The sequence below is a fragment of the Pteronotus mesoamericanus genome, unplaced genomic scaffold, assembly GCF_021234165.1.
Source record: "Pteronotus mesoamericanus isolate MK-2021 breed Mesoamerican mustached bat unplaced genomic scaffold, CSHL_Meso_final contig_2, whole genome shotgun sequence".
NCBI lineage: Eukaryota > Metazoa > Chordata > Mammalia > Chiroptera > Mormoopidae > Pteronotus > Pteronotus mesoamericanus.
This window is the reverse complement of record NW_026555084.1, coordinates 31,247,201-31,370,331: the sequence shown is the minus strand read 5'-3', so window position 1 is coordinate 31,370,331 and position 123,131 is coordinate 31,247,201. Positions and strand designations below refer to the sequence as shown.

The 123,131-nt window shown below is 44.8% G+C and overlaps 1 protein-coding gene and 1 pseudogene across 1 annotated transcript; one reads left to right on the top strand and one right to left on the bottom strand.

Annotated features, from left to right (window-relative positions):
- Positions 1–3,496: 3,496 nt before the first annotated feature.
- KPNA7 (karyopherin subunit alpha 7) lies at positions 3,497–26,917 on the bottom strand. The gene is made up of 10 exons (XM_054568002.1): positions 26,852–26,917; positions 24,878–25,006; positions 17,053–17,135; positions 16,357–16,625; positions 14,902–14,984; positions 12,390–12,653; positions 10,733–10,966; positions 9,108–9,290; positions 5,971–6,117; positions 3,497–3,565 (listed from the first exon to the last, which is right to left on the bottom strand). Exons 1-10 carry the CDS (start codon positions 26,915–26,917, stop codon positions 3,497–3,499), a joined length of 1,527 nt encoding a protein of 508 aa, XP_054423977.1.
- A 17,648-nt stretch (positions 26,918–44,565) lies between these two features.
- LOC129066334 (isochorismatase domain-containing protein 1-like) lies at positions 44,566–71,026 on the top strand (annotated as a pseudogene).
- Positions 71,027–123,131: the final 52,105 nt, after the last annotated feature.

The following is a 123,131-nucleotide window of genomic DNA, read 5'->3' as shown; positions in this document are numbered from 1 at the left end:
GGCGGTCTTCAGAGGTGTCCATGTGGCGGGAAACTGGTCTGCAGCCACCAGCCATGGAGGAACTTGCTACCTGGGACATGTACCAGGGAACTGCTACCTTGCTACCTGGGACATGAGCGTATTTAGAAGCCTAACCTCCCCCAGCTGAGTCTTCCGATGAGTCTGAAATTCTGGCAACGCTTGGATGCAGCCTCATGAGAGACTCGGAACCAGACCCATGAGCTTGGCTGGCTCCAGATTCTGACTCACAGAAACTAGAAATTTTCTTTTTAATCATCACCTGAGGAAATGTTTATTGATTTTAGAGAGACAGGAAGGAGGAGGGAGGGAGGGAAAAAGAGAAAGAGAGAGATTGATTGGTAGCTTCTCATATTCCCCCTGACCAGGGATCAAACCTGCAACCTTTTGTGTGCGGGGCAGTGCTCCAACCCGCTGAGCCACCCAGCCGGGCCAGCACAGTAATTTTTTTTTTTAAAGCTGTTTGGTTTTACAAAATTTGTTATGTAGCAGATCACTAATACATCGGGGTTTGCACCTGGGTCCCCGCTCAACCACTTTCTAAAAGATTCAGGACAAGGCGAACGAGTCCGTCAGCACCAGTTTCTTTGCTTGGACGCTGATGATCATTTTTGCCTTTCCTACCTTTCAGGGTTGTTGTGAGTCCCACCAAAGATAAAACATTATACAACCATTAATTTTTCAAGCCTAACCCCCCTATTTTACAGATGAACACGGGAAGCCAAAAGGAGTAAATAGAGTGACTGATGAGACATTCAGGTGCAGAGGAATCACACTTTTCCAGGCTTCGGCTGCTTAGGAAAGGAGCAAAGACTGAAGTGCCGGGTGCTATTTTCATTAGGTAGGCACTCCACGCTTCAGGAAAACAGGCAGCAGGTAAACTATGGGTTGGATGTGGTTAACTAAGAGAACTGCATTTCCTCTATGGCACATGACAAATGTGGAATAAATGCACGGGCGTCAGAGGTGTTCCAGTTCAGTTCTCTCTCATGGAGCCGGCGCAGTCACTCCTTCCTTCACTCTTTGTCGCTCCGCCAGCCGTGCCCACACGCTGAGCCTACACACGGGCACCCAGCCAGATGACTAATACCACCTCTTTGCACCCAAACCCAGTGTATTAGGCAAAGAGCTCCTTTCTTTAAAAGCCTGCTAGGTAAGTTGGTGTCAGTATCTTTAAACTACAAATACTCCTTTGTTATGCAATTTCAGTAAAAAAAAAAAAAAAGTTGACTGAGAGAAAAGAGACTAACAGTATTTTGAACCAACAAGGGCAGATCATTTGGGTAAGTGATTCATCTCAATAGGGTTCAAACTTTTTTAATTAAAATTTTTTTTTTTTTTTTGTCAAAGAAGAATTTTTGTAAACCACCTCACCTTCTGCAAACCACCTCACCTTCTGCAAACCACCTCACCTTCTGCTTTCCCCTCAACTTCAGTCTCCTCATAGGGGAGAAAGTGAAGTTTTAAAATGTTGAAAAGAATCAGATAAATAAAAACGGGTATGTTCACTCTAACTGGAAGGAAAACTGCAAACATAAAATAGTTGTGTTGGAGTAGCAGGATCAACTTTTTTATGCATTCCTACTTTTAATTTTTAAAAATGTTTAAAAATAATATATATTTTATATATACTATGTAGTAACATATTTTATATATAATTGATATTACACATTTACATTATATTTTTAATTTAAAGATGCAAATTTTATACAACGTCTGTCTTGCTAGAGTGGGATTCAATAGATTTTTCTGGATTTAAAAAATAACTAGTTATGGTTTAGTTTTTCACCCTTCATGTGTATCAGTTACATTCTTTAGTCGCAAGCAGCAGAAGCTTTCTCTGACTTGGACAAGAGGAGAATGTATTGGGAGAGTGAGGGAGAGAGGCTGCGACCCGCAGGCGGCCCCTGTGAGCGTCTACCCCACGGAGCCCAGGGCCCTGCGCTGGGGTACGTGAACACTCGCCGGCTGTTTCTGCTTCCTCTGTGTTTGGTCCCTGGGTGTAAGGAGCAAAGTCCTTGCAGACTGAGGTTTTGCTTGGCCAAAGACGTGCCAAGCTAGAATGTCCTGAGCTGATGAACTAAAGAGGAAGCCAAAAGGAATCTGCCTGGTCCCCTTCCATTTCCCCATGGAAGAGCAGAACACTTTGAGGATCCCACCTCAGCCCTCAGCAGCGGGCAGGGAGGGAGTCATCCGAAAGGACACAAGAGTACTGATTGGGAGGCCCAATGTCCACTAAATTGCAGGTTTGTTCTCACCACTGAATGAGAAGTTTGTAAGAGCATGGACTGTCTGCCACATGTGTTTTAGATGGACTCACTTACCAGCACTAGCTTTGGGCATGACATTTTGCTGTGATATTTTATAAAACTAGATCTAATATCTACACTTACATGAATCAAGTCCAATCCTCCTTTAATCATCCATTACCAATGCCTAGAACTGTGTTTCTAGGCCCTCCTCCCAGCCATTCTCTCTTGTTTTTGCCTCCTTTTGATGGCCAACCCCCCACAGCTTTCCCTGAAGCACGTTGTGTATTATTCAGTGTAACCTAAGTGGTTTTACACACACACACACACACACACACACACACACAGAGTCTTCCATACCTTTGCTACCCTAGACTTTGACAATTGCCATACCTGTCTTTTCAGACAGATGCCTGAGATGATCTGCAGAGCCAGGGGGCTAATCCAGCTCAGGCTGCCTGGGACGGGCTGAAGGGGATTGAAGGACCCTCTGTTGACCCTTCTCATGAACTTTTCTCGTTATACCTCCATTATAATACTAAAATCTCCTCCTGGAGCGGGGGCGGGGGGGCGGGGTGGAGATTTTCTGCCATTTTTGCACATGTGATGTATGTAGAGGCACGTTTGCTAACTGCGCAGGCACGGGAATGTCCCCACTCACACATGTGATGACGAAGCAAACCTTGATGTTCGTGCACGGTTTCCTTGAATAAAGGCAAACCCAGCGCTTGGTCTGGGGGCGCGCGGCCCTGGGAGTGTCCCCAGCGTGCCCTGTGCGGCTGCCTTGTAATCGAGTTCCTTCTCATAAAGCTTGGGGTTGTCTTTGGCTGGTAACTACGGACTAACTAGACCCTGCTTGGGTCCGGTAACAATAGCTGTTACATAAATACAAAAAGGGAAGGGAACCTACATGTTTAAGAACTCCTGGTTAAACCCAAACTACAAGTCGAAGTTTGTCTAGATAGCTAACAGGTTATTCTGCTCTGTGTTGAGGATCTTACTTGAAGATCCTTAGAGATAACCATTAAACCGCATATCCTTCGGAGATGAATTCCACACGGCTTTCAGACACAAGTGGTTTAAATGCATTTTTGATAGAGGTGAAAGTGTCAAAAATTTTATTAATGATCCGTTTTAAAAGCTTTATACCCGGGGTACACCAATACGTAGGAGTGCTGCTTCTTAAAGAATTTGCCCTTTGGGGTTTGGTCCTTGGAGCTTTGGTATTTTTATGTTAAGAGCTTTAAGAATTCAGGATCTTGGTCCAGGGATGGCGATATTATGCCATTTTCTTCTTCCTTTAGGGGAGAACAGACGAGCTCTCAACACATTATTCCCACACAATTGACTCCCTAACATGTTCTGTGGATTAGAATTTGCTCTAAATTAGCCTCGAGGTTCCCTCAGAGGAGAATTTGAAGGAGGAAAGCATGGAAATACTTCTTGAGATGGATCTTAAATGCAGGTGTTCTATGTGTATATGATAAAACATACACATCCTAAAATTTAACATCCCGGGTCATCTTTAAGTGGACAGTTCGGTGCCATTGAGCACATTCACCTCGCTGTGCAGCCCCCACCGCCATCTTTCAAGACGCAAATCTCTGCTCATTATGTGACCCCCGCCCTCCCGGCCCTTGCAGCCCCGGAAACCAGCACCATCTGTCTGTCTGTCTGTCTGTCTGTCTGTCTCTAGGAGCTGGACCCCTCTAGGTCTCTCATACAAGTGGAATCTCACAGTAGTTGTCCTTTTGTGTCCAGCTTATTTTAAGTGCAGTTTGATTCACGGAATACTAGCTTTTCTGTGAGTGAGGAGACCATGCGTGCAGCTGGTCCTTCTGGGTCAGAGGCCTTCAACCAGGAGCTCTTAGCTGAGTCCTATGGCTCCAAACCCTCTGTAGGGGACAAGTCTCCTAACTACAAGGTTTTCCTAGAAACTTTAAATTCAAAAGACGCTAATCACTGTTCTGGGTCTTCTCGGCTTTGAGAGCATCCGCTTGGTCGCACACCAAGATTAGCTGCCTCTGGCCAGTAACATCCACTGCCCTACTTACTGCATGGCTCTGGATTTTGCTGACAAATCAATTTTGACACCTAACAGAGTATCACTTACTCTGTGAGCCCCTAGCCCTGTGCTTACCTGGCCACTTAAGAACTTTGAGCTGACCTTCCTCATTTGAAAAATATCTAACAAAAATGCAAATCAAGACCACAATTAGATACCACTTCACACACACGAGGGCGGCTATGATAAAAATAAAAAGAAAGTAAGTATTGGTGAAGATGTTGAGAAATGGGAATCCTAGTGCACTGCTAGTGGGAATGTAAAATGGTATATCTACTGTGGAAAACAGTAGGTGGTTCCTCAAAAATTAAAAATAGAATTACTGCCCTGACCAGTGTGGCTCAGTTATTTGGAGCATTGTCCCATTGACCATAACATCGTGGATTCTGTCCCCCGTTGGGCTTTTACAAGAAGGCGATCAATCGATGTTTCTTACATCAATGTCCCTCTGACTCTCTCTTTCTACCCCTCCTTCCCTCTCCAAAAAAAAAAAAAAAAAAAAGCAGCAATGAAAAAATGTCCTCAGGTGAGCATTTAAAAAAAATAAAAATAAAAATAAAGAATTACCAAATTATCCAGCAATTCCACTTCTGGGTTTATACCCAAAGGAATTGAAAGCAGGAACTTGAACAGGTATTTTCACTCCCATGGCATAGCAACAGTACGCACAATAGCAAAAAGGAAAACAACCCCAGTGTCCAATGATGCCTTAATGGATAAACGAGATGCGGTATATCTATACCCTAGAATATTCTTTAGCCTTAAGAAGGGAAGACATTCTGACTTACATAACATGGTTGAACCTTGAAGACATAATGCTAAGTGAAATAAGCCAGTCACAAAGGGACAAATACTGTTTGATTCCACTTAAATGAAGTGCTTAGAGTAGTCAAATTTATAGGGACAGAGAAGAAAATGGTGGTGACCAGGGCTTGGGGGAGGGGCAGTAGGGACTTAATGTTTAATGGGTTTGGAGTTGTGGTTTGGGAAGATCAAAAAAGTTCTCATAGGGGCAGCAGGGATAGTTGCACAGCAATGTAAGAGTGCTTAACGCTCCCACGCTGCTTGCTTAAACAGTGGTTACAATGCTGAATTGTATGTTATGCATGTTTTATCACAATAAAAAAGTTTTACAAAACATCTAATGTTATCTGATTATTATTTCTGGCTCCTGCAGAAAACTTAGAAGCCTTTTGCAGAATTCTTCCCCAAATACCATAGTCTAGACACAGGCAAAACCCAGGAAGCAGCAAAAGCGGTTTTTCAAAAGCCAGGCTTGCCTTAATAGCCAGGCATTTTTCAATAAAAAGCCACTTGAGCATCTTATCTCCTCCAGTACTACTGCCCTGCCCCCCCAAAAGTCAAGTAGGGAAAAAAGTAAAATTTGAAACCAGAGGCACCAGGACAAGCTTCTGTGGGATTCGAGCAGTTTCCAGGATCCGGGAGCTGCTACTCAAAGGCGGTGCACGCGCCACGGTGGGGGAGGAGCTCAGAGCTAAATCCCAAGAGCAGTGCCTCCCCAGCTCCCAACTTCTGGTCCCCGGCCTCACCGCGGCAGCAAAGTCACCTGCCAGGTGACTGCTTGCTGAGGTGGCCCGCTAGGTGTCTGGACACTCCTTTATATTTGAAGTCACCTACCTCAGAGAAGTGGTTCTCGATGATGCTCTGAGCGGCCAGGGCCACCTGATGGTTGTCGTGAAATTGCAAAGCCTTGATTCTATCAAGCCCACCAAGTTCCTCGATCAGAAGACACAGGGATTCCTTCTCGGAGAGCTTCTCTGTCGCCTGGGGGCGGGAGGAGAGAGCGAGGCCCGGGCCAAAGCCCGAAGGGGGCTTCCCCAGCGGAAGCCCAGGGAGGCTCCGGGCCGGAATGTGCAGTCGCAGCTTCACGTCCCCCTCATGGATCGAGACCTGCCCGGTCTTCCTCCCACCTTGAATATTTATGTTATATATACTTAAGTTTCTCTTCATTGCAAAAATACAGTATTTCTTTTGCTGAATATTCTACCATCCGTAAACACATCACCGCCACTATTGAGTAGCTATCTCTCCTCTAATGAATGGAAGTTGTTGTCAGTAACAGTTCATAGAATGTTCAAGCAATGCTATGTCGGTGCAGCTCTTCTGGCCCTGCACTCTGAGGCCTGGGAAGGTGAGACCGGAGACCCTCAGTAACAAAAGCTACACCGTGGCCAATGATACAGGCGCCGGAAACAAATGACGTGAGAACATTTAATCCAAAGCTGGTCACCGATTTATCATCGGGGCTATTCATTCACTCACACGGGTAACACATACGATGGGCGCGGCACGCATAAGAGATGTGATTTACAGATTTGTGTTTTGTAACTCCTACCCTCGGGGAAGACAAGTAAATAATTGTTACGGTGCAGAAGGTAAAGTACCCTGTATGACCAGAGTTTGGAATTACAGAAGATGTGCACGGAAGGCTTGGAAGGGGACACAAGCGCTTAATGAACAATACGGGGCCCAGTCAATCAGTAGTGACAGTCCCAAAACAAGGAACGGCCAGGACCAAGTGTGGCAGGAATAAGGGCTGCGTGCTATGAGAAGAGGAAATAGTTCCTAAATGGCACGATTTGCCTGATGACAGTTTGCACCGTATGTCTAAGCCTTGACCACCTCCGGTCCTACGAGTTACTGGATTTGAGGGAGGAAAGCAGAACCCAACACGCTAGAGCAGCCTCCGGAAGGAAACCAGGCCGCGGCAGCAGGAGCCCTGGCCAAGGATTTTGGACGCAAACAGTCAATGGCCCCAAAGTCACTTCAAAGAGCCTCAGCTATGCTCTGCTGCCCATCTGCAGTTTTTCCTGTCTTGTGTTGATCTCTCTAACCTTCTGTTCCAAGCACCTCTATCTGCCACGGGGGCTTCACTGGCACATCAGATATGATTTGCCCAGACTCTCCAAGAAAGCATCCCAAGTGCGTAATCTAAGCGAAGCAGGTAAAATTACATTTCCATAGCCCAAATTTGCCTTTACAGATTTGTCATGTCCAACTCAGTCTATCAGCTGCTGAGTCTCTACTTTCTGTCTGTGTGATTCACTTAAAGTCATGCGTCTGGCTGGGCTGTGTGTCAAATCTGTCCTTGACTCAGGTGGGTTCTTCCCAAGACAGTTACACAAAGAGGGTGCTTAAAGTGAGTTTTCAAAAGGAACTCCCTGGTGCTACTTTGAAACTTTTCAAATGGCTTAGTTATATACACAAGGGGTATATAACCAAAATGGCCCCTGGTGATCCCTGCCCCCAGTATTCAAGCTCTTGGGTTGGTGTGAATGTTACCCAGGGCTGATCTGTGTAACCAATAGGATGCTGTTGAAATTACCTCCTTCATAGGTCATGGGGGCTTCCACCTTGCTTTCTTAGATTGATTGCTCCAGAGGAAGCCAGCTGCTATGATGTGAGCACACTCACGCTGTCCTCTGGAGAGGTGCAGGCGGTGAACGAGCTCGGCAGGCCCACGAGGGGGCTGTTCTGGAAGCTGATCCTCCAGCCTCCATCAAATGTTCAGATGAGACTGAAACCCCCAATTGACATCTTTAACCTCATGAGACCCTGAGCCTAACCAGCCCGCTCAGCTGTTCCCAGATTCCTAACCCTGTAAATTATGTGAGACGATAAATGTTTGTTTTAAGTCCCTAAGGGGCAATTTGTTATGTAGCAATATAGAACTGAGACAAATAGTAGTACAAAAATATTGCCTTAACTTACCTTTCTTTTGGAAATAAGATTTCTCTAGAATTCTAATTCAAGACTTTGTAATCTATTTTCCCATCCATATAGTTCTATGGAAAAGAAATTCTAGCCCTGGCTGGTGTGGCTCAGTGGATTGACTGTCAGCCTGAGAACCAAAAGGGTCAATTCCCACTCAGGGCACATGCCTGGGTTGTGGGCTATAGGCAACTTATTGATGTTGCTCACACATTGAGGTTTTTATCCCATCTTTCTCTCCTCCTTCCCCTCTCTCTAAAGACATATACACAATATCTTCCCCACCCCCCCCAAAAAAAGAAGGAGCTCTAGTCTGGCCTCTTAACATATATCCCTGCTAACTCCCCGCTGCTCCTTCCAGCGTACCTGTGTTTTAGCCTTCGAGAAGAGCCAAACGTGTGGCTCCCTGACTGTTCCCCCCGCCCCAAATCTTCAGTTGGTTTCTCCATCTCGCTCAGACAATCCAAGTCCTCCCAGACCTATGCGATCTGCTCCCTGGGGGCCTTGAGGCTGCTCTCCCACCACCTCCCATCCCTTCGCTCTGCTCTGGCCATACTCCCCTGCTTGCTCTTCCCCTAGGATATTCTTCCCGGATACCCGTAAGACCCTCTCCCTTCTCCGAGGTCTTTTCTCACATGTTACTCCTCAGGAAGTCCTGACTACTGCATGAGAGACCACCTTCCCCTCCCCGCTCTGGCCATCAGTGACTGCCTCTTGTCAGATACGTTTACCCACAACCCCCTGGCTGACCCTTCTCTTCCCCTCCTCACTACTACATAAGCTCTGTGAGAACAAGGATTTTGTTCTGCCATGTCCTGAGCATTGAAAACAGTGCTGGGCACAAAGACCCTCCTTTGAGAAAAGGAAGATAACATCCTTCTTTGAAAGGCCTCTCATTATCATTACCCATAGGATGTGTGCACCGAGGGTGGAGATGAGGGAGCTGGGAAGAAAGAGAATCCTAGTTGGGTTTTAAGAGTGAAATTAAATGTCTTGACTTTGGAGACCGCTATATAGAAACCAACCTGTTCAGAACAGCTCACCTGGAGGAGAAAAGAGATGATGTCAAGGATGATGATAACAAACTTGGTGTCCGGGATGGTGAGTAGGTTCACCAGCGGCTCCAAGACTCCCGCATGGATGAGCTGGATCAGCTGGCCCACGGTGCTCCCAGTCGCGAAGTTCGCCACAGTCCAGACAGCCTCTTTCTGGACTTTAAAATCTGCCTGCCAAAAGAGAGCCATTTACGTTCTCTACAGATCCTGAGGAACTTAAATATAGGGATGCTAACTTGGTTCAGTTTCTAGGGTGGCTGGGGACAGCCAGGACTGTATCTGTAATTTACACACAACACCTTGGGGACTTGTCTCTACTTCTTGAGCAGAAGACAGCATCTTTGAGCAGCCAGGAGGAAGGATGGCAGACTTCTCTGGGGTTTTAGAGGGAGGCTCTAGATTCAAATCGACTCATTTCATTAACTCAGGTTACGGAAGAATAGACCCAACCTTAATCAATCCAGGTAATTTATATAGATCGGGAGTTGTGCTTCACATGTTGGATTATAGAGGCCTAAGAGTACATTTCTGGTTTTTCTGCCCTCGTGAAACTTTGCATAAGAAGCTCCACAGCTACAAAGCTGAGCACACAGATGTGACCTTGGGGACTGGGACAGCTCTGTGGTTACAGAGGAAGGCCACTGCCTACCACTCAACGTACCCCTTGCATTTATAGAAAGCACCAGACTCAGAGATACGGGGGTAAAGTACCACGTACCCTTGTACTCCTAGGCAGAAGGAGTCATTCCCATTTTGTGGCTGGGGAAAACTGGACCTCAGTTTAAAACAAAGATCAAAACAACCTATGGTTCCAAGCAAGTTATAGTTCAAAAGGCATGGTTTGCAATAAGATTACTTCTTGATTCACAACTGGATGTTTCTGATTAGAATATGTGCAGACGCACCATGGAACACAGGATAGAAAGTGTCCAGTGGATGGGTGGGTGCTCTGATTGGGCTGCACACCTGGTCTAGTTTCCATTCCTAATGACAGCCTGGGAACCCGCCCTCCAAACTCAGAGCAGAAACACCTAAGCAGAAAACCACAGCTCATCCATTAAAGGTGACAGAAAGAAATGCTGGCGATAGTAGTTGTCCTGAGGATGGGAAGTGGGAATCAGAAGGAAAGAGGAAGCTTTCTTGTGTTTCTACTTTCACATTTGGATTTTCTGTGTATAGTACCACTTTAATCAAGGTGGCTTTTTATGCTGAAGAGGCGACCATTCTTCAGTATATAAGGTCAGCATAACCGGATATGTTTTTCCTCCTAAAACAAAACAAAACCTTCTTCTTCTTTTGGCAAGTAGAGAATAGAAGGCACATGCTTTTAACACTATTTACCAGCTCAAGGGTTTTCTGGATATTAGAGCTATGGGACCGCCTTTTGATTGAACAATGCTTGTTTAGTCTTACATTTTCTATGGATTGTCCAAAGCGGGATCCTACTTCCTCCCGCTTTATTTTTTTTGGGGGGTGGGGACACTAATATTTTATAGTTTTGTTGTGGCCTCAGTTCATGAGCTTCTGAGCCCGCGTCTGCACTCCAGCAGGAGCTCAGCATTAAGCCTGTGGGGAAGCAGCCTACTGTCGTGGAAACGGGTTGTGCCACTCACATTTTTCAGCAGAGCCACCAGGGGAGGCAGGATGTTGCAAGCAATGATCTGCTGGAGGTGCTGGGGGGGCCCTGCGGCCACGTTGCTCAGGGCCCAGGCCGCCTCCTTCTGGACGGAGGGCCTGGGGTGCAGCAGGAGCTGGGGCAGGGCGCGCAGGACGCCCGCGTCCATGGCCGCCTGCGTCTGGCGGTCCGTTCCCGTGACAATGTTCCCCACGGTGCGGAGAGAGGGCGTCTGGAAGAACAAGGCTCGAAGTGAACCAAGTGTTGCAAGTTCGTCACCGTGGAAGGCGACAAGCATGCAGAGATCTGTGCCCTCCCCGACACTGGTCATGCTAGGCGGCTAGCTCTCTAGAAGCCTGTGAACAATGACGACTTCCTTGACCCTCATTGATTCAGCACAGCGATGGCTGTTTATGTAGCTCAGGGTACTTGGCAGCTTCCCAGCAGCAGTGGCTCTAGTGGGATAGAGGTCAAGGGACCCCTTTGTCAGAAAAGACACTCTCCCTTTTCTATCCCTACCTCGGGAAAACGGCCAAATTGACTGTAGTGCTTATAATGTAATCATGTCTATTGAATTCATATTTAGCACCAGAGTCAGGTTTCTGTTGCATATATTATTGGAGCTAATATGCTCCTGATGGCAATTGTTGGTACATTGACAAGCTCTCTCAACGAACTCTGGTGGTTTCCAGGGTGGGTCTACAATAGGGCTCCAGACAGCTGTCCTTGGAGGGCTGATTTTGGATTTATTTTGGTTTCTCTGCACTTCAGTGAGAGAGAACAGTTCTGGAATTTTCCTAGCCTGTTATGCTGGGTATCTGCTACTCAATTAAGAGGTGGAAGTGGTGCTATGGGCCAGTCACAGCCTTGCCCGCCTGGCAGTTTGCCCCCAGTCCTCCAGGGCCAGCGACTTCTCGCAGATGCTCTTCTTCACACCCTCCCTGCTACCAGTACTACCTCCAAACACAACTTGACATCAGAGAAATACCGTGCTAATCTCAGAACAGAGGACCTCCAAGACTGCTTAAAATACAAGGTTAGGCATAGACATCAAAGGGGGCACCCACATTTTAAATGATACTTTCAAAAAACATATTATGTGACATGTTTCATAACATAGCAAAGTATTGGGTTTTGGTTTGACTTACTTTTCATCTATATCTGAGGTAGTCTTAGAGAACAAACTGGGGAGAGGATAAGAGGGAATTTTCTTTTATGTGTGAGTAAGGAACTCAAATGTTACATGAGCTTTACATTAATACACACACTCACACATGCACGCCCCATATCAGCCAACTTGTTAATGTCTATGCCCATAGACCACTAGAAGGTAAGGCCACTAAAGGATAGTTTGCTGGGTGAAGGGATTCTAGGCAATTTTAATTTGGTATTTTCTATAATTTCTAATGATCATATGAAGAGAAAGTGCATTACTTAATACCCACTAGGATCTGGGATCAAAATAAATTCAACTGTTTGGTAGAGAGTAGCAGAGATCAGGGCAATGCAGACGGTAAGCTCTGTTCTAGGTGAAGGATGAGAGCTGAGGGTGGAAACCAGGGGGTGGGGAAAGAACAGAACTTGCTAAAGTCAATATGACTCACAACTCTAATCGGAAGGCCTATGGAGAGGCAGATAAGGCCTGGGACATTTACCAACACGTTCAGTTCTGAGCTGGTCATGAGCTCGACCAGTCTGGGCAGCACGCCCACGTCAACCACTTGGCCAATGCGCTCATTGCAGCCTTCAGTGAGGTAGGACAGGGCCCAGCAGGTGTCAGAGAGCACCTCGCTGTCTTGGTGCTGCAGCAGGTGGAAGAGGATGGGCAACATTTGCTTCACGGCCTTTTTGCAGGGGTACGGGTTCTTGTTTCGGCACAGGTTGGACAGGGTCCACGTGATGTTCCGCAGAAATGTGATCTGTAACGAGAGACTGCTGCTAGCATCAGGTGCAAAGGAGGAAAAATGCAAATGGCAGCGTGTCCTTGCCACCTTTGATCAATATTATTGACCAGCATGAACCAAAGAATTTGAGCTACAAACAGAAATTTATCCTAGGTAGTGATGTATCTATAATAGGGACATGGAGAATGAGCTTTATGTTTCCTATTCAAATACTAGACAAAGGTTTCCTTTCCTTATATTCTTCAAAATGTCCTTCCCCACTCAACTCTGCGGATGACCTAATTTCTTTTTTCATTGGCGAACCACAGATGAAGCAGGAGTTCCTGGTGCTTCCCACCAGTCCATAACCAACATGTCATACCACATTTTTGATCTCGTGTTTGAGGATTAGTCTTCCTACCTTGCCTCTGAATTCCATCACTTTTCATCTTTAAAAATTCTGTCCCCAGGGCCACCTCCCCCTGCCCTCCCCCACCGGATCACTCCTGCCAGTACAGAGACACTCTGCAACCTTCACGCCTTACCCTTCACCTCTGCAGCCATCGCCCCACTTCTGGTTTTCAGACTCCACCCTCGAGGAGGCATCTGTACTCACTCTCTGCCTTGCAGCTTCCTGTCTGTGTTTCTACCCCCTCCTACGCTGCATTCCAACCCTACCTCTGTGTAGTTAGTGATGAAATCGGCTCTTTTCAAGTCACTAAACCCCATCGCTGCCCTCTTTACTGTTTCTGTCAGTTGTATTTAGTCACCAGTCATTCTCTTTTTGGCATTTGTGACGCCGAACCTGGTTTTTTATTGCCAAATGGGCTGTTTCTTCTCAGTCTTCTTGCCAGGTTCTGCCCAACTTCTGAGTGTCAGAGCCCGTAGAACCTGGTCTTGGACTCTCCCCACCCTCTCGGTCAGGGATTGGCCATGTTTTCTGTAAAGGGCTAGAGAGCAAATATTTTCAGCTTTGTGGGCCCGCAGGGTCTCTGTTACACCTGGTCAGCGCTGCCCTTGTAACGCTATAAAAGCGACAGACAATTATGCACGTAAGCGAATGGGCATGGCTGTGTTCCAATAAAATTTTATTAACAAAAGCAAGCCACTGACCTCTGCTCTAGATGATCTTGCCCAGCTGGACGACATACGTGTGTAAAACTATCTAGACCCGCACATCCATCTACCTGAAGCTGCTGCCATGGTTCCTTTCACTCACTTCAAGTTAATAGGTCCAACTAAGGCTCTGATTCTTCCCTCCCGCCCTCTTCCCCATTTCCCCAGGAGGACGGTCATGTAAAGTGACCTGACCCAGCCCCTGGGCATCCCTGCTTCCTTCTGTCTCTTCCATGTTTGCCCAGCAGCCTCTTAGGTCCGTCAGCTTCCCCGTCTCCCTCTGCTACAATCCTCCACCAAGCAGCCGGAAAGGGCTTTCTGAAAGATCAGACCGCTTTACTTCCTGCCTGGAGATCCTCCAAAGGCTTCCCTTTGCCACCAGGATGATGTCCAAGTGCCTTGTCCTACTTGCCATATTATACTGCTTTCTCCTTGAAAACTCTGTTGGTCATGCCAGTCTTTTTGTGGTTCAACCATGTCACCTTTTCTCCCACCTTGAGGGCTGTGTATACATTGCCTTGGCTTTTAGAGGCTGCCTTCTCTTCATTTTTATTTGCGGCAAAGCTAGAATGCAAATTTAATTTCTAATCCGGGGAGCCCTCTATTGTTGCCACATCGATCGACTTTGACTCCAGTCTTCAAACAAAACCTTATTACCAAGACCGGATCGCGTGAGCCACTGCTTCTGTCTGCGCCCCTGAATGGTAGCGCTTCGTCACCTAACGTTGCAGGATTGGAAGCTGGGAAAAACCTTAATGGACCTTTTCGAATGCTCTCGAAAGAAAGATCAGTACCACTGCTGGCTGACAACAAATCTGGATCAATTTCTACCCAAAGTGATATGCGGTCCTAGGCCTTGTTTATAATATCCATCATGAGGGGCGAGGCAGTAACCACGTGACCTAGCATTGATCTGGAAATACTTCCTCAATTTTCCAACTTTGGGAACTTGTTACCAGCTAGGTTTTCTAATTTAAAGACACCCGCTGGTACAGCTATTGGTAGGCGGAGGGCAGAGGGTGGAGGGATCAAGCCAAAAGGAAAAAGGACTCACGGACTCAGGGACATGGACAACAGTATGGGCGGCTGCAGTGGGGAGGGGGGTGTAAGGGGGTTTGATGATAATGAAAAAAATACATTAAAAAGATAAATACAGACAGACACTCACTGGTATGTTTGATGAGATCAGGGCCAGCAGGTGTGGGATGGCATTGCTTGAGATAACAAAGTCTCTAAATTCTGGGCCGTCACCTACAAATAGATAAGAACAAAGCATTGAAAGAGGGGACAAAGAGAATCCTGGGATAGGTGACTAAGTTTTAAAAGCTTGTGCAAAGGGTGGGAGGCCACAACGCACTCCTGGGTTGGGCATGTAGAGGAGAGCGTAGTCGTGAGCTAGATCCCGAGCCTCCAGGGCGGAGGCAGTGGATGGGCCTCGTGTGAACGTTGGCACTATGCCGCGGCAGCCGCCCTCCGCAGAGCCTGTGGGTGCACCCAGGAGCCAGCCTGTGGGGCCCTGGTGGGGCTCTCTCAGAGCTGACAGCATTTACAGCGTGGCTCTCGGAGACAAAGTCCACTGCAGCCCACACTGGCTTCCCAGAAGACTTGGGCACAGGGCAGCGGCTTCCAGATGCCACTCAGCACAGAGTTGGGGAGATGCGCAGGTGTTAGCCATCGGCTCTCTGTGACTGTGGCTAGAATACCACATTTCCAGACCCTGGAAGTCTCACTGTGTGATTCTGCAACCATCAGGCAAGGCACTGAGTTATATCATACCACCCAGTTTTGCCTGTTCCTTACTGAGCCAATCAAAACGAGAGACAAAGTCTCTGCAACAAGGGCTTTATTTCTGTAAGCATTTCAAAAAGCAGACGTACTTTATATTCCGTGTTTGCTTATCCCAACATCTGAAGTCTTTGGAGGTCTAATTGTACTGTTTGTTTCTGCTGACTCAGGGTGGGTTGTTGATTCTCTGACCTTGAAATTGCTACTATTTGGCCGATCTTACTTGGTCACAATCCTGAGAGGCCCCTTGGAGCTCCTTTCCCCCAGAGGGCACTGTATTTATATTCAGCTGGAAGTCGGGGAGTCTCCAGCCTGCAGCATGAAGCCCCCTGTGGCGCTTTCCTGGACCACACTGCACACACAGCAGCAAGTCCCAGACCCAGGGGCCGATCTTAGGATTGCGTTTTTGGGGAAGACTTTTACCCCAGCCTAAGGCAACGTTTTTTTGTATGTTCCCTTGGCAACTTTCTCTGGAGGTAGAACTTTTTTTTTTTTAGGGTCTGGGTTACATAAGCGTCTGTCAGAAGCTCCCACACTGCATGAGCCAAAAGCTTGTCCTTTGTTCCTGAAGCCACTAAGACGGAAGAGTGTAGGACCCGTTATTGGCAGGACGCCAGGTAGCATGTAGCTTCAGGACATACTGTGTTATCTCTGGTTTCAGCTTCCATGGACGGCCTCTGAACTTGACTCTGAATTTCTGAAGAGCCTGTTGTGCTTCCCCCAGCATTTCTAGGCATTTATATTTAAAGCATCGAGTCCACAGCACTACCCCAAGGACTCCCGGAGCACGCCCCATGGCCCGCCACTCTTTTCTTAGCCCCCGAGGGGAGGGCCTCACCTGCTATATTACCAAGGGCCCACACGGCCTGCTCACACACAGTCACGTGGGGGGAAGACAGGAGTTCAACCAAGGGCTGGATGGCGCCCCCTTCCACGACTGCGCGGGTCTGCTCCGAAGTCCCTGAAGCGATGTTGGTCAGAGCCCAGGCTGCCTCAAACTGCAAGCCGGGGTGGCGTGAGGACCTCAGGAACTCCACCAGCCGGGGAATGAGCCCTGCTTCGACAATCAATTTTAGTGGAGGGTTCCTTTCCCGGGACAGTATTTTCCTTTGCAGTGAAAGAGAAGAAACAAAAAACAGGTCACGTGAAGCAGGTATTAAGAACCTCCTCGACCGATGTTCCTGGCATTGCTAACTATCCCAGGAGGCAAACAGCTGGGTCAGAGCTACTTCACATCCTGGAGTTTAGCCTCGAGCGCTTTGCAGTGATGAAGCAACATTTCTCCTTCTGTATTATCTATCATGGAGATTCCTGTAGAGGCCGATTTAAATTAAGCAATTCATCTCTGACAACCTCTGTATATCTTAAGTTGTTCTCAAGGACAGTGGAAAGGAGACATTCAGTCTTACTTTTGGATGGACTACCCTTCTCCTATATTGCATGGGCATTTTGCCAGGGCCAAGAAACCAAATAGACCATCGGAACTCATTTCTAACTATGAACCTGTAAACAGCAGCAGTCTGTTTGGCCGTACCTGGCTGCCTGGGTGGCCTGTAAACATAGGACTGGATCTGAGGCATTCACACCGTTGATTATATCTTGCAGGGGGAGGTTGACCTGCAAGGAGACACATATTCAGGTCAGAGTCTCTGCCAAAAGGAGCCACGAAGGTCATCGAGTCCAGCCATCTGTCTGATTAGAGCAGGCTGGCTTGAGCAGCGCGTCCCAGCCTGCACGCTGGTCCCTCTTAGGGGAGGGAAGAGTATTTGCTGGTCTCAAAGGTCTCAGAGATCCCTGGGATACTCCTCGTGCTCTGGGGGAGAGGTAACACCTATCATCACTTGAACCCCCAGAACCGTTTTACAATGCGCAGTAGGACCATACAAGCAGATGTCGGCAAAAATGACAGTAAGGACCCCCCAAAACTTCTCTCCTCGATCAAAGCAACAAGAAAATGGACAATAGTCAGAATCAACTTTTACAGAGCTCTAGAAACTGACCAAAGGCTTGCAGCAGTTCGTGTTGCTTAAACTTAAAAGAGTTCATTCAAGAAAAACCCCTAGATCTCATAAGAACAGTGAGAATGGTGGCGTATTGCTTTGTCTTATTCCCACCGCACCCCCAGCTCCAGGCTGGCCTTGAAAACCAACCTCTCTGTGGCCACTGGAGTCAGTGCTACTGTAAAGTCTTATTCCCGTACTTATTGGACCTGTCTGGTAGTTTCCTGGGAGATCCCATTTGTAAGGTTTTCTTTATTTTACTTGACTCAGATATCACATAGTGCAAAGGTCTTTTCCCTGGGGGCTTTTGTTTTAAGACAATTAGAGGAATTTGTTCAACTTCACAGCTGCCTTTGGAAAGAGGGGTGCCGAGTAAGAGTTGGGGGCAAACAATTGACTAAGCAAAAAACTTAAAAGGAAAATCTGGGGAATGAGATGTTGTTTGGGGCTTTGAAAGCTCTGACACAGGCCTGAAAACCTGGGAGGCCGTGAGCGCGTACAGGCTGTGCCCGTGCTCACCGAGGACCGAGAGGCCCCCAGCCCGCGCCTCTGGCTGCCTGGGGGCTCTGGGCCGACAGGAAGTGATAGTTTGGGACAGGGCTGTCCGCTGCCTGGACGAGTGTGGAAGGCATGCCCCAGCAAGCACACAGACCCCTGGGCAAAGACTGGGTGAGCTTTCTGTTCCAAGCATTTAAGGAAATCTGTCCAATTATTAGCTGACCATTGAGGTCAGCGAGAACTCAGTGGCCACATGTAACAGAGAATACAGACGCTACAAAATTAGTTTGGAAATCACTGAACAAAGAACAACCTACAACAACAAAAAACTGGGCAAAAGGGCATCTGATATCCAAAGTTGCCACATTTTATTATTGAAAGTGATCAGTTGCCAAAGAAATTGCAAGACATGCAAAATATGGCATGTACATATGAAGAAAAAAAGTCAGTAGAACTTGTCCCTGGGGAGTCCAAACACTGAACTTCCTGGACAAAGACTTTAAGTATGTTCAAAAAAGTAAAGAAAACCATGTCTAAAGAACTAAAGGAAAGTATGACAGAGATATCTCACTAAATAGAGAATATTGATGAAGAGATATAAATTATAAATAGGAACCAGCTAAACATTCTGAAATTGGAAAGTACAATAACTGAAATGAAAAATTCACTGAAGGGGCTCATAGGCAGATTTGAATAAACAATCAGCAAGCTTAAAGGTGAACTGAGATTACCCAGTCCGAGGAAGATAAATAAAAAAGAACGAACATGAAAATTAACAGATCCTTGTAGATCTGTGGGACACTATCAAACATACCATCATATGATGCATAACAGGATGGAGAGGAGAGAAGGAACAGAAAGTATATTTGAAGAAATGATTGTCCAAAACTTCCCAAATTTGACTAAAAAATAATCTACACATTTGAGCAGCTCAATGAACCCCAAATAGAAAAAAACCAAGAGATCCACCCATAAACACATCATAATGAAACTGTTGAAAGCCAGAACCAAAGAGAGAGACTTGAAATCATCAAAAGAGAAGCAACTCACCATGGGCAAGGCCTCAGCCAGACTAAGAGGTGATTTATCTCCAGAAAACACGGAGACCAGAAAACAGCAGGATGACCTATTTTAAATGCTGAAAGAAAGCCTACTAAGTAAGGATGCTATATCCAGCCAAGTATAATAAAGAGGAAATTAAGACATACCCAGGTAACCAAAAATAGAGAGAACCCATTGTTAGCAAATCCGCTGTACAAAAAGAGTTCCTCGGGTACTAAAAAGTAGACAATAATTAAAATCACATTAAGAAATCAAGAACACCAGTAAAGATACATCCTGGTAAATATAAAGGAAATAAAAATATGATGATGTTTTTAATTTTAAATCTTTTTTATATAATTTAAAAGACAACTGCATAAAACAATAATTATAGATCTATATTGATGGGCACATAATGTATAAAAAGGGAACTTGTATGACAATGAGAGCAAAAGGAGGGGGAGAGAGAATAGGGCTTTATAGGAGTAAATTTTGTGTACTATTACAGGTTAAGATGTTAACTATCCCCAGGACAAAAAAAAAATTAAAAATACAGCAAAATAAACAACAGGGAAATTAAAATATTAAACTATTTAGCACAAAGGAAGATAGTAATAAGAAATAGAGGCACCAAAAGGACATAAGACATAGATATTAGCAACATGGCAGACATAAATCTTATTTGTATCAGTAATTACATATGTAAACACAGTAAACATTCTCAATAAAAAGCAAGGATTGCCAGAATGGATTTAATAATCATGATCCAACTATAAGCCTTCTACAAGAGACACTTTAGATTCAAAGGCACAAATGGGTTGACAAAAAAAAAAAAAGGATCGAAAACAGTATGCTATGCAAATAGTATCTAAAGAGAGTTGGGGTGGGTAAACTAATATTAGATAGAACAAACTTTAAGACAAAAGTTGTTACTAAAGACAATGACATTTTATAATATTTTGGCCATCAAAAAATATAAACATATACACACCTATCAACAAACCCTAAGTCACATGCAACAAAAATTAACAGAATTACAGAGAGAAATAGAGAAGCCAACAATAATAGGTGGAAACATCAAACCTCACACTCAGTAATAGGTGGAGCAACCGGATAGAAAATCAACAAGTTAATAGAAGACTTGAACAACACTGCAAATCAGCCAGACCTTACAGATATCTACAATAAGGCACAGCAAAATACATGTTCTTTTCAAAGGCACATGGAATGTTCATCATGATAGATCATGTGACATGGAACATGTCAACAAAGTTATAAGGACTGAAATCATGCAAAGTATGTTCTCCAACCACAATGAGATAAAATTAGAAACCAATAGTAGGGAAAAAAACTGAGGAATTCACAAATTTGTAGAAGTTAAATGACATACTCAAAGAAGTCACAAGGGAATTAGAAAAAACTTTGAGATGAATGAAATAAACACAACATAAAAAACTGATATGATGATGCTAAAGTGGAACTTAGGGGAAATATATAGTTATAAATCCATATATTAGAAAGTAGAAAGCTCTTAAATCCATAATCTAACTTTATACCTTAAAAAACTAGAAAAAATAAGAGCAAACTAAACCCGAAACCAGCAGAAGAAAATATTAAATACTAGAGTGGAAATAAATGAAATAGAAAACAGCAAAATGAGAGAGGAAATCAATGAAACCAAAAGTGGGTTCAAAAGAGCAACAAAAATGACAAATCTTTAGCTAGACTGACCAAGGGAAAAAGAAAAGACTGTAGTTATTAAAACCAGGAATGAAGAGTGGGGACATTACTACTAAACTTATAGAATAAAAAAGATTAGCGATTAGATAAACAAAGTATGCCAAAAAATTAGGTAATCTATTAAGGAACAAATTCCTAGGAATACACAAACTACCGAAAGTAACTCAAGAAGAAATAGAAAATCTTAATAGGCCTATAACAAATTAATTATTAATAAGTAAAAAGAAACTTCCACACACACACTAAAAAGACTAGGGAGGCCCAGATTGTCTTCATGGGTGAATTGTCCCAAGTATTTGAAGGGGAGTTAAAAGCAGTCCTTCATAAACTCTTCCAAAAAAATAAAAGAGGAACTTCCTAGTTCATTCTATGAGTCCAGCTTCACCTTGATGTCAAAACACACAAAGACATTATAAGAAAAAGTACAGACCAATGTCTCCCATGAAAATATATGCAAATATCCTTAACCAATTCTAGGAAACAAAATGTGTCAACATAAGAACAGGATTATACATCATGACCAAATGGGATTTAACTAAGAAATGCAAGGGTTGTTCAACATAGGAAAAATCAATATAATATACCATATTAATAGAATATAGAGAAAATAATCACATTATCATCTCAACAAATGCAAAAAAGAAAAACACAACCATCTGACAAAATCCGGCGCCCTTCTGTAATTAAAAAAAAAAAAAATCAACAAACTAAAAATAAAAGGAAGCTCCTTAAATTGATAAAAGAGCTACAAAAACCCCTCAGCTGGCATCATACCTAATAGTAAAAGACTTAAAGTTTTCTCCCTGAGAATCAGGAACAGGACGAGAATGTCTACATTTATTACTTTTTTTCAGCACAGTATTGGAAGGTCTAGACAGGCTAATTAGGCAGGAAAAAGAAAGAAAAGTCATCTGTATTGGAAATGAAGAAGTAAAACCATCTCTATTTGCAGATGTCATGACCTTGGATGTAGAAAATCACACACACACAAAATTTAGAGCTAATAAACAAGGTTCAGCTAGGTTGCAGGATCAACAAACAAAAATCAATTGTGTTTCTATACATTAGCAATGAACAATCCAAAATTAAAAGAAAACAGTTTTATTTATAGTAGCACCAAAAAATAAAATATTTGGTAAAAACTTTAACCAAAGTATACCACATATGCTGAAAATGGTAAATAAATGTAAAGAAGACCTGAATAAATTAAAAAATATCCCATGTTTGTGAATTGTAAGACTTAACACTGTTAAGATGGCAATACTCCACAAATTGATCTATAGATTCAACACAATCTCCATTGAAAGCTGACTTTATTGAAGAGGTTGACAAGCTGGTTCTAAAATCCATATGGAAATGCAAGGAATCTGGAATAGCCAAAATAATCTTGGAAAAAAAGCAAAGGTGAAAGACTTAAGACTTCCCAGTTTCAAAATCTACTACAAAGCTACAGTAGTCAAATCTGTGTTGTGCTGGCATAAGGAGAGACACGCAAATCAATGGAAGAGAGTTCAGAGCCCACAGATAAACCAACACATTGATGGTCAATTGATGTTTGACAAGGTGTTAAGATGATTCAATGGAGAGAGAATACTCTTTACAAAAAATGGCACAGGGACAACTGGATATCCACATGCAAAACAATTAAATTAGACTCCTACTGACTCCATTTACAAAAATTAATTCAAAATGGGCTAATTATCTAAATAGAAGAGCTAAAACCATAAAACCCTTATAAAAATAACAAAGGCTAAATCTTCATGACCTTGGATTAGACAGTAGATTCTTAGATACAATACCTAGAGGACACGTAACCAAAGAAAAAAGTAGGTAAATTGGAGTTTCAAAATTAAAAACTTTTATGCTTCAAGGATCCTATCAAAAAAAGTGAAAAGATGACCAACAGAATGGGAATACCCATTCTATACCCAAACTGAACTATACCCAAATAGTTCAATTCAAATATTTGCACACCATATACTTAGTAAGGATTTAGTATCCAGAATATATAAAGAACTTTTACAACAAGAGAATAAAAAGTCAAATTACTTGTTTTAAAATATGGGCAAAGGGTTTGAATAAACATTCCTCCAAGGAAAAGAAACAAAAAACCCAGTAAGCACACAAAAAACATGGTTGTTAGTCATGAGGAAAACATATCAAAATCACAAGAAAAGAACCCTTTGGATGCACTAGACAGCTATAATCCAAAAATGGATAATAACAAGTGTTGATAAAAATATGATAATGTACACTGGAGCAGTTACTTGGGAATAACAGTTTTGGCAGCATATTTCCTATTACTACTGTAAAATTGCCACAAATTTAGTGGCTTAAAACAACACAAACCATTCTCTCACAGTTCTGGAGGTCTAGAAATCCATAACCTGATTCACTGGATTAAAGTCAAGGGGTTGGCAGGGCTGTTTCCTCCAGAGGAAGCTTCTAGTAGGGCTGCCTGTGTGCCTTGGCTTGTGGCCCTTTCCTCCATCTTGAAAGCACAGCACACTAATCTCTGCTTTTGCCATCTGTCACCTTCTGCTCTGACTTGTCCTTCATCCTTCTCATTAGAAGGATTGACGTGATTACATTGGGCCCATCAGATAATCCAGGGTTATCTCCACATCTTGAGATCCTTAATTTAACCACATCTACAAAGTCCCTTTCATCATATAAGGTAACATCCATAGGTTCCGGGGATTAGGAGATGGAGACATTTGGCGGGGGGTGGGGAGGGAGGCATTCTTCTGCTTGCCACAGGCAGTTCCTCAAAGAGCTAAACAGAGTTACCCTATGACCCAGCAACTCTACCCCTAGGCATGTACCCAAGAGACTAGAAAACATGGTCAGGTAACAACTTGTATGGGAATGTTTATAGCAGTACTATTCATAATAGCCCAAATCTGGAAACAACCCAAATGTCCACCAACTAATAAATCGATAAACCAAATGTGGTCTATCCGTACAATGAAATATTATTCAGCCATAAAAGGAATGAAGGACTGATACCTGCTACAACATGGCTGATCCTTCAGAACAGTATGCTAAGTGAAAGAAGCCAGACGCTAAAAGTCATGTATTGTATGTTTCCATTTATATGAAATACCCAAATAGTTCAATTCAGAGACAGAAAGTAGATTCACAGTCACCGGAACCTCGGGGGACGAGGACTGAGGAGCAGCTGCCTGCTAGGGATGTGGTTGCTATCTGAGGCGATGCGTATGTCCTGAAATTCGCTAGTGGTGATGACTGTACAACCTTGTGAATATAGCCCCCAAAAGTGATTATATACTTTAAAAAGGTGAATTCCAAAGTACACGAATGATATTTTAGTTTTCTTAAAGTCATGGTGATTTAGGATAAACAGGAAAACAATGCTTTTGTTTCATAGTTTCATCTTTCTTGGATGGGGGGACTGTTAGGGGCTATTCTAGGTAAATGAAGCTAAGTAGGGTCATGGTTCACAGTCCCTAGGCAATTCAGAGAGTGGCCACAGTCACGCTACTAGATGGCCGGTCACCCATCATCAAACCCACTAGCCTGGACTGAAACCATCTCTGCCCTCTAAGATCGCGCAAGACACGTAGACCCAGCAGCTTGTAGACACAATGCCACTGGGGTTCTGTGGAGGGAAACCTCCTGGTCAGGGTATCCTGGAAAGGGTCACAAAAACCAGCATCGGCCTGGAAGTTAACCCAGGGTTTGTACCAAGCGAGGTCAGGGTGGACGGCGAGGGGAAGGCAACAGGCAGCACCCAAGACCTAGGCAAGACTCGCATGGTGAGGAACCAGGGGCCTCTGCTGAGACACACCCTTTGTGACCCTCATGCGCTGCTTCTGGCTGAGGGGTGGCAAGTGAGTCCTTCTCAATCAGAACCCACGTCCCAGACTCACAGTCCCAAGGGAAAAGGCCTTAGCTTTCTGACACCAGTTTAGCTCTAACTATGATCTCTCCACCTCTTTCCTTCAAGACCCCCCGCCATTAGAACTTGTGGTTTCTGAATCAAACATTTCAAGCCAGAGGATTTCCCTAAGGCCATATTTTACACGCAACTGCTGGAGAAGCGCATTCCCAAGGTACCTGGTTGGTCCCTTCTTTAGAAGCTGGGTCAGTGGAGAAACTGGTGATGTTTCTTCTCTTTAAGACCTGCTCATCTTTCTTGGCCTTCCGGAGCTGCAGGCTGACTGCTATCCGCTGCTGCCGCCTCATCTGGTGAGGGAAAGAAAGAACTGGAGTGCTGAGGGCTGGGGAGTCAGGCTGTTGCCAAGTTAGCCTTTCGAGCACGCTTACAGCATCTGCCTTCACTTTCCAGATTCAACAGGCTGGAAGGGTTAAGATCACAGAGCTAGCAAATAGCTCCAGCTTGGTTCCCCCTCCTCTGCTTTCTCCTACTATGCCACATCTACAACAATAGCTCATCTTCCTCCAAAAATAAAGGAAGATCAGGCACCGCCCGCCCCCCGACCCCTCGAAACAGGCCAGGATTCTCAGCTGTAGTATTTCTACCTGAGCCAAGCACATCTTCACTGGTGCCCATGGGTTCCCGAGGAGCACACCTGGGCCTTCCAACTGCAGGGACCCAGGTGCAGCTGTGAACAGGCTGCTAGGGTCCAGATGTCCCCGACCCCGTCCGCTGAGAGGGAATCCCTCCCCGGGTCATTCAAATCTCCATCCAGTCCCAAGGGTTTTATTTGACACCATACTGAGGGAGATTAAAAATTTAAATAAAAACAACTCTTATATCAAGCAACACTCAGGCTCTATAGTACGGAGACTCCCGGAGAAATGATCTAACCTATATGGATAGATGAGTTTTAGGTTGAAGACTTAAGGATTCATTTAAGAAGGTTTCTAAGTATTTGATACTTCTGGTTCCTTCCAACATGCCATGTAATTCTTGTTGGGAAATAGGGTCACTGTGGTGTTTACCCAGCAAGGCAGGAACAGGTTAGGGGTCCACTGAGCCAACCGTACCGTTGCTCCGTCGCTAAGTGGCCCGTCCCTGTACATTCCCGCTGCTCTCCACCTAGAGGGTTCAGTTCCTTTGTTCTAACTGGTTTCCTTTAATCTGCGGTGGTCTTGGAGTCGGACAGCCATGCTTGTTGGAGAGGGGGTGAGAGTGACGTGACTCCGGATGGTGCCCTAACCAGGGGGCTCCTCCCACCCTCAGCTGCCGCTCAGGTTCCCCAGGTGTACGCCATCACAGTCAAAACACACTGATGTAGGATACAGAGCTAGATGCCCAAAACTGAACTCAGGAGAGTAAGGGTTAGAATCCACACATGGCTCAGGCTCCCTGCCCCAGGCTCTTGGGCTCAGCCCAGCAGCCAGAAGAAGAGTCTGAACTTTTCAGTTCCAGGTCCTGTTTCTACCAGATGTGCCTGTTGGCCTTTAGCACCTTGGTAAGGCTCCTTGACATGAGTGGCTGCAGTTAAGCATCTATATGCCATGCACCGAGGCTGCTATCCAGTCTCTAAGAGGGAGGCATCAGCCCTGCTTTATAGATGAAGAAACTGAAGCTCTGAAGTCGACAGTTTCAAGGTCACAGGGGGACCTTGATTTGAGTCTGTAGTTGCCTGACTCCTAAGTCCTTGAGCTTTTGCCCTCCTCGCTCGATGTTTTAGTATGAAAATTTCTAACATGTGGAAAACTTGAAAGAAGTATTTGGTGAACACCCATGCACTTACCACAATGAACATTTTGCTTTATTTGCTTTGTCACTCTTCTCCCCACCCCCACTCTATTTTTTTTAAATCCTCACCCAAGGATATGCTTTTTTTTTTTTTTTCCATTTATTGATTTTGAGAGAGAGAGAAAAGGAAACATCTATGTGCGAGAGAAATGTGAATCGGTTGCCTCCCACACACCCCCAACTGGACCTGCAGCCTGGGTATGTGCCCTGACTGGGTCTCACACCCACGACCCTTTGGTGTGACGGGATGATGCTCCAACCAGGGGAGCCACCCGGCCAGGGCCACTCTTTTGGCTGCACTTCAACCATGTGCTTTTACTGCCCTAGTCTTTGACGGCGTGGGACGGTTGGCTCATACTCACAGATGCATCTTTGCCTCGGTACTTAAATTTTCTCAGCCTCTCTTCTGGAGCTTCTAAAGTCGGCATGTTGACTGGAAAAAGTAAACCACCTGTAGGTAGGACAGTTACAGAGAGACTTTCAGTGCCCAGTGTGTGGGTTACTGTGTTAAAGCCCCCCAGGCTCTCAGCTCTTAAAGGGCTCACAGTGGAATGGACAGCAGACTCAGGAATCTGCTTCCGTGGGCAGCACCACGCACGCCAGCGCCACAGGTGACGAACGCTGTGGGCACTCAGGGGCGACCAGTCTGGGGCTGCAGATGGAAGAGAAAACTTTCAGAGGCAGCTGGGCTTGCACCGGGCCTTGGATTGGCTAGGGTAGCTGGAAACAAAGCCCTGGACCGTTCCACATGGCTGTGTCTAAGGAGCTCCATTCAGAGCGTAGACGCAGGATGGTAAGGAGCCCACCCAGCCTGTGGTGGGAGATGGCCCTCTCTTCCTGCACCCAATCCGCCCGATGCGTTGGGTTGGGACAGCCTCAAGCATGACCACTCCTTTTAATTCCTTAGTAGGCTGCCCTCACCCCTCACCAGCCCCCCGTCATCTTTCAGCCACGCTAGGCAATTGCTCCCCACCTGTCCTCCTTGCTTCTACCATTGCCTTATTCTAATCTGTTCTCTGCACAGAAGCCATGTGATCTGAAGACAAGAATCTGGCCATGTCATGTCTCCCACTTAAAACCCCCCTCCTGGCTACGCATTGATGTTAGGAGAAAACTCGAATTCCTGGTGACGCCCGGCATGAGCTGGCCCCAGCTGCTCCCCGCACCTGCCAACGGCTCTCTCCCACCCAGAGCCTAAGTTCTTCCCACTGAGTTTGTTTCATTTTCTCCACCGCTTTTTACCACCGCCCAATGTTTTCTTGTTTCTTGTGCATCTTCCTTCCCCTGCTCCCAATGACAACGGGACCATGTGTGTCTTTGGCACAATCCCTCAGGCCCATTGCAATGCATGGCACATAGCAAGTAGGTACTCAGATTTGTTGGATGATGGTGGTGGGTGGGTGATAAGGTCACCAAGCGAATTGTCCTTCAATTAGAGGACGTTATTAAAATCAGACTAAGTCTGAACTTTCTACAAGGCCACAGGGAATGACATTTCTTAAAGGTATATAATAAATGTTTCCAAGTATACAGAATAGGCAAGGCTATGCTGTAGAAAAGAGAAAGTTGGATCAAGGAGACCAGAGTCAATTACTCTGGTCTTGAGTATATAACAGCTGAGGATAATTTTGGTGGGCAAGGCTAATTTAGGCATGTCAGTTTGGAAGGCAGCATGTAAACAACTTGGAGAATTCCATAAGTGAATAGAGAGACAAGGCTGATGTCTTAAGAGGAGAGATGAGCTCTATGAGAAAAGACCAAGAACTAAGTCTTGGTGATACTCATATTAGGGCCCAAGAGAATGCTGAGCCAGCAAGAGACCAAGAGGACGAGCAGAACTGGAGACGGAACAACAGGATGTAACCTCAGAGGCGCTACTGGTAACAGCTGGCTGCTAGGCCAGGGACAAGTCCCGAGACTAGAGCACCACCAGCCACAGCATGTCAGCTGTGCTTTGTTGTGGTGACAGTGCCGATTTTAAAGCATGTCTCCTTAGGAGCTTGAGCAAGAATAGCCTACCACTTGTCTGCAAAGCCGCAAATGAAACATGCAAATGCAACATGCAAATGACTTCCTGGAGTTGACCTGTTCCTCCCATCCGCCCCAGCACAGCTGGGTCCAGAGTGGGTGGTGACACATGGTTCAGAGGAACAGTAAGGAAGCTCTTGACCCTTCTGCCTCCTGCCCCCCCCACCCCCCCACGTTGAGTGCAGGGGCCTTCAGTGGCTGTATATTTAACAGAAGCACCTCCCAGAAACTGGCTTAAAACAATCTCAGGCTTTAGATTAGTTCCATTTAGAGTTCAAGCGGGAGGTGGTGGTACTTCCAGCAGCACGTCAGAAGCCAGCAGCAAGCACGTCAGGAAGGGAGGGAGGGGATCTGTGTTGCAGGACAATCTCAGCCCTGGGAGCTCGGGCCGGAGGGTAACCACGTCCTATCCCTCCCCCTACTTTCAGGTTATCGCCAATTCTGCCCCAAAAGGTAGAAAAGTAGTATTTTTTTAATGACTGAAAGGTGAATCATTGCTATGAATTCTGACCCCCTTTAAATCGCCATCCCCAAAGAGTTTTCCAGTTGCTGTAATAACCAGCTTCAAGTGGACGATCAGAGGAAGTCTGAGATTTGGGTTTAATGAGAAGCCCTACCCTCTATCTCCAAGAGAGAAGACAGATGGCTTTTTACAGGCCTGGGGCGGGCTCGCCTTATGGGCCTATTTCAGGGGCAGCGGCCCAAGCACACCGATCACACGTCGGCAGTGCTGCGCACCTCGGAGTCCGTGGAGCAACATTAATAGGGAGGTTGAGTCCCATTTTGCAGGTGGGGAAACCGTCTCAGACATCATTCCCCAGCGAAACCCAGAGTTCCCACAGCTGTTACACATCAGAGCCGGGACTCCAGCCTGGATCCGTCCAATTCCTGCGTGGTGCTTTGGATCACTAAGCTTTGCAGCAAACAATCTGAACACAAGGGTCTGGTTAGGAAAACACCAAGTCACCACCGTGGCGCTTAACATGTGGGGTGAGATGTCGGAAAATAGGAAAGCAGGTGTTTTAGGCAACGGAAGCCGTGGAGGCCACCGCATTGCTGTCTCACCTGCTGTGAGTGACCCGCCAGCTCAGCTCATGAGACGGAATGTGCATCAGAGGGCAGTTTGGTACAAGGAGATAAAATGCCTCGCTCTAGGACCATTGCCATGGGAACCATTCATCCTTCTGCCACATTCCAGAAGGCATGGCCACAAGGAAGCTTGGAGGTGGCGCCAGGGGTTCAGATGGCTGCCACATTCCTTCAAATCAGCTACTGAGGGTGAGGTGGCATAAGCAGAGGGGGGCGCGCCCTCCGATCGGACAGGGTTCTCTCCTCTCCCTGAGGCGTTTTGAGGGAGCAGTTTGAAAGTCATGGATTTGGCCAGACCACTGCATTTGGAGACTTTCTGCAAAGCCAGCTGCAAAACAAACCCTCCTGGCTTTCACAGCCTCTCCAGTCACAGCTCGGGGTGGCTTCCTTCCCTCACACTGCTATTGGCAGCATCCGGGGGAGCTGGCTACCCCGTTCTCCTTTACCGGCAGCTTCTGAATTTGAGCTCCCGAGAAAGCCAGGCTGGTTATGTAGGCAAATGCCGCCAAACTACAGGGCGTTAGCCAACGCCCCCCCCCCCCCCGCAGCCCCCAGCCTCAGGCCAGCTCTGCTGCTCCCCATACAGACCCCTGCCCTGGCTTTTGGGGGCAAAACCAAGCCAAGGGTGGCCAAGTGTCATTAATGGTCCCAAGTCACTTTTTCTGGTCAGGGCATTACAGGACATGTTGGGTTTTTCCTATGCATTTCTCTATGTAGCCAAGCTTTGACTGAGAGCATCTTTCATGAACTGAGAACTGTGTTAAATTAAGATATATTTCAACATCCAAGAGTTGGCTTCCCTAAAGCAGTATTTTTCTATTTTAAATTAACACAGCCTTCAGGAATGTGCTGAGCGTTAACTCCCAGTCACCCCACTTGTCCTCCAAGTTAACCTTTGAATGCTCCACCACCGTCTCCACGCCCCGGCGCTCTGCGTGTGCGCGGAGGGGCCCGGCTAATTACAGACGGGGAACTGGCTGCACGGTTTGGGGCCATGTTTCTCCTCTTCGCCTGTACTGTGGACATCTTTGATGACTGTATGTTGAGATCTATGTCACTAACAGACACTTTTCAAACAAAATAGCATTTGTTTTAAGCTAAAACTACACGAGGGGCTGGACCAAGGCTTACTCTCCAGGAAGGCCTGAGCTGGCCGCGGCTCCCAGGCCTGCAAGCAGACACCGCGGGCCGGGTGGGGGCGCGGGCGGGGGTGGTGGGCCCTTTGGCTCCCCGCAGGGCTTCGCCAACGTGGGTACGACATGTCCAGTCACCCCGTTTGATGCAGCGGGGCCCTCAGCCAGGCCTCCCTCCAGGGCTCGCGCTGGCCTGGAGGGCAGGCACGTGTCACGGCAAGGAAGGAGGAGGAGGCCAGGCCCTCTTCCCAGTGACCGCACCTCCCGGGCTTGGGAAGGCTTTGTGGGAGGGTCAAACTGGGTGCCAACTCCCTCGGGTGAAAAAGTCAGAGGGACAGCCCAGGGAGAGGCAGCATAAGCAAAGGCACGGGCCACCCAGGCCCGCTGGCTGCTGTGCGGTCACAGGGGCTTGGCGCATCCCGAGAGCTCCCACCTGGGCTCTGCAGAGTAGTAAATGGACACCCGCCGTCTGCCACATCCTCCTCACCCACCCTGGAAACAAGCCGGGGCCCCCAGCACAGTTTCCGTAAAACGAGGCTGCATTCAGCGAGGCGTCGCCCAACAGAGGCCGTCGGGGAGCCGCTGGCTTTGGGGAGAGCACGGCCGCAGCACCTGGCCAGGGGCCCCGCAGAGCTCTGCGGCTCATTACCTGAACAAGAGCGAGGCACCGCGTCAAGCCCTAGAAGGAGGGCTCAGGGAGCACACAGCCACCCCAGGCGCCCCGGGCACCCTCACGCACGGGGACGGCCACCACCGCTGGTTACTCACTGGGCAGGGAGCTGCGGCCTCCACCCCCCTGGTCGGCCTTAAGTGCCCTCAGCGGGTGGCAGGTGTTTTGGGGCATCTGGCCTTGCCTTGCTGGGTTGGTTTCTGACTTAAGCCAATGGTTCTCAGCTCTGGGTGCATATTGGAATCACGTGAGTAGCTCTGAATGCGTTGGGCCGGGGCCTTAGCCCAGAGGCCGAGTTGGTCTGGGGGCAGGGGGTGGGGGGCTGCAGGTGACTCCCCTGTGCCGATGAGGCATAGACATGGGCCTTCAGGCTCTGCAGCTGCAGCCTTTTGAGACCCTCAGCTGGACTATTAAAGGTGAGGGGCAGGGGAATCTCCCTCCAGGAAGTGTTGCATTCTGGGTGTTTAGAGTTCTAGGGTGGCTAGATTGAGAGGCCCCTTTGTAAAATCTGAGCAGTAGGCTTAAAGCGGATGTCGAGCAATTAACCAATGTTTGTTCCCATGGCAAGGAGATAGCGTGGTGGGTTTGCTTTGTATTGAAGTGGGAACAGGAACAAAATTTCATGTATTTATTCTACAAATATTTATAGTCTCCACTGTGTGCCAAGCATGCGATAGTGAACAAGGTGACCTGGTCCCTGCCCTTCTATCAGGAGCAGAGATGGGTCCTCCCAGCACAGCAGAAGCAGGGCAGCAACTGAACAACACAGGGCCAGGGAGGTCAAGGAGGGCTTCCTGGAGGAGGCAGTTCTAAAGTCAAGTCCTCAGGAAAAGCAGGAGTTAGCAGGTAAAACACTGTGAGAAAGGTGCTCCAGGCAGAGGGAACAGCCTAGGAAAGGTCACTGAGGCAAGGGAATGGCCAGTTCCACTGGCGACATAGGCCATTCAGGAGGCCAGAGAAGCGACGGGATCAGGGCTGGGGTGGCGGGGTGAGGGGTTGGGAGCTGTCCATCGTGGTCCAGGCAGGAAGAGGTGGCACTGTCTGTAGGGGGTTTTAAGCCAAGGATACACTGACTACAAGTGTGTTTGCCTTTTAGTACCACGAGCCAGGAATTCCGAGCAACGTTGGCAAGCGGCACCCACCCCCTTCCTCACTCTCTGGAAGTGTTCGCACCTTGGCCTGACGCGGCAGGGAGCCCCGGGCCTCCGCAGGGTCGTGCTGCTTTTTGCATCGTTTTTTACTTTCTCATTATGGAAAGATCCAAATCCATAAAAGCAGAGAGAACAGTACAAACGAAGCTTTAAGTACCTGCCACTCGGGTCCACCCATCACCACGTTCTTTCTCCGCCCTCCCCCCCCCCCGCCCCGCCTTCTTCAGTTCGTATTTATTAATTTTTGCTGAGTGTTTAAAGGAAATCTCAGACATCAGATCATCTCACCCATTAATATTCAGAACAAATCTCTAACAGATGAGAGTTTAAAAGCTAAAACCAAGAGACCCTGATCACATCTACCAAAATCAACAGCCATTCTGCGCGCATCATTTTGGAGCGTTTAGGCTACAGCCTGGGGAAGGCGAGGGAAGGAGGAGCAGCCCGAGGGGGTGGCCGGGGGTCCGCGCAGAGAGAGCGGCCAGGCCCGGGGTGCGCTGGGTCTGGGAAGTGAGGGGGGCGGAGAAGCGGGGGCTCTGAGAGGGTGCAGCGTGGAGGTCAGGGGTGGACCCTCACACCCAGGTGCCTGAAGGACCTTGAGGGGGGATGCAGCGAAGGCCAGTCAGTTCAGAGCTGGGCAGGACTCGGTGACCTGTTGGAGGTGGTGGTGGGCGACAATGATACAGCCGCGTAGCTGAGGCCACGGTTTTAAACGGAAGTGCCTGGCGAGTGGGAATGTCAGAAGAGGGGGTTCCGGATGACTTGTGCAGGCCTGGCCCCGCAGGATCCAAGGTGATCGTGAGGAATCGTCCGGCCCTCCATCCCGCACGTGGTGTGGGGGTGGTCCCTGGCCGGGAGGAGCATTTACCATTGACAGCGCTCACACTGGAGAGCGCGGGCTGGGGAAGGGGCGGGGGGCCATGTGTGGACTGAAAGACTGACTTCTGCTCGGTTTTCACTGCTGTTTTCAAGTGCTCCGCAGCAGTGCGCCCCCTGCTGTCCACACCCCTGGCCGACGGCCTTCACCATCCCCCCAACCTGGGACATCACCGGTTACAAATGTATAAGTGCCTGTGCCTTATATTATGAATTGGAAGGGGTTTAAAAAAAAACAAACCCGAAATTGAAGAGTTGCTGGCACAATTCCCCAGGAGATTCAGAGGAGGTTGTGCCCTCAAGGTCGGTCTTCGGGGATCCACTGGCCCCTGAGGAAGGCAGCTGATAAACACCCTTGGCCGCTGTGCCTGCCAGCTTGTGTGTGTCTCTGTGAGGTTGCGTCTGTGTGCATCTGTCCATGTGTGTGTGTGTCTGTGCTCACATGTGTCAGAAAGCCCCCGGGCTCGGGAGAGACCTTGCCTTCCCAGATGCTGACCCTTATAGAGCTAGTTTCAGGCCCAGAACCAGGAGATGCAGAGGGAAGGGGATGTTACAGAAAGAAAAAGGCAGGAGGACAGACAGCAAAGGAAACTGAGGGCTGATTACTTACCAGAGGGCACTCAGGGAAAGTCAGGACCTGAAACCCTCCATGTGGTCATTTTTTCCTACAAGCGTGTTCTGTTTTTCTTCTCTTTGGGGCCTCGGAATAGCAGGAGAAGAAATTTTGCCCAGAGCCCAGAGTCACGTGTGGCCTTTTCCTCACACCATGTACCTCGGGAGCTGGGCCGTGGACAAGGCCCCATCCGGGAGCGGGTGCCGGGCACCCCTCCGCACCGGCCTCCTCAGAGGACAGGAGCGGACCAGGCAGGCTCCCTGCAGCCAAGCAGTTCAGGACTCAGGGGCCGTCGCTCCAGTGTCTAGGTTCCACTAGGCTCACAGGGCCTTTGCGTCCCTATGATCACCTTGCTTGTGTAGCAGCCTGATGAGAGAGATATTATTATCATCCCCGATGAGAGAGTGAGGCAGGCGCTCAAAGGCAGCCGTGCGTGTCCAGCTTGATGCTGCCACTCCCTGCGGTGGCTCTGTGGGGGACACGCTGTCTTCACAGGGGGCAGGAGACTAGGAGGAGAACAAGGCCAAGGTTTGCTGCGGCCCAGTCCCCGGCTCCAGAGGGAGCGTGATAAATATATGCTGGCTGGATGGATGGATGGATGGATGAGAGATTACCCAGATGAGCTGAAGTTTGAATCCCCCCTGAGCTTTTCTCACACTGGGCTTTACTTGACCTTTCAAGAGTCACAGAAAGTAAAGAGACTCCCTCCTTTAGAAAAATAATAAGTCCTGGCTGGTGTGGCTCAGTGGATTGACTGCTGGCCTGTGGACTGATAGGTCACAGGTTCAATTCCCAGTCAGGGCACATGCCGGGGTTGCAGGCCAGGTCCCCAGCAGGGGGTGCACGAAATGCAACCACACATTGGTGTTTCTTTCCTTCCCCCTAAAAATAAATAAAAAAAATATTTTAAAAAATAATAATAACAAATACTTCTTGATGAAGGGAATGATGCTGGGGGAGGGGGTAGAGGGAGAGATGAGAAGTTGAAATTTTTGAAATAACATGAAAGGGGCACTTTCGTGTCAAATAAAATTAGATTGACATATAATTTAAATGCAGTATGAAAAAGAAAGCAATGCAGCTGGAGAAATCTGTCCTCAGCAGCCTTGACCACCATATTCTGGGATTCCATGGAATTCATGATTCATTAGAAAACCTCCAGCTGGCTTGGAATCTGAGACTTTGCAAGCTGGGCTGCGTGTGCAGAACTCCTTGTCAGGCCCCAGCTGCTCTCTGCCACAGTTCCAGAGCCTCCTGCTCAGAGGAGCCTGTCCCAGGCCCCACGTTCCGTTTCAGAGCCTGTGAGAAGCTTCCAGCAGCGGCCGCCCAGGCTGTCCCTGCAGAATTGCAGGGGCTCTGGGACGAGGCGTCAGCTGCCGGCCCAGGCCCCATGGCCGTGTCTGGTCTGCAAGGAGCACACTGGGCACTGTGCTCGGGTTGCCAGGGCTCCGACTCACAGCCATCCCGGGAGGGCACGGACCCCCTTCCTCCGCGGTGCCAAACCACAGCTGGAAATCAATGCGGCTTCTGGAATCTGCTGGGAGGGACCTTCCACTACCACCCTAGGGCGGGCGCAGGGGCGGGGGGAGAGAAAGCAAGCCTCTGACTTATATTTCCTTTTCTTCCCTAAAATGTAAGTTCATATCCTTAGATAGCCCTTCTCATTGAAAAACCTTCAGGCAACACTGATAAATTTAAAGCAAGTTTAACCACAAATCACCTGCAATCCCGCCCCCCAGAACTAACAGGCGTGATCAGCTGGCTGAGCGTCCTTTCTTTTAAGCTGGGGGTGCATCCACTCGTTCACAAAATGGGCTCCAACTGTTCTAGAACTTTTGTTTGTTTGTTTATTGATATTTTACTTTCTTATCCTCACCTGAGGACCTTTTTTTCATTGCATGTAGAGAGAGAGGAAGGGGGAGAAAGAGAGAGCGAGAGAGAGAAACGTCAATGTGAGAGAAACATTGATCATCTGCCTCCCGTACGCACCCTGTTTGGGATTGAACCCATAACATTTTGGTGCACAGGACAATGCTCCAACCAACTGAGCCACGTCGGCCAAGGCTCTATAACCTTAAAAAAAGCCCCAATATGCTATGGTCCTTGCTCTGTGCCAACAATCATGAATTTATTTACATTGTCAGTGAAAAAAATATCCATTGTCGCTTTATTTAACTTTATATTCACTTTATTAACTAATCCTCTGTGGATGGGCATTTAGGCTGTTTCCAACTTTTCATTCTCACAATCTGACCACCTCACTAGTGGTCCCTGCAGGATTTCCCCTCCTGCTCCCTTGTGTGGGAGGCCAGTTCAGAGCGGCCTGAAGGACGGGGCGGGCGGGGGCGGAGAGAGGAGTGGAGAAGGCGGGGAGGAGGGAAGGTCCCCCAAAGAACTGAGGCAGGAGCCTGGCGCGGGCAGTGCCTGGCGAGGGCCAGAAGCCTCGGGCGGCCTGGGCTGCTCTCCTCCAGAGCAGAGGGTCCCAGAGCCGGAATGCCCTGAAGGACTGGGTTCGACCGGTCCCTGTCCCCGCAGCCTAGTAATAACCTACACGTGCAAACCATGTGCAATGCGGAGCTGCGACAGTCAGAGGGTGCAGTGAAATGCTCCCAGGGGACCCAGGGGGCCAGCTGCGGAGGACGCAGCCCAGCAGGCACCCGCAGAGACCGGCCGTGGAACACGGAGGCATGAGGAACGCGTCTGATTCTGTTCTCTCACTCCACCCCCCGCCCCGCGCAGGTCAAGTCATAGGAACTCGAGGCTCCAACCCTCGACCTGGCGGAGAGAAGCCACGTGTTTCCCAGGGAAGTAGCATAGGATCAACACACTGCAGATGGCGGGGGATTTTTTGGGGTCTCCGTCCTGAGTCATTCAGAGAGACCCTTAAGCTGTAGGCAGCATATTATCACTTCAAGGTATTTTCAAGAGAGGCCACAGACCAGGATAAAATATTTACAAAGCACATATCTCACCATGGCCTTGTATCTAGAATATATAAAGAACTCTCAAACTTCAATAGGAAAACAAACTACCTGATGATAATAAATGGGCAAATGATGAACAGACACTTCACTAAAGAGGATATGTGGGTGGCAAATAAACATGTGAAAAGTTACTCACCATCATTATTTGATGATGATTAGTTAAACAATTTAAAAAGCATTTTCAAGTCCTATTCCCACTTGATTGTCCCACCAGTTCTGTGATGTTAGTTGTTGTTATTACTTATTCCCATTTTATAGAGAAGAAATGGAGGTACATGGAGGTTAACTGACTTGCCCAAGGTCAGAACTGAGACTTAAAGCAGGGAATTCTTTCTACGTGGGAGGCTTCCATGTTCTAAGAATGTTCTAGAAGCCAACACTTACTATCCAATTGCATAAGGTCATGCTTCTCATTTTAAACAAGGAGAGAAGACCACATCCCACCCACACACCCCCACCATCCTGACCAGCCTCATAAGCAGTAAGACCCCACACAGGGCCTGTCCCTATGGGTGCCCCGTAAAGGGGAAGCAAGCGACTCTTGAATGGCCAATAGCAGTGTACTTGCAGTCTGGGAAAGCCCTGCCCTGTAGACCAGCCACGGCTGGTGCTTTGCTTCATAGAAAGGGCAACTGGTCCCAGCCCAGGGCCTGGTCACAGCAGGAATCTGTAGCTTCGGCTTCCTGGCCCGGGTCTGGACCTGGGCTTGAGGTGCTGTGATGCACCTTGACTGAGAACTCAGTTCCAGTTGAGGTTCTGGACCTTGGTCCTGGCTCTGGGGCTCTCCAAGGGCACAGGGCGTGGGGGCCTCCAGGCTGGCAGAAGGCGAGAAGGGCACAGGGTTGTGCATGGCACCCCTCCTCCACCTTTATCCCCTGTATCTCCTCTGCCCTCCCCAGCCATCCCACACAGCGCTCAGCACAGTGTTTCCCTACCGGAGGCCAGGGGCGATGCTACAAACTCCTTGAAGGCAGAGGAGAGTGTCTAGTTAACTGCATGTCTTGGTTAGGGTCCAGCAAAGAACTTGGCACAGAGCTCAAGGAAGGGAGAGGGGCCGGGGTGCGGAGAGATTGGTACAGAGGGTTTAGCAGGCCTATTTCCTAAGTTGGTTGTTTGGGGGCAGGGCCCGGCCTCCTGTGAATGCCGCGTTGCAGGGGTTTCTGGACGTGGATGTCAAAAAACATTCCCATCTCAACTACCACCTGAACGGAGCACTGTGCTTGCAGTCACTGTTCCTATCCCATGGATCTGACTTCCATTCATTCAGCAAATACTGATTGATCATCTAATAGATGCCACGCTCTTTACATATATGAACTCATTTAATTCTCATAACAGGCCTATTTGCTAAGTGCCACGGTTATCCCCGTTCTGTAGGCGAGAGCGCTGAAGCATGGTGAGGTCACAGAGCTAGTAAGGTGCAAACCCAGAGAACCTGGATTCACAGTCTAAGTTCTTGGCCGCCACAATCTACTGCCTCTCAGGGAAGCAGGCCAAACTGCTTCCCTCATCCTACTTACATTCTGTGGGGAAAAGGGCCCAGAAATCATCTGATAGATTATTGTTAGACAGTCATAAGTGCTAGAAAGAAAAGCAAAGCCATGTCTCAGACACTGATTTGCTGTGTGTCTTTGGGCAAATTGGTTCACCCCTCAGAACCTCTGTTTTCTGATAAAAGCAGGTCATTTTTTTTTTTTTTGTGCATGTATCTGTCCAATTTCCCCTATACCATTTATTGACTAGACTACCTTTACAGCATTGTTTGTTCTTGCCTCCTTTATTGAATAAAATTGACCAGAAAGGCATGGGTTTATTTCCGGGCTCTTTATTCTCTTCCTTTACTCTGTATGTCTGTTTTTATGCCAGTACCATGCTGTTTTGGTTACTATGGCCTTGTAGTATAGTTAGATATCAGGTGGCATGATTACTTCAACTTTGTTCTTCTTTCTTGAGATTGCTGTGGCTATCGGGGGTCTTTATGAGTGGTCAAAAAAAGCTGTGGTCTATTTACATAGCGGAATACTATTCAGCTATAAACAAGAAGAAAATCTTACCCTTTGCCACAGCATGGATGGATCTGGAGGACATTATGCTAAGTGAAATAAGCCAGTCAGAGAAAGACAAATACCGTATGATTTCATGTATATGTAGATTCTAATGGACAAACTAAACAAAAAGAAATAGACTCATTGATTCAGAGAACAGACTGACAGCTGTTAAAGGGGTGGTCATTCAGGGCTGGGTGAAAAAGGTGAAGGGGTTAAACAAGCAAACAGAAACAACCCCTCGTAGACACAGACAACAATATGGAGATTACCAGAGGGAAAGGGGGTGGCGGGAGGTATACGAGAGTAAAGGGGTGATAAATCGTGACAGAAGGAGTCTTGACTTCGGGTGGTGAGCACATAATACAATCTACAGATGATGTGTTATAGAATTATGCACCTGAAACCTACAATTTTATTAAGCAATGTCACCCTAATAAATTCAATAAAATTAAAAAAATAAAAGCAGGTCATTAGTCATCTGTCACACCCACGTGCCCCAGTTGTTGGAAGGGTCAAAAATAAGCTAATGGACACAGGTCCCCTTCATTTTTATTTTTTTCTACCAATACCAAACCACAGTGAGACACCACTTCATACTCACCAAGATGGCCATAGTAAAAAATAATGAAAATTAAGTGTTGGTGAGGATATGGAGAGATTGGAACCCTTGTGGACTGTTGGTGAGAAGATAAAATGATGGCTGCTGCGGAAAACAGTTTGGTGGTTCCTCAAAAAACTAACCATAGAATTACCAATGATTTAGCAATTCCATTCCCAGGTACATATTCAAAAGAATAGAAAATGGGTGCTCAAACAAATACACGTACACCTATGCTCTTAGAAGCACAATTCACTACAGCTGAAAGGTGGGGCAACTCAAATGCCCACCAATAAAAGAATATATAAAGAAATCGTGCTCTATACACACTGTGGAATGTTATTTAGCCATAGCAAGGAACGAAGGACTATATAGTCTACAACATGATGAACCTTGAAAACATTATGCTAAATGAAAGAAGCCAGTCACAAAAGTCACAAATTGTCCATTCCTATGAAATAACTAGAATAGGTAAAACCATAGAGACAGAAAGCAGATGGGTGGACTTCTGGCCAAGATGGAGTCATAGGCAGATACACTTTGCTTCCTCACACAACAAAAAGAAGGATGGCAACAAATTTAAAAACAAAGAAAACCAGAACTGCCAGAAAATTGAACTGTATGGAAGCCCGACAACCAAGGAGCTAAAGAAGAAACATTCGTCCAGACTGGTAGGAGGGGTGGAGATGGGCAGCTGGGAAGAAAGGGTGGAGACAACGCACCGCGAACTGGGGTGAGTGAGACAGCAGCTGGCAGACTTGGTGGTCCCACATTCATGTGCAGATAAACCAGGAGGAACAACTGGGGAGCAAGACAGACCGCGCAACCCAGAGTTCCAGCAGGGGAAACTAAGCCTCAAAACCTCTGGCTATAAAAACCTTTTGGGGTTGTAGTGGTGGGAAAAACTCCCAGCCTCACAGGAGAGTTCTTTGGAGAGCCCATGGGGTCCTAGAACATACACAAGTCAACTCATCTGGGAATCAGCACCTGAACGGGCACAATTTGTTTGTGGGTAGTAGGGGAAGTGACTGAAAGCAGGGTGAGAGCTGAGCAAGCATTGTTCCCTCTCTGACCCCTCCTCCACATACAGCGTCACAACACAGTGAAGCAGGTTGCCCTGACCTGGCAAATATCTAAGGCTCCGCCTCCTACAAAGTAACAGATATGCCAAGATAGAGATATATGGCCCAAATGAAAGAACAGATCAAAACTCCAAAAATAGAACAAAGTGAAGAACAGATAGCCAACCTATCAGATGCACAGTTTAAAACACTGGTAATCAGGATGCTCACAGAAATGGTTAAATACAGATGCAAAATAGAGGAAAAAGTGAAGGCTATGCAAAGTGAAATAAAGAAAAATATACAGAGAACCAACAGTGAAGGGAAAGAAACTGGGATTCAAATAAACGATTTGGAAGAGAAGGAAGAAATAAACATTCAACTGGAACAGAATGAAGACACAAGAATTTAAAAAAAAAAGAGAGAAGCTGAGGAACCCCTGGGACAACTCTAAACGTTCCAACATCTAAATCCTAGGGGTGCCAGAGGGAGAAGAGGAAGAGCAAGAAGTTGAAAACTTATTTGAACAAATAGTAAAGGAAAACTTCCCCAATCTGGCCAAGGAAATAGACTTCTAGGAAGTCCAGGAAGCTCTGGGAGCCCCAAAGAAATTGGACCCAGGAAGGACACACCAAGGCACATCATTATTACATTTCCCAAGATTAAAGATAAGGAGAGAATCTTAAAAGCAGCAAGAGAAAAGGAGACAGTTACCTACAAAGGAGTGCTCATAGACTGTCAGCTGATTTCTCAAAAGAAATCTTGCAGGCGAGATGGGGCTGGAAAGAAGTATTCAGAATCATGAAAGGCAAAGACCCCTACATCCAAGATTCCTCTATCCAGCAAAGCTATCATTTAAAATGGAAGGGCAGATAAAGTGCTTCCCAGATAAAGTAAAGGAATTCATCATCACCAAGGCCTTATTATATGAAATGTTAAAGGGACTTCTCTAAGAAAAAGAAGATGAAAACTATGAACAGTAAAATGACAACAAACTCACAACTATCAACAACTGAACCTAAAAAACAAAAACAAAAACAAAAACAATAAGCAAACAACTAGAACAGGAACAGAATCACAGAAATGGAGATCGCATGGAGGGTTATCAGCAGGGAGGAGGAATGGGGAGAGTGGGGAAAAAGGTACAGGGAATAAGAAGCACAACCGGAGGTACAAAATAGACGGGGGTGAGGGGGGAGGTTAAGAATAGTATAGGAAGTGGAGAAGCCAAGGAACTTATATGTACGACACATGGACATGAACTTGGGGGTGGGGATGCTGGTGGGAGGGGGTTGTAGGGTGGAGGGGGATAAAGGGGAGAAAAAAATGGTACAACTGTAATAGCATAATCAATAAAATATACTTAAAAAAATAGAAGCAGATGGGTGGTTGCCTGGGGCTAGGGAAGAAACCGTTTAATGGCTTTCCTTTGGGGCTGATGACAGTGTTTTGAAACTAGATAGAGATGGTACTTTCTCAACATTGTGAATGTACTAAATACCCTTCAGTTATTCACTTAAAATGGTTAATTTTATGTTACGTTAATATTTTTCTCAAAAAAGTGAATTAAGGACTTGGCGGGGGCGGTGAGGACGGGGTGATGGTAGATGCCAGGGAGAGAGCTCCCCCGGCGACTGTTCCCTCCTGACCCAGCGGCCACCTCGGAGCTTGAGAAGGGCACACAGGACCGTTAGCGGCTGTCCACCCCATTTTACAGACAGGTGGGGGGCACGTTCAGAGATGGCGGGGACTTGCTCAGCTCCTCAAAATGCGTGGAAGTCATGGAGGACTTAGAGGCAGGATTTACAGCTCACAGCCAGCTCTGCACCACGATGCTGTAGGGCCTCTGCTGGTCATCGAAGCCTGGAAGGGGCCCCTGGCCATGATCACATGGGGGAAAGTCAAGCTCACACTGGCCTTTTGGCCTGAGTGTGTGAAACGGACAAAGTCATCAACCAGAAGGCTATCCGGGCTCACCAAGGCCAAAGGCTACGTGTGAGTCAGCCCGGGGCCTCCTTGACAGGCAGCCTCCTCTGTGAGGGCAGCTACGGCTTTAAGAGGAAAACCCATTAGCCAACTGATCGATTTCTGCATCCCTGTGCTGAGGTCATCAGTTTCGCCACAAGGGCCGCTGAGGAAGGCCAATGTCCTGGAATTAGGCATTTACTGACCCTCGCCCCCATCCCACAGACCAGGGTGTCCAGGCAGGCCAGGGGCTGAGGCCAGCCGAGCCGCTGGAGCCCTGAGGGCTCCTTCCGTTTGCTGGCTCAGACCTGTTGGGCAGGTATGAAAGGGACGGGCCGGCCTCTGCGGGGCACCTAGTCTCTTTCAATATGGTCTCAGGTGGGATGCTGTGGGAGATGGGAAACAGGATGGGGGCTGGGGGGCGTGCCACGGAGGAGCCACCCAAGGGCAGCAGAGATAACGGTGAGAGATGAGCAGGAGGGAGCTCATTTCTGGAGCAGCTGCCTGCCCCGGAGCTGTGGAGTGAGCATCTCATTCACTGTTCCACGGGGCCTGGACCTACTCGCTAGGAGACAGCTGCCAGGACTCGTGCTGCACCCCGCGGGGAGGCAGGAGAAGCTGGGATTTGAACTCGGACCCGCCCACTTCCCTAAACCAGCTGCTTCCATCAGGGGAGGGAGGGGGCGCTGGAGTCACAGCGGGTTCAGTCCCAGCCTGCCCTTCCCGCTCTCCCTAACGCAGCTCTTCCCCGCGACGCCCCATCCCAGAGGACTCTTGTAGCTTTTCCATTCATTGAGCTGAGGGCTTTTTTTTTTTCTGTTTTGTGTGTAATTTTTTTTCATAACTAAAAAACCTAGAAAGAGCTGTTGCTGGTGGGAACAGGGATGGTTTGCATTTTGGGGTCAGGAGTGGGGGTCAAGACTGAGCAGGAGTCTCGTGGCCTCCGAGAGGGGTGAAACCTGGGATCAGAGGCCTGCACAGCCCTCTGGTCAGGGTCTGGGCCCAGGGCTCTGTGCCCCAGGCCACCAGGCCAAGACAACAGCAGTGACATCTTAGCTCGTGGTTCTCAGCAAAACCACTATTGAAAAAAGTACAAGCAGCCATACTGGAGTAAACAGAGGAGAATTTCTTGCCCTTCTCCCCCATTAGAACAATTAAAAGGGAACCCAGCACTCATACATAGCAGTTGTTTGGTTTTAATGACAAGTCTAATGCATTTTCATCTGACTTGGCTGATAGGCGAATTTTCTTTTCATGTGGATTTTGGTTTCATCTCCCTGGTGATTCCACTTATGTTAAACAGAACTAGGAAAATGAGAGAGCAAAAAGGTAATGCAAGTGAGTGTCAGGGATGACAAATGACCAAAAAAAAAAAAGAAGCATTTATGTGGAGCAATTGTACCATTCAGAAAGGGTGGGGGGCGGCGCAAGGAGTCCACTGAGCCGTCCACTGGGACACGTGGCAGAGCCGGGTGCCACCCAAGTCTGCTGGCGGCCAGTGAAGACTGTTGCGAGCAATCAGCAGAAACTGGGGCCTCGGACCCCGTGCTCCTCCTCAGTGCCGGGCTCGGGAGGGATGGGGTGGGGTTGTTACCCAGGGCTGGGAATCTTTAGTGGGAAAAGAGTTCCATCCTGATTTTCACTGCCTTCGGCGGAAACGTACCGTTTCCTCCCCTTTTAACACAGGCAGCAAATCACAGTGCTATTAGCGGCACCTGTGACTTCGGCCCAGGACGTCAGCTAGATTTTTGTATCACGTTACAATTGTTGCAGAGAGTCCAAAGACTGTTAATTCTCATTGTTGCTTCGAATCTGCAGTGGCTATAAGACCTACCGTTAGATCCCGTTATTTGATGTGTTAGTAAAAAAAACACATGTATTACCATATCATGCATGTTTTATCTTTTGTTTATATGTATATTTACATTTTTATTAAATTCATTGGGGTAACATTGATTAATAGCATTGTGAGTTTCAGGTGTACAATTTTATAATGCAACATCTGTACACTCTATTGTGTGCTCACCACCTGAAGTCTAGTGTCCTTCTATCATCTTGTATTTGACCCACTTTACCCTCTTTATTCTCAACCCCATTTCCCTGTGGTATCCACCATTCTGGTGTATCTATGAGTTTGTTTGTTTGTTTGCATGTTTGTCTTATTTATTTGTTGATTTTTGTTTTATATCCCAAATATGAGTAAAATCATATGGTTCTCGTCCTTTTCCATCTGACTTACTTCACTTAGCATAATACTCTCAAGATCCATTCATGTTGTTGTAAATGGCAGCATTTTATTTTTTCATGGCTGAGTAGTATTCCACTGAATGTCCACACCACATCTTCTTTATCCAATCGTCCACTGAAGGACACTTAAGTAGTTTCCATGTCTTAGCAGTTGTGAATAATGCTGCAATGAGCATAAGGGGACATATATCTTTATGAATGAATGTTTTCAAATTTTGGGGGGTAGATACCCAGAAGAGGAATTGCTGGGTCATACAGTAGCTCTGTTCTTAATTTCTGAGGAACCTCTATACTGTTTTCCATAGAAGATGCACAAATTTACACTCTCACCAGCGGTGTGCGAGGATTCCCTTTTCTCCACATCCTCTCCAACATGTTATTTCTTGTCTTGTTGGTGACGGGCATTCTGACAGGTGTGAGGTGGTATCTCACGGAGGTTTTTATTTGCATTTCCCTTATAACTAGTGATATTGAGTATCTTTTCCTGTATCTGTTGTTCGTCTGTATGTCTTCCTTGGAAGAGTATACGGTCAGATCCTCTGTCCTTTTTTTAAAATTGTTTTTGTCATTGTTGAGTGTATGAGTTCTTTATATATTTTGGATATTAGCTCCTTGTCTAAGGGTTTTTTTAAAAAAATACCTTGTTCCATTTGGTTGGCTGCCTTTTTGTTTTATCGATGATTTCTTTTGCTGTGCAGAAGCTTTTTAGTCTGATGTAGTTCCATTCATTTATTCTTTTCATTTACTTCTCTTGCCTTCAGGGTCAACGTCACAAAAACCCTTTTGAGACCAAGGTCCATAAGTTTAGTGTCTATATTTTCTTCTATGTATTTTATTATTTCAGGCCTTATACTCAAGACTTTAATCCAGTTCAAGTTAATTTTTGTGTGTGGTGCTCTCTCTCTTCGAATATTTTGACTATTTCATCCTACTCTACCCCGGTTTGTCAGGTTTCTGATGAAAACTCCGATGATAATCCAGTGGGGTTGGTTTACTTTGTAGGTTACAGTCTTTTCCGCCGGCTTCCTTGAGAGTTCTTTGTCACTAATTTTTGACAATTTTAATATAATGTGTCTTGCAGGTCTTTTTGCCTTGAGGTACCTAGGTGTTCTGTTAGTTCTTGAATCGGAGGGTCCAGTTCTTTCCATAGGTTTGGAAAGTTCTCACTGGCTATTTGTTTGGATAGACCCTCTGTTCCCCTCTCCCTGTCTCCCCCCGCCCCCAAACCCCTATCCTTGGGTGGCTCTTCCTCGCGGACTTGGACTGTTCCCGTGGAGTGCTGGCATTGTCGCCGCTCTCCGCTGCCTCTCTTTCTCCTCCTGGCCATGTGTAAGTCCCTTGCTCAAGCTTGCTCTTCCTCTCTTCCATCGCGACTCTCCATTCCCGCGCTCTCTGCGGAACTCCTCATCTTCACCTGGGCCTTCGGCTCCGGGATTTCTATTTGATTCGTTTTTACAGTTTCAGCCTCTTGAATAAAGTACTCCTTTTGTTCACCGATTTTCTTCCTGAGCTCATTGGCCTGCCTTTCTGAGTTCCCACGTATGTCGCGGAGCTTCTTCATAACTGCAGACTTACATTCGCTGTCGCTTATGCCCGGTCTTCCGTGACTTTGAGATTTGTTTCTGGAGACTTTTCGTTGTCTTTCTGCGCTCCCATGCTACCTGGGTGGCTTGTGGTATTCGAGGGACGGCCAGTCCGCCTGAATAGTTGCAGTAGTGTTCATTTCTTGTTCAGATACTGTTTGCTGTCAACAATTCAGAGATCGATAGGCAGGGCACTGTGTTTTCCAGCAGATGGTGTTACAATGCGAGTGTTCGTTCCCTCTTCTTCGCGCTCACTGCGTCGTGGAGCAGCGGGGCTTTGGCGAGGGGAGGTGCTGTGTCCCCGCGGGGACCGGAGCGTCCTCTCTGAGGCCACTCACCTCGGTTCCCGGGCTCTGCCCTGCGCCAGAGCCGGTCCTTGTCCGGGCTCCCCGCCTGCCCCCTTTTCCCGGAGGGGCGCTGGCCCTGCCGTGGTGTTGGAGGTGTCTCCTGCAGGGCCTCCACCCGGCTCTGCCAGGGTGTGGGGCGGTGGCGGGGGGCGGGGGTGTACAACTTGGCGAGTTCACCGCCCTGCTGTCCCGTGGACCCCGTAAGGCATTTCAGTTTTCTCTGCCTGGCTCTGTCCGGGGTGGGGGTTACGGAAGGCACATCCCCACCTGGGGCTCACCCCACTTCCAGCAACGGCGGCGGCGGCGGAGCTCCGGCCTCGCCTCGAGGGGCTGCCGCGATGCGGAGGGAGCGAGGGAGGTGCCTTCCCCAGGGAACCCCGCTTCAGGCTGCGGGGTGCGCTCCGCAGCGCGGGCCCCCAGCGAGCTGGCTGCAGTCTCGGGCCGAGCGGCCTCCGCCGCAACCGCCCTTGCCCTTCCCTCCTGCCCTGTCCTTCCTCCTTCCCGCTCCCTTGCTCTTCCAATCTGCCCACCTTCAAATACTCCATGGGTGGATCTTCGGGGCGTGTTTGTGTGTTGGGCAGGGGATCCTCTGCTGGGTTGTAGTTGTCTGACTTGTAAATTTAAGGGAAGAAACAAAAGAGACTTCTTGCTCCGTGCCATGAAGTTTACATCACTTCCTTGATTTTTAAGTTATTTGTTAAATAATATATCAGGAGACAAAATAGGCAATGACTTTGGGATGCTTGTATTTTAAAATTAGTTTTGAAAAAATATATAGAGAACACTGCAAATCAATACGTAAAACATGAACTCAAATGGCAAATACTTAAAATTAAGTTATGATAAAAATCTAAATGTCTAATTAAAATATGGAAAGTGTTTAACCTCATATTTAATCAGTGAACGGAAAATTAAAACCACAGAGAAATATCATTAGATGGCATAAGATTGGCAAAGAGAAAGAGAGAGAGAATGTGTCTGCAAAATAATAGGCAAAAAAGTATGGAAAATTGAACCTCATATATTCCTAGTACAGTATAAACTCAGTAAGAGCTGAATTTGGGGGTATTTAATAAACCTTGGTTCAATTTCACTTCTGACAACAGATTCCGAGGGGGCCTGCCAGGAGGGTGACAAGTCTGATGCCACAGGGTGCTCAGTCTTTCCTGGGATTTAGGGGCCACAGAAGAAATTTTAGGCTGGGGTATTGGGGATACAGGAGTCTAGGAAGCTGTTCCAGAAGGCTCTGTCTTAAAAATTTAAGAAGAGCCCTGGCTGCGTGGCTCATTTGCTTGGAGCATTGTCCTATGCACCCGAAGGTTGTGAGTTCAATTCCTGGTCAGCACACGAACCTGCGTTGTGGGTTCGATCCCTGTCTGCTTTAATCACGATGCATACGGGCTGAGAAACATCCCAAGACCGTGAGTAGAGTAATGGAGTGAAAGCTGGGGCAACTGCCATCCGCTGCCCTCACTAAGCAAAGCCCAAGATGGAAGGCCAAACTTCGCTAAGAGAGTAAGGGCTAGCTAGCAGCCCGTCTGTGCACCCAAAGGCACTCCCTCCTTCTTCCTTGGTACCAAAATACCTCCTTTAAGTTGGGGGGGGGGCATGCGGCCCACTTCTGGCCAATGGTGCCAGGAGAAGTTTGCTAGGGGTTTCTAAGAAAGATATTTCTCTCTGCAACCACAGAGAGGGGAGCAGAGAATGCCTCTCCCTGTGCTGCCCTGGTCCCTGGCCCCTGGGGACACCTGCGCGACTCCTGGAACTGCAGCGCCTGTCCCAGCCCCGCGGGAGGGAGGGCAAGAGAATGAGACGCCTACCTTAAACCACAACATGGTGGGGAAGCTGCCCCCCGCAGCCACCGCCCTCCCTGGACTGCTGGTTATGCGCAGGAGTAAACGATTTGTCAGGCACTCTGTTCCTTGCAAGTAAAAGCCTTTGTAGTTCATACAATATGTGCAGGTAAGTTCAGATTGTCGATAGTTTAGGTTCAGGGACCTTGGAGCACACTGAGCTGTCCCAACCGTCAGCCCTCCGTAGCCACAGCTTCCGCGTTCGCCAAGTCAATCAACTGTGGATCAGAAATATTTGGAAAAAAATTACATTGTTGCTAACAGGTACTATGTATGGTTGCACCTGTGCTGAACATGTACAGACTTTTTTCCTTGTCATTATTCCCTAAACAATACAGTACAACAACTATTTACATAACATTTGCATTGTGTTAGGTATTGTATCTAGAGATGATTCAAAACATACAGGAGGACATACATTGGCTATATGCAAACACTATGTCATTTTATAAAAGGGACTTGAATGTCCAAGGATTTTGGTATTCCCTGAGAACTGGGGAAAGGGTGGGAAATGACTTCAAATTACTTAACCAGGGTATGAAAAAAATGTTAAGGAGAAAGATAAACCAAATTTAGTTATTCATTGATTTGTTCGAGTATTTATTGTGCTTGTATTATGTGGCAGGCGCCGCGCTGCTGGGACTACTTTGAGGAAAGAGGCGGACAAAGTCTCTGCCTTCATGTAGCGTGTGTGCTCATAGATGAGTTTATGAACAGGATGAACGCTGCGTGGCAAGGTGCACTTTAAAGACAGCGGGAGTTCCTAGTTTAAGAAAGAGTTGATAATTTTGCTTTTTCCTCACCGCCCCAGGAGTCCCTTTATTAAAAAATGAGCCAGACTCAGCATTGGACAGAAACTTCCTGCTGAGATACACAGAAATTCTGAAATACGAAAATATAATAAATTAGAAACACTTCTATCTTCAAAAGATGGTCATGCAAGGTGAATATATTAAAACAGAAACACAGCTCTGAGAGGATATTCTTTGAAAAGAAAATAAAGAGAGAAATAGGAACACCATACAGGCCAATATTATTTCTGCTTTTAATGCAGTCATGTAAGTCTAAATTATACCAAGAATTAAGGATAATAAACATTTAAGAAGAGTATACAAAATTATATACAATCAAGAAGAAAATGTAACTTGATACCTCTGTCATTTTCTTATTCCAAATTTATTAACCTGCCTGTGCACTTACCCGAATTCTCTGCCTTCCACCCTCAATAGGACGAGTGTCCCTGATCCTACTGGAAGCTCAATACCCCTTCTACGCTCCGGATTCCATCTTTCCGAGGACTGTACTCTTTCCGTTATCCTCTCCCCCTGCACCAGAAGCCTGCCTCTTTCGCCCTGACTGGTGCGGCTCCATTGGCTGGCGTGCCGTCTGTAAATGAAAGGCTGCTGTTTTAACTCCCAGTCAGGGCACGAGTTTGATCCCTGATCTGGGCATGTATGGGAGGCAACTGATCCATGTTTCTCTCTCACATCAATGTTTCTCCCTCTCCCTTCCTCTCTCCCTTCCACTGAAGCTATCTTTATATTTTAAAAATCTTTCTGTTATACCTGCAAAAAATGAAATCAGACCACTTTCTTATACCGTATACAAAAATAAACTCAAAATGTATTAAAGATTTAAATGCAAGACCTAAAGCTATAAAACTCTTGTGAGTAAACACAGGCAATAAACTTTTTGAAATTGGTCTTAGCAATACTTTTTTGGATGTCTCCTTAGGCAAAGACGACATAAGCGAAAAGGAAACAAACGGGACCTCATCAAACTAAAAAGCTTTTTCATCAAGCAGGAAACCATCAACAAAACAAAAAGGCAACCAACTGAATGGGAGAAGATATTTGAAAATGGTGTATCTGATAAAGAGTTAACATCCAAAATATATAAAGAACTCATACATCTCAACTTCAAAAACAAGAACAATCTGATTAAAAAATGGACAGAGCACCCGAATAGATATTTCTCCAAAGACGACCTACAGATAGCCAAGAGACATGAAAAGATTCTCAATATCACTAATCCTCAGAGAAATGCAAATCAAAACCACAATGACATATCATTTCACACCTAGCAGAATGCTTATCATTGGTAAATCAACATACAAATGTTGGAGAAGATATAGAGAAAAGGGAACCCTCATGCACTGTTGGTAAGATTGCAAATTGGTGCAGCCTGTGGAGGACAATACAAAGGTTCCTCAAAAAATTAAAATCAGAACTAGGACCCAGCAATTCCCTTCTAGCTACTAATCCAAAGAAATCCAAAACACTAATTTGAAAAGCTATATGCAGCCATGTGTTCATTGCAGCATTATTTATAATAGCCAGGATATGGAAGTGGCTTAAGTGTTCATCAATAGACAAATGGACAAAGAAGAAGTGGGACATATACACACCGGAATATTGCTCAGCCGTGAAAGGACAAAATCTAACCATTTGTGACAACACAGATGGACCTAGAAGGTGTTATGCTAAGTGAAAAAAGTCAGCAGAGAAAGACAAATACCACAGGATTTCACTTACACGTGGAATCTAAAAAACAAAATGAACAAACAAAACAGAAACACACTCATAGGTACAGAGAACAAACTGACAGCCACCAGATGGGAGGCCATGTGGGATGGGCGCAAACGGTGAAAGGGTTAAGTACACACAGGCCATTACAAAACAGGCACAGGGATGTACAGTGCAGCCTAGGGAACATAGTCAGCAATCTTGTAATAACTATGTTTGGTGTCAGCTGGGTACTAGGTTTATCAGGGTGATCACTTCATAAGTATATAGACGTCTAATCACTTTGTTTCACCCCTGAAACTAGCATAAGTCCACTATAATTGGAATATGAATTTAAAAATAAAATGGAAGTAACATTTCCCCCAAATCTCTTTGTGTTCTTCACATTAGACAATTTCTATTAATCTGCTTACAATTTCACTAATCATTTCTTCTGCAACCTATAATCTGATGTTTAAACTATCCAGTGAATTTTTTGTTCCAGAAATTGTGCTTTTCAATTTTAAAAGTTCTATTTATTTTTTGTCATTTTCATTTCTCTGCTGATGTTCTCCATCTGTTCATTCTTATGACCCTTCTTCACATTCTTAAGTATACTTACAAAAACTGCTATAAAGTTCTTTTCTCTCAATTCTAACATTTGGATTTTCTTGAGGTCTGTTTCTATGCACTGGAGAGTTTTGAACAGAAAGTGATGCATTCTGAAATTATGTTTCTAAAGAAGCACTACTCTATTTTTCAGGGTGTCAATGAACTTTAGGGTACAAAAATAAAACGGGCATGGTTCATGAGGATACTGTTCAGAAGGAATGGTGGTAGTTTGGTCTTGGGTGGCAGCAGTGGTGTGGACGGAAGGTTCTGACCCCCAGGTCTTGTTGACAGACTGGAAGGAACACTTTTATAATTAGCCTGCTCAGAACAGGTACCTTTTGTAATCAGTCGGCCTAGAGGAACCATTTTCTTATTGGTACAGATGGGCGCGTCTGCATCCGGATGATCTCGCAATGGAGTAATAGCTGCAAAAACATAATTTTGGGTCTGATGCATTCAGCCAAGAGTTTTAGATGGAATCTCTCTAAGTTTGATGATAGATTAGAAAACAGACTTTTCCGTAGCTGGGGCACAAATGAGTAATAAAGGCCAAAGGATGCTCTTAGCGTCCCTTGAAAGCGGTGCTTCTCAGCTGGGGGCAAACTTGCCCTGGGGGATGCTTGGCGGTGTCTGGAAACTGCTCGGCGAGCCAGGACGGGGAAGGAGTGGAGCGCTACTGGCCTCTAGTGGCCGGAGGGCGGGGATGCTGCAGAGCGTCCTACGCACACGCAACGGAGCGCCCCCGTGGGAAAGCAGTAGCCGTTATGAATGGCAGCAATACCACTGGGAAACCCCGCCTTAGAAGCTAGCACTTTGTAAGAAGAGAAAACTCCTAAGTTCTAAGGTATATTTTTATGTTTAAACTCATGAGGCTATCCGCCCACGACCGGATGTTAAGGAGACTTTGTTCATAGTGTATGATTCTTTAATCCCAGTTAACTATTGTACCTTACAGTGTCCACAAGGCGAGGATTGTGAAGTTCTGGTTTTTACTCTTAAACCTCTTTTTATATTGCAACTCCCTATCGAAGTTCTCTTGGAAATTGGGTCCAGATAAAGGGAGGTCAAGATCTCACATCCATTACAAGTGATATCGTGTTCCATTGTATTGAAAAACCATGGAATTCCGAGCCTCGGATAAGGAGGCGTTTTTAGCCCCGCTGCTCTTAGGGTATCTATCAGCCTGTCAGACCGGTTTTAACGTTACCGCTGCCCTCTTCGAGGGCTGCGCGCCTCCGCACCAGGCCGCAGGGAACGCGCCTCAGCTGCGCGGCCCCGCGGCTCCCAGCACAGCTCTAACCGCCGCGGCCTCCCCGTTCGTTCGAGGGTGCGGGGAGCTGCGGCGGGTCTGGCGTCTGCGGGGCGACCGGCTTCTCCGAGGGGGCAGTCTCGCGCGCGGGGTCTGCGGCCGCGCGGCCGCGGGCAGGGGGCGGGCCGGGGCCGGGCACGAGCACCCCCTTGCGCGCGCACCCTCCCCGCCGGGACCCGCGGGGACCCAGCGGTACCCGCCCTTTCGCCCTCCGGAGCCGCGGGCTGTGCCGGGAGGCGAGCCAGTGGGGCGGGCCTCTTGGCGGCCTGGGAGACCGCTGACGCTCCTGGGGCAAGGCGATAGTGGCGGCGTCCCAGGTGACGGCCCGGGCGCTTCCCAACCGGGGCTCGGGGCGCCGTCGTCCCGGCCCTCGTGCTCTTCTGCTTCTCGGTATCCGCGCGGCCCTAGGCCGTGCCGCGGGGCGCGAGCTACGAGCTGTTCATTCGCAGCCTCGTTGGCCTGAGCGGCGACCAGCTCGACAGGCACCAGAAGTTGGTGGTGGAGCTCTTGGAGGCGGAGTGGGGCCAACATGCGCACCTGCTCGACGGCTTCACGTAGAGCGAGCGCTGCGGGGTCGCCTCGCGCCGCCGCAGATCCCGGTGGGTCCCGCGGGGGGCCGAGCGCCCGGCAGACCCTCCTGGTCCCCGCCCCCTCCACGCCCTTCAGGTGCCCGGGGCGCCGGGCCCCGCGCGCCTCCCCGGCTTGGAAGGCCCGCGCCGCTATCCACAGCCTCGGAGCGGCCCGGAGAATGTGCTTGTCGAAAGGTGCCGGTACCCGGCTGTCCCCGTCGAGGCGGGGTCGCGGGCCACACAGCAGGTCGCCGCGCGCTCGGTCGCCCCCATATGTGTGGTCCTCGGCCGCCGGCAGCCGCCTGGTTCCCCAAGGACAGGTGCCAGCTTCTTGCGAGACCAAAGGGCCATGCAGACGTGGCTGCGTCTGTATATCGGGCAAAGAGATTGTAGGAGCACTGGCTTTAGGACTGGCTCCCTGGAGCTGTGCTCACCGCGTGGGAACACCGGCTTCGGGAGGCAGATCCCCTCCTCCGCCTCCCCAACCGTCAGCGCCTCGAGCTCGAGCCTCCCCGGGCGCTCAGTGGAATAACCGTTTGCTTAGCCCCTTCCTAGTAACTGTGAACGGAATCTGATTACGCATGTGTCGCTTGCTGAAAAAGGCCTTTGACTCCAGGACCTTCTTAAATAAATAGCACCTTAGCTAGACCGCCGATTGCCTGGACATGCTGGCTGAGAGTTGTGGTGTCTAACGATTCATAGCTTTTTAACGATTGTTAAAAAGCCACGCTCTTATACTGGGGCGGGCCAGTCCCCTGTCCTCTTTTTATGCTCAGAGGATTCAATGGAGGATTTATATTTTTGAAAAGAAAGAACATAAAGGTAGAGTTTAGGGACTACACCATCGGCATTTTTTTTCTCTAGTTGAGAAACTAGACACCATTTCTTTGGAAGACCAAACTGAAATGTGGGACTGGAGTTAGAGAGCAATGCAATATTCAAGTGTCGTTTTCTGGGGATTATTCCTAGTTTTCTTTTTCCTTCCTTCTCTCCTTCTCTCCTTCCACCCCCTTACCCCATCTTCCTCCCCCCACCCCCATCTTCCTCCCTCCCTTGTCAGCTCTACGTGGCCATGGAACTGGTCGTGTTTCCTATCCCCCCAGCACCGGGGTCAGAAGCTTAGTGCTGGGGTGATAGGAAAAAGCAGGTGCTTTAACCTGAGAAAAGGTTCTGCATTCAAAGGACAAAGGCGCGGAGACTCCACCGGCCACCCCTGGAGAGCCAAGAGGAGGCACATGGTCTCGCGTGTCCCAGAATTTGCCCGGCGGTCCCTGGGGAGAATTTGGACAATTGTTCCTAGGTGTTTGCTATCGCCTGTCTTAATGTCTTTAAGAGTCCTCGTGGCCGACCTTCTCTGCGGCCTTCCTTGTCCGTCTATGTGAATTGTCCCTGCCAAAACACCCAAGATGCTGGAGGCACCTTTGATAAATCCACTGATGAAGGCGAGAATCTGAATACTAACTGAGGAGGCCTGGAGCTGCCGTGAGGAGGCTGACTCCTTCGCCATCTCCTCCTGTGGTGGCGGGGGGGCGGGGGGGGTAGGTGGGGGAGAGGGCAGTTTGGGACGCGACAGGATGTGATGCCAAATTAGCGTGGCCCCATCTGAAGGTTCCCCCAAGGTGGGATTTTTTTCCTATTTTGAAAAACTCAAGGCCTGGGTCTGACAACTCTTTTTACTTAAACACTCTGGAAATTAATAATGTATATGTGTATACATTACTTAAAATGTCTTGTACCTTCTCAAAAGGCATTACATAATTCAGGTCACTTGTGGCTTTTGAAATGTTTTGCTTGGTATAGGAAATAACACCTTTAGTTTTTTATGGTTTAAAATAATTATAATAAAAGCACTATTCTTTCCCATCCTTTTAACTGTTATTTTTTCCCCTTTATTAAGTATCTGTTATAGAATACTTTTTATATTTTAAACTATTTTTCTTTCATATTATTTCCTTTTAGTAATCATAATACTTGGACTTCTTCAGCCAGGTACCTTTCTCAGCCTAAAAATAAATGAGATGGCAGGACACCCACACATACATACCTCTCCCCCCACATGTCTAGTGGGGAAAAATAGGTTTACGGTTGAGAGTATGTGAAACTGTTTATTATTGTATTTTTATTTATTGTATTGTATTATTTCCCATACAAACAACTATAAACCTACGTTTTCTCCATCCTGTATGTCCATATACCTATTCCAGTACCTGTTTATACCTGTATGAAAACATATATATATATATGTACATGCATTTACATGTATATATGCGTGATATATTCTCAGAAGAGAAAGGGAAACTATTTCTCTTCATTCTACTATATATTTCTGGATATAACTGAATAATCCTAGAGACAGGGACATTTCATGGCTAGAAGAGACTGTAGGGAGCTATGAGCGCCTGCACCGTGAATGCCAACATGGAAAGACCCGAAGCTTGTTTCTTACCTGGTTATCTAACTCTTTCGAGAGCAGGACATACAGGCAGTCGCCCGAAGTTCCGTGGCAACGGTGGAGATAGCAAAGCGCGTGGAGGTCTTCCCTGGGAGCTGACCACAGCATTCGTGGTCTCTTGTTACACTTATTAAACTATCCAATGGAATGGAAAACAAGCCGCATGCCTGGGCTTGTGATATCTTTTCTGTTGAGGCTGTTTGCTGCTCTTTGGAATGGATACCTGTCACTTAGGAAGACTCGAGGTGGCCCGCTAGTGAGGCCATATTACTGGGATGGCGGGCCCCTTCTCCCAGACGCAGGGAGAAGGAGCCTATGTTTGGCCACCTGTAGTCCACTGCTGAAACAATGTGACTTGTTATTCCTCCAGACGTAGGCCTTAGAGCCTCTGTGGCCCTGGCTCACGCACTGTGTGTTCTAGGATATATTCTGCATTTACGCAGGCGTCTGAGCTGGCTTCCTGCTGCTCTGGCTGCCATTGCTCGTGACCTTGTAAAGCACAGTGGTGGCCTGTGCCACACGATCTGCGCCGTGTTGGCTGCTGGTTCTGTGGGGACTGTCTACAGTATTAGTGTCTTCTCTTCTGAAGTGTTCTGTCCAAGTGCCCAAGTGTCTGCTGACGGCTCAGGTAGCTGAAGCCAGCTCTTGGCTCCAAGCATGGTTTATGGGTGCGTCTTTGCAGCTTTGTCAGATGCCTGAAGTCTGAGGAACTCTGAGATGCGGGAAGAAATGAATATGAGAGGACTGTGCCATGCGAATTAAGGTCCTTTTATGACTTACAAGTTTTGATTTTTCATAAGGTATTTCCTGGGTTTTAACCAACAGAGACAGCTGACTCTGGAGACGCACATGAATGTGCTGTCGAACCACCACCAGCGTATAGTCCAGTTTGTCATTAGGGAGGCAGAATCTAAACAGGAGAGAGGAAGAAGGGGACCTCGCGAGAAGGACGCGGTGAGAGGTTTGCTCTGTCCGCAGGCGGGAGGCCTCTGCCGGGGAGCCGTGGGCAGACGACCGGACTTCTCCGCGAAGGTCGTTCTGGCCTTTTCCTGAGAGGGTGACTTGGGAAGGGATTTGGCTTCAGCTTTCCCTTTTTTGGAATTTTATTACTACCGTGATTATTTTAAACAGGGGAATGGACTGGAAGAGACCGCGGGGTTCATGGTGGGAGGGGTTTCAAAGAAGAGGGGAGGCATCTGCTCCTCCCCCCACCCCACCGCGGGGGGCTCGCTCGTAGCAGGTAGGACTGCGGGTTACCGAGCCTTTACCAGGGCAGCCCGCGGGAGGAGCAGGGAGAGAGAAGTATTCCTTTGCAGCCTAAATTAAAAAGCCTAAATGCTGTTTTGCCAGGGACAGATTATGTAATGGCAAGTCTTTGGTGTCGTTTGGAAATCCTCTTTATGAATCAGTTTCTTCCTTCTGCAGACTATGCTAAGTTAGGCAGCAGTGTTTCTAGATACAGGGTGCAGCAGAGGTAATGCCACTGAGTGTGGTTGGCAGGGTGCGTGGACGTCTCATGAGAAGGACAGCAATTTGAATGTGTCCCCTAAAATGTCATGTGGTGTGCCTGAGTGAGATATTGTTATGTTACAGATTTACATGCTTATGATTTTGTAATAAAAGATTTGGTATAGATTACCAGCTCATAAAAAGGGGGCGTGACTTGTGCCAGACCCTGTATATTTATTTTGAAAGGGCTCATAGTAGTAAATGGTAACTTCATTATAGAAAAATTTTTTAAAACATGGGCTGCAATTCAGAGTGTAGTGTTTGTTTTCTATATGAGGGATATCACAATAGCCTAATGCATTTATTGCTCGGTTACATGAAGCTCATTTAATCGTTGGAAGAGCCCTAAGAGGTAAATGCTATTTTTCTTGCTTTGTAACAGACGAAGAAACTGCTGTTTGGAGATGTGAATGATTTGCCTGATTTCATGGAATCGGAATCAGTGAAATTGGGCTTTGGCCTCAGATTCTCACGCCCACGGGCTGTGCTGTGTAGGGAGCCGCGCAGCCTGGCAACCGTCACAGCACACAGAGCTCTGTGTCAAGTGAGTGGTGAGGGGCGAGAGCGCACTTAGCTGTGGTACTCGTTCCCTTGGAAACACTTCGGAGTGGAATCGTGATGCCCATGGCCCCTTCTGGACTCCCTCCCAAGCAGGCCATGCTGTTTTGTGACTATAGTAGACTATCAAAACTTTAACAACGTCACATTTACAATCCCAAACTTAATCATTCCTAACACACACAGTGGACTGACTGTCGTGGTTCCCTGAGGGGCTGCCGTACGGAACTTCGTGGCTTACACAAGAGAGATGCATCTTCTCACAGTTCTGGAGGCGAGGAATCAGGGTTGTTTCTTTTTGGAGGGCCGTGTGGGAGGCCCGGTCTGTGTCCCTCTTCTGGCTTTTGGGGGTTTGCTGGCTCTCTTTGGCATTTCGTCTTCACTCTGATCTCTGCCTTCCTGTTCGCAGGGTCCTCTCTGTGTCCAAATTTCTGTTTTTTGTACGGACACAAGTCATGGTGGATAAGAGGCACCCACCCTACTCCAGTCTAACTTTACCGTTGCTAATTATATTTTCAATGACTCTATTTCCAAATGAAGTCACTCACTTTTTGAGATACTGGGGGTTAGGGATTCAATATATGAATTTTGGGGGGCACAACTCAACGTATAACACTCCCTATGCATTACTTTTATGGAGAGAATAGAATGGGTGCCCAGCGCAAGGGCAGCCCCCCGGACGTGCCTGTCCTGAGTAGCCAGGGGCGTTGCGGGGGGGAGAGGAGCAAAGTCCCCGCAGCTGTGATGGCCATTGGCGGAAAATGGCCACAGCAAGTGTGGTAGTAAATACTGTTGTGATTATGGTAACCGTGGAACTTGGGGTAAAAAGTCTTCTGAACATGAAATCTAAGGTCAAATCCCAGCTATGGCACTTCTTAAGAAAGTGGACAAAAAATTTATACTTGAAATGGATTTCTTAAACTCTTGCTCGAGGAAGCTACTGGCTGTGATCAATTTTTTGTACTTAAATGTGTATATTGAAATACTTATGTATGTATATATGTAGGGATACATGTAGATAGATAGATATATGAAGGTGTGTAGATGTACACATATTTAAAAAAATATGTGATTTCTTCATGCTTTTTGAGCACACATTGATCTGTAATGGCTGCACTTTCACTGTGATGACATTTGGTCGAGTCCACTTTTAATTTGCTGTCTTGTAGTTGCAACACGTAAAAGTTTGACCGTGAGCAACATTTTTAGTTATCTACAAGGTTTTGGTTTAAGAGAAATTCATGAGTCAAGGTAAGAAGTCCCTGAATTACAAAGACAGTGTGTACTTTAACGACAGCTTGTTTATGTGGATTTGGCGGTGGGGCTGGTTGGACATCGTTAGACTTTTTCAGGTGTTTTGGTTGGTTGTTTGTTTTTTTTTGCAGGCCTATAGTCTCCTTTTTGGCTGATAATGTATGGAGATTATTCATAAAGTAGCATCTTTCCCCCCAACTACCATAGCATAGGGAGACAATTTTTTAAAATAAACATTTAATTTTAGAATAGTGTTAGACTTACAGTTACCAAGAGAGCACAGATTCCTGTATATCTATGCCTGGCCACTTTCTTGTTAACATCTTACATTACTGCGGTGTATCTGTTACGATAAGGTCCAACATTAGGACGTTACATTTTGCTGAGCTCCGTACTTCGTTCAAATCTCACCAGCTTTTCCCTAACGCCCTTTTCTGTCCCAGCATCCAATCCAGGGTACTACTTACACTTAGGTGCCATATCTCCTCGGGCTCCCCTGGGCTGTGACAGATTCTCATTGTTTTTGATGACCTTGGCAGTTTTTGAGGAGCACTGGGGAGGTATTTTGGTGGAATGCACCTCGATTTCACTTGATCTGATGTTTGTCTCATGCGTAGACTAGGGTCGTGGGACTCTGAGAGGGAGGTCACGAAGGTCGTTTTCATCACATTGTGTCACGGCTACATGCTGTCAGTGTGGCATCATCGATGACCTTACTCTAGCCTGGCTGAGGCAGTGTTTGCAGGTGTTTCCTCCATCAAGTTACCCGCCTCCCCTACACTCTACTATGAGGAACCAGATGAGTGAATGTGGCCACATTCAACGGGATGTCAGGAGTTCCCCTCTCACTCCTTGGGAGGAGGCTGCAGGCGTTTGTGATTTGCTAAATTAGAACCAGTAACATCTCTGCATAGAAGAACGTGCCTTGCCCGCTTATCTCTAGTTCCTTTGTTTACTGAACATTTATAGAGGAGGAGTTCCTAGACTAGAAAGGTTTTGCAGGGCGGCGAGGATTTCAGGGCTGCATTTTCTGACCTCCCCAATCTGCGTCTGACATGACGTACGCCTGACGGGGTCCCCTGCCCAGAACGGGATGCCTCACTGCTGAACCACGTACAGGGAAGCAATAGGTAATGGGAACCTCAGGAGACCAGAACTCTGCATATTTATGATTTCTGGGTAGGTAAGGTTTTATTCCTTCAGATATCTAAAGTGTTTTACATATTTTGACCATTTCACATTAATAGCCCTAAAACACATAATTTAACATTTTCTTGAGTGTGCTATACTGGTGTCCCAACTTACAAGTGTAAGACAGCTTGTTACTCATTCACTAGAGGTCTGGATTGTAGAGCTCGTTGAGTTTTGATCTGCTCTCACTGGATTTTGAATCTTTTATCTGTCAGCTCTCATTTCTTGCAGCTATCAGTTCTCCTCTCTCCAGCAGTTTCCTTTCTGATTTGCTGTCATAACCTTCTGTGAACTGGGAACCCAGGCAACCAGACGTGTTAGGAAGGGATACAGCGTTAGTCAGTGCAGCCTGAGGTTAGATCTGAGAGCTGGAGGTCTGAGCAAGCATGAGCTGTGAGTGTGTTGGTGCGTGGTCACCCAGCAGGCACAGCTGCCAGCAGCTTCCCTCTCTGGTTTTCGCCTGCGGTAGAACGGTGAGGTGGCTGAGCCTGCCTCACTGTACATTGTAACGGACTGGTGGCCGGGAAACTATTGGGCTGGCCAAAAAGTTTGTTTAGTTTTTTCCTTAGGGAGGCTCTAGTAGTGCTTAGTTGTCTTTAACTTCATTCAAAACAATTTTGTTAGATTGTATTGTGACAGCTGTCACATTGACGTGCATTAAAAAACAACCTTTCAAAATTGGTGAATCTTTGTGCAGTCATTTTAATATTGAAGATTGAAAGAGATTTGCAATATTTTGCATATGATGCTTTATTATTTCAAGAAAGGTGAAAACGCAACTGAACTGAGAAAAAAAATTTTGTGCAGTGTATGGAGAAGGTGCTGGGACTGACTGAATGTGTCAAAAGTGGTTTGTGAAGTTTCTTGGTACTATTCACATTTTGGTCAAATAATTCTTTGCTGTGGGGCTGTTTTATGCATTGGAAGATGTTTAGCAGCACCCCTGGCCTCTACCCACTAGAAGCCAATAGTGGGAGACAGCTGACATACTCAAAATATCTAAATCAATTAAAGTTACTGGTGAAAATGAAAAAATGTGTCCATTATTTTACAGAAAAAATTAAATGGACTTTTTGGCCAATGTTGTACTTTTCATAGTGTGCCTCAACTATATTGTGAATGACTGGGGACCTACAGTTCAAACTTATAAAAAGAAAATACATACATTTGAGCCTTTGTAACTAACATTTAATATTTACTGAGAATTTAAAATACATAGACATAAATAGTGATTGTTTTTAAAATAGTGCCCTGAGTATTCATATACACATCTTGTTCCCTGCTTTTGGAAGTGACCAAAATAGAGGCATAGTAACTTGCATGAAAAATTTAAGGAAAGAGCCAAAGACAGAATATGTAATTTAAGATGCTTGAGTATTTATTTTAATCATATTTTATTGGCAAAGTAGGGAAACCGTATACATAGTGTTGGAATTACAAGTGGCGCTTGTTCTGACGTGACCTTAGTGTTGGATTGCACATAGCTGATCCGTGCACGTGCATAGAGCTAATTCTAGAGGCAAGTTAACTTGCCAGAGTCCCTCAGACCAGGACGTAGATAAACAAAGTGCAAACAGATTAGAACAGCCACGTGATTAAGGGTAAAATATTCCTCTTAATGATTCACAAAGTCCTATAGTAATTGTTTCTTGGGAGTGTACTGTGTGTAGGGGTGCTAAAGCTGAGTCAAGGGCCGCTGCCATATTCCTCTAGAAAATTATTAGCAATTATCATCCATGGGGGGTTTCAGAGAAGGCCCAATGGGACCACTGGAGGGGAGATTTAAGGGGTGCCTGGTAGGAGCAGTGGTTTGGTTCGTTTGGGACCAGATGGCAGCCTTTACTGAGCGTCTGTAATTGGAGAAGGTGGGCGGAAAGACTCCATGGACTTCTAAGAATCCAGCGAGATTAAATTCTTGTACAACAGTGATTTTCACTTTTTTGGTAGATTCGTATTGGGCCCAAGTTAGCGTAGACCAACTACAGCAATTTCATCTTAATCCCTTGACTTTCCTTTGACTTTGATTGTGATAAATATGTCTAAGAATGCAGATATCAGATTTATTTCAGGCCCATTTAACAGTGGTGATGTGCTTGCCTTCATGTCATTGCATTTTTTGAACTCTATAAGAAATTATTTTTGAGAAGAACATCTTACTATTTTTGTTTGGATAGCAGTAATTCTGGATTTGTTTCTATCGGCTTTTTCAGTTTTAGTTCCATGGTTTCTGCTACAGATCATGTTAAATTTCACTCTGTATTTGTAAGCAATGTCATCATCAAATTTAACTTTTTTAGCATTATAACATTTTTCTGATTATAAAGGTAATGCAGATTTTTAAATAGTACTTGGGAATTGGTTTTTTAAGTAGCATTTGGAAAATATAAGAAACGTATAAAGAAAAAATGTTACCAACACCCCTAACCATTTAACCACTTATTACTTTCATATTCTTATTTCTACTTTTTATTTATATTTTTACATTATTGAAATATTGAACTGTACTTCTTTTAAAATTAACCTTAGAGTATGAGCATTTCTTCTTAGATGGTATAATTTCTTTAAAAACATATATACATTTATTTTAATTGGCTAAAAATAGTCTGTCATGTGAATGTGTTAAAATGTGTAAAATCACTGTTGTATTGTTTGTCCTTGGTTTATTGCTAATTTTCACTATTAAAGGTAATTCAGTGGACATCTTCATTTTGTTTTCTGTAATTCATATCATTTCTTTTGGATAGTAGTTGCAGACATTGACTTACTGAGTCAAGCAGTAAAGACATTTTACTTCCTTTATTGACTTCCACTGAAAATAAATATCATTGTATAATGAATGCTAAATCATTCTTTTTCTCTTTTTGTCCTCAGCTTACTACCTTGGGAAATCTTACACCTTCAAGCACTTGCTTTTCTGCTGTTATATACAGGAGAAGTTCAAACTAGCCACCTAATATTTTGGGGATATTATTAGTATGGGAGAAGGTGGGTATGATTATTTTTTCCAATTTACTGAAGTATGATGTATGCATGTAAATATGTACATAAGTATGCATTCATATACACACACATGTATATTGTTGAATATCTTTGTGTGTGTGTGTGTGTTGTTGTTTTCAGTTAGAAGTGGCCCAGATTTTAGGAATTACAGTTATTGTCACAGAACAGTACCCTAAAGGACTGGGAAGCATGTTAAAAAAATTGATAATAGGCGTTAAACTGGTACTCCCAAAGACCAAGTCTTCAGTGACATCACCAGAAGTAGAAGTGACATTAGCAGAGATTTCTGGAGTCAGGAGTGCTGTGTTATTTAGAGTAGAAGCAAGTACCTGTTGTTTTGGATGGACTATCATTTGTAGAAACCCTGGTATTTCCGGAATGCAATTTTGTATATAGAATCCCACGTAGGTGGTAATCATGATGAAAAATAGCGACTGTTCATTAAGTGCTGACCATTTGCATGGCACTAATCTAAACACTTTACATAGTTAGTCACTCGTTAGACCTTGCAGCTTCCCTCTGAGCCAAGGACTCTTGGCGTTCCCGTTGTACAGATGGGGGCCTGTCCAAGCAGAATGTAAGTATGAGCTCATAGCTTATTTTAAACAGCTGTTGAACTAAAATTTAAACTTTATGAAAAAACTATAAAAGCAATGAAACCCAAATAATATTAATTTAATATACTGATGATGTTTTGATAGTAGGTTTTCCTAGCAGTAGGTTTTAACAGTAGAAAGATGCGGTCTTAGGTTTAGATGTATGTTAAAGATCACTGTATTTTGATGTCAGTAATGACAATATAGAGGAAATCTATTGTATAAATATGTCACGCTAAGTGCTGCTTCTGACTGGTGCACATTTTTTGCTCGTTCATCATTATTATACCTCACGCCTAGTGAAAATCACCGTGAGCAGCCCTCCAGTGCTGATGCTCATGAAGTGCCAGCTGGTACCTCGCCTAAGCCCTCCCGTCATGTGAAGGTGAGTTTGGTGCCATGGCGTTATTGAAATCTGCTTTAATTGGCTGTCTAACCCAGTTGTTGTTGGAATGTGTTTTTACTTTACATTCTCTGCTAGTGAATTTTCACAAGTGCTTGGAAAGATGGAATCTGTGTAATACACTTGCTGGCGATGCATGCTGGTTTTTTGGTTTTTACCTTTGTCACAAGTTATTCCTAACTTGGCCTACCTCTACTCCGGGTCGCCTCGGAATGGCCCAGTTTTCCCGCCGCCTTCTCAGTCTGCAGTGCTGCAGGCTCATGATTTGTGTCAGGCACACGATGGCAAATAAACCCAACGGCGAGTGGCATCAAAGCTGAGTGGTAGTGGTCAGCCGCGTGGAGATCACATAGATGGAAATCTTTAAAAAAAAAATTCTCACAGAGCCCTAAGAATGTGTCCAAGGTCTCTAGCTTAAGGAACATTGCTGTGGTCCGATTCCTGTCTTTACAGACAGGAAACCAAGGCCAGAGGTGCTGTTTGTGCTCAAGATCACCTGGTGTGTGAGAGGCAAAGCTAGGTGTAGGTCAAGGTCATAGAGCTGTAGCGCTGCTTCTGCCTGATCGACGTGTTGCCCATTTGTAAAACACATTTAGCTTGCTGCATTATTTCCCATGATTTCTCACTTTCTGACTAGATTCACATGCGCAGCCGGCAAACAGCTCTGGAGCTGGCTGGCCGAGCTATGAGGTTCATGTTGTTGTGGACGCCACCTCATCGAGAAGCATGATGGGTAGGGTGCTTGCTCTTGAGGTAAGTGTCCTGCTTTTAAAATAAATCATTTAAAGAAATTTAAAGAGTACTGGATATTGAATAGCGATGAAAGATTTACTGCTTAGACTTGAGCTTGGTCAGACAGTGCCAGCTGCATTCCCAGCTGCGTGATCCCCAGACCATGTGCTGACCAACATCTGAGCAAGCCTCACAGCCACACGCTCTTCCATCTTGTGTCTCTTCAGACCGTATTTCTAGTGGCACCTAAAGCTCCTTTACATGTTTTGTTCTAGCTTTGCTATGGTTTTATGCATGAACTAAGATATTCCAGTAAGCTTAATGTGAGCCATTCTGAGATTTGCAAGTTAAGAGCAGCTCACCTGGGTTTACCTCAGCTATGCTCTAGCCAAACCCAGCGCGTCGTGGCCTCTTGTTAGGTTTCCTCAGACTTGAAGTTCTGGGAGCCGGTGTGTCACTGACTGGGGACAGCACTCACCTAGTTTCCTGGCTCTGCACCAAGAGTCAGGGAGTCAGTGTTTTTGTTTTTTTGTCAATGTTGCGCAACATGGGTCTGATTTAAGCACTTCCTATTCCAAGACCACCGAAAAGCAAACTACCACATAATCCTTTGAAACATTCACTCCATGTTTCCATGTTGTGGATCTCTTTCCCTCTCATGTTTCACTCAAAGTCTGTAATAATTTTTGAGTAATGTGCACATGGATGGAGTTGCCAAGTTCTTGAACCGATTATTTTTACCGAGAAGGGGAAATACAGGCTGTTTTTGAGGCCCTCCAGCGTTCCATGACAAGCGGGCCTAGGGAGCGCTTTCCCGATGGGCTTGCTGCATGATCTTTTTAGTCGGGAGTGTTTCCTAGGGTGGTGAGGGGGGCTAAAGAGAAAGAGTCGGAGGAAGGAAAGGAGGGAGCGAGGCAGTAGGGAAGGCTGACCACGCAGAGCAGCGGGAGGGGACCCGCAGCGGCGTGGGTGGGAAGGCTCTGACTGGCCATACTTTCTCCATCCTTCCAGAAGCAGTGAGGCCTGGCCTGGGTTCACAGGTGCAAATAGCTTTATTGATTTTGCTGCACTGTTTTTAAGTCCATTTGGACTACCCGGGTTCTCTGGTAGTTAGGTACTAAGTATTGTACTAAGTGTTGCTTTTTCCCATCTCGGCAAGGATCTTTAAGCTATTCTGATAGTCATGGGTTAATCAACTTTTCTGCTTGTACAATTTTTTCAGCAGTTTGAGCGTTAACACTTCCACTGTCGGAGCCCCGCTGCCTCGCAAACAGCTTTCTTCCTCGGCGGATAGTGTACGGTCACGCCGACGCCCCAAACCTGAAGTGTTTCCAAGGAAGTGAACACTAAAAAAGGCACAAAACTGCCCAATTTGTCTTGCTTACAAAGACATTTCAGGGACTTTTGTCCTACACTCATATTATTTTTAGACATGCCTTTCTTACGGTATTTATTTCAGAAGGTTTTGATTGTCAGCAGTTCCGTCTTCTCACAAGATTCAGAATAAAAACATTCTTTGAGAGGCGGTCTGCAGTCTCAGGGATCCGGGCACCGAACAGGGCAGGGATAGTGTGGGAGTGTATGTGGGTTCTGGCTTTTTGTAAATTTGTGTTCCTGGATGAGTTATTTAATATCTGGGCCTCAGATTTCTCATTGGTGAAATGGAAGTAATACTAGGCATCACATGGGAGGATTTTGATGAGAAAATGTATTGAGGGCACTTAGTACAGTGCCTGACTCAGTAAACACTCGGATGTTAGCAGCTGCTTTTATTTTTGTTATTACTTTTTTGTTGTCTTCATGAGGTTAGTTTTATCAGAAACATACGAGCATGTGTAAGCTCCCGAGACCCAGACAGGACTGGTCCTGAGAAGTTTTGAGGGAAGAAGGGAGGAAGAATATGGCCACGGCTGGATTGGGAAGGGCCGGGAGCAAACCACACTGCTTTGGGTTCAAATGCGGGGGTTGGAACAGAAAGGAGATTGGGTTGGGCGGCGATGGGGCAGATGTGCCACCTTTCAGAGTTTTCATCTTAGTCTGAGCTCGGTATGGAGGTGTTTTAGTTTGTCCCAAAGCGGCGGGGAGAAATGTTAAGCTTTTTCTTTTGTTCTATGGCTCTGAATGTTCAGTAGCTATCTGGTCAGCTCCTTTTCTTTCTTCCTTTGGAACACAGCTACCAACGGTAGTTCCTGAGCCTGCCATACTGCCTGTTACGACTATGATGCTAATAAGATTCACAGTTGCTGCTCCTGAAGCTCTTGGGCCAGGGTCTGAGCTGTGTGCTTGGGTAACAGAATTTCTCGAGCACCTGCCATCTGTCAGGCATTGCTTCTTTCAACCAATAATTGTACAGTGAGTGAGGAATAAAATGGAATGCACCCTGTCTTGCACCTGATGTCCTTGTCCTTCTGGGCATAGTGTTGCTTGGAAGTTTAATGGGTGTGTCTTTTCCCCGTGCGCTCTCGGGGGCCGGTCTGGCTTTGCGCCCCTGCGTTTTTCAGCTTGGGCTCAGAGTGACCTTTCCTTTCCTTTGGGCCAGCTGGCCTGACTCTGCAAGTGTAAGGGAAGAACCTCAGAAACCTGTTAGCTGTGTATCCGTGTGCGAGAAACAGCTGGAGTTGTAATTGTCCCCTTTTAAGCCAGGAGAGCAAGTGAGTTAGGGAGCGGTGCCCCTCGCTCAGGGTGGTGGGCCTCACCTGCTGGAGCCTGGAGAAGCTGCTGTTCTCTCTGCTCAGGCACCTTTCTGGTTGGTGCTGGGCAGGCGCTGGGGGGAGGTCCGCAAGCCAGATCTAAAAACTGCATTTTGCTGGGCAATGCCTTCCCCTAGCACAGGAGCTCCGCTTGAGTATTTTTGAATCTAATCAGCGTTGGCCATGTCTCAGTCCTGAAGCCAAGTAATATAGTGTAGGTTTCAGTTTCTGTGCCTGGCGCCCACTATCCCATGCCTGCCACAGCGACCCGACCCGACTCAGCATCGCCGCGGGTGCCTGGCCCGGCGGGGACCAGGCTGTGGCCAGCAGAGCCCTGGGGAAAACTGGCTTCTTCCCGGGTCCGTCAGATTTCTTCCTCAGACCTGGGACGGCTTTCTGTCCTTCCTGCCTCCCTAAAGAACTGGAAAGTTAGTGACAACTGACCTTTGTTGGCAATTTGCAGTATGTAAAGCGCTTTCACAGACATTGAGAGTGTGTGATTCAGAATCAGTCTGAATCCCCGAAAGTCCAGCGATTCAACCCTGAGCAGGAAGGCAGGCAGGGCAGGGCAGACAGGGCAGTGGCAGGGCAGGCAGGACAGGGACGGGGCAGACAGGGCAGGGCAGACAGGGCAGGGGCAGGGCAGGTAGGGCAGGGGCAGGGCAGGCAGGGCAGGGGCAGGGCAGGCAGGGCAGAGGCGGGGCAGACAGGGCAAGGACAGGGGTAGGGATAGGACAGGGCAGGACAGACAGGGCAGGGGCAGGGCAGGCAGGGCAGGACAGGGGTAGGGATAGGACAGGGCAGGGCAGGCAGGGCAGGGCAGGCAGGGCAGGCAGGGCAGGGCAGCCGGCCGTCAGGGCAAGGCTGCGTCTGATGACTGAGCTAAAACAGTCTTACATTCCCTGCGCTTCGGTCTGCAGCAAGCACACAGTCCTTTGGGATTTTAAGGGCTTGGATTTGATAGTCAGGAGTTGACTGAAAAGCACATAGGAGGTAGTTAGTGTCTAGAAGTTTAAAAAAATCTCCGAGCTGGCTCCCCTGTGGTCCTTGTCCCAACAGGGAGGGAACTGCCAGCCTTGCTTTTTCCTGCTCTCTCCTGCCGAGCGTGCTACGGGCTTTCACGTCTGGAGGGTTCGCTCTTCTGCGCTCGTCGCTGAGGGCCAAGCTCGATTTCTGACCCGTGGGCTCCCTTCTCCATCCCTGGGGATCAAAAGGAAGAGTGTGCTGGGGAGAGGATGGGCCCGCGGATCTACAGCTGCCCGAAGGAGGACTTGCTTTGGCTGCACAGAGAAGTCCTGGCTGCTCCTTGTCTAGGAGAGGCTGATCCGGGTCTTTTCTTTGGGCCACCTAGGAATTTTTCTAACCACCTCCTCTTCCGTGGGCCTTACAGTGGGTGTTTCTTGGCACAGTGCCTGGCCTGCCTTTTGCCTAGAGTTTCTGATAACAAATATTGTATATCCACAGAATGGATCTCTCCTCTAGAATTCTCTTCTTAGCCCCTTCTCCCCCACCCCCCACCCCTGCTTTCTCCTCTTTGCCCTCCTCCCTCCCTCTCACCTCTTCTTCCCTCCTCTGCTCTCCTTGAGATTCCTGTCCTTGGTTCTTTATACGATTCCACTGGAACAAAGACATTCTTTGACCTGTCACTGAAACTTGTTATAACCCTAACTTTTATTTATTTTTTTATAATTTTATTATCTGTTTAGCGATTCTAAAAAGTTAACGATGGCGGCGGCAGTGGCTGTGTTATCATCCATGTTCAGAATCCTCACATGAGGCTCTCCTACCAGCAGTCATTTCTTACTTAGGGCAGTGGTCCCCGACCTTTTTGGCACCAGGGACTGGTTTCATGAAAGACAACAGTTCCACATACTGGATTTGGGGGAGGGTTTTGGGATGATTGAAGCACATTACATTCAAACTCACCTCCTGCTGTGCAGCCTGGTTCCTAACAGGCCTGGACCGGTACTGGCCTGTGGTCGGGAGGTTGGGGAGGAAGGACACACAGGTATATGTCAGATGCTTGGAGACAGAAAAGAGAAATGACAAATCATTGCTTTCATCAGTAGCCTTCATTTCCCTTCTGTCCCTGGCACATGTAAGTCATAATATTGGCTACCTGTTTTCCCTTACCTGTTGCTATCCCATATTGCTAATATTGAGAATAATCATGATGGGTTTGGTGTGGCTCCTTTGGAATCTGTCCCCGTCCCTGAACATGATGCTATGGCTCGGGACCCAGGTTTTAAAGGAGGACACTAGTTACTGTGTCCCGGCGTGCTGTTGGCTGTTTTAATATAGTGTCCCTTCACATGCTTCTTGATTTGTCTTTGTTATTTTTTAAAAAGTGTCCTGCTCGAACCGGGATCATAGTGACTACGAGGGAGGCTGTTCTGCTGCAGCTGGTGGCTGATGAAGACCATCCAAAATTCAGGCACATTCAGAACCCGAGGAAGGCGAGCGCTCCCGAGTCAGGTCTGCCTTCCAGAGCGCAGGACGCCGGCAGGGCTGGTGGGCTGGCACGCTGCTCACCGTCAGGGGGCAGGCCTGCACCCAGCCAAGCGCGTGTCTTGACTAGGATCAAAGTGGCAAGTCAAACCTGTTTCTTTGTTCTTCTTACAACTTAAGCAGTTAGAAGTTTTGGGTTACAATGTCAAAGGCTTCAGGTGCTTTTTTTTGTTTGTTTGTTAACGTGCTTTTATTTATTAAAAAAGATTACATGGAGGTGCCTGTTTTGTCTACAGTGTGCACATTAACCTGCCAAATATGCACTCTTTTGACGTTTTCTTAAATTGTGCACTGTAAGGAAAACAGTATATCGAAAATGGTTTGACTTTTGTAGTATTATAAGATGTATGCTACGGTGTTAATGTGGGCTCAGTGCTTTTTACTCTACAGGTTTACTGAAATAGGGTTATTGCCTGGGATTTAAAAACAGGACTCTGGCTTTTGTTACTTCTTCCCCTCCCGAAGTAGCCAGCTTCCTTACTGACTGCATTGCATAGATCTAACCCGAGTAGATCATGTTGAGTGATAATGTTTATTTCTTGATTATGCTAATTTTCATATTCTGGTTGCCATCACTAATTCTGTTAAAGTTCTCTTTTTTAGCAGACACTTTTACCTAGAAAGACTCATCAGGTCATTGACTGTTTTACACATGTGGGATGGTTTGCAATACCATATAATTACTGGAGGGCTGTTTTACAATCTTTGAAGTATTACTTTAGCTGAATATCTCTACGACCATCTTGAATACATCTTCTAATATGCAAAAGATTTAGCAAAAAGATTAAGGCTAGATAAAATGTGCTTTCAAAACATCCATATTTCTGTTTAATGCTTTCCCTACTTACTTTCCAATTATTGCTAATGCAAAAGACATTAGTAATGATTTGGTAGTGTTAATTTTGTAGTCATGGCTACCCTACACTAAATTTATTTTCATCAAACACGTATTAGAGGATTTTAGGACAGCTATTAAAATATTATGTGAAATATGGAACATTGCTGTGTTTTATATTAATTAAATAAAATGTATTATGTGAATGAAATGATTTTGTCCAACACGTCATGGTTCTATGAGTAGCAGTCCCCGGATTCTAATATTTATTTGTAGGTGTGACATGTTTGACATTTATAATCTTTTAACTCCTGGGAATTTTCAAAGAAGGGAAGGCCTTTGCAGGTCCGGCAAAAGGATTTCACCGAAAGGCCTTCATCGCGATGTAAGCGCCGTGGGAGTGTATATCCTCTCGTCCGTGGTAACAGGCAGCAACCTAACATTCTTCTTGTGGATTTGTTTACAAATCTTTTCCCAGCAAACTTCTGTTTTGAAAAAGAATCAAAGATTCTTTTTAAAGTAGCTTTTTAAAGTAGCTTTTAATAAATTTAACCTAGCGCTTCCCACACTTTAACATGAACACCAGTCACCTGGGGATCTTGTTCGAAGGCTGGCTCTGGTTCAGGAGGTCCGGGGTGGGCCTGGCGTCTTGTATTTCAAAACTGAGGCCAATTTCCACCAGTTCTTCTCCAAAGGGAGCGACTGGGAGTAACGGGGTGTAACGAACAACCTTCTTTCCCATCCCCGCACCCAGGCCCTTCATTTCTCGTGAACTGCCTGCCGCCCTAGTGAAGGAACCTGCTCCGCGGCAGCCAACTCTGTGACCGTGAATTAATTGCCTGTGGTTTCATACAAAAGAGCACGAACTTAGTGGCCTAAAACAACGCAAATTTATTACCTCACAGTTCTGTAGGTGGGATCTCTGGGCTAAAATGCGTCTTTCCCACTGGACTGTACGCCGCTTGAAAGTAGGACTGTGCATTTTCTGTGCTCCTCCTGGAACCTGCGAAGTTCTAAAAATTGTGCTGTGTGTTGAGGATATAAAGGTGCCCCTGGGAAATTTATGGCCTGATACAAAATCGGATACATCAGAACCCCTCAGTAAATGTGGGTTGGATTAAGTTAGGTCAAAGGTTCAGGAATGTCAATACAACAGTGAAGTTCAGAGTAACGTGACTGTGAGTTCTGCCTTTTTTGTAGATCATGCAAAGCAAGATGATAGGCCTTATTATTATAGGAAGACTGTATTGATTTTAACACATTAGGTTGTGAATTTGGAAGTGTCTATAATTTTGTAAGATAACAAAAATCTTTCAACTGATGTGAATAAAGAACTTGAGAACATAAGCAAAAGAATAGTTCAGTGTATTGAATCATAAGGATCAAAATGCTTCATTTAATGAAATGCCAAACATCTGCAGAAACTTAATCTAAAATTAAACGTAATAAAAGTCATAACGTACTCCAACAAGAAACCACCTGCCCTGTTATATCCATTCAAATAATCACATTTCTCTAATTGGGTGGAATATTTTTCCTTTTGCTATTTGGGTAAATAAGACTCTAGAACTGGGTGGAACTTTAAGGATCATGATCTCGAAGGTTCCTTCAGCTGTAAAATTCTGAAATGGTTTTACTTCACAAATGCAGGTAGTGAGGCCTGGAGATAAATGCCGATGCCAGAGCTGTACAGGTGGTTAAAGGCGCGGTGTGATGGGAAAGAGCCAGGTTACCCAGCACACTGACCTGTCTTCCCCACTTTAGTTGACAAGGCTCAGGATTATCAGAGGAAAGGAGGAAGAACAACAAAAAGGGCCCATTTCACAACCTATGAAGCAGCGCGCTGTTGTACATGAGCAAAGCCAGCGGGATCCCGCCGCGCAGAGAACGCCTGCCCGTGATCATAACATTCAGCATCTCCCTGCGCCACCGTCTTCAGCCTCCTCTTACCTCCTTCTAATTCAGGAGAAGGGCTGATGTACAAAAATTATCATTTTCATTGTCAAATACCTACAAATCAATATGCCCAATCATTAATGCTTCGTTAATTCTGCATGGAACATTACTGTCACTGTTGAATCCTTGATTAAAAAGAATTAAACAATCCCTAGGTACCATTGTGAAATACGTCTATTACTTGGATATGCATTTTTAAAATAATTGCAATTGGCTTTTAGAATTATTTCCATGTTGTTCTTCTTTATCATTTAAGCCTGAGCAGCAGACATTTTATTAAGACAGTTTATTTTTAGAAGAAGTTAAAATCTGAAACGGTGGTCAGGTGAAGAGTGTGGTCCCAACACAAGAAAGGGAGTCGGATGAAATGACAAAAGAACAGCAAACAACCCCCCAAACACCAAAAACTACCCCTTCCTCTAGATACTACGTGTTACACTTTTCTGAAAACCCTTCATTTAAAGTAATTAAATAATATATTTACAGGTTGCCTAAGGCTCAAATTTGAGCCTCAGAATTTTCATTTAAAACCAAGCACCACAAACACAGTGTAGCTGATTACCCTCATGTGTTAAATGAATTCTTAGAAGAGAAAATGAATCATTGTAATTGTTCAATCAAGAATGCCCTATATAATTTAAAGAGAAATAAATCTTAGAAAATGTAAACACAATTATAAATGCAGGACTTAGAAATAGTACCTCAATTTCTCTTTCTTTGATAACTACAAAAATCCAATGATTGGATAAGGCATAAGGGTGTTGTGAGCAGTTTAAAAAATTATCATCTTAATGGAATGTCTGGACTAGCTTAGAGATATTGTAGATTGTATTGTTTGGGGTAGGAATTTTTTTCAAGAACAAATGAATGAGAGTTCAGTGCTTGGTCTTTTGAATCATCTTTATAGATTTTTTTTTGCTTTAGATATTGGAGTAAATCTATGAATACACAAATTTGCTAAATAGTAGTATGTTGAGATAAGCTTGGTTGGTTAAAACTTCTTAAATTGGTTTAGCATCTCCTCTTGATCCTTTGAAAAATTTCTCTGTTGAAGGAATTGATAAATGGAAGACAACCTGGGAAGGGAAATTATTAAATGATCTCCATCCATATTAACCTATGAAATAGCAAAGCACAGTCCTGGAAAAATCCGCAATCATGCTGTCATTGATTGTTAAGGTTTGGATGGCTCACACAAATTCTATTTTGGCTGATTGGAATGCGGAAAGATGTAAGCCCAGGTGCCCAGTGATTTATGTATATTAACATCATCCAACAAAAGCTTTTCCGTCATCGATAACTGGCAGCATAGGTTTTGAAGTATTTTAACACATAAAAAATCTAATACAAGCAAACTTGAGCTACCAAGAGTTCTCGGGGATGTGTATATATGGGTTTATTTGTTCATTCTTTCAGTGCTGCATTATTGATTATCTCCCCGTGAAAGCCTCCCCGCTGGGGACAGCCTGGGGAAGAGAGAGCCCAGTTTCTGAAGGAGCCCAGTCAATGACCAAAGGCCAGCCAGGGAGATCGGTGGACCGGGAGACAGGGGCACTGCACACAGCCAGGGAGTGCCAGTGACAGATCCTCCCTCGACAGGTTAGGGCTTTTAAGTCCAGAGCCTTTCTACTGTAATTCTCTCTAGTACGGTTTGTTTGGTGGTTGGTTTGGGTTAATATACAAAATATTTCTTGGCGCCTTCTTAACAAGGTAGAAGTTTTTGCTCGAAGCTTTAGTCTCTTGAAGAACCTCGCAGTCTAGTCTAAAAATGGCTGCCCCTCGTGCGCTGGGCACACGCAGCCGCTAGGCACAGGCGGAGAGCAGAGGCTCCAGGTGGGTCGTAAGAGCCGCCTGCCGCTGACTGGGCCCTCGCTATGAGCCAGGCACCGACAGCGGCTCAGAACCTTGTCGGGTGGTTTCTATTGTCCTCACTCACAGACGTTCGGGACCCGGATCTGGGAGTGGGAATGCGTGCGCTGCGTTCTGTGCGTCTCCCACGAACTGCGTGGCCTTGAATATTTCTCAGTGTGAGGAGTAGGGAACGACAGCTCTTTCGTACACACACCAGGGCGATTCCTCATTTTACCTGCGGTCACTCCTGGTTAAAGCCCGCCCAGCTGGGGAGCTGCCAGTCATGCCCAGGGGCCCGGCGTCCGCGTGCGGTGGGCGTGGCTGAGGCGGAGCGTGCGAACGTGACGGCGCCCGCGGCGAGGCCGGTAATACAAATAAATGAGACTGGGCAGTAGGCTTGGCGCACGGGGAAGTGCACGCACCTTCCTAAGCGGCAGGCCCGCTTGGTTCCGCCACCCCAGGGGATGCCACCGCACGGTGTGCAAATCCTGCGGTGGCCGAGCTTCCAAATCTAGAGAAAATGAAAAGCCTGACTTTTTAGATGTTGGCCCATTGGCCATGAGGCCTGTTTGGTAAAAACGTCCCCTGCACAGGGTGCCTTTCGAATTCCTCCTCATGCAGTTTTACTAGTGGTCTGTATTTCAGTCTGTATAAGCGCTCCAAGGCAGTGGTCTCAGGGTTTGCCACCAGTTAGGACCACTGGGAAAGCTCTTCCCGGAGCGCGTCCCACGTCAGTGAAATCAGTCTCCATGGGTGGGACCCAGATATCATTTTCTTTTCTTTTCTTTTTTTTAACTCCCCAGGTGATTCCAATGTGCAACCAAGTTGGGGAAACCCAGCTCTAAACCCTTGCTACTCAGCATGCTCCTCACATCCTCACCCTCACGCCTGAGGCAAATGCAGAATCTCAAGCCCATGCTTTACTACCGAGGCGGACCTGCACTTGGACAAAATTCCCGGCGATTCCAATGCAGTGTGAAGTCCGTGAAGCACTGCCTAATAATTCTCAAGAGACAGGTCGAACCTCCCTTCGAAGCCTTAGGAGAGGGGTTCTTAACCACAGCTACACACTAAAATCAGCAGGGGTTTTAAAAAATGTACCCATATCCAGGGCTTTCCCAGGAGGTTCTCACTTGATTGATCTCTGGTGAGTTCTGGGCATCAATCGGGATTTAGAAAAATTGTCCCAAAGTGAGTCTAATATGCCACCAGTGTTGAAAGCAACTAACCGGCTTAGTTCAATTTTCTTCATTCCATAGTTCTTCGAATTTGTCGTCACCCAATAAATATATCTACCATAGAGTTACCTGATGATTGCTTCATATTGAACGGGGTGCTGGGAGAATTTTGCCTGCTATCAAAACTGTGTTTGCGGTTATATCTAGGTCTGAATGTTTTGTTTAGAAATTTTTCTCAAACCCTGACCAGCGTGGCCCAGTTGGTTGGGCGTCATCTCGCAAAGTGAAAGGTTGCTGGTTCAATTCCTGGTCAGGGCCCATGCTTGGGTTGCAGGTTCGGTCCCAGTCAGGGTGAGTAAAACAGCCAACCAAGCAATGTTTCTCTCTCACATCACTGTTTCTCTCCCTCTCTATCTCATTCCCTTCCCCTCTCTCTAAAGGTAAATACATAAAATCTTTAAAAATTTTTGCTCAAGATATAATAATTTTTTTAACATTTTATTTTGAATATTTCTATAACATGAAATAAGACTATAAACAGTGTAAATAAGACTATATACACAGTGTAAACAGTGTATATAACACTGTAAAGTTTAAGAAAAGAATGCATTTCTATGCTGTAGAAGAATGAGTAATGAAACTATAGGGGAGCTAGTTAACCAGGATATATAGAATCTACTTCTTCCCAAAGTAGTTTCTTTGGTTTTAATGGGCATCCACAATTGTGAAAAAGCAGGCCTTTGACATATGGAGGCATGTAATAATAAAAAAATACAGGTGATACTGAGAAATGCAGACTGACATCAGTTAGTGAACGCAGGTCACAAAGCTTCTATGCAATGAATTATGAAAATGATTTGTATGGCTGGCCTAAAAACTTACTTTAGAATAATACTTTAGAAAACAATTTTGGTAATGCCTACTCTGAATGTCTTTAGATTATTTATACAAGCTAACTCTTCAGCAGCCACATTTGAAGATGGATTTAAGTATTAGCCAGCTGTGGTGTGTAAATAGGCAATCCTTCACTCTTGGTTTTTTCCTTCATTTTTCAACACAGCAAAATCATCTGGGGACCTTTTAAAAAAATAGGAATGCCTGGATGCAACCACAGTGACTGTGTTTCCTCAGAACTCAAAGGGAACATTCCTCCGGGGTGAAGGGCGGAATCAGCGAGCCAGTCTCCGCGACACAGGCCCTTAATGAACTGCGGGAATGGCTCAATCCACCAGGTGTCCGCCCAAGGGGACTTCAAGATCACCTGGAGTAAATCAAATTAGACCGTCATTTACTCCTGCGGACTCCAGTGTCGTCAGCTTTAAAGAATGAGATGACATCCCATGTTACTTACGAGAGAACTTCATGAAATCTCCGAGGGGCAATGTACTCGAACGCTCTGGCCGCTCAGAGGCCGGGAAGGAGCAGTGCATCAAACCTGCACCAAAGGCTCTGTGGCGCCCCCTTTGGGCACACTGTGGGAATAAGGCTTTCAAGGTGGCTTCACCCAGAGCTGCTCAGATCTCATGTTTGTCTTCCATTCACTCCTAAGTCTTCATTTATAGAAAAGTAAGGGAAATTCCTATATCGAGCAAGTGAAAAAAAATGAGGGTTAATTGCTTCTTGTTTATAAAAATGTAAATTTAGCTCTGTTCAGGTGGCTCAGTTGGTGGGCTGTCATCCTGTACACCAAAGGTTGTGGGTTTGCTCCCCGTCAGGGCACATACCTAGGTTGCAAGTTTGATCCCAGTCAGGGTGTAATCGATGTTTTTCTCTCACATCGTTGTTTCTCTCCCTTTCCCTTCCTCTCTCTCTAAAATAAAAAGCAACAATAACAACAACAACAAGTATCTTCTGGTGAGGATTTTAAAAAAAAAAGGAAATTCAGAATGGTACTAGACTTAGCACAGTGATCACTTCATAAGGTATATAAATATCTAATCACTGTTGTACACCTTGAAGCTAATATAATATTGTATGTCAACTGTAATTGAAAAATAAATTAAAAAATCAGTGATGACATATGTTATGCTTTGATCCAGAACACTGTGTAGTTTCTCCCAGGCTGGGATGGCAGGTATTTATGCTGACGCTTGAAGGTCAGGCTGTGTTGGTTTTGGTGCATACTAGTTGAATGTCAAGAGAACTGCGTACCTGAGACCTAGCATCAGGTGTTTCTATAAAGTATTACAACTCTATCGAGTAGAACTCTTCATTCTTAGCTGTTTTAAAATGTTTTTGTGTTAGAGTAAGTGTTGAATTAGCAACAAGAGAAATATTGCTGACCTTCCCAAAATGTAAATTTATAAATTAGAAAATTATTTTTGAATTAGCATGCTTCCCATTTTCAGCTAACAAGAAGCATATGCTCTATGACATCAGTTCCTGAGAAGATCTTAAACTCCTCGCTTGTGTTCCTTATTAAGGCATGGACTGGACCATTTGTATCCCGTGCCTTCTGCCTCAGGCACGCAGGGAAGCCTGGGAAGGGGAGTCACAGGGTGGGGAGAGGAAGCCAGCAGCTGCCACACGGCTCCGTTGCCCTGCAAGGAGTTCTGTTCTCAGACATACTCGCTGGTATTTGATTGTCTTCTTCCCTTTAGTACAGATACCTGGCCAGGAATCTTCCTGGAACTGAACTACCTACGGCTAATTTTTCTTTATCCCCGCTGTGTTCTGTCTCCTGTCATTCTTCCTTTTGCAGAGTCATTATTTCAACATCAATTTTTTTTTGGTGTATTTTCTACATGTTAGATGGATTCTGAGGGTACAAATACATAATAAAGAATGGTCCTGCCTGAAGGTGTTTACCTATTCGAGGGAAATTCTGACTCATCAACTCCAGAATGAAGCACTCACAATTCCTGCTGGTAGTCAGCAATGCCACATATAATAAAAGCTTAGTTTTCCACTCACAGTTATTGAAACAAAATTCTTCATTTTAGGTATTCAGAAATATGTTACAATTTAAAAAAAAAGGAGTTAGAGACTGTGTCAGCATAGGAAATGTGAGGAAACGCCATAAATTTAACCTGGTAAACACTATTGGCAAGGCCATAATACACCAATGCATTGTTTTCCTCCAGCGAATTCTAGTGCAGTTCTGTGATTTCAGACTACTAAAAATAAAGACACATCCTCTCTATACAAAATTTAGGAGTTATTTTCTGAGAGAATTCTTTAAATTTTATAACGAATTAGTGTGTGTACGTTATTTCACCTAAATATTAAAACTGAAGTGCATTTTCACTGCACTGAATTGGACTTACTTTTTAGGTCATTTTAAAGGGAAGATGGGCTGATTCCTTCTGTCCTTTAAAAATAAATTGTAGCTGAAGTCAGTGCATCCCTCTGCCAGCTGGTTTTACTGTCAATCTTAAGGACAGCCAGTCATCTATAACATCAATTTTTAAAAATAAACTTTTCTATTTCAAATTAATTTTAGACTTACAGAAACACTGCAAAGATAGCATTGTTTCCCCTATTAGCTTCTTACATAACCATGATACTTTTGTCAAAAATGAGAAACCAGCATTGGCACATCGCTATCAACTAAGTGCCCACCTTGATTTGGATTTCACTGGCTTTTCGGCCACTGTCCTGTCTCCGCCCCAGGTTCTAGTCCAGGACGCTACAGCTCACCTCCTCATCATGTCTCCTTACTCTCCTCTGGTCTGACATTTTCTCAGTCTTCCCTTCTTTCCAGTGTCCTTGGAAGTTTTGAGTACTGGTTGGACGTTTTGGAGAATGTACCGCGATGGTTTTCATGATTATACTGAAATTTTGAGGTCTGGGGAGCACCCCATAGAAATAAAGTGTCCACACACCTCACGTTGGGGTCCACGACATCCATAGACACCCCTGGTGATGTCGGCCTTCTGCACTGGTCGAGGTCGTCTTTCCAGGTTTCGCTGCTGTCAAGTTACTATTTTTCTCTGGTGCATATTCTATCCTTTGGAAACCAGTCACTAAATGTAGCCCACACTTTCAAATAGTGTGGTCGGCAGAGTTTTTAACTGATCCCCAAGGTTCCCACCCCCTGGTGTATATACTCCATCTAATCCCTTTCCCCTGGGCTTGTGAATCGGCAGGGACGGTGGTAAGGTGATGGGACAGTCGCTGCTGTGTGTACGACTGTGTGTACGACTGTGTGTGAGGCTGTGTGAGGCTGGAGGGCGAGTCTCCCCGTGGAACTGAAAATGGAACCCCCTTGTTGTGGGAGAGCCACGTGACTATGACCTGAGCGTGGCCTCTTGGAACTGAGAGATTTTAGTTAATTTGTTTTATAGCCATAGAAAATTAATTCTAAAAATTGTAGGACGTTAAGACAAGCGAACTTACATCCTTTTGCTATCACCATTGTCTTCTATGCCTTATCTATAGATGAATTTGATGAATTCTAAATGTAGGAAAACAATAAATAAATTATTATGCTTATAAATATATCTGCACAATTTAAATATGTGCTAGGAGCCCACACAAGTCAAATGAATTTTCCCTTCTCCTACTTCAGTGCTCAGAAATCATGGCACACTTCAATTTGCTTTAGATTTAGTTTTTGGTAAATAATATATATTTTTAAAACCCTTTTTTTTCCTAATAAGAAGAAGACCCAAACCCCTTTAAACATTTATTTCTATTTATTGAATAGAATCACTGCATTCTTCATGTGAATGCAGGCTTTGTAGAGTCTGCTGATTCTTGTGCCAGTCTGGACTGTTTGAATTCTCGGCCTGATGAACATGCATCAACTTTTGGGTGCAGTATAATCTAAGATCTCTCTGGGATGTTTATCAACATTTTAAAAAGTCGCCTTTGTCCCTGAATTATTTGTTTACCATGATCAGTTCTGTCTGCTGATCGTATTTTCTTTGCTGCTGGTTATCTTCACATGGCCAATAGTCAGGGGTTGCCTCTTTATATTTAAGAATGTTGATTATGCCCAGTGCTTGGTACGGGTCTCTGAAGCTGTGCATGTACATGTGCTTCACTCATAGCCCGCTGTCCTGAGCGAGAGGGCTGCCCGAGTCTCTCCCTCCCTTTATTTCTCTGACTGAGTCTTGTTGACTGAAGGTTCTGTGGTCAGAGGCAGAGCACTGCCTTGTAAGTCAGGAGTTTCCCCGAGTCCTGGGACAGGACCTCTTCTGGGATAGTCAGCCCCACACGAGTGCAGTAGCTTCCTAAGGCAGCTCTTTACGCTGCTTTTAGAAGAGGTGAAATGTGTTTCATGATGAGGAGAGGGCAGTGAGCATTGCGTGTAGGGTGTGTGTCGGGTGTGTGTGTGCAGGGCGTGTGTGTGTGTGCAGGGGGCTGTGTGTAGGCGTATTGGCTGGTGTGTTCACTCTGTAGAGAGACATGAAATAAAAACGACTTTATTTGCTCCTGTCACTTCTGTGCTCTATGCCTACGTACACCGAGCTCAGTCCATCTGGGATTGTGTTGGGAGGGGGCTGGCCTACCCCTGCGTTTTGATTCCCTCCTTGTCTTCCTTTTTCATTAGCAGATTTCCATGTACAGTAAGTTCTTAGTTAATGCCACCGATAGGTCCTATGGCTTTAAGCGCAACGCCAGATAATGAAACCAATATTACTCTAGGTTAATTGATGTCAATGAGTTAAGTTCCTACAGCATCTCCCTGGCATTATAACAAAATGACAGTGAATGAAAATGACTTTATTCAAGGATCAGCTGTGCTTTCAGACTGCTGGAAAATTTGGTCTCTAATTCCCAAATGACCAACTGCCTATCTCTTTGCTCTTACACGTTTATTTACGTCTTGATTTCTTTTATTGTCTCAGGAAGGAGGAAGAGGGGCAGGCGCATGTGTACACCTCTGAAAGGGCACCGAGGAGCTCCCTCTCCATCCTCGCCTTCCTCTGCCAGCCCCGGGCCTGTTAGCCTCACGCCTCCTGGGTCCCTTTCCCGCTCCGCCCTCCTCCGGCGCAGGTCTGCACAGGCACACCCTAGGGTACTGGTGGCGGGGGCAGATTCCTGGGTTTCCCACTCGGCTCCGGACCTGTCTGATGGATCACTTCAGGAGAGCTGTTTAACATTTGTGCCTCTGCCAGTACCCAATCCAGATGATTACCGTTGTCCACGTCACAGAGCAATCGGAGAGTGACTCCATGTATTTTCACGGCCACAGCACTTCCAAAACTGTCTTCTGACTTTAAAATAACCTCTGTCCTAAAAACCGTTAAGTAGACACAGAAGAATGCCAACAGGCAGAGGTAAGCCGAATACAGTCCAATGTGCCATCAACACATCTTGAAAGTTCTTCATCATTCTCACAAGGGAGCGATTCCTGACCAAGTCGCAGGACGCTAAGCTTAGGGGCCAGCCAGGGGAAAAGCTGGCAACACACCATTCAGAATCCTGCCCCTTGGTAGAACTTATCCTCAGTGTTGATTTCATTATGGCTTTTTTTTTTATATGATCCTCTGACTAAATGAGAACTTGATGAATCATTGCATAATTAAATACCCATGAAACAGCAGGGATGCACATTCTGAGCTCTAACAGGCGAGATGTGTTTTCACTTTATTTGATTGATGGAGGAAATGTACCTCTGAGGGGAAATTTTTTCCTTACTCCATACACAAGACATACACAGGCAGAAATAAAGGACTTCCATCACAAACATCAACACACATATTTTTAAACTTTTATAGACAATTAACCAAAGAAGAAGCACAACCTTTAAGGTTCCTTTATGTGTTTCCAGGGTTGGGATGAACTAAATGAGTCATTTCCATCTAGGTCTGGGCTCTGTCTGGCAGAGACACCAAAGGACTCCTGTGGGAGTCCCGTGGTTCTTATCCTTGCCATTTGTCTCAGAAAATTAGTTGAAGAGCCAAAATACTCAGATCCCCTTAATATCTTATTGAGGATGTCAACATACATATGCATATCTAAAACTTTTGCATTTTTAAGTTTTTCAACAGTTACTACTTTAGGGAAACAGTCTGTAATCCTATTACTGCTTAGGAAATAGATTTTTTTTTTTAAAGCATTGTTTAAGGCACAGACCAGGTGCTCAGTGACAGTTTGTATCCCTTTTCCTTCTAGGTATGTCTCCTTCATGACTTTCAGACCACGGTTTTGTGTTGGGTTCAGGTGTCAGGAGCCGTAGAAATGAGCCCACTGGGATATGAGTCACAATAGGCGCCATTGTTGAAGTCCCTTCCCTCTAAATATTTATATACCTTCACTTACCTGACCTGGAATTTTTCTGTCTGTTCCTATGGCCTTTGGAGCACTTTCCTTGTTACTTCGCCTTTTTGATGTCCAGAGATGTCTGCTATGCCCCTCCGCAAGCTTAAATATTAAACAAGACCCACCCTGGCCAGTGTGGTTCATTGGTTGGGTGCTGTCCTGCAAGCTGGAGGGTCACCGCTTTGATTCCTGGTCAGGGCACATGCCTGGGTTGCAGGTCCAGTCCCCAGCTGGGGGCGTGTGAGAGGGAGCCGATGGATGTTTCTTTTGCACATTGATGTTTCTCTCCCTTTCTCCCTTCCCCTCTCTCTGAAAATAAACAAAACCAACAAAGAAGTAAATCTTAAAAAATAAAAATAATACCACATATGGCACTGATCTTGAAGGAACCCTGTTCTTCATGCTCCTTCTCGTGGAGATAGATGTGCCTACCAGTCATTTGTTTTTTTAATTTATTAAAAACTTCCATCTTTGTGCCAGTCATTCATAAAATGCCTTCCCACATAACCCTGTAAAAGCCGTGACAGGCAGAAATGTGTTACTGATTCCCGGAAACAGAGGTTGCCCCGCTGCCTCCTCAGGTTACTGGAGGAACGCCCTCTCCCCGAGTCGCTTAACTGATGTATAAAATCACTTGTTTTCCTGGTGGATTACATGTACCAAAACCATTGAAATTCTTCTTCATTGATTAATGAAAAGACAGGGCCAGAAACTGGCAAGATGAGGGTGGAAATAGAAAATCTCCTAACAAAATTATTTTAAGAAGAAAGTACTTTGCTTTAAAAACTTCAAAGCTAGGAACCTGGGGTGGTCGGCAGAGCTTGTCCTGACACGGGGTGAAGGGAAGGCCTGTTCGGACTCACGAGGGGGTGTGAGCCTTCACACACCTAAGCATTTCACCCCAGAGACTGGGGTTTTGTTTACATTGAGTCAAAGCACATATAACTTAATTTCTAATAGCTGTGTTTTAAATTTGCCTTCCATTAAGCAACTGTGGTTAAACATAATACTTGTCTGTGTACACTTTTTAGTCTATCTTTGTAAGTATTAAAAAATTTTTTTAAAGTTTATTTTCTTGAAAGATATATATATAGAGAGAGAGAGAGAAAGAGAGAGAGAAACATTGATGTGAGAGAGAAACACGGATCAGTTGCCTACCGCAGGCACCCTAATTGGGGATCAAACCCGCAACCTGGGTTTGTGTCCAGAACAGGGATCTAACCAGTGACCTTTGGTGTATGGGATGGTGCTCCAATCAACTAAGTCTTTTGAAATTTGAATGAGTTATGAGCGCACATTTGCGAAGAGTGCCTTTACAATGCAACTAGTCATCAAGGCACTTAGCATGACCTGTGTAGACCATTTCTTAAACCAAGAGAGTCTCATGTATTCCATGGAGATTTGTAACATTCGAGCACTGTATGTTTGGTGTCTTATGACACCCAGGCAAGGTGCTGACATTATTTTTTACAATAAAACAACCAGTAGTTTGTCCAATATTATTAGGCAGAATATTATTCAGCAGAATATTAGCATCAGTCTTTTAAAAGCAATAAGGGAACCTTTGGTAATTGAGGGACTGCTTGGGTCAGGGTCCTGTAATGAAGCATTTTTTATTATTTACTGTCTTTTGTTTGCAAAGCACTGGGTTGATTGCAGGAGTTACAGAGACAATTTAATCCTTGAGTTGAAGCTGATTATGGTTTAGTAGAAAAAACAAGAACATGAAAAGCATGGAGGTAAAGGGGAAGGACTCCGTAGAGGTACAAATTTCCATGGAAACAATGAGAGGTCCTATTACCATACTTTACCATGTATAATGTGCACCCATGTTTTTGGCCCAAACTTGCAGGAAAAAAAAAATCTTTCATTTTAATTTTTAAGTTCAAATTTCATTTATTTATACTCAGGAAAAAAACCAATTATAGTATTTCAGGGTATTATTTTGCATATGGATATTATTATTGCTTTCTAGAGTTATACTTTTAATACATAAACATAAATAAAAGAGGTAAAAACATTTATATAGATATGGAATTAGTTCTACCCATGTGTAATGTGCATCCTCATTTTTCCCTCAAAAATTTGGGCAATAGAGAGAATCAAGAGGGCGGAGGAGTGAGTGGAAGTCACACTGACCTCTCCCCAGGACCAGCCTGGAATTACAACTAAATTATGGAGAAATCACCTGGAACAAACAACAACTGAACAAGAGTGAGAGAGGAGCCTTGTAACCTCAGAGACAAAAGAATCAGCTTTAGTGCAATCTAACTGGTAAGGAGTGTGGTACAGACTCAAGAAGGCGGGCAGAGTGCCCACAGGTGGCAGTAACAGAAGGGTATTGAAATGGCCAGTTGGATCCCCCTGAGGAGAGTGGGGTCTAAACCAAAAGTGGGGATCTCCAGCCTACAGTGCCAGAGCCCAAAAAGTACACAGGAAACAGCCAGCTGTGAAAAGTGTCAGGGTTGGTCTTTGCCAGAGACAGGCGACTGGAGACACAAAGAACTGTTTAAAGGGCCAATGCATACATTTTTATTTGCAGCCACTTATCCTGGTCTCCGGCAAAGGCAGGGGCAGAGTAGGCTAGAGATGCCTGAGGAGAGACTGGGGAAGGAGGTTTTGGGGAGAGAGCTGAGAGAGTAGCTGGTGGGATTTCGGTGCTGACTCATCCCCCATGCGTCAGCAGCCACCTTGTTCAGGCAGAGACCACTCTTCCATATGGCAGCAGTGTGAGAGGACCCAATAACCCTGCCCCCAGAGGGATTCTGCACTACCCTGAGCTGTCTAAGGTGGCCTGCTGAGTGCAGAGTAATTATATTAACAGCTGAAGGAGACAGCCACAGGCAGTAGATTCTTGGAAGTCTCGAATAGACTGCCTAAGGTCAGACAGGGACAAAATCTGACATCATCAGAAGCAGATCCAGAAAGTGAAAACAGCAGTCTCCTACGATAGAAGTTCACACCATAAAGTCAGGAAATCAAGACAGATCAACTTAAGATGCACAAGCAAAAAAGAAGAGCCTCATAAATAATGGGAAGACAAAGAAATACCCCCCACTCGAAGAGAAAGGAGGAATCCCCACAAAGAGAACTAAATGAAATAGAGGCAAGTAAACTATCAGATATTGAGTTCAAAACACTGGTTCTAAGGAGGCTGTATGAGCTCAGTGAGCTCAGAGAGAATTACCAAAAACTACAGGAAAACTATGAGGCACTTACTGCAAACTATATTGGCATGAAAAAGGACATAGAAACTATCAATAAGAGACAGGAGGAAATGAAGACTTCAATTTCTGAATTGAAGAACACAGCAGAAGGAATCCAAAGCAGGCTAGATGAATCAGAGGATTGAATCACTGAGCTGGAGGACAAGGTAGAAAAAAAGCTCCTACAAAGAGCAAGGAAATGAAAAAAGACTAAAAAAGAATGAAGAGGCATTTAGGGAAATGCAGGACAACGTGAAACATAATAGTATCTGGATAATAGGGATACCAGAAGGAGAAGAGGAGGAAGGGATAGAGAGCCTTCCTGTTAGGAAGGGGTAAAATGCTTCTCTATTACTGTTTGAAAAAGTAATGATGGAAAACTTCCCTAATTGGAGAAGAGAAAAAGTCACACAAGTCCAGGAAGCACAGAGGGTCCCATTCAAGAGGAACCCAATGAGGCCCACTCCAAGACGTATCATCATTAAAATGGAAATATCAAAGACAAACAGAGAATCCTACAGGCAGCAAGGGAGAAGGAGGTAGTAACATGTAAGGGAGCCCTGGTACAGCTAGCAGCTGACTCCTCAACAGAAACACTGCAGTCCAGAAGGGAATGGCAAGAAATATTCCAAGTCATTAAAAGCAAAGGCCTGTAACCAGGACTGCTCTACCCAGCAAGGCTCTCAATTAAAATGGAAGGTGAAATAAGGAGTTTCCCAGACAAAAGAAGGCTAAAAGAGTATACCTCCACCAATCCAGCACTGCAAAATATGCTAAAAGGACTGCTTTAAGAAGATGAAGAAGAGTCTATGAATACCCAGTTCCTTTCACAGATGCCAATACTTGATATTATCAATATTTTTTAATACATATTAATCAGATTGTGACAATGATGTGTTATTTTAATTGTTCCTTTACTATTTGTTGAAGCTAAACCTGTTTTTGTATACTTCTTGCCTATTTCTATTATTTTTAAAAAGCTCTGGAAGACTTTTTGGTATTCTTTATCCATTTATCGATTAAAGGTTTGTAGAATTCTTTTCCCTAAAAAAGAAACAACTATTAATCCTTTTTTAGATGTGTGCCAAATACTTTCCTATTCTATTACTTGTCCTTTAACTCTTTTTATATGTATATTACTGTACAGTCTTAAATGTTTAATATAGTCGTATTGTCAATATTTTACTTTATAGCTTCTGGGTTTGAATATTTTGCTCCAGGGTAAGAAACATATTAGTTTGCATTTTCTCCTAAAACTCCTTAGATTCTACATATTTATTTTTAATCACCTGAGTATTTCTTGTATAATATGTGAAATAGGGCTCTATATATGTTTTATTTCAAGTAATAGTGGTCCATGCACCTTATTTGTTGAATAAGCCTTATTTTACCCATTGATTTGAAATATCAACTTAATCACATATTACATTGTTAGACAGATGTATATGGTTGTCTGTAGAATGCTCATTATATTTCATTGATCTACTTGATTATTTCTGTGCTGGTGTCATGTTGGTTTAATTGCTGAGACTTTATAATGGTTTTAAATTTTTTAATATTTTATAATTAACTTTGATGTTTAAAAAATAAGTAAAATCAATCTGCATTTAAGAAAGAAAGAAAGAAAGAAAGAAAGAAAGAAAGAAAGAAAGAAAGAAAGAAAGAGAGATGGAACTCCTACCTTTTGCAACAACATGGATGGAACTGGAGAATATTAAGCTAAGTGAAATAAGCCAGTTGATGAAAGACAAATACCACATGATCTCACCTATAAGTGGAATCTATTCAACAAAATAAACTAAGGAGCAAAATAAACCACAGGCAAGGAAACATGGAGCAGACTGAAAGTGACCAGAGGGGAAGGGGAAAGAGGACAATGGTGGAAAGAATGGGAAGGGACTAGACAAAGAACATGTATGAATGACCCAAGGGCATGGACAACAGAGTGGGAATTGACTGCGGGAGTTGGGGGTGGGGGTGGGGTGGGTGGAGGTGGGCAAAGGGGAAAAAATTGAGACAACTGTAATAGAATAAACATGATTTACAGATTTAAAAAAAAGGTAAAAACTAGGTATGAAAAAATATAGTCAAAAATAAATTTCTCCTCAAAAACTTAAAAATAAATAAGTAAATAAATAATTTAAAGTAAGTACACATAAAAAAAATTGGGCAATAAAGTGCGCGTTATACAAGGCAACATGGTACTTCCATTTGTAGTTATTCCCAAGTCTACAGAGAGTCTGCTCTTGTACTAAATTTGTGCTTCTCTCTTAGTAGCCATCTCTAGGTTGGGGGGCTGAAACAGGAGAGCACATTTCTCTAGTCTTCTCCCACCCAACCAACTTCTAGTCTTGTTTCCATCCGAAGTTTCCTGCTCTGTACAATTAGTTCTGAAGAACTAATTTTGTGCCCTAGCTGGTGTGGCTCAGTTGGTTGGAGTGTCATCTGGGAAACTGAAATGTTGCAGGTTCAATTCCCAGTTGAGGCACATGCCTGGGTTGTGGGTTTGGTTCCAGGTAGGGGCGTGTGTGAGAGGAAACCAGTTGATGTTTCTCTCTCACATCAATGTTTCTCTCCTTCTTTCCCTCCCTGAACCCCCCCTCTAAAAAAAGAAAACAAAACAAAACACCCCCCCCCCCCAACCAATTTCGTACATCTGGAATTCCTTGTTAAACTGGGCATAGGATGTACAGGATAAGATAGGCCTTAAACTTTTTGTACTTTGTAGGCAAGACAATAAATATCTTTTCCAGTCAGCTGAGAGTATATCACATATTTTTAAAAGAATTCTTGACATGAGCATGAAGATTATTAACATTCATGATTTTGACAGGAGCGTTCCGATTTTGAACTTGAGTTGACAAGTTAACCTCACATCCATTTACTGTGAAGTTAAAAGTGACAGAAGAGTGATGAGCATGGGTGTGTTCCTGTGACCCAGACCTCAAGAATGATGTCATTTTGTTAATCACTCCGAAAGACACACCCTAAGTTTGCTAACCACACAAAAATGTCTGCCTTGTTACACTTCAGTATCTTTACCTCCCTGATGGCCTAGTCGCGTTTGATCCTGTTGGGCCTCATTTTCATTACTTAGGGGTGTAAAAGAAAGGCAAAATTAAAACTCAATAAGCAAGCACAAAGACCTGGGAGGGGTTCGGGGTACAGCAAGGCAGGAGGAGCCCATGTTTTTAGCTGGTTATTTATGGAGATGCCAGGCTTCTAGCTATTTTAAGTTCTATTTTAAGTCCTATTTAATATATAGGTTTTTGTTCTCCCAAATGTTTTCACTAGTAAGTTTCAGGAATTTTAATAAAAATCCATAAGACTCTATAGTTTTTCCATTTATTGTGAAAATGCTTAGAAAAAAATCGTTGCCTCCTATACGTACCTCCATTGGGAATCGAACCCAGAACTAGGTATGTGCCCTGCCTGGGGAGCGAACCTGTAATCTTTTGGTATATGGACAACACCCCAACCAACTGAGCCACCTGGCCAAGGCAGAACATTTTTTAAAACCACTGGTGCTGGAGCGTCCTGGAAGCCACGTGACTACGCCGGGCGCTGCGGAGCAGGGGATGCCGCTCCTGCCTTGCTTTTCCTCTGCACCCGTGTTTGCGGGTCAGGTGCCCTCTGGCCCGAAGATCACAGTATGAACATGCCACAGAATTGTCACGTTTAGTCACAACAGCAGCTTCTCAGAGAGGACTGGCCTCCTCGTTGGTCACTGAAGCTGAATTTGGACAGGCGGATTATTATCCCTAGGGGGCGTTCATTTTTACACACGTCTGTCTGGCTGTTTTGGGTCAGTGAAACAGTACCAACTATTAAGCAGGGACAACTGTGTCTGAGCCACTTCACTATCTACTCCGTTACTGGCGGGGAATGGGGGTTTGGGGTGGGTAGTAAAGGGTAAAGAGGGTCAAAAATATGGTGACAGGAGGAAATCTGACTTTAGATGGTAAACAGTGCAATATATAGATGGTGTATTATAGAATTGCACACTCGAAATCTACATAATTTTATTAACTAATGTCACCCCAATATGTAATTAAAAAAAGAAAATTACTGAGTGCTGGTAAAAAGTAAGGTATTAAGCTTCTATACCTATTGGCCATTCTAAATTTGCCAGAATTAACTAATGTATCATGAAATAAATCATAATCATAAATCAGGACACTTATAAGTCACATGATTATAAGCCCTAATCATATCATCCAGTCCAAGCTTAATTTTCTACCTTAAATTTACAATCAATAATACCTTATAATTTTCTGGTTTCTTGAGCAAGGAAATAAATGGTGGTAAAATTTTAGCTTGATTGTTTTACCTGAAAAAGTGTTCACAAGAAAAATAAAAGTTGCTGGTGTTCTATATAATTTTTGGATTGGACTGTTTTTCTGACTATTTTACATGATACAGGTTGTGAAGAAATTAACAGAATTTGATTCAACCAGAATTCCAAGGGAATTGCCAGTTCAAAGGGATGTTTGTTTTGTAACAAACCTTGGGTTAGAGGGCACCTGTGGATATGGCATCCTTAACATAGGATATTCTTTACACTATAACATGTTTCATTAAAATATTGGTGTGACTGAAAAAACACATGTACCTGGTTGATTGGGTATGCGGGTTTCATGCACACAAGCCTGACACTTTTGATCTCTTTTATTCAGTTAAATTTCTTTTTCTTCCCCCCCCCCCCAAGGCACTTACAATTTTGTAACATCTTAGATAGCTTGCTAACTGAACATGTTTATTCTTTACTTCTTCCTCTCCAGGCTAGAATATAAGCTCCATGTAGAGGGAGAAATTGGTTTTGTTGTAGTTGTTATTGTTTTTTGTTTTAACTGATGAATCCTGAGCACCTTACAACAGTGCCTTGTTGGTGTTCAACAAATAAATATTTGTTGGATGAATAAATGAGGATAACATATTTTCCCCATGAATTAAAATGTATCATTCTTTTATTTGTGCTATAATTTTTATTTAAAGTTATTTTAGAAATAGATATTTAAAATACATAACGGGAATTGAGTTGGATACTTATTTAAATTTACACTTCACTGTTCTAGTATGAATATTTTAAAAAATCCTGTGATTTTTAAATGAGATAATCTTAGCTGCTTTCTATTTCACACTAACATTTTAAGAAAAATGCATTTATGGCAAAGAATTGACCGTTTATAGGCTTTGCTTTTTACTCAACAGTTGCTATTTTTATTGATCTCAATTAAATTCTTTGTTTTCTACTTTAAAGCCCCCAGAATGCCTCTCTCAAAGGTACCAATTGTAGTTCACTGGAAATAAGAGGTTATACTTGACAGGATCAAGGAAAGTTCATTGACCAAAGGGGATGATGCTTTACAGAAAATGAGGAATTTATTAATATTCACACACAAAAAAAATACACAAAGCAAACTGTCTAGCCTCCCTCTCTCTCCGTTTAATTTTTTTTGAGGCTACGTTCTTCAGCGGGTGTGACCTTGGGCACCTTTCGCTTCCTCAGCGAGGCTGGCGGGCGCTGCAGCCTGGATAGAGGGTGGGGGCAGAAAGGTGCGCGCCAGGGGTGCAGGGGCGGACCCCAGCGGGCTGCTCTGTGACCGAGGAGATTGGCTGGAACCTCGGACGCCAGCACCCCAGGGCGACGGTGTTCAAAGTGAGAGCGGCTGACCTCAGGGTCTCAAGCCCTGAAAGCGGGAAGGGACCTGATGCTCAGGCGCCCCCTTCCCTAACGCTGACCTCCTAGGATGCCCCTGGCGCCGCCCTAACCCTCCCCCTGCCCTGAGAAAGCAGCTGTGTCCTCGTCCCTTGAGGGGTAGGAAACCTCTCAGGCTGTGAAGAAAGGGGAGGCCTCTGTTAAGGATTAATGAAGCCACCCCAAGCCCTCAGGGCACGGAGCCCTTCCGGGCCTGCACACCCTTCCGTGGAAGGGCGAAGCCTGGCATTAGAAACGGGGAGTGTGGGCTGGCGGGGGCGGCGGGGGGGCGTATTCAGGATCCATATAAATGAGAGCGTGGTGGCGGGAGTGCTTACAATTCTTGTTAAGCTCTTCTGCCCCCGAAATAAATCTAATGGCTCCAAGGACTGTCGGGCTTTTTAAAGATACACTGAAAAAATGCAGAAAGAACTTTTCTTCCCCATCCTCTCACTACCCTCCCCAGTTGCAACCATCAGCCTATTCTCCATATCCATGGGTCTGTTTCTGTTTTGTTTATTCATGTTTTGCTTTTTCACATATAAGTAAAATTATATAATATTTCCTTGTTTGACTTATTTCACGTAGTATAATACCCTGCTAGGCCCATCCATGTTGTCATAAATGGCAAGATTTCATTCTTTATTTTTATTGTTGAATAATATTTACACACACACACACACACACACACACAGTATCATATATATCACATCTTCTTTACCCATTCATCCATTGATGGACACCTAGGTTGCTTTCATTTCTTGGCTGTTACTAGTAATGCTACAGTGAACATAGGGCTGCATATATCTTTTTGAATTAGTGTTTTTGTTTTCTTCAGATAAATACCCAGAAATAGAATTGCTGGGTCATAAAGTAGTTCTACTTTTGTTTTGAGGAACCTCCATACTGTTTCCCATAGTGGCTGCACCAATTTACAATCCCATCAAAAGTGCTTGAGGGCTCCCATTTCTTCACAGTCTCCTCAACACTTGATGTTTATTGATTTATTGATGACAGCCATTCTCACTGGTGTGAGGTGATATCTCCTGTGGTTTTAACTTGCACTTCTCTGATGATTAGTGATGCTGAGCATCTTTCCATATCTATTGGCCATCTGTATGTCTTCTTTGGAGAAATGTCTACTCACATGCTCTCCCCATTTTTTAATCAGTTTGGGCATGCTTTTGATGTTGAGTTGTATGAGTTCCTTATATATTTTGGATATTAACCCTTTATAGAATGTATCATTTGTGAATATTTTCTCCCATTCCATAGGTTGTCTTTTCATTTTGTTGATAATTTCTTTTGCTGTACAAAACTTTTTTAGTTTGATGTAGTCCCGTTTGTTTATTTTTTCTTTTGTTTCCATTGCCTGAGGAGACATATCTAAAAAGATATTACTAAGAGCAATGTCAGAGATTTTATTGCCTACGTTTTCTTTGCAGGAGTTTTATGGTTTCAGGTTATACCTTTAAGCCTTCATCTCATTTTGAGTTTATTTTTGTATATGGTATAGGAGGATGGTCCAATTTTATTTATTTTTGCAGATATCTGTCCAGTTTTCCAAGCACCACTTATTGAATAGACTGTCTTTGCTGTATACCCTTGCCTCCTTTGTTGTAGATTAATTGACCATATAAGTGAGAAATATTTCTGAACTCTTTATTCTGTTCCATTGATCTGTGTGTCTGTTTTTATGCCAGTACCATGCTGTTTTGATTATTGTAACTTTGTAGTAGAGTTTGGTGTCAGGGAGAATGATACTTCCCTCTCTTTCCTTTCTCAGGACTGCTTTGGGGTTTGGGGGTCTTCTGTGGCTCCGTAGCGATGCTGGGACTAGTTGTTATAATTCTGCTGTCACTTTGGATGAAGCTCTCAGTAGAGTCCTTTGGGCAACAGGAGGACCGACCGCACTGCCTGTGGTGTGACGCCATCAGTCCTGGCTGTGCTGTTCCCTCACAGGGGAACCCCAGCTGGATGGAAGGGCAGCTTTGATGTCACACGACAAGAGCTGGAGATGTGCAAGATGCAAGGGAGCAGAAGGGTGAGGGTTTTTTTAAAGACCAGATGAACACATGCCTATGAGTCAGAAAATCTGAAACACGAGCTGGCAGAGCCGACTGCCAACCAGCGACCTCAGTCCTAAGCAGCCCATTCCTGGACAATCTGCTTGTTGACCGCGTCAAGGCTCATCTCTCCCTGTGATGCCAAGTGCTGAGGAGTCTGAGGACAATGGAGTGGGGTTCAGGATTCACAGGGCTTCTGTATTCTTGTCCTTTATTTTAATGAGTCACAGATGGTTCCACGCAGGACCTTTTGTGTTGCCAGTGTTGGTTTCACAAGTTAATCACGGGATAGAGGTAGGTCTGTACAGCTCGTGGTGGCTTCATCTCCCTTTCCCCAGGTCAGCCTGTCCTTCACCAGCCCCCGCTTCCTTCCAGCATTGCGCATTTGCATGTCCAGCACTCCTCAAATCAGGCTAATTTTTCATAAATTTTCTCCTCTTTGTGGGGCTTTGGGTTTCAGCATCTGGAGGCTATTTGCTAGCGCAGTTACAGCCAGGAATCTCTTAACAGCTTCTCCTGGTTGTTATCTTTCTGCGCTGACATTGTTCAATTAGGTTCTGAGCGGGTAAAGGATTACGACAGAACCTCTAGTTCGAAAACCCTTTCTTGCTTTTGTAAACCCACTGATATTGATGGTCTTTTTTCTTGTCTCCCTTTATTTTGTCAGGTTTACAATGTTTTGCAACCCTTTTATGTTACAGTGGGATAATTAATTGGAAGTGCAACACTGCTGACTAAATACTTAAGCTTTTCCCAGTGCTCTCATTTGTGAAAGTTCAATGATCACATCTGTGTTTGCCTTCCAGAGATCAATTTCATGGTTATCCAAAGAGTTTTCTTTTGGAAAGGGTATGTCCACAGTAGAAGTTGTTTTTAGAGAGTATCAAGCAATTGGCTTCTGCTACCGTCCGCTCACCTCTGTCGGGAAGAACCGAGGTTGAGGCAGGTTCTTTGACGGATCAGGTTCACGGAGACAACTCTGGATAGAACCACGGTAAGCTGTTTGCCTACGTCAGAGCTTTGCGACTCTCCTCACCATGGCAATCACTTGGGATGCTCATTAAAATGAAAACTTTTTGCTCCCTGCCTCTACCCCGGAAATGACAGAATTAGAATGTTCCGGCGAGAAACCCCCAGAGAAACAAAGCCCATGGGCTGTGTATGGGAGGATGGCTGGGGGTGGAGTGCGTATGTACGTGGACATTTATTATGAGAAGTTGGCTGATGCGATTACAGAGGCTGGACAGCCAGTCCCACAATCTGCCGTCTACAAGCTGGAGGCGCAGGAAAGCGGGGCGCGATTCAGTCCCAGGCTGAAGGCCTGAGAACCAAGGTCGATGGTGATGTATATCCTGGTCTGAGGGCCAGAGAAGATGAGATAAGATGTCCTGGCTCAGTGTGTGAGGCAAGAAAAAAAGGCCAATTCCTTCTTCCTCTCCCCTTTCTTCTCAATGGGCCCTCAGAGGATTGGACGATGCCCAGCACCTCCGGCGAGGGTGATGTGCTTTACTGAGTCCACCGATTCAAATGCTAATTGCATTCCAAACGTCCTCACGGAGGCTTCCAGATACTGCTTAATGGGGGTACCCTGTGGCTCACTCACATTGATCTATGAAATTGACCATTGCAAGCCTGCCTCTTATCAACTTGGCACCCATATACATGTCCTCAAACCACACTTAATCTCCAGGCAGAGACGTGGGAAGTCGTAATTCTGTCTATGATGAGACAACTACGCTGCGTACAACTGAATATGCGTTAACTCCTTTCCCAGAAGAAAAGTCCTTGAGTGATGCTTTGCTCTTCTTCATATCCCATATCCCATATCTTGTACTGTGATGTTAAATTAATGATACTAAATTACTATGATACAAAATCAACGTATCTTATGTTATATGATTAGGGAATAAAAGAGGAAAGAAAAACCTGTGTGTGTGTGTGTGTGTGTGTGTGTGTACGTATGGCGGACACAGAAACAGCCCTACTCCCTGTAACTGGTCACATGGGTGTAGCTGGTATTTGTAACCACCTCTCTCACCGCCCACTCTATTCCCCTTGCCTTCTGCTAGCTTCTCTGTTTGTTGTGGTTTTTTACCCAGTGGGTGACCCAGATTTTCATTCCTGAAAGGCCTGGGCCATAAGCAGTCCTGCCTGGACTGGGTTAGTGTAGTTTCCCATTGGTTATAATGACAGGACATAGTAACCCTAAGTGACACCTGAAGGAATTGCTTGTGTCCCAAACAGATTCCTCCTCGCCTCCGCTGTAGAGAAGCAGTCCAGTTTCCCCTCGCTGTGCACCAGTCACCCTGGCTTCCATGAAGCTCCCTTTCTGGCCCATTGATTCAGGGGCATGAGGAGCGCGAGTGGCCAGCAGGTGGCAGTCTTCACCCCAGCTCACTGCTCCCGTCCTGGGGGAAGCCTCGCTCCCATGGAACTGAGACCTCAGGCCCGCGGTCGTAGGGACACAAAGCAACAGTTTTGCTAGTAGATAGCCAGGTGGCAATGAGGGCTCCCACTTTCATCCTCACCCCCTGACTCCTGGCCCTATGCATGCTGGCCATGGGAGAAGGGACACCTGGACTGGATATCGATTCAGAGCAGGCACAGCCCTCCGGAGAGCCTTGCCCCAGCCCTGCAAGGCCCTGCCACCGAGCTGCTGTGTAACTGAGTCCTCAAAAGGCCCTTCCACCGTTCTGTCCAGCCAGCCGCTTAGGACGGCGGGGAACGTGGAATGGCCAGGGAGTCTCGTGAACACGGGCCCGTCACTGCACTTCTTCTGCACTTGACCTGAAGCCGCATTGTGTGCAGTGCCACGATCATGGGTAAAGTACTGTATGAGCCTGTGAACGGTGCTTTTGGCAGAAGCATTGAGTGCAGGTAAGGCAAATCCGTATCCGAAGTGTCTGTTTTAGTAAAGAAAAAACACTGCCCGTTCCAGGATGAATGTCGCCCAATATAATCAACCTGTCACCAGGTGTCTGGCTGGTCACCTCAGGGAATGGTGCCGTATTGTGGGCTCTCCATCGGTCTCTGTTGCTGGCACATTGGGCCCTCGGTAATGGCAATAGCCAGATCGGCCTCGGTAATCGGAATCCCATGTAACTGAGCCCGGGCACAACCTCCCCCGCCACACCCCGCCATTGTGGCCACTTCATTCAGGCGCCCAGGGGGCAATGACAGGGGTGGCTGGGGAGAGGGGCTGACTGGGATCCACAGACCAGGTCACCCTTGTCATGTGGTTTTTAAAACCCTTCTCTGCTGAGGTCACCCTTGGGTGAGCATTCACATGGGACACAAATATCTTCATGTTTTTTGCCCAGAGAGCTCTATGCCCGTACTTCTTCCCCAAATTTCCTGCTCCTCAATTTTCCAATCACGTTCTTGTCACATCCCTGGCCATCCAGCCCACAGCCCATGAATGGGTACATAATTGCACGTCTAGCCATTTCTGCTTCCAAGCAAAACGCACAAATGGTTACACTCCCCACTGGGAGGATTTCCCTTCACTGTTGTCTTCAGGATGTCCCTGAAGGGAGGGGTTGTAGTGCCACCTCTGCGCATGCTCAGGTGGTGCTTGCCGAGTTCTTGCGAAGCAGGCTCGTACCTTCCAGCAGCTGATCGTGTGTGAGCCCCGCCCCATGAGGCCCTGCCCCTTGAGGCCCCAGGCGCGGGCAGAGAGAAAGAAAGCAGTGTAATGGGAGTCGGGGGTCACCGGCATCTGAACCACTTCTTCTTGTAATTTACTTGCATCTTCAGGCCCCGCCTGGGGTCGAGCACGTACATGCCACTTCAGTCTGATTATGGAATATCGCTGCGCAAACCCCACTTCATGGCTCGGTGGCTCACATAGCGCCACGGCTGGGCGAGTTGCTATTTCTCGTTCACCTGGTCCAGCCAGCATAACTGTCATCGATGTAATAGGCCAGTGTGATATCTTACGGAAGGGAAAGGTGACTAACATCTCTGGGAACTAAATTATGACATGGCCTTGGAGGGTTTTGATATACCCTCCAGGTGGGATGGTGAAGGTGTATCGCTGAAAAATGAACCGCAGAAAGCCGGGCTTCTGGTGCACCTTGAGGACAGGGATGGAGGGGCAGGCAGGCGCCAGAACAATGGCTGCGTACCAGGCGCGGTGCAGGGCTGTGTTAACTGCTCAAGCAGTGAAATCTCATCTAGCACAGTAGTTGCAGCTGCAGTCAGCCTCTGGTTACCCTTATAACAATCCCCTGTCATTCTCTAAGTCCCATCTGTTTTCTGCACGAGCCACACAGGAGAGCCGAGTGGGAATGTGGTGACAGTCATCACTCCTGTACCTTTCAAGCCCTTGATAATGGCATTGATCTTGGCAGCCCCTCCAGGAGGGGGTTTCACTTCTGGCTCCTGTTTCCCAGGTACAAATGGCTCTAACGGATCCTCTTGGGTTTTCCTACCACAGAGCCCTCCCTCCACGGGCCAGGGAGCCACCGCGGGGCGCTGCCAATGCGCTCTGTGTCTGTTCCTCTTATTCACCCCAGGGCTGGGGAGATCACCAGGATGTATTCGGGGCCCCCCTGGCCCCGCAGAGGGGTAGACCTGAGCAGGAGCCCCATCCCCTGGCCTGCGTAAACCCCGCTCTGACTGGTGGGCCCTTGCGATATTTCGGGCCTCCCGGAATTAGCGTCAGTTCAGGCCTGTGTCCAGTAGTCCCCAGGAGGTCTGATTGTTTCTTTTCCCCAGTGTTATCCTGGCATAAGGCCAGAGGGTCCTTTTGGGAAGGCTGGGAGGAAAAAGGACAGTGCACATTTTTGGTCCTTCCTCTAGGGGACCCAACCTCCTCTTCATTCAAGGGGTTTGGGCTCTGGGAATTGATTGAAGAGCCATGATTCTCTGTTCTCCTGATTCAGTTTTGACTTTTGTTCATTTGACTTAGAATTGTCTGTTTATACAGATAATGTAAGAACTTGGTAAGTTTCATATTTATTTCACTTCCATGATGAACTAACGAAGGTCACGGGTAAGCCAGGCTGTTCTGAGCGGGGCTTTGACTCTGCTGCCATCACAGAGACTGCGCCCGCCGTGTCTTTGGTGCTGAGGGCTTCCTCTTGGTGGCTGCCACCTCATGGCCCAAGTACTCCTGCTGCCTTTAGGCGCCCCAGTTCATGACTGCAGTCCCCACCGGGAGGTCTGGCCCACGGAGGAGAGCACTGGCCCTTGAAGGGCACTGAGGCTCCTCTCACAGATGTATTTCTCCGTCTCGGTAAACAAAGGCCCGACCTCTGGGCGCTCCCAGTCTGGGTGACGAGGTCTCACGGGGCAAATCTGCCCTGACACTCCGCTCTCCCTGGGTCTGTGACTCCCTCGCTACCCCGAAGTGCGGCAGGTGCTGCATTTCGGTTTGCGCACGGTGGGCCACCTTGGGGGCCACGTCTGGAGCGCAGGCTGGAGGGCCGCTCCCACTGCCCGCGCTGCAGCTTGTATGCAGAGCCTCTGCTCCGTGAGCGGAGTAAGTTCTGCCCGATCCAACTTCATGCTCCTTCCACCATTATTTCACGTGTGTTTCCGGATTTCTGTCTGTATAAATTTAAAACACAAGCAATCCTTTTGGAGCATAGCTTATCTCGTCACAGATCATGCATTGTCCCTCATCTTTTGGGGCCTGTGGGGGCTTGACTCGAGCTATAGGTCTAGGAGCAAAGGGGGTGGTTGGGTGCATCCTTAGGGGAATCAGCAGGTTTTTAGAGTTTCCTCAGGCAATGCGGATTTAATCTCCTCAAATGGGGGTGGACAGGCTGATACTGCGGGGGGGTGCGGGGCGGGGGGAGGCCACGTCCACTGGTGAAGAAGATACATCAGAATTGAGTGGCTTGGTGTCCCCGGCTTTATCAGGGCCTTCCTACATGTCCCCATGCAAAATACAGAATCCGATTCTTTCTCAACCAATGCCCTCACTTTAACGCTAGACACTGTGTGAAGCTGGAGTTCGACTTGCGTTGTAATTCAGCCAGTCGCAGGATGTGACCCTGCTTTTTCTGCTCGGCAGGCTTAGCCAGGAGGCTGCAGAGGATGTGGGTCTCCTTCAGGGTGCGCATCCAGGCTACTGATGCTGTGCTCAGGCTAGTAATTCAAATCCTTGAGCTCGCTCTTTTCTTGCACCACTTTGTCAATGAACATTAGGGGCAACCCGCTAACATAATCAAATTTGTTTCCCCAAGATATTAGAATGTGGACAGAGTTACCCAGATCCTTTCTTATGTAAGGCATTGATTAGGAGTATCCAATGCAGACAGTTAGTTTGTGTGTCTTTATTGACAGGTCATACCATGGACTATGAGTGCTTTCTTTATTCCTAGAAACTGGGTCATCAGCACCTTTAGGTCTAATCAAATCAGATGGTCAATATTGGAAGCCCTGGACACTTTCAGAAAACTCAGCTTTAACATTCTGTTCTTCTAAAACCACTCTTGGTACCAAAATATGTATTACTCAGGGTTCTCCAGGGAAACAGAACTGATGGGAGGTATATAGACCTATATCGATATGATCACTCTATATATACATCACCTTTCCTTTCTCATCATGTATCATATACATGATATATGCCAATATATTCCAATATGTCATATATATACCAGAATAACATATGTATCTCACATATAATATATACTTCATGTATCTTCTCATAATATCTCTCATGTACCTCATATATCTCTCCCATATAGATGGGATACACACACACACACACACACACACACACAGATGGGCAAAAGTAGGTTTACAGTTGTGAGTACAGAAAACAGAATTTATTCCTGTATTATTATTTATTAACTATTGCATTATTTATTTGTATTACAACTGTAAGCCAACTTTTTCCTACCCCGTCTATATCTCATGTATGTAATGGGATCCTCCCACATGATTTGGAGGCTGAGAAGGCTCAGGACCTGCAAACTGGGGATCCAGGCAAGCCAGTGACCTAACTCAGTCAGGGCTCTAACTAGGGGAGCTAGGGGAGCCTCTGGTGGGAATCCCAGGCCTGACGCAGGAGCAGAGGAGAGGAGATGAAATGCCCCAGCAATGCCTCCCTCAAGCACTGAGGCAGGAGAGAACGCTCCCCGCTGCCTTCTGTCCCGTGAGGCCCTCGGCGGGTCAGTGAAGTCCAGCCACACTGGGGAGGGCAGGCTACTGCGTCCTCTGATTCAGATGCCAGTCTCATCCAGGAACGACCTCACAGACACACCTCGAAACGAAGTTTAACCCGGCGCCCTGTGGCCCACCTAAGCTGACACAAAATTGACCTTCGGAACCAAGATAAGAACCTCCTCACTATGTGAGTTTTATGTGCGTACAAAATCGGGGTCCACTCATTTCCATTCTCAGTAGACACCAAATGGGATATTGCCTTGTGTAAAAGTTTGGTAAAATGTTTTCTCAAATATGCACATTTGAGAAAGTAGAGAAAGTGAATGTAATCATAGATTCTTGAGAAAAGAAATAAATGTTCAGACATTTGGTCTTGCAAGGTTCATTTGGCCGCTCTGTAAAGGGGAGCCTGAGCAGACGTGAGGGGACAATGGCCAGCACAGGAGAGAATGTAGTAGACAAAGGGAGCTGTAACAATCGATTGGATATTCTTTTCCCTTTTTGCCGTTTTAGGATTTGCTACGATGTGAATTTTTGGGAAACTTACCAGCAGGTGGTAGCACTGTTTAACAAATATAACCCGGGACCTCAAAACAAGCGACCGAATGAATCCTTGGCCGGAAGTACAGCAATGTCCGTCAGAACGTTGGACTGCGGTTCAGAAACCCTGCCTCCTGGTCCGCATTCCGTGACTCACTGGCCTCATCACTTTGCACAAATGATTTAACCTTGCCGTGTTTAAATAACGTTGTAAGAGAAATGGGGATAATGATGATAATTACTGTCCTGGCTTGTATTTTTTTCCGGGTGGAAATAGAGACGGTGAAAGTATGAGGGAAAGGGCAGCATGCTGTGTAAAGGCAAATACCATTTTTCATTTTCTCCTCTTTATTTCTCATTATCTGGATATTTATTTTAAGATGTCTTCTTACTAGCAACAATAGTGGTCATCGTGTCAGACCTCAAACGTTAAGTAGTTTCTAATTTTTCTCAAATTCTACTATTTTTCATCCATCTTCAATGCTATTCCATTCCCACATTGGGTGAGGTGCCCAGACCCCGCATTTATTGGGACAGAGGGAAAGCAGCTCCGGCCTCTGGATGCCTTTTCATACACAACCTTTGCTGGCCTAATTTTTGCACATTGTGGACTAAAGAGGAAAAGTCCAAGAGGACCCAAATAACTTCATGGGTTTTTATGCCAGGGAACAGCATCTATGTGCGCAGGCACATTTAAAGCGCAAGGAGCAGGTGGCCCTGCGGTTCACTTTGTCGAGTATTCTCTGTGCGCAGAGAAGGGCGCTAACCGCTGAAAAGATTAGAAGGTACAGAACCCAGAGGCTCTTAAAAATGAGAGCTTCCATTCTTTGTTTTTCCATATTTTTGACAGATTATGTATGGTTCATGTTCAAGAGACTGGATACTTTACATATGTAATTCTCAAAATGGTAATTTCTGTAGCTGAATGGTGACTACCTATAAACCAGGGCAAACAGGTACACCTGTACAAGACACAGGCCCGAGGCAGGAGCCATGAGAGGGAATGGGTTGCTGGGTGACTCTCCCGGAGGATACTGAAGGAGAGGAGAGATTCTAGGAGGAAGAAGCACCTGCGAAGGCAGGGACTTGATGTGGTGGCGGTAGATTATGCTAGTGAAGGCTTTGGAGTCAGAAAGCTCTGCAATAAAGTAATAACTCTACCACTTACAAACTGAGTGGCCTGTGGCAAATTACTTTGATTTTTTTGATTCTTGGTTTCCTCATATGTAAAATGGAGATGGTTGTAGTATCTACTTTATGTTTATTGTGAGAACTGTATGTGAAAATTAGTGCACAGTAAGGTCTTAGTGGGAAAAGCAAACAGAATTTTATGGGATACATAAAATACACAGAAGTTGATACAAGGCACTGAATGCTGAACACTGAAGTCTGGATTTATTATAGCAGAATAATAAGAGTTTGAGAAGTACAGACTCTTGTACAGAAAGAGGTTTCAGTGAAAAGGTACTTAGAAGTGTTACAGCAATGCACACAGCCTGTTTAGGAACAGAGACTGAATGGAGGCAAGAGAAGAAAGGTCATCTCAAGAGTACGGATATGAGGTAATAGGAGCTTCAAAAAGGGTAAGGCATTTGGAAAGACTTGGTGATGAATTGGATATGAGATCAAGGGGGAGAAAGGATTAAACAGTTATTCCAATAACATGAGCCTGGGGAACGAGAGGGGTGGTTGTATCTTTGGCAAAGATAAAAGGTATTTTTAAAAATATGTGTAAGAAAAGCAAATATATTTATTCTTATGAGAAAGAACAGTAAGAAGACACAAAACACCGGCCAGGAAGGGTATAAAATCAAGGCTGGACATTTCAGTTGGGAGTAATCTGCTGGCTTTCAAAGTGTTCATTGAAACCAGCTGCTGTAGGGTGGCTGAAGGCATAACAAAAAAGGAAAAAGAAAAATCACATAAATATATTTCAAGAAAGAATATCCTTGAAGGAGATAGAACATTTCAGAAAGTGATAAGCTTACCAGCTTCACAGCAAGTTGAACTCTGTTTACACGAACTTGGAAGAGCAATTGTTTCTGCAGGGGCAACATTTACCCCCAAGTCCTTGAAGCCCTATTCTCCTTGACCAGTGTCATGAGTTGAACTGAATTAAAATTCCTGATAGTAATACATTATAATTAATTTAGTATTCGGCCTACGGCATGTACAGCAATGTCAAATAGCAGGTACTTTACTCTATGAAGTTATTGTGTTCTTGAGGGGATCCAAGATGGTAATAAAGTAGGTCGATGTTACACTCACTTCCACTCAGGACCAAACTGGGATTACAATGAAAATATAGAGCAATTATAGAGCCTGAATATAGAACCTGAATAACCAATGAAAGGCTAGCTGAAGAGAAATCTTATAACCAAGGATTTGCAGAGGAAGTCACATCGAGACTGGTAGGAAGGGCAGAGACACTAAAAGGGTGGCTGAGATTCCAGAGGGATATTTCAGCTGCAAAGTTTTCCCCTGACAAGCATGGGGGTCTCAACACTAAGCTGGGCTCCTCAGCCCAGAGCACCAGAGCAGGGAAGAGGTGCCCATATAACTTCTGGCTGTGAAAAGCAGTGGGGATCCTGTCCACCAAGGAGAGACCATAGACTGCTAGAGACACAGGCGCCCTCTGAAAGGGCCAGCACTCAAAATCTCTTTTGCAGCCACTCGCCCTGGCTCTGGTGGAGAGAGGGCAGAGTGGGCTGGAGTCCTGTGAAGAGAGACTGGGGTTTGTGGCTCTGGGGAGAGAGCTGAAAGGACAGCCACCATGATCCCTGTGCTGAGTCCCTCTCTCACACCGCAGATGCCATCTTTCTTGGGTGGATTGCTCCCCTCCATGTGGCATCAGCCTGGGGGGAAGCACTAGCCTCACCCTCTGGACTCCCTGTTGCCCAGCCTTGTTGCAGAGCTCACGCCCTGGGGAGAAGTCAGATGCCTGGGCTGTGGTGTAGAGGTCTGGGTGGACTCAGGGGGTGTCAGCGACTGAGCTGTGTAGCTTTGGAACGAGGCCACTCCATCCACCTTCCCCCAAGCCTGACCAACACTGCCCCCTCACAGGAGATCCACTAGCCCCACCCTCCCAACCCTTAGCTGCCCTGGCAGAATTTGGGACAGACTGAGTTGTGTGGCTTTAGGATGTGAGCCATTTTTCCCTCACATGCCCAACCGGTGCTGAGCCCTCACTTCACATGGCCAGATCATAGTCTGTTTGGCCCTCGTAAACTGCTGGCCTCACCATGATGACTCCCCGAGACCCTGACCTACCACAAAGGTGTGCAAGCACCCAGTGGGCGGCAGCGAGTTAGTAGACCCTGGGACATTTGCTGAGTGGCCTCAGATCAAGCACTGGCACCAAGTTTGAACCTGTATCAGTCTGGTGAACACCACACATCTCTACCCAGAGACTCACTGAGAACCTATCTCATGCAACTTGAATACTGCCAGAGGCTCTGTCAGTGACTGAAGCTAACAGGCAGCTGACAGGCAGAGGCAGAACTCGTGATGCCTTGGGACTTTTCCTGACCTGCTCTCAGGCCAAGCGCAGGTAAAAGCCATCTTTGGTGCACAGTTTCATCTTTCCTGCGTACACCAGGCCCAACAAAGGCAGCCACAAACTGTGGATCACTTTGTGGCTCCAAACAGGTTGCCCAGAGCCAGTTACAGGTAACACCCAACATTAAGCTGCGCCAGAGTCCCTGTCAAGTGACCTCAAAACCAACATACCATGTGGCCAACTTCAGACAACATCAGAACAGGATCATTTACTGTAATTTCACAAGGGGCATATCCAAAGGGAGATCACGGCAGGCACCAGATGCTGCTGAGATAAATTTTGCTTCATGTGGTCAGCATCTGCATAGCAGCTCATATGCTGTGGTAAAGGTCAATTCTCACAGTCAGCCAGCCTAAGGATTCACCCCATGCACAAAGAGGCCAATAGAAATCAAGACTCAGTGACACTAGGAGGGCCCACATAGCCCAAGTAAGACACACTCCGGGAGCACCCAGCTCAGGTGATCAAGAAGGTTTCCCCACTGGGTCCTATAGGACACCTACCACATAAGGTCACTCTACCAAGACTGGAAGTTATAGGATTTCCCTAATACATAGAAACTAACACAAAAAGACAGACAAAATGGGGAGACAGAGAAACATGCCCTACATGAGAGAACAGGATAAATCTCTAGAAAAAGAGCTAAATGAAATGGAAGCAAACAAGTTACCGGATACGAAGATGAAAAAAATAATTATAAGGATGCTCAAGGAACATAGTGAGAACTTCAAGAAACTGTGAGAACTTCAACAGTATGAAAAAGGATATATAAACCCTGAAAAAGAACCAGTAAGAAATGAAGAATATAATGTCTGAAATGAAGAAGGCACTAGAAGGAATAAACTGTAGGTTGACTGAAGCAGAGGATCAAATCAGCAGTTTGGAAGACAAGGTAGCAGAAAACAATCAGAGCAGCAAAAAGAAAAACAAATTTTAAAAAGTGAGAGTCATGTAAGGAACCTTTGGGACAATGTGAGGTGCAACAACATCTGCACCACAGAGTTAGTAGAAGGAAAAGAGATAGAGCAGGGATCGAGAACCATTTCAAGATATAATGGCTGAAAACTTCCCTAACCTGGCAAAAGGAAAAGACACACAGGTCCAGGAAACACAGAGTCCCAAGAAAGATGAACCAACAGAGGCCCACACATCATAATTAAAATGGCAAAGTTTAAAGTCAAAGAGAGAATATTAAAAACAGCAAGGGAAAGCCAGTTAGTTACCTACTAGAGAGCTACCATAAGTCTGTCAGCTGATTTCTCAACAGGAACATTTTAGGTCAGAAGAGATTGGCATGAAATATGCAAGGTGATTGAAAAGCAGGACCTACAACCAAGACTACTTTTACCCAGCAAGGCTCTCATTTAAAATTGAAGAGGAAATAAAGAGCTTCCCAGAGAGGAGACAGCTAAAGGAGTTCATTACCACCAAACCAGTATTACAAGAAATGTCACAGGGTCTTCCTGAAGAAAAAGAAGGAGGAGGAAGAGGAGGAGGAGGAGGAGGAGAGAAACAGAACATAGTTATAAAGAATAAAATGGCAATAAATACATACCAATCAATAATCACTTCAAGTGTAAATGACTTAAATGCTCCAATCAAAAGACATAAAATAGCTGAACGGATTAGAAAATAGGACCCATATATATGCTATTTACAAGACACCCAACTCAGAATGAAAGATCCACACAGACTAAAAGAAGAGATGAAAAAAGATATTTCATACAAATGGAAAGGAAAAATAAGCCTGGGTGTAGCGATACTTAGAGCACACAAAACAGACTTTAAAACAAAGTCTATAGCAAGAGACAAAGAAGGACCCTAAGTAATAATAAAGGGAGGAATTCAACAAGAGATATAACTGTTGTGAACATGTATGCATACAACATAGGAGCACCTAAATATTATATAAAGCAAATCTTGATGGGGATAAAGGGAAAGACTGACAGTAATAAAATCATAGTAGGAGATTTTAACACTCATTTTCATCAATGGATGGATCTTCAGACAGGAAATCAACAAGGGGACAGCAGCCTAAATGAAACACTACATCAGATGGATTTAATTGATATCTTCAGAGCATTTCATCCCAAAGCAGTAGAATATATATTCTATTCAAGGGTACATGGAACATTTGCTAAGATAGACCACATGTTAGGACACAGAACAAGTCTTGGTAAATTCAAGAAGATTGAAATCATATCAAGCATCTTCTCTGACCACAATGCTGTGAAACCAGAAGTCAACAAGAAAAAAACTCAAAAACACTCAAACACATGGAAGCTAAATAACATGTTACTAAGCAATGAATGGGTTAGCAATGAGATCAAGGAAGAAATCAAAGGATATCTTGAAACAAATGAAAATGAGAACACATCACCAAAGTCCATGGAACACAGTGAAAACAGTCCTTAGAGGGAAATTCTAATAGCAGTACAGGCCTACGTATAATAGTAGGAAATATCTCAGACAAACAATCTATCTTACCTCTGAAAGGAACTAGAAAAAGAACAACAAACAAGGCCCAAAGTGAGTAGAAGAAAGTAAATAGGTCAGATAATAAATAAACAAAATAGAGTCTAAAAAATACAAATCAATGAAACCAAGAGCTGGTTCTTGGAAAATATAAATAATATTGACAAATCTTTACCCGGACACATCAAGAAAAAAAGAAAAGGAGGACCCAGATAGATAAAATCAGAAATGAAAGACGAGAAGTAACAACTGTCACCAAAGAAATACAAAAGATTTTAAGAAACTATTAACAACTGAATGCCAACAAATCAGACAATATGGATGAAATCGATAAATTCCTAGAAACATACAATCTCCCAAAATTGAGTTAGGAAGAATCAGAAAATCTGAACAGCCAGAGGACAACTAGTGAAATTGAAGCAGTAATCAAAAAACTCCCAACAAACAAAAGACCTGGACCAGATGGCTACACAGGTAAAATATACCAAACAGTCAAAGTAAAACTAACACCTATCCTTTTCAAACTATTCCAAAAAATTCAAGAGGAAGAAAGACTCCCAAGCTCATTTTATGAGGCCAGCAATATCCTAATGCCAAAATCAAATAAAGACACTACAAAGAAAGAAAATTGTAGTCCAATAATCTTGATGAAAATAAATGTTACAATCCTCAACAAAATATTAGCGAGCTGGATCCAGCAATACATTAAAAAGGTCATACACAATGATCAATTAGGATTTATTATAGGGATGCAAGGTTTGTGCAGTATCTGCAAATCAGTAAACACGATACACCACATGAACAAAATGAAGGATAAAAATCACATGATCATATCAATAGATGCAGAAAAAGCATTTGATAAAATCCAGCACCCATTTTTGATAAAAGCTCTCAGCAAAGTGAGAAACATACCTTAATGTAATAAAGGTCATATATGACAATCCCACAGCCAACATCGTACTCAGCGAGCAGAAACAAATAGCATTTCCCTTAAGATCAGGAACAAGACAGGAATATCCGCTTTCACATCTCTTATTCAACACAGTACTGGTAGTCCAAGCCATAGTGGTCAGACAAAAAGAGGAAATAAAAGGCATCTGTATTGAAAAGGAAGAAGCAAAACTGTCATTATTTGCAGATGACATGATACAGTACATAGAGAACCCTAAAGATTCCACCAAAAAACTACTAGAACCGATAAATGAATTCAGTAAAGTAGTAGGATACAAAATAAATATCCAGAAATCAGTTGCATTTTTGTATGTCAATAACAAACTATCAGAAAGGGAAGCTAAGAGGTCAATCCAATTTAAAATTGCATCAAAGATATAAAATACCTAGGAATAAATTTAAGTAAGGATGTAAAAGACCTGTACTTGAAAAATTGTAAGACACTGAAGAAAAAAATTGAAAAAGGTACAAATAAGTGGAAGCTTATACTGTGGTCATGGAAAGGAAGAATTAACCTCATTAAAATGTCCATGCTACCCAAAGCAATCTACAAATTCCATGTAATTCTTATCATGATACCAATGGTGTACTTTACAGAACTAAACCAAATATTTCAAAATTGGATATGGAACCACAAAAGACCTCTAATAGCCACAGCAATCTTGAGAAAAAAGAACAAGTTGGAGGAATCATGCTACCTGATATCAAACTATACTACAAAGCCATAGTAATCAAATAGCATGAGACTGGCATAGAAACAGACACATAGATCAGTGGAACAGAAGAGAGAGCCCAGAAATAAACCCATGTCTTTATGGTCAATTAATATTTGACAAAAGAGGCAAGAATATACAGTGTAAATATAGTCTATTCAATAAATGGTGTTAGAAAATTGGACAGATACTTGCAAAAAAAATGAAACTAAGCCACCTTTTTACACCATACCCAAGAATAAACTCAGAGTGGATTAAAGATTTAAATGTTAGACTTGAATTTATAAAACTACCTAGAAGAAAACATAGGCAGTAAAATCTCACACATTTTTTTGTAGCAATATTTTTTCTGATATATCTCCTTGAGCAAGGGAAACAAAAGAAAAAATAAACAATTAGGACATCAAACTAAGAAGTTTTTGGAAAACAAAGGAAACGATCAGCAAAATCAAAAGACAAGCCAGCCGAGGCTGAGCGGCTCAGTTGTTGGATTGTTGCCCTGTACATCAAAAGGTGTGGCTTTAATGCTGGGTCAGGGCACATACCTAGGTTGCGTGTTCAATACTCAGTTGGGGCGCATACAGGAGGCAACTGATCAATGTTTCTCTCTCATTGACCTTCCCTCCCTTCCTCCCTCCCTCCCTCCCTTCCTTCCTCTCTCTCTCTAAAAAAATCAATGAGCTCAGGTGAGGATTTAAAACAAAGACAACCCACTGAGTGGAAGAACACATTTTCCAGTGATACATCTGATAGGGGGTTAATATCCAAAATTTACAAAGAACTTACACAACTCAATAACCAAAAACCAAACAATCCAATTTAAAAAATCAGCAAAGGACCTGAATAGGCACTTCTTTAAAGAGGACATACAGATGGTCAAGAGACATATAAAAAGATGCTCAACATTACTAATTATTAGAGAAATGCAAATTAAAACCACAATGAGATACACCTCACACCTGTCAGAATGGCTACCATCAATAAATCAACAAAAAACAAGGGCTTGTGAGGATGCGGAATAAAAGAGAACTCTTGTGCACTTGGTGGGAATGCAGATTTTTGCAGCCACTGTGGAAAGCTGTATGGAGACACCTCAAGGAATTAAAAATGGATCTGCCTTAAGACTCAGCAATCCCACTTCTGGGTATACATTCGAAGAAACCGGAAACACTAATTCAAAAGAATATATGCACCTCTCTGTTCACTGCAATGTTGTTTACAATAGCCCAGACCTAGAAGCACCCCAAGTGCCCATCAGTAGATGAGTGGATAAGAAAGTTCTTGTACATTCCTAGATAACCACAAACTCATTTTTGTAGGTTTTTCAGGTTTTGCTTATAAATCAAGACAAGATAGCAGATACAGGCATGGAAACAGACAAAAGGTTATCTAGGAATATTATAGGATATATTACTGTTATTTTTGGTAAAGAAAGTCAACTTTATGTATTTTGTTTCAAGGTAAACAAAATATAAATTTTGTTTAAAGTTAAAAAAAAAGCTATGGCACATTTAAACAATGGAATACTACTCAGTCATGTAAAAAAAATAGGAAACCTTACTTTTTGTGACAGCATGGGTGGACCTGGAGAGCATTATGCTGAGTGAAATCAGTCAGAGACGGGCAAGGACCATGTGATTTCACTTATAGGTAGAATCTAATGAGCAAAATAAACAAACGAAATTGAAACAGACTTACATGTCCAGAGAACAAACTAACAGCTGTCAGAGTGGAGGGTGTTTGGGAGGTGAGTGAAAAAGGTACAGGGATTAAGAAAAAACAAACAAACAACAACTCATAGACACAGACAACAGGTTGGCGATGACCAGGGGAAAGGGGGTGGGGGGAGGGAGAAGAGGGCAGAGGGCGGATAAATAGCGAGGAAGGGGGCTTGACGTAGGGTGGTGAGCACACAATGTAATATACAGATGATGTGTTATAGAATTGTGCATCTGAAACCTATATAATTTTATTCACCAATGTCACCCCAATAAATTCAATAAAAATAAATTAAAAATTATTACTTTGTTTTTCCAGGTTTTTCATGTAAAGAGCATGAAAGACCTTTCTGGAACAAGTTGACTGCCCATTAAACATGTAAAAAGATGGAACAGTAAAATCTCCTTCAGAGACTGGGAAAAATGCCCCAAGACCATAACCCCATAACCATGTTGGGCAACTGTCCTCAATATTGGAGTAATATGCCAATACTGGAATAATATACAATGTATATATTTTTTTATTTTAAGTATAATATGCAATGTATACTTAACATCATGCTTTTAAGAGTCAGCTATGTTTTTGCATGTTTCAGTATTTTGTTCCTTTTTTTTTATTGACTAAAGTCCTTAATGTCTTTTTCCAGGATCCAATCCAAAATACTACAGTAAATTTAGTTGTTACAACCCAAAGGAGTCTAAAGAGATATAACTGTTTCTCAAGCATTTCTTGCTTTTGGTGACTTTTACATTTTTGAGGAGTCCTGGTCAGGTATTTTAGACAATCTCATTTTAGTTTATCTTGTGGTTTTCTCACGGTTAGAGTAGGTTTGACGTGCTTTATCATGTTGTCAAAATTCTCTTCGATTTCTAATTTGATGAGATTTCACAGTTTGAGATAGAGGTTGGATATTGCAAAATATTTATTTGCATATCAATTGAGATGATATATTTTTTCACTTTTCAGTTTGCAAATATAGGAACTATATTTGTTGAGTTCTGAATGTTAATATGTGACATTCCTGAGAAAACTCTGCTTGGTCATGATTGCTAGCATCTTTTTATATAGCTTAATTTGTTGGAAATTTTAGAATTTTTGCATTTATGTTCATGAGGGATATTGGTCTGTCATTTTCTTACAGTGTCTTTGTAAGAAAATGGGATCAAGGCTTTATAGAATAAGTTGGAACGTATTCCCTATCCTTCAGTTGTTAACAAGGCTTTGTATAGAATTGGTATTAATTTTCCTTAAATGATTAGAAGAATCATTCTCCTATTAATCATTTTCCTATTAAAGCAACCTAAGTGTGGAATTTTCAAAGTAGAATGGTTTTTAATTGCAAATTAAATTTTTAAAATATATATAAGGTTATTTAGGTTATCTATTTTCTCTTTAGTGAGCTTTGTGTATGTATTTCAAGGAGTTTGTCCATTTCATCTAAGTCCGTTTATTTTCATAAACTGTTTTAGGCTATTTCCTTATCCTTTAAATATCTGTAGAATGTCTTGATGTATTATCTCCCATTTCTGACCTTAGTAAATGTCTTTTATTTTTTCCCTTGCTCAGTCTGGCTGAAGTTTATCAATTTCTGTTGAACTTTTCGAAGAACCAGGGTTTTTTTTGGCTTCGTTGATTTTTTTTATTCTTAGTTTTCTGTTTTATTACTTGTCCTCCCTGTAACATTTATTCTTTTCTTTAGTCTTCCTCAGTTGGGTTTAATTGGTTCTTCTTCTTCTAGTCTTTAGTTGGAAGACCTTCTTATTTTCTAATGGAGGCATTTACTGCTATAAAGTTTCATTTAAGTAGGGCATTAGCAACAGCCACAAATTTTGGCATGTTGTCATTGTATGTTCATTCAGAGAAAAGTACTTTCTAATTTTCTTTTGATTTCTTCTCTATACTATTGATTATTTGGAAATTATATGTACCATATATATAGTTTACTGTAAAATTCTCCCATTTTTAAGGTACAATTCAATGATTATTTTGTAAGTTTATATAGGTACACAACCATCACCACAATCTAGTCTGACAACATTTCTATCATCTATAAAGGTTCATTTGCAGTAAATATTGGTTCTCGCTCCCAGCTCCAGGCAACCACTAGTCTACATTCTATCTCTATAGAGTTGCTTTTTCTGGGCATTTCCTATTAATGAAAACATAATGGGTTATTGAGAAGTATGTTGCTTAATTTCTAATATTCATGAATCTCCAAATTTTCTTCTGTTGTTGGTTTGTAATCATGTGCTCTGTATAGTTTTAATTTTTTTAAATTTGTGAAGGCATGTTGTATGGCCTAGAGATATAGTTTATTCTGGGGAATGCTCTGTTTGCCCGTAAAAATAATATGTGTTCTGCTGTGTGGTGGATAAAGCGTTGCCCAATGTTGCCCAAGTCTTCTGTGTGTCTGCTGAGTTTCTGTCTAGTTACTCTTTTCATTATGAGAATGTAGTGTTGAAACTTCAAATTGCTGAAATCTCTCTCCCTTCAGTTGTCTTTTTTTTTTTTTTTTTTTACTTAGTGTATTTTGGGGTTGTATTTTAGGTACATATATATTTATGTATTTTACATTTTCCTATTGAGTTGATCAATATATCATTTTTTGATGTGAAAGATTTTTTTTGATACTGATACAATCTTTCCAGCTCTCCTACAGTTACCATTTACCTAACGTAGCTGTCCCCATTCTTTTACTTTCAGTCTCTTTGTGTTGTTAAAACTAAAGTTTGTATCTTATGGATCCAGTATGGTAGAGATACAATACAATAGAGATTGGCAATCTATTTTTAGATCTTTAGATTGGGGCCTTGAATACATTTACATTTAGTGTAATTATTAACATGATTGGATTCAAGTCAGCCATTTTGTTGTTTACTGTTCTTTCTTCCTCCTTTACTGCCTTTTTTAAGCTTTAAATAGATCTTTGTGAGGATATCACTTTAATTTCTTTAAGAATGTTTTTTTGAATGGTTCCTTAGATACTACAACGTATATCTTACTTTAAAATAATCTGCTTCAGGTTAATGTTAATTTAATTCCAATAAAATAAATTTCACTCTAATATGACTCTTTTCCTTTATGCTATTATTGTCATACATTACATCCTTAAGTATTATATAATAGAAGTTATAAATAGTTTTATATACTTCACATCAGTCAAAGAAGAAAAAAGAAAAATACATTCAGACTTTCTCTTATATTTAAGTAATTACCTTTATTGGTACTCTTTATTTCTTCATGTGGACTTAATTTTTGGTCTGATGACATATCCTTTTTGCCTGAAGGATTTCCCTTAGTATTTCTTGTAGGACAGTTTTGCTAGCAATGAATTCTCTTAGTCTTTGGTTATTTGGAAATATCTTTATGTCTCCATTTTTTAAGAACAGTTTGAATAAAAAATTCTTCATTGCCCTCTTTTTTATATCATCTAGGCCTTAGTGTTGCTAGGAGGATGTAGCCTACTTCTTGTAAGTCATCCCCAGTATTCTTCTACTAATGTCACGATTTCACAGAACACCAGCTTCAGGAAGTCAAGAAAATATTGCCCAAACCACAAGCATGCTCAGATATACCTCTTTCATGATTAATACAGTTAATACGAGTAACTGCTGCTTTACCAGTCGTAGGTTAGCCTTGTTTCATTCTTTGCGTACTGCAGATAAGAATTTTAAAGATACAGTCATAACATTGCCCCTACTCATGACATCAGGTAACCCTAAGTCAAGCCCTCCTTCCCTGAGCCTGCTTCCAAATCACCCAACACACACCCACATCCCATCCCCGCTCCCACTTAGGCACACTCCGGGGCTCCCCCACCCCGTGGCAACAAGTTATAAACTCAACTTGCTCAACTTTGCTGATCTCACGGTCTCTTTGGCTGCTGGGCATTGACAGCTGAATTAGAAAGAATGAATAGAAAGTTAGGATGTACAAAGACATAGTCAGTTCAACATAACCGAAACTGTTACAGATCAGTATATTAATATCAAAAAGGTCTCAATTCAATGCAAATCATTAAATTCAGTTAATATAGGTAAACAGCAAAAGATAAAATCTGTAATAATCTAAATGGAAAGTCTGAAGGTCCTCAAAAACAGCATAAAAGTTTTTTTTTAAAAAAGATCTCCTGGGGTCCTCGTGCTCTAGGTGAGAGGTCAGGTGCTTTCCCTGTAAAGAGCCAAGGAGTTAACGTTTTCGGCTTCGCAGGCCCGCTTTCTGCAGCAGCTACTCACCTTTGTAGTTGTTTTGTGAAAGCAGCCATAGACAACGCACAAACAAAGGGACGTGACCATGTTTTTAGAAAACTTGATTTATAAAAACTGAAACTGGAATTTTTATATAATTTTCATGTGGCAAAAATATTTTGATTTTTTTAAAAAGTAATTAAAAGCTGTAAAAACCGTTCTTAGCTCAGGGGATGTGCAAAAAACAGGCGTGGATTGGGCGTGGCCTACATACCTTGCTTCTTACACCTTCTCTAGGTGATTGCATGGCGTGCGGCTCCACGTCTGCTATAACATCGCCTTCTCAGCGGGGGCCTTCCCTCATGACCTTTTAATAATAGCACCCTCTCTTCATCTTCTACTTTTTGTTCCTCTATTGGACATAAACTGATTCAAAGAATGATCTTTTATTCACTTGTTTATTGTTTGGCTAGAAGGTATCCTCTGAAAGTTAGGGTCTTCGGTTCTGTTTACCACTTCAGCCCAGTGCCTACGAAAGTGTCCCGTGTATTTTATGTAGTTGGTGAAAGCTTCGCAATGAATCAGTCAGGATCTAGGGCAAGAGCCGCCCAGCAGCAGGTGACAGGAGTCACCTGGGGAGAGGGCTGCCCTTATTTCATGTCTCCATTCAAGAAAGCACAGGGGCGACACCTTAACCTCTCAGTCATGACAAAATTTAGGAAACGTCTTCAGAAATTTAAGGACAAGTACATGAAAGCTAAAAGACCGACCTTTTATTCAATAGTCTAAAATATTGGAAGAGAGCGTACAAATTAGGGAATTTATCTCAAACATCCAGTTTAGATTAAAATTCCTCCCCCCTGCCCCTGAATACCTAGCTGGTGAAAGTTTATAGGGAGCATTATATCAGCTACAGATAGAAACTACACTTTTATTGCCTCTGAGCTGTTGTACCAGTAATTTCCTGGTCCTGCATTTAGTTAAAAAGGAAAAGCTTTTAAAAGGGTAGAAAGAGTATGTGAGTGGCGGCCTAAGGAGGGGTCCTGGGGATGTAATGGAGAGGGGAACTTAACTTTTCACTTGAGTGGTTGAAAAGCCTTTGAAGGGGAGACTCCGGGATTTCTGTGTGTGCGCGTCTGAAAACACTAACCCGTGGCGCCCACGGGAGGCAGGGGCTTCCTTTGGGTGCTTGCTGGCAGGGCGAGCAGCTACGCTCAGAGCGGCCTGGGGAGGTGTGGCCGGCGACGGTGGGGGCGGGGCGGAGGGGGGATCCCGCAACGGTATCTGTGGTCAGATGCAGCCATTTCTATGTTTCCTTTCATTTTAAAAAGATTTTTTTAAAAAACTTTTAAAAGTGTAGATGTATCAGATAGCCAGGGAAAATGTTTTTCAATGGTCCGTGTCCCTTATTTGTCAAACAAGCAAGAGTACGGTGTGTCAGTTTCTCAAGTGCTTCTCCCATATGCTGCGAGTCTAGTAAATAAGCTAAGTTGTTTTGGAGTTTGAGTGCAGTAAAGTCAGGCAGTAGAAGATGTTGCAAGTGCACGTGCTCCTGGAAATGGGGTGCCGGGAATGGGGGGGACAGTGGGGGCTCCTTCCCCACTTCCTCTTTGAGAAGAACTACCATGTACGTTCCAGCTCAGAACAAGTAGAATACGCTGGTGAATCCAATCGGTCCAGAGAGCAGTCTGTTAATGCAGATGCAGGGAACACCGCCCGCTGCAGAACCAGGGGGAACAGAGGAGAGGGTGACGCCTGAGGGGCGGCCACCACCGTGGGGAAGAGGCACAGTGACACTCAGGGATGGTCAAAGGCCACCCAGATATCAAAGAGCATCCGAAAGATGGGCCTGGGCTGGCCCACCTTCCGATTCCTTAAGAAAAGAAAGACACTAGATTTGTATATGAGTTCAATCCCATTTTTATTATTTTTTAAACTCACTTGAGGATATGTTTTTGTGGATTTTAGAGAGAAGAAAGGAAAGAGAGAAAGAGAGAGAGAGAGAGAGGGATCATCTGCCTTTTGTATGTGTCTTGACTGGGGATCAGACCTGCAAACTTTTGGTTTATGGGGGACACCTTCACCAACAGAGCCACCCAGCCAGGGCTCAATCCAATTTTTAAATGTCAATCAACAATTCAGGATATTTTTAAATGTTATGTAGGCCTAACCATGTGGCACTTAATCTTCTGGCTTCCAGCTTGATGGGACCTCTGAAAAAGATGACAGGTGGTTGTTTTCTTTCACCTGGTTGGGAGCAGCACGAAGTTCATACTACCTGGTAGTCACTCTCCCATTCTGCTCGCAGGCGGTCACTGCTGAGAAAGACCAGGAGGAAGTGGGGCGGGTGTGGCCTTGAGTACATTTGTAGTTCCAGAGTCTTGAGTTGAGGCTCTGAATATCTAGATAAATAGATAAAGGCCCTGGCACAGGTAAAGATAAACTTACTTCTTGTTCTTGGGATCATCTTCCTTGGAATAACAGCCTATTAGCAGGGTGGGAAAATAATTTCAGATAATATAAACTTTATGTCACAGTATACCTCTGCAACCAGGTGAAAGAAAAGAATTTGATTTTGAAAAAGTGTCGAGTCATAGATAACTGTCATTAAAATAGTGCCATTGAAGCCACGCTTGTACAACTAGATAGGTTAAAAGACTTTTGCAAACTTACAAATGGAACAATCTCATTCACTGCATGGGTTCTATGAGAGTTAATTCCAAATGCTCAACTATTTATATTCCAAGGAACACTTGAAATATAGCCCTTTCAGTAAACCAGAGCTTGTCTGCCTGTGGTCTCCTCTCCCGGAGAACAGGATTTGGCTGTGAGGAACATTTTCACTGTTCCTGCGGCTCAGGGCAGCCATGGAGCCAAGGTCCTCGCAAAGGAAGGAAAGAAAACGCGAGCTGTGTGCTACCAGGCACCTGCCAAACACAGGATTGTGCTGAATGCGAAAAGACTCTGAGGTTTATCTTTTCTTTTCTCTTAACCTTCTGGTAAGAAACTTCCCTGTTCCCTTTAGGGGATATTTGATCAAGGAAGAGCCCACAGGGACCTAATTGGGGCCCTGGGGCAGCTGAGCGAATTTCACAGGTGGTTCGTCCACCTCTTCCTTCTATTTCTGACGCTCAATTTGCCTCTGTAACTGCTAGTGTCTGGAGTCTGGGAGGAGTTCTCAGTTTTCAGGCTGTGTCTATAGGCCCTAGCAATGCGTTGGTCTTGGATAACACATTTCCCTAATTCTAACTGATATATAGTAGCTCTATTTAATATACATGTGGGTGTAGAGATAAATTTCCATTTACTTTATGGGTGTGTCTCGCTTATCAGGAGTCAAGACCAATATCCGAAATTTTCAACAGCACTTTAAAAACTTTTTAATGTTTCTTCCTAATATGAAAGTGTTAAGTAAGCGATCATCTTTCAGCAAAAAAAGAAAAAAAAAAATCCCAAGTGCGTATACCATGCTGTTTGCTATGTAAAAATTATTAAAAGAATGAAAATATACACCATCCTTGCTCCATCGCAGCCTGCAGGGTCAGACCGCACGCTGACGGGCCAGTCGCTTCAGAAGATGAACGTGTTGGACGCTCCGGGCTCGCATTGTCTTCACGGCTCTGACTTACTTTAAGGTGCTGTTCTAGGTTGTTGCAGATTCTCCCACTCTGCCCTTCCACCATCCTGGCATGAAGTGGAGGTAGGTCTCGTTATCACAATCAGCTTAATCACAGTCCCCTGTGTGTGCTGTTGCTTTTAACAAGCAAAAAACATCCACTTTCAGACTTTGGAGCACCATCTAATCCCTCTCTGTTTATATAAGAGACCATGCTTGTCAGGGGACGAAACCATTTTAAAAAGAATTCAGTTCCTTTCCCTTATGTCCCATCCAAAGCTGCCTCTCCTATGAACCCATGTTTTCTAGTCCCTCATTGGGGATTTAAAAACTTTGTTTTTCAATTACTGTTGACATACAATATGATATTAGTTTCAGGTGTACAGCACAGCGTTCAGACATTTATATCCCTTGTGAAGCAATCACCCTGATAATTGTAACAGCCATCGGACAGCATGCGCAGTTACTACAATATTACTGATTATATTCTCTGGGCTGTACTTTATCTCCCTGACTCTTTTGTAACGGGCAATTCGAACAGCTTAACCCCTCACCTTTTTCACCCGGCCCCTTCCATCTGGCGACCGTCAATCCGCTTCTGCTTTCTCTGTTTATTTTGTTTTTTAGATTTTCCTTATAAGTAAAATTGTATGGTATCTGTCTTTCTCTGTCTTACTTATTTCACTTCGCTTAATAACCTCCAGGTCCATCCATGTTGTCTCCAATGGCAAGATTTCATTCCTTTTTAAGGCTGAGTAATATTCCATTATATAATATACTACATCTTCTTTATTCACTCATCTATTAATGGGCACTCGGGCTGCTTCCATAGCTTGGCTGCCGTCAAAAATGCTGCAATGAACAAAGGGGTGCGTATATCTTTTTGAAGTAGTGTTCTGGATTTTTAAAGCTTTAGGCCCAAGAAAGATTTTTGCTCAGTGTCTGGATTCTGGATTCAAGAATACTTACCTGAAAAACCTGCTTCATCTCAAGTGTACCCCAACAACTTCCTCCTGCACATTCAAATTAGACACCTTACTCATAGAAGGCTAAAGGAAGAATTATCCTGTTACAACGCTGCTGTAAAATACCCTAAGAACTCTCCTGTGAAGTACAGCTAGATTTTCGTGTCCTATTCTTTCTATAACAACAATGGCACGCGCGCATGCAGACACACACACACACACACACACACACAGAGGACTTTAAAATTTGCCCAAAAAAGCAAGCAGAAAGATGAATCTGAGTGAAGTGTGTGGTAGGCAGAATCATGGCGGACCCCTCCCTCCAAAATTCATATCCTAATCCTCAGACCCTAAAATATGTTACCTTATTTGGCAAAATGGATTTTGCACACATGATTAAATTAAGGCCCCTGAGATGGGAAGAGGATCCCGGATTCTCCAGGTGGACCCGCTGCAATCACAAGAGCCTCCTAAGTATAGAGGGAGGCGGGCGACTGAGTCAGAGAGAGGTCTGCGGATGCGCTGACTCTGAGAACTCCCTCAGTAGGTGGAGGAAGGAGCCACAGACTAAGGAATGCAGGTGGCCAATAGGAATTGGAGAGACAAGGGAACTGGTTCTCTCCTAGAATCTCCAGAAAGGAATAAGGCTTTGTTGGCACCTTGATTTTTAGCCCAAGAGACCTGTGTCAGACTTCTGACCTCCAGAAATATAAGATAACACGCTTGTGCTGTTTTAAGCCACTAAGCTTATGGTAATTTTTTTTTTTTATAGCAACAGTAGAAAACTAATAACAAGGGGGAAGGGACTTTAGAATTCCCATTCCATCCTTAAACTCTACCTTACTGCTCAGCCTCTGGGTTGGAGACTGGATGTGAGCAGGGAGTCGGGGTAGCGGAAGGCCCAGTGGACGGTTAGACTTTACATGCTACCTGGCAGGTGAGCTACTTACAACCAGGAATCACGTTACTTTCATGCCTTGAAAAGCCATCAATCATTTGAACCAATATCTTGGTTACCTGAGAATTTGCGTTTTTGAAGAATCTGCATTCCATCCTCTGAGTTCATTCTTAATTCTAGTTATCTTATTTCAAATACTGAAGGATTTATCTGCTTAATGCTAGAACTTAATTTGTTAACATTTGAAATTTTTGCCTGACTTTACATCGTTTTCCCTTTGTGAGCCTGGCTTCTGCAATTCCACCTGATTTCCATTGGGCTATCAATCATGCGGTCCCACTTCCCCTGCCAGAGGGGTGGGAAGACGAGACAGTGACTAGACCAGGGAGGATTCTTGTGTTCAGAAAAGACCAGAGTCACTCTGGGAGTTGCTAAGAATATTGGGAAAGATATTGGAGAACAGGCTGGAGATAAGACAACCTTCTAGGAAAGAGAAATAAAGTTATAAGCACGTGTAGTGTTTAAGGAGTGGAAGAGAGAGTGTTACACACGGGAGGGGTCAGAGAAAGTGCTATGCCACTTCGAGGTTTGAGGAGCAGGTAGGATTTACATGGGCGAAGGCAAAGCAGGAGGAGTGTGAAGTGAGTAAGAGTGGCGGGGGCTTGGGGGGAGGGGCAGGTCACAGTAGGTGGGACGCTGCAGGAATCCTCGCCCCAGGACTGACCCGGAGGGCAGGACGCCACGTGGAGCAACGGGCGAGAGGCCTGCCTAGAACCCAGGGACCGCTCTCCGCTGCCCGTGAGAGGGGTCCTCTCCCTCCAGACCGTCCAAGCCTGAAGTGGTCACCGAATCTGTTCATTCGCTGGTCAGTTGACAGATAAAAACCAGTGACGTTTTCTCTACTTGGTGTTCGATGTGGGTTTTGACTTGTTGAGTAATCATTTCTTCTCTTCACAGATGTTTTCTCTTCCAGGTAATATTTCAGCGAGCACATGAGGTAAGGGAGGTGGGCGCAGAGCGGGTGAAGAACCGAGGGGGCAGGAAAGGAGCCCACAAGCCACCCAAGGGCAGGCCTGCTTTAGATTCCGCGAGGGCCTATGTGCCAGGAAAAGTGCTTGTAGAAAATGAGATGAAAACCAGTGAGATTATGCAAATAGAAATCAGACTGGGAATTAGAATCTCCAAAAGATTAACAAGCTAATGACAACGGATAAAAAGTCCCTACCAAAAAAAATCACCAGAAGCCAAGTTCAGCCAGAAAAATCAAACTGACAGGGCGCTGCTTCAGTTTTCTTATTCATGGGAGTCTTTCCTGTTAGTTTCAAGGCATGATTGATGGAAACGGGATAAGCGTTTGCCATAAATTACCTGAGTTCCGCGTAACAAAGCCGCCTGTGTGGCCAGCGCCCTGCTTTACGATTGTCGTGCTGAAGCCTTCACAGCCCTCCCTTAGGGCTCCCGTGAAGTCCCTCTGCTGAAGCCTCGGTGGTGGGGAGCTTAACCCGAGGTTACGGACTGTGCTCGTGGCTATCCTACAAAGGGAAGTTGTGTTCTAGAACTTTCGTTAAGTATGCTTCAGAAATTTTACATAGAATTCGCCATTTATTTATAGTGTTCATATATGGCATTTATTTATGTTTAATAGTTTACCTTTTATTGTATCTTTCCCTTGCCATTTATCCCCTTATATCCTCTCCCACCTCCATCCAGCCCCTTCCCCAACAATCACCGTGCTGTTGTCTGTGTCTGAGCTCTTTTTCTT

Bases quoted from the DNA above. Each gene is read 5' to 3' on its own strand.
- KPNA7 (XM_054568002.1), bottom strand. From the start codon at position 26,917: ATGCCGACTTTAGAAGCTCCAGAAGAGAGGCTGAGAAAATTTAAGTAC. The intron at 12,654-14,901 runs GTGAGTGTCTGT...CTCTCGTTACAG, and splicing joins TGATCTCATCAAACATACCA to ATCACATTTCTGCGGAACAT. The intron at 10,967-12,389 runs GTAAATGTCCCA...TTGTTCTTCCAG, and splicing joins GCTCAGAACTGAACGTGTTG to ACGCCCTCTCTCCGCACCGT.